General features: G+C 45.0%; 1 protein-coding gene and 1 long non-coding RNA gene across 4 annotated transcripts; one reads left to right on the plus strand and one right to left on the minus strand.

Moving 5' to 3' along the window:
* Positions 1 to 27,311: 27,311 nt before the first annotated feature.
* Positions 27,312 to 43,776, minus strand: LOC128349104 (uncharacterized). Of its 3 annotated transcripts, none has more exons than XM_053305028.1 (3): positions 43,763 to 43,776; positions 38,718 to 38,830; positions 27,312 to 31,537 (listed from the first exon to the last, which is right to left on the minus strand). In XM_053305028.1, the coding sequence occupies exon 3, from the start codon at positions 30,582 to 30,584 to the stop codon at positions 28,827 to 28,829; it is 1,758 nt and encodes a 585-aa protein (XP_053161003.1). In that variant the 5' UTR covers positions 30,585 to 31,537; positions 38,718 to 38,830; positions 43,763 to 43,776; the 3' UTR covers positions 27,312 to 28,826. The 3 variants fall into 3 exon arrangements, with proteins under 3 accessions (XP_053161003.1, XP_053161001.1, XP_053161002.1); XM_053305026.1 differs by lacking the exon at positions 43,763 to 43,776 and adding an exon at positions 42,966 to 43,121; XM_053305027.1 differs by lacking the exons at positions 38,718 to 38,830; positions 43,763 to 43,776 and adding an exon at positions 42,966 to 43,121.
* LOC128349105 (uncharacterized) lies at positions 41,917 to 91,565 on the plus strand. Its single transcript, XR_008318557.1, has 3 exons — positions 41,917 to 41,953; positions 42,160 to 42,262; positions 91,447 to 91,565. It is a non-coding gene; the product is annotated as an uncharacterized LOC128349105 (long non-coding RNA).
* Positions 91,566 to 144,179: the final 52,614 nt, after the last annotated feature.

Raw genomic sequence — 144,179 nt, forward strand, 5'->3', positions numbered from 1 at the left:
CCACTGTGTGAAACAGGATGCTGGACTAGATGGGCCTAGGGCCTGATCCAGCAGGGCTGTTCTTATGTTCTTATACTAGTAAAGCACAAAGTTTGAACAACCTTGCTTCAGATATACCACTGGAATGCCTATCACATATTTCCTCTCTTTCCATTAAAACAAATATGGCGGGAGATGCGGAGGAGTTGAAGTTGTTCAGACTTTAAATGTAGAATGGTTCCCTGGCTATATGCATCAAGTTTCATTGTGATATTTCAGTACTCAAAGGACATATTGCATTGTGCTTTTTCTATCCCCCATTGAACTCCTTAGATAAAAGGTGGGTCAGAATTCCTAAACCATCAGTAATCCCCAAACCATGTGACAAGTTACCCTTGTAAGCCATGAGAGAACCACTGGAGTGCTATCAATAATGAAGTAATTAATGAATGACACCTATAAGCTCCACAGAAGAGGAGCTTCCATGCCTCAGGGAAGAGGATACCACCATGCCTCAAGGAAGCAATGGGAAGACCATTATTTTAAAAAGCCCTCCCTTGATCCCTCCAACCTGGATAACTATAGACCTGTTTCTAACATTCCTTTTTTGAGCAAGGTGACAGTGTGGTCACCAGCTTCAGAGGGTCTTGATCTAGACCCCTTCAATCTGGCTTCTGTGCTGGATATGGTACTGAAACTGCCTTGGTCGCTCTAGTGGATGACCTGCACTGGTTTTGATCTTGAAAGCTCTTAACAGTTTGGGCCTTGGATACCAGAGGTTACCCTGAGCTCCCAAGGGTTTCTGACCTGCTCCCTGGTTTCCAACCCCTGCTCCCAAGGATTTCGGTCCGCTTGACAAGGCCATCGGAGTGGGCTCTGCTCCACGTACTGACAATGAAGGAGGCTCCGCTGTCATGCATGTGGGATAGGGTCTTCCCAGTTATTGCCCCCAGACTTTGGAATGCTTCCCAGTGGACATCTGCTCCTCTGTCTCCATCACAGTTTTTAGAAAGCAAGTAAAATCTTGGCTTTTTACCCAGGCTTTTATATGAGTGTTGTTTCTGTTGCTGCTGCGTTGTATTTTATGGTCCTATTGTGTATGTGTTTTAAACTTTTAATTAGATTTGTATTTTTATAATCCAATTTTATATTTTTATTTGATAACTGTTTCATAGTTTATATTGTTTTAAATGTTTTGTAAACCACCTTGAGATTGTCTTAATGAAAGGTGTTAAATAATTTTTTTAACAATAAATAAATAAATATGTCCTGCTGTATCTCTGTGTGAGTCTCTGGTCCAGTCTGATCTCCATCCAGTCAGGAAGTACTTCTAAAACAGTGGTGCTCACAGAACCATAGGGATGGGCTTTGCTGAGAGTGAGTAATTCATAATTCTAAAAGTAAATATTTGTGAAAATTTACTGTGAAGCATGCATCCAATTTTAATCAGAAGTAGGTACTAAATGTTTGCAAAGGATTGTGTCATATGTGCATGTGTATTGTATATGTGAAACAAATAATTCTGTGTGTCAGAATATATGCAAGGCTCTTTATTGGATCTCTTCATACTGCATAAACTTAATATGCAAGATAGACAGATAGGTAGGTAGGTAGGTAGGTAGGTAGGTAGGTAGGTAGGTAGGTAGGTAGATAGATAGATAGATAGATAGATAGATAGATAGATAGATAGATAGATGTTTGAAAGAAAGGCATGGTTTAATGAAGTCCCTAGACCATAAAGTGTTTGTGCTCCTCTTCTTTTTTCAGTTTTATTATATGTTTTGTAATATCTCCCTCATATTTGAGATATTTGCTAGAGACAAGCTGAACACAAATCAGCCTCAAATCAAGGGCAACCCCACTTACAAACTATGCCACAAAGAGGCACATTACAAAAGCAAATTACAATTATTCTTCATTTTACCAACTAGACGGTTGTACCACTGGAAAACCAAGGCTTTAAAGTGGGATCTAAATTAATCTTTATTAATCCTTGTTATCATGATTGCATAATGTCTAGATTTGGATGTCTGAGGTGCAGCTCTCCACTTTTCTTCTCCTCTGGCAGTCAGAAGTGTGAAAATAAACCTTACACTTAAAAAGAAACACTTGTTTTGGGTGCTTTTTTAAAAGTAGATATAATCATCAGTGCAGATTTGTTATAAAGAAGACTTTTACTTCACACAAGAATAAATATACAACATGTCAGGATTTCAGATGTGCTATTTTATGTTAAAATATGCACTGCTACATGTCAGGGCTGTGAAAATAGGAGGTAAAACAAGAAGGCAGTGGGCCAAATAGGTATAGAGGGACTTTTTCTCTCCCATTAACATCTTTTAAAGAATTCCAGTCCCATTGCTTAATTGCTGCCTTTTTGAAAGCACCACTAAAATGGTCACTGTGCAACCTTCTGAAACCTGAACCCGGCCTAATTAGCATTTGGAATCAGAGTCAGAAGTCAAAAAATGGATTTAAGGTTTAGGTTGTAAGTCACATGCTTTTCCTCACATGCCAAAGACAGATAATTCATTTTCTTCACATCCCCCCCCCCCATGGCAGTCTTTTAACCAGAGTAATAAGGAACCTGGCTGGATCAAGCCAAAAGTCCAACTTCTAGTCCAAAATCCTATTTCTCACAGAGGCCAATCAGATTTTCCTGGGAAGCCAACAACCAGGGCATGGAGTTCAGTCTAATAGCCATTGATAGACATATCCTCCATGAATTTCTCTAGCTAGTAGCTAGTATCACAACACCTAAGGTCATTCACACAACCAAAAATGCTGGTGGGGCAGAGGGCTGGCAGGGAGGCAGCCTGCCTCCCCACACACAACCATTTTCTGTGTACAACCTCTGCTGCTCATGCAGCACACGAGCCATGCAACATCAAGCAGCAGAGCAGAGAGCCAGAGGAGGAAGTCCTTCAACATCCTTCAAGGCACTGCACCAGGAGTGTGGGACATGGAGGGATCTTCCCTCAGCCAATCCTTGCTGCCCGGCTCTGTGTAAGCTCAGACTGTGTACAACCTGAACATACATATGCCCCTGGACCTGGGCTAAAGGGTGCCCTTTAACCCTGGTAAACGCTCAGGCAAAAAGCTCCGGCTACCAGTGGAGGAAGCTCTGGGACAGCCTGATCCTGGCACTGAACACAAGCAGCCCTCCCCAGTTGGGCTGCCCTCACTTGGGTAGGGCTGCCCATGTGCACAGCCTCCTTGTGTGGCAATTTCCATAAAGCAACTATGCGTTGTGTGAAGAAGTATTAACTCCCATCTGTTCTGAATCGATTGTCAATTTCTTCATTGGATGACCCCAATTTCAGCTATTATTATCAGCAGAGGAAAGAACTTCTCTCCGTCCATTTGGTCCACCTCACACATAATATGTGCAAAAATGTAAAAACAAGAGGAGTCTCAGACGAGTACTCAAAAATAACGAACGATAATAAATGTGAACCCCCTGACATGTTGGATAAAAACTATCTTCTTCTTCTAATTTATAAGAGTATATTACAAACAATTCTACTAATACAGATCTGCTTGTTATGAAAAACAGTGATAGTATGACATAAACTGTAATAAGGATACATATACACACATGCTTGTACTTAAACAGTTGCTCTGGCTGCCAATATGTTTCCAGGCAAAATACAAAGTGCTGGTTATTACCTTTAAAGCCCTGAGCAGCTTAGGTCCAGGTTGCCTTAGAAAGCGCCTTCTTCTGTATAATCCCCACAGCACATTAAGGTCATCTGGAGAGGTCCAGTTACCACCAGTATGTCTGGTGGCAACTCGGAACCGGGTTGCCACTCTCTATAGCTGCTCCTGGACCCGGAAATGTATATTTAAATCAAATTAAATTAAATTGTTCTTAAATATTTTAAATTGGGTTTAAGTAGCTCTGAACTGTTTTAAATTTGTTTTTATATTGTTTTAAGCAGATTGTTTTAATTGGTGTTTGTTTTTGTTTTTTACTTGTTGTGCACCTCCCAGAGCCTTTGGATGAGGTAGTATAAGAATGCAATAAACAAACAAACAAACAAACATGCATAAATACCCCCGAGCTGGCTCGTAAGCCAGCTCGACCCAGCTCAATGGCTGGACCAGACCCGGTTTGGTTGAGCCTGAAGCTGAGCCAGCCAAACTGGCTCTCACACCCCTGCCAGGAGGCCACAAAACCAGTGGGGCGGGGGAGAAGTTACACCTGCTGAGCTATTCATAGCTGCCATGTTGCACACCGTCTGGAAATCACATGAGAGACTTGCCACCACTGTGAGAAAGAACGTTCTAAAAACTATCTTGCTGCAAATAATATCCGATTATTCTGTTGCAACAAAGTTCTTTTTATGCGACATGCTCTGCGAGAGTTATGGTTAGTTGAATTTTAGAAACAGAAAATTTAGGTTTCTGATTACCATCCTGGAAATAACATTTAAAAGTGAGGCATTGTGGCTGTTCTCACAAGCAGCAAAGACTGGGCTAAGGCATCTAAGCCCGGGCTTGGCAGCTCGTGGGAACCCCTGGGAGCCACACGGCTTTTGGAGGTGCCTCAGCAGAAAACCTGGCTAAGACGCCGGGTTGTTAAATGAGGTTAAGGGAGCGAGCGTTCCTTTAATCCTGTTTGACTGACCATGTGTCAGCGCCAGCTGTTTTCAGCTGGCATTGAAACACTGACAGGTGGCCACCCATTGCTGGGGAGATCACACAATGCATTTCACACACGCGCAGTGCAGTGCATTATGGGATATCTGATGCATCCCATCCTCCACATCTCCATGCTGCCTGGGGCAGCTGTGGACCATCTGGGTGCACCATTTGTGCCCTGCAACTCCACATGAAACTTATGCCTCCTTCCCCGCCACCCACCCTGAAGCCCTCTCACTCGATCATGAGAAACGGCACATTGTCTACTGGAAAATGGCTCATTGTCTACACCCTCTCTCCACCCTGTAATATTTGCAAATAATTAGTGATATAATTAATCTTTGTATCAAATGTCTTTGAGGAGATTTTTTTTTTTGTTAAAATTGGTGAAAGTAAGAAGAAAAGCAACAAGAATTTCTCCATGCTGTTTTGTCACTAATACTTTTGTTTTATTATGACCCTATGTGTCCTGTGTGGGTTACTGCTAGTGGAGTACAATCAGTGCATGCAGGGGGAGCCCTGCCTTCCACAGGTAGTCTGGGGCTTATGCACAGAGTTTACACAGCTTGTGTGTAGTTTGCCATTCAACGAGCTCAGTTTGCATGGAGGGCCAGTCGGTACAATCCTTCTCCTCCAGGGGCGTAGCTATAATTGAGTGAAAGGGTTCAAAGAACATGCCCCCCCCAGCTCCTGAGGGCCTTCCAGGTCCACCCCTCTTTATTTTCCTCATTATCTCCCACACTCGGGGGGGGCACCAGAGAGAGGGATGAACACAGAACAATGTTCTAGGCCCAACCAAGAAGGGAATGACCTAGAGAAGGGCTGTTCAACTTTGGCCCTCCTGCAGATGTTGCCCTACAACTCCCATAATCCCTGGCTATTGGCCACTGTGGCTGGGAATTATGGGAGCTGTAGTCCAAAAAACTGGGGGGGGGGCTAAGTTGAGCAGGCCTGACCTAGAGCCATGAAACCTACAAGCTATTCCACATATTCACCCCGAAGTTCAACACACTTGGCACATCATTTCTCATGTTTCTTTAACCCTTAAAAAAAAATTCTGATGTCTGTTCACTGAAATACTGCTCTGCTGCTGCTATCACCTCCAAATCATTTGAAAATTTCCTCCCTTTCAAACTCTTTTTAAGGTTTGGAAACAGGAAATAATCAGATGGAGCAAGCTCTGGTGAGTAGGGTGGATGGTCTATGCACTCAAACTCCAAATTCTTCAAAACATCCATCGTCTTGCCAGCCTTGTGAGCAGGTGCATTGTCCTGCAAAAAGAGAACACCTTTCTGCAGCTTCCCTCACTGTTTTTCTTTCAACGCCTCCTTTAATCAGCACAGCAAGTTAGAGTAGTATTCTGCATTAACTGTTTGGCCCTTATGAAGATAGTCAGTCATCAAAATACCTTTCTTGTCCCAAAAAACCATGGCCATGACCTTTCCCGCTGACCTTTGGGTCTTGAATTTCTTAGGCCATGGAGAACCCGAGTGCCGCCACTGCAAAGACTGTCATTTGGTCTCCAGATCATAGTGGTGTAACCATGTTTCATCAACAGTGACGAGCCTTTCCAAAAAAAATATCATTAGATCGCTCCAAATGCTGCAAAATCAACTTGGAGGTGTCCACTCGATGTCATTTCTCGTCGGCATTCAAATATTTTGGCACCCACTTGGCTGACAGCTTCTGCATACCCAACTGCTCATGAATTATAAACCCAGTGCACTCCCTGGATATCTCTAATGTCTCCACAATTGTTTTAGCCAAGATTCGCCGATCTGCCAAAATCAGGCAAAATTATAAAAAGTGATTTCATTGTTTGAGTCATTTTTTGTGAAGTGCTTAGTTATTCCCTCCACATTAGAGAGATTAAGGTGTTCTGTAATGTTTGAAGAGTGAATTCCTGAGGTGGGAAAGTTCACCATCAGTAGTATAATTAGAAAGAAAGCAGAAAGAACCTTAAAGTTGGGGTTTGCAGCCTTGGGTCCCAGATATTGTTGAACTTCAATTCCCATCATTCCATCAAACCAAGGTTAGGAACTTTTAGCTTTAACTACTTTCGTCCTCAATGTACCAATAAAAAAGTCAGCTCAGTCCATTTGCTTTGCTTAAACATTTTTAAAGCTATAATATCACATAGACTCTTTGGAAATTTGACAAATGACATACTGAGAATAAGATTAAAATACATTCATTTCTATTCTTCTCTCGACAATTAATCCTAAATAGCCTCAGGTCTTGGGTATGTAATTTGCTTTATATTGCTCTTTGAACATTGTGATGATTGATGTCTTGCACTGAAATTCTGAACTCTGAATATCATGAGGTCACTGCATTGTTGGACCACAGTGGTGTGTGTGTGTATGAGAGAGAGAGAGAGAGAGAGAGCGAGAGAGAGAGCGCGCTTTATTCTGAAACTCTATGCACAAGGACATTGATCAAAGAGAAAGCAACTTGCATTTTTCATTTCACATATGCTCATAGTTACAAAAATTAAAAGAATGTATAGATTTACCACAATTATCACATGCCAGCACACAGTTAGCCACACTTTAATTCTCACTGAAACACATGTGTTCTTCACATAATTATGGAAAAAATACTACTCTGATCTTATATACTGCTGTGCAATGATAGTAAATAATTGCAGGCAGGCAGCCATGTAGAATAGTACAACTAGAGCAGGCAGCTGGTTTAATTATTTCTTCCCGTTACACCCTCTCTTTCTCCAAGGAGCCCAGGAGTAATCCATCTGCTTCTAGTGTACTTCAGGAGTAATCCACCTGCTCCTCTCAACAACCCTGTGGGATACTGTAGGTTAAGCAAAGCTAAGCAAGAGTGGTTGACCCAAGATCATCCTTGATGGTTTAATGGTGATCTGAACCAAAGCTATCTGAATCAAGAGTGCAGCCATATCTCAGTGTGGAGCACCTGTTCTTCATGCAGAAGACTCTGGGCTCAATTCCTGGCATTTCCAGGTAGGGCTGAGGAAAAGGCCTGATGTCTAAATCCCCGGAGAGCTGTTGACAGTCAGTGTTGATAAAACTGAGCTAGAGGGATCAATGGACCAACAAAAGACAGCATCCCATGTCACACACAGCATCTCCTCAATACGACACACTGCTTGCTATTTTGTATCGGTATAATCTGCCCACATTGTGAATAGAAAGAATGTTTCTACTCCTTGCTTCCTGATTGCATCAGATGCATTGTAACAGTCTGGGGACATGTGATGCAACACCTTGTTGGAGCTAAACTGACTTGGGTGTACAAAATGCTGTTCAAGGATGGGAGATACTGGGATTCCCATGTCTGCTGCCTTGAGTTCCTCCATGGAAGAAAGGCTAAATAAATATCTCATGCTATGTTGCATATTTCAGACGACTGGCCCCTCCTATGGTGTGTGTGTGTGTGTTAGCATGCCATTTCAAATAAATTTTTTGCAAGGCAGCTAACAAATTAAAAGCACAGGTACAATAAAGACATCAAACAGTATAAACATAAAATAAAAATAACAGCAGCAGAACAGGTTTTTTTTTTTAATAAGAGCCAGCACAGAATAAAGAATGCCAACAAATGCTTTACAGAATAAAAATGTTGTCCCTTTAAAAACAGGGCTAGTGGATGGTATGTTCACTGGACCTTGCACATCATGTTGCAAGGAGCAAATGCATTCAGGTCTCCCCCCTCCCGCATCCAGCATATTTGCCGTGTTGCATAATCATTTGGGAGGGATCCATCTCAACAGTCCCTCAACACATAAATAAAATATTTCAGCTGAAGCACCCTCACACATTAGGAATGGATGACAGATGTCTGTACACATGCTTGTCCTTTCTCACATAATGAAGAAGGGCCACCAGATCTAAACTGGCCAACAGGCAAGGAAGGGTGGGTGGATTTTCCCAGGGAAAGAAGGGGAATCGATCTAATTTCCATTGTCCTTACCCCTTGGTAAATGGACCAGTGGTCAGCATCCCGTGTCTCCTCAGTCCAGCATTCTATATACTATGCTTTATCTATATAATATCTTTCAAAATAAGTTTAAAATTCTTAGTTCTAAAGTGTTCTTGCTGTTTTAGGGATCTGGATTGATTCTGGCCTATTTTTTTCCAGCTTTTATACCATCCTGGAAATAGGGATGTGCACGGACTGGTCTGGAGGTCATTATAGAGGCCTCCAAAATGGTTCGAACTTGGGCCAGTCCAGTGGTCCGGTGGCGAGAAGGTGTCTCCCTTTAAGGGCAGAGGGGGTAGCACTTACCTCTCCTGCCTCTTTCCCCCCGCCGGGGCTCTATTTTAGCGAAACGTTTTTGGGATGACAGTGTTCCTCCCTGCCGCCCCTGCCCCCGTTATTGTCTGGAAATACCAGAAGTAACAAGTGCGCGTGCGTGCGCGCGCCACACACGTCACACGCTGTGTGCACATGTCACGCATGCAGTGTGTGATGTGTGTGCTGTGGGAGATCCCCGCTGGTGCCAGACTGCAGCTCCATGGTTCTGTGCACATCCCTACCTGGAAAGGAAACATGTCTCTCCAGGGGCATAGCAAGATTGGAGTGGGCCTTGGCAAGTAATCTTCCAAACAGATAGAAAAATGCGGTGATAAACTCAATAAATATTCATCATATTCGTATTCATACTAGGAAAGGAGGGGAAATTTCCTTCCATTCTGACTCATACTGGCATATATCTTTAATGTCTTGTATAGGGAAAGTTATGCAGAGGATACTTAATGAAAGTGACTTACTTAAAGATTTACTTAAAGAATGATTACTTAAAGACAGGTGATTTGCTTAAAGAAACATACATTGCTAGATGCAGTTCAGAGTTATTTTCAAAACAGAGGAATAAACTTATGCTTATTATGCATTTGGAAACTGATGGGTGAGAAAATCCATAACAGGGAACAATTTGTAGCCACATTCTGCATTTGTATTTGTTGACATTGGAAGGGATATGCTATTTAGATGTTAGTAAGGTAGGATCCACTGGTGTATCTGTGATTTTTCATGGCCGTGATTAAAAAGCCAAATGTGTAGTAATTTGTCCAGTATTCGTGTCTGCTTTTGGGGCGTGGGAGAATTTCAGCTCATATACAGATTATGGGCAATAAAATTGCTATGAGAAGCAGTTACTCATAGGTATCTAGAAATGGATTTGCTTGGGGCCATCAGAAAAAAGGATATTAAAAGCAGGATGAGGAAGGAGTGACAGAAGTGTTGATGAAGTAGGATGATAGAGCTGAGAGTTCATATGTTTAGCCCCAATACTGGAGATTCTGGGTCTTTAGGCGGCTGGTGTATCTAAAGTGGCGTTGTTCAGGGTACTATCAGGCCACTGTGCTCTGCTCCATCATCTGCTTCATTTGAGCTGGACAGGATATCGTCTGTAACCAAAACTGCCAATCATATTTTCAAAAACTATAAATGCTATGTTCATATATGATATGTTATTAATAACTCCACCATTATAAGCCCTGAACATTCTATTGTTTATAACATCAAAACCACGTGTCCAATCTGCCTGGTCATCAACCCACATTCACTAGGTGACAAGAGATACCTGCCCTACAAATTTGGTGAAGATCTGTTGAAAAGTGGCTTCAATAGAGCAGTTTTTCTCTTTTGAACATGGGTTTTAAGGGTAAGCGGCAGTCTTTTGGACACAAGGATCTTGTAGTCCATTGGCATAGTTTCAGCCTGTAGCCTGCATGCCAGAAAAGTATATCCTTTTGTATATCCCTCTGGGACCCAATCGATGGTTATTTCACAATTGATCCTCAAAGTTGTGTTTTAAGAGGATGAAAAATGCACCTTTATTGCTCAAAGGAATCTGTGCAGTAGGACCTTTGAAGCTGCGGTGCCCACAGCGTTGCCCACAAGTAGGGTGGTCAGCTCCTTCCCTGTCTGAGCCTTAGGAGCACAGTTTTCTTCCATGCCCTCTTCTTTCCTCCCCATACTGCAGCTATACCTTTTAATACTGCTCCTTTGCCTTAGAAAAAGTGCTGTTCAACTCCAGTCGTCAGTTACTCCACAACTGTGTTCTGGTAAGAAAGGCAGAAGCGGTGAAGAGAAAGGCAGTGGTGGCAGGGAGTGCTGTCTGATCCTACCTTAACCAACATATATTTCCTGTGAAGGAAAGACCTGTTATATACAACTAGTGGGGTTTGGCCATTCTTCTTTTTTTTGGCATGAACATCTTGCGTGTGGGGCGAAAGGCAGCATTCCCAGGGATAGTGCTGCTTCCTGACAGCCAAGTAGGACTGCATACACCAAGGTAATTTATAAATTATATGAGGCTGTCTAAGCATAGACCATCACTGAGTGATTGATTTTAAAACTTTGCCTTGTTATGTGCATGCATATGTTTCCTTGAATGTTTTGTGCTCATTATTATGTCCCACTTTGGATGATTGCTAGAAGGTTTTGTCTTTTGTGGAGCATTGGATGGTAAAGAAGGTTACACTTTGTACCTTGTTGACTGGAGGAGATGATCCCTTTAATGGAGATGTTGTGTTGCATTCAGGCTTAGCCAATATTATATTATATTATATTATATTATATTATATTATATTATATTATATTATATTATATTATATTATATTATTTACATATAAATAAATAACATAATAAAGTTTAATATTTAAGTAACATAATAACATAAAAATTGTGTTATGGAATAACATAATAAATATTATTTAATATGTAATAAGATAATAAATAAATTACATATACATATTATTTATTACTGCCCCATACAAAAAAGTCCCTGGGCAGTTCACAATATAAAACGATTCAAACATTAACATAATTAAAACAATTTAAAATACAACAAAAACTCTAAAACCGAAGCTTTAAAACTTTCCCATTTTAGCAGAAAGAATGAAGTGGGACCATGGATCCTCTCGGCTGCAGTGCGTGTGGGGTGGGTGGGCGGGTGCAGTGTCCATGTGTGTGTGAATGCCTGCAGTGTTTGTGCGTGTGCATGTGTTAATGGCTGCAGTGTGTGTGTGCATGTGTGTGTATTTGTTGGGGGGTGGCTGAAGTAAGTGTGTGTGTGTGTGTGTGTGTGTGTGTGTGTGTGTGTGTGTGTGTGTTAGAGAAAGAGAGAGAGAGAGAGAGAGAGAGAATGGCACTGCAGAATGGCTATGGTGTCTCTCTGTGTGTGTGTGTGTGTGTGTGTGTGTGTGTGTGTGTGTGTGTGTTCCTGTTCAAGTTATTCATGAAGTCTGATTTTAAACCTGGCAATAACAGGTTTTCTTTGGATCTAAGAGCCTGCCCCAAAATTTATGAGCCAGACCTGGACAGTAGACAAAATTACCAGATTAATTTATGTGCAGTTGTGAGGGAGATGGTGAATGGGCAGCGTGGTGTAGTGGTTAGAGTGCTGGACTAGGACCGGGGAGACCCGAGTTCAAATCCCCATTCAGCCATGAGACTAGCTGGGTGACTCTGGGCCAGTCACTTCTATCTCAGCCTAACCTACTTCACAGGGTTGTTGTGAAAGAGAAGCTCAAGTATGTAGTGCACCACTCTGGGCTCCTTGGAGGAAGAGCGGGGTATAAATGCAAAATAATAATAAAATAATAATAATTCCCTGGTGCCTCAGACTTGTCAAGCCCTGCTCTGTTCAAGTGATCTGGGAAGTCTGCAGTGCATTCCTGACTGGGAAGTTAGTGCCAGTGTTGAGTTTCATTTCTTCTTTTCAAACTACTGGATTCTACTCCCCACACCACAGAACCACCACACCAACAAACTGGAAGAATACAGTCCTTTGAGTTACATAGGTACATTGAACACTTCCTTATGCTGAATTGGTCCATTGGTTTTTCTAGTTCAGTACTGTCTACATTGATTGGTGGTAGCTCTCCAAGGTTTCAGGCAGGAGTCTTTCCCAGGCTTAACTAGAGATGCCAAGGATTGAACCTTGGGCCTTTTGTATAAAGCAAAGCTTGGCTACTGAGTTACAGTTTATCCCCTCAAGATTGAAAACTTTCCCAGACACATTCAGACGTCTTCTGCAGTTAGGTACATAGGAAGCTGCCATAACCAACTCAGACCATTGGTCCATCTAGCTCAGTACTGGTAGCAGCTTCTCCAAGGCTGCAGGCAGAGGTCCCTCTCAGCCCTATCTTGGAGGTGCCAGGAGCTAGAAACTTCATGGGGTGTGTGTATGAAAATTAAGAACCAAGATCCTCACAGCTGCTCTACATATTATGGCAGCAGATCCATATGTGTAAACACTGATCTGCCCTAGTTACACAGACAGAATGGGACATACAGAAATGCACTTTATGTATGCCTTGGTGGCATACATGTTCCCTCTAAGGTGTGCACATGTGCGTGTGCACACAAGTTGTTTTTAATGTCTGCTCATTTAATTTTAGATCCTGCTCAAGTTGCATCAGGAAGGCCCCATTCTGAATGCATGTGCACACACACTGCCTTGAACCAAACTTATTCTGTGTACAAATGAAAAATAAATAAATAGAGGGAACCCTGGTGGCATGCCCTATTGAAACAGCTTTTAAAATGCTAGCTTTATGTCTTGCTTTGGGTGCTATAGACTTTTGTAAACAGTAGCCTCTTTATACCTTATCCTCCTTAGGGCTAATGAAAAGAAATGAAACATAGGAAGCTGCCTTATACCAAATCAGCCCATTGGTCCATTTAGCACAGTGTTGTCTACATTGACTGGCAGTAGTTCTTCCAGGCTACAGACAGCAATGCAATCTCTCTTAGCTCTACCTGAAGAGGTCAGGGAGCAAACCAGGGTCTTTCTGCATGCAAACATGCAGATGCTCTTCCACTGAGCTATGACTCTATCCTCTAAGGGGCATATTATATAGGGCTCAAATGTCATCTCCTATCCAAAGGCAAACCAAGGCAGACCCTGTTTCGCAAATGAGACAATTCATGCTTGCTAACACAAAAAGTCTGTTCTGCTTGTAGGCAGTATGAAAAATTACAGAGAACAATGTGTTATTAAACCAGCCACAACTATTCAGACGTAAAATGAATAAATCTAAAATCAGTGTAAATGGAATCTCTCTCTCTCTCTCTCTCTCTCTCTCTCTCTCTCTCTCTCTCATTCTCTTAAACATACCCATTGCTAATCCCATGTGTGGCAGAGCTTGCGAGAGTTTGCGAGTGAGCTGCTGGGGAAAAGCAAACAGTCAGGCTAATGGATGGCCGGATGGCCCAGAAAAAGCAGTGCTGGAGAAAGCGGGGGGGGGGGGGGGAGGAAAGCAGTGGCCGAAATGGGCTGAGAACGAGAGAATTGCTGAGGAGGAGGAAAGGGGAAAGGAGAGGATGGGGGAGGGCTGAGAACAAAGGAGTGGGGGCTGAGAAGGGGGGGAGTCAAGAGGGAGGGGGAGGGCCGAGAACAAGAGGGAGGGGGCAGAACTAGAGATGCTCTGCTCCCGGGCCAGCTAGTATCTATAATTTTTTCTTAAAAGTTGTTAATACATCTTAATAATACTCAACTACAGTGCAATAGGGAAATCTGCACCTGTTGAATGGATGCACTCCTCCCCAGCCCAATGTCTAGCTGAAGGACCAAGGCAAATCATGGGTGTATGGAGCCTCTTTTCTAAAGCCAGAATGATTTACAAGACTGTATAAATCTTTACAATTTCTACGGCACGGAAGTTAAGATGAGGAGCTTAACTTGCAATTTCAATTCTTTTTAGAGCACAAGTGAAAATGTAAAGCCACCTTAACTCTCATCTTAAATCAGAGGGTTTTTATTGTTGAATTATTTATAAAGCTTTGTGAGTTCAGTTTCACAGATTTTCCCCTAAAGGTTATTTTGTAACATACACAGAGATGGGCCAGGACAGTTGGATTGTTTGTTGTGCTGAAGCTGTCATGAGTTCCTTGTCCAGTAGGTGGCGGCCACAGAGCCTATTAAAGCGTCTGCAACACTATTAAAACCCAGCAGCAGCCGTAGAAGCAGAGGCAGTCACCGCAAAAGATTCATACATATAGTCTTTCAATTAAACTGACCCTAATATTATGCAAAGTAAACAATGTGGTCTTTTCTTATGAAAATGAATTCAACAATGTCTGATTATTATTTTATAAAGGTGTTGACAAATGGTCTGATTGATCATTGTTTCTGAAAGGAGTCAGTTTTACCATTCTGCCGTGTCACAAACATTTTCCCTTCCTATGATGACCTTATTTTTGTGGGCATATCTGTCCTCACAGCAGTAATAATGTTTACAACAATCTCTTCATCCCTCGAAACAGAACACTCACCTGTTTCCATTAAGTCTGGGTTTTGATAGAAACCCGTAGAGCAAAGTGCCATTATGGTGATCTGCACTTTTGGCCTTGTAGTTCTGTTTCAGACAAAGTGAAGACAGTATAACTGCTTGCATAACTGCTTTGCATGTTGAAGGTCCCAGGTTCAATCCCTGGCATCTCCAGGTAGGCTGAGAGGGACTCCCACTGGAAACCTTGGAGAGCCACTGCTAGTGAGCAGGATGGACCAATGGTCTAACCTGGTATAGGAAACATAGGAAGCTGCCATATACTGAGTCAGACCATTAGACTATCTAGCTCAGTATTGTCTTCACAGACTGGCAGTGGCTTCTCCAAGGTGGCAGGCAGGAATCTTTCTCAGCTCTATCTTGGAGAAGCCAGGGAGGGAACTTGCAACCTTCTGCTCTTCCCAGAGCAGCTCCATCCCCTGAGGGGAATATCTTGCAGTGCTCACACATCAAGTCTCCCATTCATATGCAACCAAGGCAGACCCTGCTTAGCTATGGGGACAAGTCATGCTTGCCAACACAAGACCAGCTCTCCTCTCCTATAAGATAGCTACTGACGTTCCTATGTTTCTAGTTACTGACAGATATGAAACTGCCTTTTAGCTCCCAAGCCTATCTGTTTCTTCTTCATTACCATATACATGTATGTATGAAAACTTATTTCAATTATATGTTAAAGTGATTGGGCTGTAATTCTGCTTTAAAATGTCAAAGCTTCCAAATTATAACAATAGTAACAACATAAGATGATCTTCAAATAGGCTGATTGGTGTTATTTTCAATTATCTCGTGCAACCAAAATAACTGTACAGTTGTTTTGAAATAACTGAACAAACATACAAGATAGCAAAGTTAAAATAAAATAAAATAAAATAGAAGTGGGGCTTGTTGCTTTTTCTTATTCTCAAAATTGACATGCTGCCTAACCAAGACCAGGGTAGTGATAACCAAACACAGGCTGAAGCTCATTTTAATAATAATAATAATAATAATAATAATAATAAAAAGCAGCTTTATTGGGAACAGCCTATATTCTGCGACGATATCTATAACAATTGACAATAAAATTCAGCCATCCCAGGTCCTTGGGAAGGACTCGATGTCTGGATAAAACAAACCAGTCAATAACACCTGTCTGACTGTGTAAACAAGAAATAATAATAATAGAATTTTTATACCGCCTAGTATAAAAATATCTAGGCAGTGTACAGAATTAAAAACATAAAACATAACAAATTTACAATTCATAAAAAGATAAAATAATAATAGATATAAACACATTAATAACACTTAAAAAAAAAAAAGTCTCAGTTGAAGGCCTGGGGAAACAGGTACGTCTTCAGGGTCTTCCTAAAAGCAAACAGAGAAAGTGATGCTTTTATTTCAGCAGGGAGCACATTCTGAAGCCCCGGGGCAGCCACAGAAAAGGCCCGGTCCCAAGTTGCCACCAAACGAGTTTGCGGCAACTGTCACCAGATCTCTCCTGATTATCTTAATAGGTGACAGGGTTCATGACAGAGAAGGCGGTCTCTTAAATACCCAGGACCTAAGCCATTAAGGGCTTTATAGGTAATAACTTGCGCTTTGTATTTCATTCGGAAACATATCGGCAGCCAGTGCAGATCTTTGGTGTTATATGGTCCCTTTGGGTAAACCCAAAGACCAGTCTGGCTGCCACATTCTGTACCAATTGTAGTTTCTGAACGACATACAAAGGCAGCCCCATGTAGAGTGCATTACAGTAGTCAAGTCTAGAGGTTACCAGCATATGTACCACCATTTTAAGGTCACTAGTCTCCAAGAATGGACGTATCTGGTATATCAGCCAAAGCTGATAGAAAGCACTCCTGGCCACAGCCTCAACCTGAAAGACCAAGGAGAGTTTGGGATCTAGGAGCACTCCCAGACTACAAACCTGATCTTTTAGGGGGAGTGTAACCCCATCCAGAACAGGCAGATCTAAGCCATCTCTTGGATTCTGATGCCCTACGAACAGTACCTCCATCTTGTTTGGATTCAACTTCAGCCTGTTATCCCTCATCCAGCCCAATATCGCCTCCAGGCAGGCATTTAGGGGGGTCATGCCATTTCCTGATGAAGTTGGTATAGAAAAGAATTTTTTAAAAGAAACTTCTGAAAACTCATCTCTTCAACCAAGCTTTCTCAGCTTTTTAAAACTTGTTTTTTTAATTGTTTTGGCTATTTAATTTGTGTGTTATGATGTTTTAATTGTTAATTATTTTATGCAGTTTTATAATTTCTGTTTTAATTGTTAATTGATTTTAATGGTTTTTTAATGTAAACTGCCCTGAGCCTTTTGGAAGGGTGGTATAAATTTTTAAATAATAAATAAATAAATACATAATAAAACATTATTAATATTATTAATTCAATTTCTATACCGCCCTTCCAAAAATGGCTCAGGGTGGTTTACACAGAGAAATAACAAATAAATAATTGATAGCACTGATAGCATCCCAGACCAAACTTCCTGATGATCTCTCCCAGTGATTTAATGTAGATGTTAAAAAGCACTGGAGATGTATGGAGCCTTGTGGAACCCCACACTTCAGCTCTCGCTTTTCAGAGCAATAGTCTCCAAGTGACACCATCTGGAATTTTCCAGAGAGGTAGGAATGGAACCACTGTAAAACAGTGCCACCCAATCCCACCTCCTTCAGGTGACCCAGCAGGATACTATGGTCAATGGTATCAAAAGCTGCTGAGATCCAAAAGGATCAGCAGATCCAAAAGGATCAGCAGAGTCACACTCCCTCTGTCGATTGCCAGTTGGAGATCATCTATCAGGCCAACCAAAGCAGTCTCAACCCCATAGCCCATCCGAAGGCCAGTCTGGAAAGGATCTAAATAATCTGTGTCATCCAAAACTGCCTGGAACTGAGAAGCAACTACTAAATCACCTTGCGCAACCAAGGAAGATTAGAGACAGGTCTGTAATTAGCTAACTCTGAGGGATCCAAAGCAGGTTGCTTCAAATAAGGTCTAATAATAGCCTCCTTAAGACAAGGAGGCATCCTTCCCTTTTAGAGCTTCCTCAGTGGTGGTGATAGTGGAGAAGAAGGAACATTGTTCCCACCACGATTGTATTTGTTCAATGCTGTTCAGCAGAGCTCTTTTGAATGATGCATAGCTGCCTTTACATAGACTCTCAGGGAGATCTTAAGGAACCACTGGAGGCCTGCTGTGCCTTATTTGCTACATGTTTTCTGAATGCTATTTCTGCCTAGTCTCAGATGCCAGTTTTGGAGCAGTGTGATTGCTAAATGATGCCAAGGAGTCGTCTTCTCACTCTATGGATGAGTTTCGCAGGCTGACACCTGACAAAATGCTCCACAGTTACTGGAGTGGCACAGCCTATCTCTTCTTTACTTGACCCTTCTTGGCTTATATAAATTTGTCAGGGGCAGGGGAGAAGATGACAGGTGGCTTCATGAAGTAGTAGACCCCGCTTGGGGAGAGGGAATTGTCCCAGCCACCTTGAGGGATTTATCTTCAAGAAACCATATTTGGTTTTTGAAGATTGTAACAACTATTGGCTGGCCTCAAAGCACTGATGGATGACCTGCTATGCCAAGAGAAGGATGGAGTCGTGTGATCTTTCTCATTTTCCCATGCCTTTAGGCTTCCAACACCACTGACCATGCAGTCTTTAACCATTTGATTCAGTTAGGGACTGGAAGCACCATACTCAAGTAGCTCCTACATTCCTACATGTCAGAATGGTTACAGAAGGTGATGCTAAGGAAGGTTTGCTCCGTCCCTTTGGAATACCACTTCTACTATTTATTGCTTCATTGCTTCACAATGAAAGTACTCAAAGCAGTTTACATTGAAAAATAAATAAATAATAAATAAGATGGTTCCTTGTCGCAAAAGAGCTCATACTCTAAATGCTAATGTCTACCTTATGTTTTTCTTTAGATTGTATTGGCTGTTGCTGGTCTACCTACCACTAGCTGTTGCTGGTGTCATTTCCTTCCAGTGGTTGTTCCTAATGTCTGCATAAGAACATAAGAACAGCCCTGCTGGATCAGGCCCAAGGCCCATCTAGTCTAGCATCCTGTTTCACACAGTGGCCCACCAGATGCTGCTGGAAGCCAGAGGCAGGAGTTGAGGGCATGCCTTCTCTCCTGCTGTTACTCCCCTGCTGGTTTTGACTTACAAGGCCCTAAACAGTTTGGGATCAGATAATCTGAAGGAGATCTGCTTCCATATGAAATGGCCTATTCCTTGAGAGCATGAAAATGGTCTTTTAAATGCTTTGCTACACCAACAAACCAAACCAAAAACACACCCTACCCTGCTTAAAAAATAACACACAGATGAATAGTTCAAAATATTCAACTGGGGAGGAACAGGTTTGAGGGTTTGACTGTCGCTCCCCCCCACCACCACTTGGACTTTACATCTGGCCCCTCTGGGTTTACTTTCCATCTGTTGCCCAGACAAGGGGCTCCCTGCCAGCCTGCTGGCTTCAGGAAAGCCTTGATACTTAACACCTGTGTCAGCCAGCAGTCCTTTGTGGCAGGAGGGGCTGCTGTGAAGTTAGAGGCTCATAAATTACTGAAGACATGCCTGTGGCCCAGTGTGGGCTCAGCTTCTCCCTCCAGGTTACTCTGTTGTGGAGCAGGTAAGGGGAAGTGGGTGAGGTGTGTGTGGAGTGGCTGTGGTCCATAAAAATACTATCTCCCTTACCAAGGCCCCTGTGAGACAGTTGACTTATATTGAGTGTGTATTTCTGAGGCTGGGAACTAGGGATAGATTGGGGATTCTGTTGGTGTACCATCCACCTCACTGCCCAACTGACTCCCTAACTGAGCTGATGGAGCTGGTCACAAAGTTAGTGTTGGAGTCTCCCAGGCTTTTGGTGCTGGGGGACTTCAATATCCACTCTGGGGCTGGCTTGTCTGGTGTGGCTCAGAAGTTCATAGCAGCCATGACAACTATGGGCCTATCCCAATTAATTTCTGAACCAACTCATGTTGCCGGCCACACATTCAATTTGGTCTTTTGTTCAGATCGGGGGGGAGGTCTGTGGGTGGGGGATCTGCTGGTTGCCCCATTGTCATAGACGGACCACTACCTGGTTAAGGTTGGTGTCACGGTCACAACCCACCTCTGCAGGGGTGATGGACCTATTAGGATGGTCCACCCAGAAAGGCTGCTGGACCCAGTCGGTTTCCAAAAGGCCTTGGAGGATTTTGATGTTAGTGCGGCCAGTGATTCTGTCAATGCCCTGGTGGGAACCTGGAATAGAGAACTCACCAGGGCAGTAGACATGATTGCTCCTAAGCATCCCTCCAGGCCTGCTTCTAAGACAGCCCCCTGGTATACTGAGGAGTTGCAGGGGATGAAGCGGCTGAATAAGTGACTGGAACACAAGTGGAGGAGAACTTGGCTCGAATCTGACAGGATGCAGCATAGAATCCATTTGAAGACTTACACAATGGTGGTGCATGCAGCAAAAACGAGTTTTTTGTCAGCGCGCATTGTGTATGTGGGTTCACATATGGCAGAGATATCCCAGGTTGCAAGGAGTATAATCTCTGCTCCTTCTACCCCAAATCAGCTCCCGGAGATACTCTGCTGTGACGCCTTTAGTGGGTTCTTTGCTGATAAAATCTCCTGTATTTGGGCTGACTTGGACTCCACTATTTCCGCAGGGTCTGTGAGGGGGGTATCCAGTGATCCCTCTTGCAGTGTTAGGTTGGATCAGTTTGAATCTGTGACTCCTGATGACGTGGACAAGCTGCTTGGAGCGATACGGCCTACCACTTGTTCTCTGGATCCTTACCCAACCTGGCTGCTTAGATCTAATGGAGAGATGGTTGGAGATGGCCTAGTTAATATCATAAATGCATCGCTGAGGGAGGGTAGGGTGCCTTCTTGTTTGAAGGAGGCAATAGTTAGATCTCTTCTTAAGAAGCCTTCCCTGGATCCCTCAGCGATGGATAGTTATAGGCCAATCTCCAATCTCCCCTAGTTGAGCAAAGTAATCAAGAGGGTGGTGGCCAACCAGCTTCAGGTGGTTTTGGAGGAAACTGATTATATAGACCCATTTCAAACTGGCCTTAGAACGGGCTATGGGGTTGAGACAGCCTTGGTCGGCCTGATGGATAACCTTTACTGGAGAATCGACAGAGGGAGTGTGACTCTTGGTCCTCTTTGATTTCTCCATGGCGTTCGATACCATCGACTATGATATCCTTCTGGGTCGCCTGGGGAAGCTGGGAATAGGAGGCACTGCTTTGCAGTGGTTCCGTTCCTATCTCTTGGCTAGATCTCAGATGGTGGAGCTTGGTGACAGTCGCTCCTCAAAGCAGGAGCTGTTACTGAGCCCCTGGTGGCGCAGTGGTAAAACTGCCGCCCTGTAACCAGAAGGTTACAAGTTCGATCCTGACCAGGGGCTCAAGGTTGACTCAGCCTTCCATCCTTCCGAGGTTGGTAAAATGAGTACCCAGAATGTTGGGGGCAATATGCTAAAATCATTGTAAACTGCTTAGAGAGCTCCGGCTATAGAGCGGTATATAAATGTAAGTACTATTGCTATTGCTATTGCTATTGTTATATGGAGTCCCTCAGGGCTCCATTCTGTCACCAATGCTTTTCAATATCTACATGAAACCGCTGGGTGAGGTCATCAGGAGATTTGGTGCTGGGAGTTATCAGTATGCTGATGACACCCAAATCTACTTCTCCCTTTCATCTTCAGGAAATGGCACTTGTTCTCTAAATGCCTGCCTACAGGCAGTAGTGGGCTGGATGAGGGATAACAAATTGAAGCTGAATCCAAGCAAGACAGAGGTGCTCATTGTGGGCGCTCAGAAACGGTGAGTTAGATCTTCCTGTGCTGGATGGGGTTACACTCCCCCAGAAGGAGCAGGTGCACAGCTTGGGAGTACTCCTGGACCCAGGCCTCACCCTGGTTTCTCAGGTGGAGGCCATGGCCAGGAGTGCTTTCTGTCAGCTTCTGCTGATTCGACAGCTGCATCCATTCCTTGAAGAGGATGGCCTCAGAACAGTGGTGCACCAGCTGATAAATTTACGGCTTGACTACTGCAATGTGCTCTACGTGGGGCTGCCTTTGTACATAGTTTTGAAACTTCAATTAGTTCAGAATGTGGCAGCCAGATTGGTCTCTGGGGTAATCGGGACAGACCATATTATGCCTGTTTTGAAACAATTGCACTGGCTGCCAATATGTTTCTGGGCAAAATACAAAGTGCTGGTGATTACCTTTAAAGCCCTGAAAGGCTTAGGCCCGAGTTACCTCAGAGAGCATCTCCTTCTGCGTGATCCCCACCGCACATTAAGATCATCTGAGGAGGTTCATCTCCAGTTACCACCAGCTCGTCTGGTGGCAACTCAGAGGCGGTCCTTCTCTATAGCTGCTCCAGGGCTGTGGAATGCGCTCCCTGTGGAAATCTGTAATTTGAATTCTCTATTAGCCTTCAGGAGAGCCCTTAAAACATATCTGTTTGGCCTGGCTTTCCAGGGTTTTAAAATCAGTTTTAATATTTTAACCTGGTTTCAGGGTTTTTAATTACTGCGACTGTTTAATTGTTGTTTTAAAATGTTTTAAATTGTTAATTGTTTTTATATTGTTTTTTAATTTTTGTTTTAGCTATTTACTGTTTTAATGGTTTGTTTTAATTGTAAACCGCTCTGAGCCATTTTGGAAGGGCAGTATAAAAATAAAATAAAATCAATCAAACAAACAAACGAATGAATGAATGAATGAATGAATAAATAAATAAATAAATAAAATGTGCTTATGTATTTCCTGCCACTTCTGAGGCCACAGAAAGAGTAGGGGATCTCCTGCTGATGCTGCGTACTGAGTTTCTGCCTGTGTGTTTCCTGCCCAGAGCAACAGGCTCCTGCCTTTCTTTAGTGCCATAAGGCTGGTCACCTAGCATCTCCCAGTTGTAAAACAGAGACTTCCAGAAGATAACACACAGTGCTCTTCAAGGTCTATTCTGTGAGCCTGGCCAATATTCAGGTACTCCCAGAATCACAAAATAATTGTGGACTAGCCTATCTTGGGTTTTGTATTGGCTCAAAAGACACGGTGAAGCAAAACCAGGGATTGTTTGGGCTGTATTTGTTTAGAAAAGATAATTTGTGCTCCATTGTGCTAGTGGGTCAGCTCAAGGCGGTTCACAAAACAAAGTTTAAAAAAACACACCAAGCAAGCAATAAATACAAAACAGTCAGAGAGGAACAGAGACCAAGGTTTTCTTGGCCACCAAGTTTTTGCTCGGTAAACATAGGAACCTAGGAAGCTGCCATATACTGAGTCAGACCATAGGTCCATCTTGCTCAGTATTGTCTACACAGACTGGCAGCGGCTTCTCCAAGGTTGCAGGCAGGAGTCTCTCTCAGCCTTATCTTGGAGATGCCAGGGAGGGAACTTGCATACAAGCATGCAGATGCTCTTCCCAGAGCGGCCCCATCCTCAAAGGGAAATATCTCACAGTGCTCAGACATGTAGTCTCCCATTAAATTCAAATCAGGGCAGACCCTGCTTGATGAAGAGGAAAATGCTTGCCTGCTACCACAAGACCAGCTCTAACACAGCATGTTCAAGTCCCAGTTTGCTATGAACAACAGCCTCCAGCCTCCATGGCTGACACCCAGACTAACAAAGTGCTGGTATAGCCAGGGCCGGTGCCAGGGGTTCTGGCACCCCCCTGCAACCTATAAATCGGTGCCCCCCACATCAGTATTAATGGCAGATTATACACCCCCATCAGAGCTTTCGCATGTGCACATGCACACCAGTTTTTTGATGTACATGCTAATTTTAGATCCTGTCCAGGTTGAATCAGGAAGGCCCCACTCTGAATGCATACACACTGCCTTGATACTGCCACCCAGAACAAAACTCATCTCTGCATACAGATGAAAAAAACTCGAGGGAATACTGCAGGAGAGAAAGGCAGTTAAAAAAAAAAAAATCCCAATCGACTGATTTGCACAGACTTATTTTGATGCAAGTCTTAATATCCCTCTGCGCCCTTTAAAAAAGATGCATGTGCAAAGCATGCGTGTGTCACCGAGCCCCACCCCCTGCATTTGGTGTAAGATGTAGGGGGCAGGGCCAGTACCAGGGACTTGGACCCCACCAGCCCCTCAGTACTTTCCAGTCTGTGGTTCATGGAATCACTAAGCTAGTGGCCATCTCGACATCTTGCAGCATTGAACTTCAGTCAATGCATGATCAATTATGAAAACTGATTGTGCATTTTCACATCCTTGCAGCCATCCTGTGAGATGTTAGGATGAAGTAAGGTAAAAGGTAAAGTGTGCCGTCTAGTCGATTTTAACTCCTGGAGCCCACAGAGCCCTGTGGTTTTCTTTGGTAGAATAAAGGAGGGGTTTACCATTGCCTCCTCCCATGCAGTATGAGATGATTGCCTTTCAGCATCTTCCTATATCGCTGCTGCCCGATATAGTACCAGTGGGGATTCGAACCGGCAACCTTCTGCTTGTTAGCAATAGCAATAGCACTTACATTTATATACCGCTCTATAGCCGAAGCTCTCTAAGCGGTTTACAATGATTTAGCATATTGCCCCCAACATTCTGGGTACTCATTTTACCGACCTCGGAAGGATGGAAGGCTGAGTCAACCTTGAGCCCCTGGTCAGGATTGAACTTGTAACCTTCTGGTTACAGGGCGGCAGTTTTACCACTGCACCACCAGGGGCTCAAGCATTTCCCTGCTGCACCACTTAAGGTGACTAGGATGAAGTACTGCTATTTAAATTAAAAAAACACAATCAAAAATAAAACTTGCAGCCATGCTATCATGCAACTACTGAGCTGGACTCAGTAGTAACACCAATATCTAATCAAGAAGATAGTGAGTATCCAAGGAAAGTGACTAATACCATATTTACCTGAATACAAGACAACTCTGAATTTAAGACAAGCTCCTTAAAAATAGAGCTTAAAAACAGTTCATACCCTTATTTACCCAGAAGGAAGAGGATTCATAATTTAAGATGATTCTCCTGATTTCTAACATGAAATAACTTGGAGCGGGGGCAGGGAGGGTAGAAACTAGTTTTGCATTTAGGTAAATACAGTAAGTTTTGTCCCTGAGGAGGATTTGAAACTGAGTCTCCAAAGTCCAACACTCCTAAGGCTTCACTGCACTGGCCATAATCATTGCCCTAGCTCAACATGCCAACAATTTTACAAAAAGCAGAACTGCACATAACCATTGACTGATTGTCTAGGGTAAGGAGGGGTTTCCCCAAGGAAAGGAAATTATTAATGTTTCCTCTTAGGCCAAGGCTTCGCAAACTTAACTTGGGTGCTCAGAAAATAAATAAATAATTAAATAAATAAATATATATATATATATATATATATATATATATATATATATATATACACACATATACATATACATATAAATCAATTGCATTGCATGAACGTGTTTGGAAGGTGTTCAAATCTCCCTGCTCCACATTATGTTAAAAAAAACCCCTGACTCATGCCTTCGATTTTGTCTGAGCCTTTGCTCCAAATGATCTGCCTGGTCTCCAGCTTCACTGGTAACATTTCTAGCCAACACCCCACCACCACCACCACCACAGGGGATTTTAAAAAAAAACCTTTGCAAACAAAAGAGAGATAATTGCAGCCTCATTTATGCTAGAGCTGAATGGGGAAGAAAAACTAAGGAGTTTTTTTGGAGGATGATTTCCCTCCTAAAGCCAACAACCTTACACTCCAAAAAAAGCAAGAATCACCTCTCAGCTGCTTGCGAACATGCACCTCCTTCTTTCCCTTCTTCAGCTTCCAAGCTGAGTCTAAAGCGAAACCAACCAGCAAAGAGGAGAAGGAGGGTGGGTAAGAGGAGAATAGAAAGAAAAGAAATATTAATTGCAAAGAAAGAAGATTTTCCCAGCTCCGGCTTGCTGGGTGCTGAAAGGATCATTGAAGTCAATTGGGGCTGGAGAGAAGATCTCCTGCAAGCCTCCTGCAATGTCTCTTTCTCTCCGAGTCAATCTTCTCCTTGCACTGATTACTGCCTGCCACCCCACCCCCTTTCCGCTCACACACTTTCCCACTCGGATCTCTCACAAGAGCTTCGCAAGCTTTGCCCATTACTTAAAACATCTTCCTGATTAAAGTGACCAAGCCAATGTATTACCGTGTTTCCCTGAAAATAAGACGGTGTCTTATATTAATTTTAGCCCCCCCAAATGCACTAGGGCAATTAGCGGTACATCAGAAATTACTGCTAGGTCTTACTTTCGGGGTAGGTCTTACTTTCGGGGAAACAGGGTATTAACTAAGTTGTAAGGAGAGAGCGGCAGGCATGTGCTGTCCTTCCCCAGCCCACCATCTTCCTCCTTGTCAGCATTCATTAACCCTCATCACCCCTGGCCGGTTGCACTGCAGGAGCCCCCCAAACATCGGCGCCCCCCTGCAATGCGGTCCTTGCTTACCATGTTGTGCCGGCCCTGGGTGTAGCAAGGCTCCGTGCACACTATAGGAGAGAGATAATTTCTACCCATTTGCAGCCAACTGTGACCTCCAAATATATGTCTCTGAGGGTCATGCAGCCTTCAGAGACTTATTCTCAGGAGCACAATATCAAGCCGTTCGGTCCACCAAAAAACATGCTTTAGACATAGAACTGCAGGAAGAAACTGCAAAGTTGCCAAGAGGGCTATATATAGGTAGTCAGCACTTAAAAACTAGACCTGCTGGATACTTAAATAATTTATTTATATCCAAATTCAGGAGAGCATTGGCTTTCGCCCGTCTTAATGCACTCCCCACTGCGGTTCTAGAAGGAAAGTATAAAAAGTCACCATATGCAGCTCGCCTCCACCCATGCGGCTTGGGGGACACAGAGTCCACCGCCCACGTGATCCTCTATTGCATGTTTTATAGGGATAGCCGTTCAACGTTTATTTCTCCCTTGCTAAATAATTTTCCTGGTCACACTGATCAATTTTATTTAGATTTTCTGCAATCCAATTTTAAAGAAACAGTTTCTGTCAGTGTGGCCAAGTTCTGTTATATTGTTTGTAAGTCCCATAAAGTTTTTATCATTCAACCTGATGTTATTGTGAACTGCTGATTTTATGCTGGTCTATGACCGAAATAAAGTATGTTCTGTTCTGTTCAGAAGCACAATGGGAAGGGGAGAGAGGGAAGGGGAGAGAGATTTAAATTGCTTCTTCCCTGCAGCGCACTGCATGCTAGCTGCAGGAGCTCTTCCTTCATCCAGTTGTTGGCCATTCTTTTATTTTCTGTGATTTACACTATATTGAGACCCAGCTGTGATTTCTATGATTTCTACTATACTGAGACCCAGCTGTTTAATTGCCCGACACCCAAGAAGACACGAGACACAAAGTATTGGTGCAAAATTGGGCCACAATTTATTTAAAATCAACAGAACTTAAAGAGCAGGGATGGCCTCAACCAGCAGTGCGGTACTATAGGCATGCGCCACCAGGGCATGCCTAACCTATAGCATAGGGCGATACACCTTGTCTCCAGGCAACCCCAAATGCTCTCCATCTAGGGCTGCCTATCCTAGCCGGCCTAATGCCGGGCCCCTGGCTAGCCTCACCCCAAGGTAGCTGTTCAGCGATTCCTTGGGGGTTAGCCTGCCAGAGTAGGTCGACCAAGGGGAGATATCCCTGAGCCGTGCAGTCTCTAGGGAGTTGCCCCTCCCTACCCATAGCCAAACGCTTACCCGAAGGTGTTCACCAGCCTAATAATATTTTTCCAACCGCACTGCACCTGCCGCTGCGTGGGTTAGCCTAGCTTAACCCTCGCCACCCCACCAGGTACGCAGATATAAGGCCAATCCCTGCTCCAAATCCCTCAAAAACAAACTAGTCCCACTAGGTGACAGGTGAACCCCATCCCCTCTAAACAAACTGGGAACCGAAAAGAGAATGTCTGGATGGTCTATGGTTCCCCCCCTCGATGGCAGCCACAAAACGCGCCATCTGGGCATTAGCCTTCCTGCGTGCCCTGTCCACTTTGTAGGGGTCCCTAGCGCCCCTCCATACCCTACGCTGGAGCATCGCAGACCATAAGATGACAATTCCCGGGCACCACTCCAGGGCCTGTAAAATGTCTGCTTGCAAACTATGGATGATGGATAACCCTGACTGAGACGGCAAGTCGTTTTCCCCTAAGTGTAGGACCAAAACGTCAGGCGGTGAATTCGCCGCCAAATATTCTTGCAGCATGGGTAAAAATTGTGCGATGACCATCCCACAATGACCGATCCAGGAGATCGACGCCCACCGCCCGAGCCCTAGCTGCGTTCCAGGCTGCGCCATGCGTGCTGCCCTATGCGCCCAGAAAACTATGGAATGGCCCATGACGAGTACTCGAGCCCTCGCCGCCCGTCGCGCAGGGCCTGTAAAGAGAAAAACAATCAGCGGCCGTCGCCAGGGCACTAGCGCACGTCACCAAATTGCACAACCTTGCAGGCAGGGCTATTCCATCCCCTAGGCAGCAACTCGCCAGCTCGGAAGGCCCCAAAAAACAATACTAGTGTGGCCGCATGGAATAGCGCAGCCTCATAGGGAGAGCGGCAGACCGCTGCAAACTGCTCCACCGCCCCCTGGACAGCAGAGGGCAAAAGGGGCCTCTGGCTGTCTGCCATAGCCGGGCGTTCCCGGGACCAACCCTCAAGCATCCTCCGAACCCTGAAATCCCCTGTGGTGTCAGCCAGGCCCTGGGACTTTGAAGAAAAAGCCAAGGCTGCAAGATAACCTGCTATAGCATTCGGAGACAACCCCTTATCCTTAAGGTGGACCAAGAATTGCATCAGGTCCTCCGCGGGGGGGGGGGGGGCAATCCTGGCCCAAGCCTACCTGAGTCCTAAACTCCTGGAAGACCCTGCACTGCCTAGTGTATGCTGCCCACGTGCTGGGGGCCAAAGAGGCCCAAACGGCCCTCTGCACTTCTATGCGCCAAGGCTCCATAGCCATGAAGGCATCTGGCCTCAGGCTGATGTTCCGCCTCTGGCGCCAGCTGGCGAAAGCGCTGCACCTGGAAACGAGACAGCGCATCCGCCAAGCTATTCTGGACGCCAGGCACATGGCATGCTAGAAACTGTATATTATTGTGCAGGCAAGCCAGCACAAAAGCCCTGACTAGAATCATCACCCTAGGGGACCGGGACGTCTGCCTATCGATCACCTGCACAGTGGCTTGGTTGTCGCACCAGAAGTGCACTGTCTTGTCCCGAAAAAGATCCGCCCAGAGATGAATGGCCACCACAATAGGAAAGAATTCCAAAAAGGTAAGGTCCTTGGTGACCACACTAGCTACCCAGGCCGCGGGCCATCTCTCAGCACACCAGCGGCCACGAAAATAGACACCAAAGCCCAAGCCACCTGCTGCATCTGACTGGACCTGAAGCTCAGCTTCCAAAAGGAGGGTATCCTGCCAGAAGGACGCCCCATTGTAAGACTCCAAGAAGGTGGCCCACAGCTGCATGTCAGCTTGCATAGGAGCCGTGACCCTGACCCTATGGTGGCTACACCTAACGCCCTTAATGGCGTCACAAAGCCATCGTAGAAAAGGACGACCGGGCACCACCACCCTGCATGCGAAATTTAAATGCCCAATAAGCTGTTGGAGTTGCCTAAGGGTAACCTTGCGCGCCTGTATGCAGGACACCAGCAAGGTCCTCAAAATGTCAATTTTCGCCCACGGGAGCCTGGAACAGCCAGCAATGGTGTCCAGTTCAATACCCAAAAAGGTAAGGATGGGTGACGGACCTTCCGTCTTCTCCTGAGCCAGTGGTACGCCCAGGTCAGCACACAGCTTCTGAAAAACAGCCAGAAGATGACTACATTGCTCGGTTCCAGGCCGGCCAACCAGGAGAAAATCATCAAGGGAATGGGCCGTGGACCCGAGGCCAGCCACCCGCCGAAGAGCCCATTCAAGCATGGAGCTGAATGCCTCAAAGGCCGCACAAGAAATCGAGCAGCCCATGGGCAGGGCTCGATCAATGTAAAAGCAACCCTGAAACGCAAACCCTAGGAGGCTGAAATCTGCCGGGTGAACCGGAAGGAGGCGAAATGCAGATTCAATATCGCATTTCGCCAGAAGGGCGCCCTGTCCACAAGATCGAACTACCTTGACCGCTTGATCAAATGAAGTGTACTTCATGGAACAAAGCCCATCCGGGATCCTGTCATTAACAGATGAACCATGGGGGAAGGAGAGGTGGTGAATAAGGCGATATTCGCCCGGTGCCTTTTTGGGCACCACCCCCAAAGGGGAAATGCGCAAATCCGGCAAGGGCAGCTCACGGAACGGGCCGAGAACTCGTCCCAAGGCTATTTCTTTATTAATCTTGCGAAGAACCACCTCCTCCATCCCAACCACGGACCTAAGGTTTGGGGCCATACTGTGTATTCTCGGACCCATGTAAGGAATGCGGAAACCATACTGAAAGCCTTCCCTCAAATAGCGTGCCTGCGCCTTCAGTGGGTATTCCCGCAGAAAATGCTCTAAGACCCTGATCCTAATTGGGCTGGGGCCCTTTTCCAGGAGTGGCACCTTGCATGGGGCCACCACTCTTCCTGCCGCCTGCAGGTGGCTCGCGTGCTCCCCCCCGGGGGCCCCTAACGCACTGGCAGTGAATGCTGGCATGCTTTCCACCACAGAATCCGCACTCGTGCTTGAATCTGCAAGGAGACCTGTTGCAGCTCCTACTGGTATTGAAGGCCCAGCATGGCAGGGGACTTTGAACACCCTGCGCAGCGACAGACCCAGAAGACTGCGCTGTGGGAGTCCTAGAAATTAAGTGGCTGCTGTCTGCGCGTTCACCTTGAATGGGCCTGGAGGGCGTCATAATGAGAAGCCAGAGCTCCTGGTGTTGCCTGTCCCACGGAATAGCCGGGTTCAGGGATGCTCGAAGCCGAAAAGAGCGGTCATAGCACTCCCAAGCGTTGCCCATGAAATCCATGTAACCCCTATGTATTATATCCAGGTACTTCACTAAAGCTGGGCCTTTCGAGGTGTGGACCTGGAGCATAACACCCATGTAGACAGTATAGCCAGACAGCCAATTGGCCCAATTATGTTCTACTGGCTTCCACTTTGATTTCACTTCCTCTCTTTTTTGTTCCCCTTCCTTTAGGACGGGTTCGGGCTCCCTGAAGAGCAATTGAAATATGTCCACAAACTCACCATGCCAGATGCGCTCCTTGACCGTGGGCAACAAATGGTCACCCAGAGGCAGAGAGGTGTCACATGGCAGGTATGGAACCTGTGCTACCGATGCATCACCCATGAGACTAGGAACTGCGGGCGGTGCTGTGGGTGCGGGTGAAGCCACCCCCTGCCAAACCTGAGAACACGCCCCATATGGGGGTGTGGAGCCAAAGGAGGCCGGGTGCCATCCGTATGTGTTAAAAGGCGGAGCCCAGGGGGAGATACCCCAAGGCCAGGTGTTGTGCAGAAACTCACCAGGCCCCTGCTTGTCCCATGAACGTGCGTCACCTCCTGCAGAGTCCTGAACGCTCTGAGAGCCAGCCGCATCCGAAGTCAGGTCCACTGCTGGGGTAGCAGGAGGCGGATCACGTGCTTCCAACGCATCAAGTCTAGACGAGAGTGATTGTATTAGCTTCGCCCGTTTTGCTCCCCTAGTAACCCGTTTGGGACCAGAAGGAATGCCCGATGGCCCACCCTTCTCCGTAGGAAGCACCCCTCCCCGTTTCTCTTTCTCAAGCGCTTCCAGTCGAGCAATGAGCGCCCTCACTGTGCCCAAATCACCATCATCGTCGGAGGAGGAATCAGAGACTGGTGCCGGATGGGGGGGGGACCCGTTTCCCACCAGACTTCGCCTTGGCTTTCTTAGGACCCATGCCCACAACCGTCCAGAGCAGCTAATAAGGCTAGAGGCCTAAAGGAACCGAACAAAGTCACCAAACCCCCCGAAAAAGCAAGCAATCCCCAGTGAGAAGGCTCCCGAAGGAAGAAAGGCCCTTCCGTATGCACCCTGGAGGTAACCGGCCCCAAAACACTAGCCCTGGAATAGGACAAAGCACCACCCAAGGAGGAAAAAAAAAAAAGAGGGGGGGCCGAAAGGCCAAAAGCCCCAATGAATGCTGAAGAGGGCTGACTGAAGGCGGGGGGGGGGGGGAATCCCGCCTCTGCCCACAAACGAGGGGGGGGGCTTCCCAGCAACAGACTGGGGGCACTACTACCCCCCAGGGAAGGCCTTAAAAGGCCGACCCTCCTACCCGCCCGAACCCACGAGTGTCGGCCTTGATAGTCTCGAGCCGGGGCCGTGGGGGGGGGGGAACTGCCGTCCGCCCTATGGGCAGCCGCCGGGCCCAAATACCGGGCGGGAAACGCCGCCCGTAATGGGCTGAGAAGCCCTTCAAACCTTGGGGGGGGCCTTAAAAAGCCACCCCCGAACCGATGCCACCGCTCGTGTGGTTTCCGCTCCCCTAAAATCTCGCGCCAAGCCAAGAAGCAGCAAAAGTGCAGGAGCCTTAAAAGGCGTCCTGCTCCGGTGCCTGCTGAGAGCGAACTGAGCTCTCCCGGGCCCGGAGCAGGACGTGGAGGATAAGCTCCGCCCCCGCAGGGCCCCTGAACCAATCAGGGTCAGAGAAGCCTCGTGCTTCTCTAGGGGCCCCGGCAAGAGCGCTGTGCCGCTAATTAAGCGGCTGGCAGCGTGATAGTCACAGTACCAGTAAATCTGGAGCTCCTCTGATGTCTTGAGCAGAGACTTTGTTACATACATGCTGTAACTTACATAGCATGCTGCCTGTATGATCCACTGGTTAGAATGGCAACTGGGAAATAAGACATTAAAAACCATTGATCGCATTACCATTCAATTGTGTGGGATGGAAACATGGTGGGATAAATTTTCTGATGTGATAAATGGTTCAAGGCAATGATATACTATAGACACGAGAGCCAGCATGATGTAGTGCTTAGAGTGCTGGACTACGCCAGGGAGAGCAGAGTTCAAATCCCCATTGAATGATGAAACTCACTGGGTGACTCTGGGCCAATCATTTATAATCTATGTCTAACCTAGCCTAACCACAATCCTAGTTACAAGGTTGTTGTGAGGATAAACATAATCATGTACACCACCCTGGGTTCCTTGAGGAAGAACATAATCTAAATGCAAAAATAAATCAAAATAAATAATGCTTAAATGTGTGTGTGAGAGAGAGAGAGAGAGCGGGGGGGGGGGGCGGAGGGAGGGAGAGAGATATATATATATATAATACATTCAGTGTGGTCATGAATAAACAAAATACAAAATACAAAAATAACTTTCTTTTACAAGTATGCCAACTGCAGAGCTTCAAAATTAGTTCCTTAAAAATGCAATCAAACAAGTCCATCACATACAAATTGACAAACTTTTTTCTGAAAATATTCAGGCACCCTTGGAGTAAGTTGGATTTCATCCTTAATATTCATTTCCTTCATTCCAGGAAATGCAAATTAAAATGCAAGTTTTAATCACAAAGTCATGCCACTTCAGGTTCTCAGAACACAAGTGGTTGATGATTTTTGTTTTGTTTTGGAGGGCTTTTTTTCTCCCCTTTTGGGTAAGTCAGTCAGCATAATCAAACTACACAGAGAATCACTTAATCTTCATTTCAAATATTTAATCAGAATAACACACATCCTGAGGAAAGCATTTGTACTCCTATCTGTAGAATATGCTTTCAAATCCTTGTGAAAGCAATTAGACTGAAGATGGTATAGAAAGAATACAAAGTAGTGAGCTTTCTTTCTTTTTTAAAAAAAGGTTTATTACCTTTTGATAACTTTATGTTATTAAAAAACCATAGGTCAATAAAATGAAGGACAAAAAATAATGTCCATTAATAAACATTAATAGATAGATAGATAGATAGATAGATAGATAGATAGATAGATAGATAGATAGATAGATATGAACTTTCTTCACAATCCAGCCCTGCGGGGTGGAGGACCTATTAAGATGGTACACCCAAAATGGCTGCTGGATCCAGTAGGATTCCAAAAAGCCTTAGAGGGTTTTGATGTTGTTCCTGCCAGCTATTCTGTTGATGCTCTCTGGTGGGAACCTGGAATAGGGAACTCACCAGGGCAGTAAACATGATCGCTCCTAAGTATTGCTTCTGCAGGCTCATGTTCAGCAGAGCTGTCCTGGGTTGGGAGGAGTTTGATTCAGACTCCTTCCATTTCAAACCAGTCCCTGGAGACTTTGTTCTGCTGTGATGCTTTTAATGGGTTCTTTGTGGATAAAATCTTGTGTATTCAGGCCGACTTGGACTCCACTATTTCTGCAAAGCCTATGGAGGGGGTGTCCAGCAATCCCTCTTGCAGTATTAGATTGGATCCGTTTCAATCTGTGATGCCTGAGGACATGGACAATCTGCTTGGGTCGGTGCAGCCTACCACTTGCTCTCTGGATCCAAGCCTGACTTGGCTGCTTCTATCTAGCAAGGAAATTGTTGGAGATGGCCTAGTTAATATCATTAACATCGCTGAGGGAGGGTAGGGTGCCTCCTTGTTTGAAGGAGGCAATGATTAGACCACTCCTTAAGAATCTTTCCATAGATCCCTCAGTAATGGATAGTTATAGAAGAATAATTGGAGGATAATTCCTCCAATTATCCATGGTTGGGCAAGGTGATTGAGAGAGTGGTGGCTAACCAGCTCCAGGCAGCTCTGGAGGAAACCAGTTATCTAGACCCATTTCAAACTGGCTTTAGAGCGGTATATGGGGTTCAGTCTGCTTTGGTCGGCCTGATGGATTACCTGTACCAGGGGATTGGCCAAGGGAGTGTGACTCTTCTGGTTCTTCTGGATCTCTCAGCAGTGTTCAATACCATCGACCATGGTATCCTTCTGGATCTCCTGGGGTAGTTATGGATAAGATATGCTTTGCAGTGGTTCTGCTCCTGTCTCTCAGGCCGATTCCAGACGGTGGAGCTTGGTGATGGTTGCTCTTTGAAACGGGAGCTATCATATGGAGTCCCTCAGGGCTCCATTCCGTCACCAATGCTTTTTAACATCTACATGAAACTGCTTGGTGAGGTCATCAGGATATTGGGTGCTGGGTTTAACAGTATGCTGATGACACCCAAATCTATTTATCCTTATCATCATCATCATCATCATCATCATCATCATCATCATCATCATCTAAGGGCACTCACTCCCTAAATACCTGCCTATGGGCAATAATGGACTGGATGAGGGATAACAAATTGAAACTGAATCCAAGCAAGTTGGAGGTGCTCATTGTGCTCTTGGGAGTGCTCTTGGATCCAGGCCTCACCCTGGTATCTCAGGTGGAGGCTATGGCCAGGAGCACTTTCTGTCAACTTCAGCTGATTCGACAGCTGCATCCATTCCTTGAAGAGAACAATCTCAAAACGAAATGAGCCCCTGGTGGCGCAGTGGTAAAACTGCCGCCCTGTAACCAGAAGGTTACAAGTTTGATCCTGACCAGGGGCTCAAGGTTGACTCAGCCTTCCATCCTTCCGAGGTCAGTAAAATGAGTACCCTGAATGTTGGGGGCAATATGCTAAATCACTGTAAACCGCTTAGAGAGCTCCGGCTATAGAGCGGTATATAAATGTAAGTGCTATTGCTATTGCTATTGCTAAAACAGTGGTGCATCAGCTGGTAACCTCCAGGCTTGACTATTGCAATGTGCTTTATAGGGGGCTGCCTTTGTACATAGTTTGGAAACTTCAGTTAGTTCTAAATACGGCAGCTAGATTGGTCTTCGGCGCAACCCAGAGAGACAATTTTATGCCTGTTTTAAAACAGTTTGCACTGGCTGCTGATACGTTTCCGGGCAAAATGCAAAGTTGAACGGCTTGGGTCCGGGCTACTTTAGAGAGTGCCTTCTTCTGTAAGATCCCTATTGCACATTGAGGTCATCTAGAGAGGTCAGTCTCCAGTTACCACCAGTACGTCTGGTGGTGGCTCGGAACCAGGCCTTCTCTGTAGCTGCTCCTGGCCTATGGAATTCACTCCGGGCTGATATCCGCAGTCTGGGCTCACTGTTGGCCTTTAAGAGAGTCCTAAAGACTTACTTGTTTGTCCTGGGCTTCCAAGGTTTTTAAATTGTTTTAAAGTATTATAATTGGTTTTAAATTGCATTAAAATTGTTTTTATATTGTTTTAAGTAGTGTGTTTTAAATGATGTTAGTTTTTATGTTTTTTAAACTAGTTGTACATCGCCCAGAGCCTCTAGATGAGGTGGTTTATAAATGTAATATATAAGTAAGAACAGCCCTACTGGATCAGGCCCAAGGCCTATCTAATGCAGCATCCTGTTTCACACAGTGGCCCACCAGATGCCTCTGAGAAGCCTACAGGCAGGGGGTGAGGGCTTGCCTCCTGCTGTTGCTTCCAAGGTATTGCTGCAATTTATTCCAAATGAGTATACTTTTTTCTAAGCTAAATATCCAGTCCTATTTTTCTGTTATTCATTATTCATGTATTTGTGCAGGACTCAAAATCAACTAGAATTTAACAAATCAAATATCTGATTTCTATTGTGCCTTGTCAGTGACAAAACTGTGTGCATATTTACAAGAACCAAACAAAGAAACCAACAAACCCAACTCACTGGCTGGGAAACAGCCCTCTCTCTACTCTCCCCTCATACAACGGCTGACTCCTGAGGGTGGAGAGCATGTGATACTATAATGTTTTGTTTTTTACCATATCCATATAGTTCTTCTGCAGCAAAGACATTGGGGGAGGGAAAAGAAGAAGGCAGGGGACCAGGGGCGGATTAAACTCGTTGCCGCCTATAGGCAAATAGGATTTTGCTGCTGCGGGGAGGGGGAGTACAAGGGGAAATCCCCCCATTTGCCTATAAAAATTTCCATTGTCACTGGAAATCCCCTTATCTATCTATCTATCATCTATCATCTATCTATCTATCTATCTGTCTGTCTATCTATCTATCAAACTTCTATACTGCCCAAACATTCATCTCTGGGCGGTTAACATAAAACACACATAAAAAGTTAAAACAATTAAATAATTTAAAATCAACCATAAAATTAAAACAGACAGTTGTAAAGAGCTGGGAAAGCTTGGGTGAAAAGATGGGTTTTCAGATGTTTTTTAAAAAATTGCTAGTCCCCTCACAACCCTGAACAACTCCGCTGGGCATGAACTTGTAGAGGCAATATGGGCAGAGAAGAATCGCTTCTTTGCCGCGCGTATTGCCTGAACATAGATCTTTAAATGTGTTCTATGTTGTAATATTTCGGATTCGAGTCTAGTCTTTCTCCACTTGTGCTCCAGTTGCCTACCTTGCTGCTTCAGCCCCCATAGATCTTCCGTATACCAAGGGGCCAATTTTGAAGTGGGTCAGAGGGGACGCTTGGGAGCAATCATGTCTACTGCCCTGGTGAGCAAGTTGTTCCATTTCTCAACCAGGGCATCAACAGGATCACCAGCAAAGCCAACACTGAATCCCTCCAAGGTTTCTTGGAATCCTACTGGATCCAATAACCTCTTTGGGCGGACCATTCTAATAGGCCCCTTGCCCCTATGGAGTGGCTGTAAGTCCAACCGTAACCAGATGGTGGTCCTTCCATGACAATGGGGAGATCACAGGAGTCCCCACCCATGGAACACCACCCTGATCAGAGCAAATCAAGCGTGTGACCTGCAATATGCGTCAGTTCAGAGACCACTTGGGATAGGCCCATAGTTCATGACCGCTATGAACTCCTGAGCTACCCTGGACAAATTGGTCCCGAAATGAACATTGAAGTCCCCCAGCACCAAGAGTCTGGGAGACTCCAACACGAGTTCTGTGACCAGGTCCGTGAGCTCAATAAGGGATTCTGCTGGGCAGCGGAGCGATCAGTACACCAACAGAAGTCCTAATCTATCCCTGGTCCCCAAACTCAAGTACACACATTCAATATGGTCTGATATGCAAACAGGGACCCTGGTAAGGGAAATTTCATCCTTATAGACCACAGCCACTCCACCTCCCTGCCCATGTCCCCTCACCTGCTCCTCTACAGAATATCTTGGATGGAGAAGTTGGGACCAGACTGAACCACTAGCCTCCCCCAACCAATTCTCAGTAATACATACCAGGTTGGCCCCTTCATCCATAATCAAATCATGGATGAGTTCAGGCTGACCTGGCATTGCAGAGGAGCAAGGGAAGGCTATGTGGATTGTTGGCAGTGCTCCCCATGGTCAAAGAGCTGGCAGGACAGCTGGAAGGGGAGACAGCTAATAAATTTCTGACAACCCTTCCCCTGGAACGGCCTGCTGACCTACCAACATTTCTTCTTCTATTCCCCACCACCACCGGGATAGCTGCCCCATAGTCAACGAAGTCGCCCCCTGTCTCCCCATCTCCATACAAATCCAAACAGATTGCAGCAACTTCAACCCAATTCCCAAACAGCTAAAAACTGATTAAACAGAAGCCCTCTAGCCCTCGCCTTCGTTCTCCCCTGAAGTGGCTCCCCCAAAGGGGAGTGTGTGTCACCCCTTTGGTGTGTGTGTCACCCCTTTGGTGTTGCCCCTTAGGTGGCGACCCCACTGGTGGCGGACCTGCTGCCACAAGCAGCGTTCCTATAAAGCCCAAGGCTGAGCAGATGACCTGAGGAACAGCTGAGTCACTTAGGGACTGGTCCCAGTCCTGCACACATGCCCCACACACTCCCCACAGATGTTACCTAGAGGCTGCAGCCCCACAGGGGAAGCAGGAGCAGGCAGGCAACAGCAGAAGGAGCCCCCAGGACCCACCTTGTCTCTTACCCCAGGCAGCACTGGGTGGGAAGCAGATGGACTTCCCCCTCTCCTCCGCTGGGCTTCTAGCACCCTGAAGTCACAAACAGCATCCCTATAAAGTCCAAGGCTGAGCAGATGACCTGAGGAACAGATGAGTCACTTAGGGGCCTATAAAAATTGCCACTCTCATGCTGAAGAGCTCATGCGACATGTGATGTGTGCAATGTCACACACAAAGGGGGTGTGGCCTCGAGCTCCACAGAGCCCATGCGAAGTCTCCACCATTTCAGGCAGCCATTTGCTTCCTGAAATGGTGGGGGGAGAGGAGAGCTTGCTCGGTTTCAGAGCTGAGCTGAGCTGTGAGCCGACCTGGGTGCCCCCCTTTGTGAGGGATAAGGGGAGGGGAGCAGAGTGGCTGCCAGGCCATGGCCAGGCCGCAGCCATGCCCTCGCCACAGAGGAGTATTCCATATGGCAGCACAGGCGTAGCAGTTTAAAGGGTAAAGAAAAGGGTGTACTCTTCTCTCCTTGCCCCCTCCACGCTCCCTGCAGCCAGCCCAGCCACCCGGACTGTGCCCCATCCTGCCATGGCAGCAGCAATTTTTATAGGCAAATGGAGGGATTTCCCTTCTCCCCCACTCCCCGCAGCTACCGTCAACCCCCGCAGAGAGGCACGACAAAATTTGACAAATGGGAACTGCCGCTTCTCAAATTTTGCCGCTGTAGGCAGACACCTCCACTGCCTATGCCTTAATCCGCCTGGGCAAGGGGCCCAGGAGCCCATCTCCTCTTCTTATCTTGGACCCATTTCAACTTACACTCCTAAGTTCAATAGTGTTTTACTAAAGTGTGCATTAGATTTCAGCCTTAAGCTCCTCCCTTCCCCCAGCTTCCACTTCCTTGGAGGAAATAGGTCATGCCCTCTTTCCATATCACATAACTGATTCTGCAGGCCCTGTCAGACAGCCTGCCCACCCCTTGAAAGTTTATTACCCTTGGTAAGTACAGCAGGGATACCACAGCCCTGCCTCCCAACAGCTCCTAGAGTGGCTTACTAGAATAAAATACATACAAAATAATAAAACATAATAATAAAGCAGCAGCACAAAGCATAAAAGCAGTTGGCTTCAATACCACACAATTAGGTTATAGGAAAGCTGTCCTTAAAGGAAGGTCCCAATCAGTCCCTTAAATATATAGATAAAGCAAATCTGCTGAGCCTCTCTTAGTAAGGTGGTGTACAGAGTGGGTTGGTGCTACTGCTTAGTATCAGTGCTGGTGAAAAAAAGGAGAGGAGAGCTGGTCTTGTGGTAGCAAGCATGACTTGTCCCCATAGCTAAGCAGGGTCTGCTCTGGTTGCATCTGAATGGGAGACTTGATGTGTGAGCACTGCAAGATATTCCCCACAGGGGATGAAGCTGCTGTGGGAAGAGCAGAAGGTTTCAAGTTCCCTCCCTGGCTTCTCTAAGATAGGGCTGAGACAGACTCCTGTCTGCAACCTTGGAGAAGCCGCTGCCAGTCTGTGAAGACAATACTGAGCTAGATAGACCTATGGTCTGACTCAGTATATGGCAGTTTCCTATGTTCCTATGCCTCAGGTGCAGCTTATTCCCTCTCATCTCTCTCCTTGTGCAGGATAGTTATTTGTCTGGTTCCCCAAACGGGCAAAAAACCAACCCACACTTAGGGTTATTGTGGCACCAGGCAAAATAAGGCAGAGTGAGACAGACAGGTGGGGAGTGGGGAGCAAGAATGAGATGCACTTGCGGCTTGTTTACCACCACCCTCTCCCCACCTCTCGCTCCTGGCCAAAGAGGAGATAAAAATATTGGGTGCAAAATCAATTTAACTGAATGAGAGCAGTCAAGAGCATTACTGTTACTCTTGAGTAACTTCAATAGGTTTTGTACAGGAGAACATCTTGCCGACCTTGCCAATATTTCTCCACTATCCTGGGAAATAGCATAATGAAAAATAATCATTTCTACATCTCTAGCATCTGTATCCCCTTAAGGATTATTAATTAGGTCTGGGTTAGCTGTATATTTCAGTTAAGCAGATAAATAATCTGATGTGAAGAAACACATCTACAGTTTTTGAACAATTAAAAACAAAATTAAATTGTAAATTGCATAGGCTATTTCTTTCCTGCACCTCCGACTGATTTTTCAAAACCTCTCTTTCAAATATATGAAGCCTGAATTTTTAAAAGGTTTCCGTTTTGTGGACTTGGAGAGTTACCAAACACTAAACAAATACAGGAGAAATAAGAAGCTACATTTACAAAATATAAAACTGTTTACCCAGTTGAACTATACCATCTGATTTGTCTTTGCTGAACCATTATTGGTCTGTTGTGTCAATAAAGTCTATCTGTTTATTGACCTGAACAAATCCAGGGGTGTTCCCACTGAGTGGATGAAAATGTGAAAATAGAGAATTGTCTGGGAAGCATTCATAGGTGATTATTTTATAATATTCCATTTAAATGGAATATCATATCTACTCATAGATGTCTGATAGCAATATCCTCTTGAGAACAAGAAGGATTTTATGCTTCTAGCAGATATTTCCGGGAAGACACACAGTATTCTTATAGATAGATACTGTTCTTTTTCAAGAGGCAATTTTTAGACTTTATTTGATTTCCCCCCACGTTCATAAAGGCTGTATTGTAAACACTGCAGATCCCATGCTGCAGTGTGATCTCAAATAAATCCCACCACTATGGGTGCTACCCCAAAGGCCTCCCTTATACCCACTGGCAACACCCCTTCCTTGCCCTAATGGGGCATGCAATATATATTTCCCTCATCTTGCTGTGGTGATCCCAGGGGCATAGCTACAATTGAACAAGGGGGAATAAAAGTCCTTGGTCTTGATGGAGGCCTCATCAGCTGAGCAAAAGCTTGTTTCTTGCTCTCCCCTTCCCAGTTCCTTGACTTTTGGGCAGGCTGTTGGCTCATGATCAGAGGACCATGTCGTGCTAATGGTCAGAGCTAAAGGACCCTTTTGTAAATCCTGCCCTTATTAAAAAGAACAAGGTAAAACCATAATACTCATTTTGTCTGCTCCCCGTAGCATTCTTTAGCAATTGGATTCTGTTTACCCCTAAATCCTGGGCCAAACCAGGGACTCAGTTTCCCATGGAAAACTTTGATTGGGGTGTGTGTGTGTGTGTGTGTGTGTGAGAGAGAGAGAGAGAGAGAGAGAGAGAGAGAGGTGTTGTTAATGCTGAATGAATTTATGAGGTGATTGTAGCAGGTATATATGAGAATATATTTGTAGCAGGTATATAAGAAAACATGTTTCTGAACCAAAGAAATGTGCATGAACAAGTTGTATGTGTGTGTGTGTGTGTGTGAATGTCTGTGTGCATGGGGAATGTGTGGTACTATTTGCCTAGGAGTGAGAGAAAGAGTGTGCCAGGAATGTTTTGTATTTCACCCTGTCCTTACGTTTTTCTGCAGCAAAAACACAGCAGGGAGAAAAGAAGAAAGTGAGGGGAAGTGTTACAAGGCAGGGGTGGAGTGCTACCCCGCCTTTCCTGGACTGGGTGTTATGAAACAGCAGGTTTGTTCCAAGACAAAAGGAGGCCTCAGCAGTCATCCAATCATAAACTTTTGTTAAAAATAACAAGAAGGGGAAAGGTACACAACATGTGAGGTATTCCTGCATGACATGGTACATGTGTGTCAATTTCCATGTTAAAACATTGATTTTCTAGAGATTTGCACTTTTCGCTAACCCCCCCTCCCACCCTATTATGCTATCAAAAAGCTATTGAACTAATATGGTTTCTTCCATAAGAACTATAAGTAGACACTCTGATATTAAGAAACAGTGTTTAGTCCCTCTGATGCTAACTAAAACAGTGTTGAGATTATCTGGTGTTAACTTAAATTGAACCAGACAGGGTGTGGAGGTTTGAGGGTTCGGGCATTTGATCTAGGAAAGGTCAGGGAGAACCTTAAACTCAATGGAAAGGCCTGAGTTTGGCCCTTTAGGAGGAGATATGTAGATGAAAGATTCTGGGTTTGGACCAGTTCAGTGGTTCACTATGACCAAGGATATCCTTAGGCAACCAGACCTGGGCCAAGAAGCTAGGAAAACATACAGCCACAAACCAGCTTGTCTTCTCATGAGAAGGTTAATCCATGGGAGAGGGGGGATCATGAAGTGCTCCCAACACTCCAGTGGACTACAGCTCTTAGAGGGCCTTGCTTGTGTGGGGCTCCCAGCACTAATAGTTAAAAATAGAATACACATCCTGTACCTTCCCTTTTCCACTCAACCCTTCTGTCTTTCAAGGGATCTGGGTTGTTGCATGTATCTGAGTGGCTTTGGGTAAGCAAATCAGGGAAGACTGGGGATGGATTCTACGTTCTCGGGAGGGTTAGGCCTGACTAGGCCCAACGTTGCGGTAGATACAAATTAGCTGCAGTGGGGAATTCTGGGACAGGGTGCCTGAGACTTGAGGCGGTTCCTGGTGGGCCAGTGGACACCACCAGTGGAACGGGTCATGGAACTGTGCAAACAGAGAAAAGAGCTCTTAAAGGGGTGTTTAGATTCTCAGTTCACAGCACCCACCAGGACTGGGATGAATGTTGCTCAGAGTTGAGAAGAAATTCTCAACTGGACTGGGCAGTAAAAAATCCTTTAGCCTGCATGTGTGTCCCTATGGCCAATCACTCTCATGAGAGAGTGGTTCACTTGGAGTGAGGCAATCAGCAATATACTGCACAGTCAGTATGGTATCACATTGTGCAGTCAACCTGGTAGCCATGATTACCTGGCTCATAATCTGGGATAAAACCAAGCATGTTTTCACCTCCAGGGAAGGGGCTGAGACCCCCTTCCCCCCAAAAAACCTGTTAAAGGATAAAATAAAATTTAAAACATCAAACCAAAGAGGCAAATCCTAAGCCATTTCAACCTATTGCTATCAGTCTAATCTTACAGATTCATACACAGTCATTCATACACAGGATAGGAAAGGGGGTCTAGGGGGAGGAAAATAATAAAAATTTCCAGAGACATAGGAAAGATGGGACAATGCATCTCCTGATGTACCTGCTGGATGAATGCGATGGCATGAAGTCAGAAAAATAAGGTCAGTTCCGGAAAGCAAGGTGCTAGTGAAGCTCCCTTATAGAGGGCAAAAACTATGTGTCTGGAAAATTCCAGAGAATTCTTGCCCTCTGGTTGTCAGGACAAAGGAAGAAGGAGTTGGGTAAGGGATATGAAAATGTGCCCACCTTGCCACAGGTAGTCGAGAAGTCTGTGTGAATGAGCCATATGCTCGGATGGGTCTTGGGTGGTTCTCTTTTGTTTAAGCTGGGGACTAGATGATCCTGGAGGATCTAAGCTGAGACTCTTACAGTAATTCCTCTTGAGGAATGCAGGAAGGAATGCAAAGTGTTTCTTAGCAAACAGAGATAGGCTATGGGGATTCTGATTTATAAGAAGGGCTTAGGAGATTTTGATATGGAAAATCAATCTTGGAGTATCGGGGTCATGCAAATAGGGTGCAAGACCTGTGGCCAGGTTCCTTGCACATGTGACTTGTCTGATCTCTCCCTCGCCATCATATACATGCATCTCTCCCAGACTGTAAAATATGGGTCTTCCATGCCAGCAGCACATGAAGGGGTTCAAGGAGGGGTGTCCAGGGGACCCAAAACAGTGACTCTCGATAACACAAGGACCCATCTTCATTTCTTGTCTTAGCACCCGTCCCAATCTTGCTCCACCCTTGGGTAATCCTCTTCTTTCTTCCACTGATGCAAGCTAGGAATGCTGCTGCCACCATTGCCCTGTTTGGTGGCATGGTCTGAGTGCCTGTGTGTGCCTCGGCCAACTCAGCAGAATGCCTGAGAATGCTGAGCATCCATGCAGAGATGGGATGGGTCATATTTTCATTCACCTGAGGCAAAAAATAAATAAATGTCCAGACCTCACATCATTCCTAGTCACAATGGCATCTGGTCATCATGGCTGGGGATGATGAAAGTTGGCAATTGGCAGTTGAGCACCTGGTGATCCAAGGCTGGGGATTCTTGCTTAAACACAATAGCTCAGTGTGTCAGTCACCTTCAACAACCATATGAGGTACCGTGATATAGTTGCTTCTTTTCCATCATGGTTCCAATGATAAAATTGTAATGATAACATTGTGATGATGGCGATCATGTAGATGGCCATTGCTACCCATGCCATTTTCCCTGGCTCCAGAGCAGGCGGGAGACCTGGGCAGCCAGATCGGCTGCCCACACGATTGCCGGCTCTGTGATGGAGCAGGCGGGGGCTGAGGGGGAGCGGGGGCCAATTGGCCCCCGGAAGCTCCAGCATGCCCTGCGCTAGCGTGCAGGGCATGCTGGCGAGACTCCCAGAGCTGGGAGGTGGCTTTTTGCCTCCCCTCCAGGGGTCTCCTCATGAGTAGCCATGCCATGGAGCTACACTGTGGCTACTCATTATTTTTTTTAAAAAAAAACGGGTTTGCAGAGCGCTCACTCCACAAACCCGGTTTTAGGGGAGGGGTACTTAGGTGGGTTAACCGCCGGGAGGCAACCGGGCTTGCCTGCGAGCCCGGTGGCTCCCATGATCAGCCAAAATTGGGCTAGGCTCCCCTAGCTCGATTTTGGCCGATTGTGGGAATAGCTTCATAGTATATCAGTTCATTCATTCATTCGATTTCTATACCGCCCTTCCAAAAATGGCTCAGGGCGATTTACACAGAGAAGTAATAAATAAATAAGATGGATACCTGTCCCCAAAGGGCTCACAATCTAAAAGTTGACACACAAGGTATTCTCATGACCAGATGAAGCAAGGCTAAGGAAGCCCAGCCCAGTTTCAGCAGGTTGTGTGCTGCAACGGGAGCTGTATAGCTCCCGGCAGCCAGCCCTCTTAGATGCCCCCCGTTAAATGAGGTTATCCCCATTTTCCTGGTCATGTGTCACTGTGGCGTGGCTCCATGGCACGGCAACTCATGAGTAGACCCCTGACGGGAAGGCTACAACAAGCCTTCCTGCATCGGGGGGCTCCCCAGAATGCCCTAGGCACTGGGGGATTCTGGTACTTCTGGGATCCAGGAGGCTCCCAATCCCCACTGCCCCAACTGGCTCAGTGACAAAGCCAGTAATCATGTGGGCGGCCGATTTGGCCACCCAGGGCAAGCTGCATGCTCATGTGCAGGGAGAGCAGGTCAAGCCCCGCTCTCCCTGTGAATACCCTTATGGCGCTTCACACTGCTCGTGTGAATTGACTCACAGTATACGTGGACTTCCGAAAAGCTTTTGACAAAGTTCTCCACCAAAGGCTCTTGAGCAAACTTAGCAGTAATGGGATAAGGGGACAGGTTCATGTGTGGACTGATAACTGGTTGAAGGACAGGAAACAGAGGTTAGGAATAAATTGATATTTTTCACAATGGAGGGATGTAAGAAGTGGGATCCCCCAGAGATCTGTACTGGAACCAGTGCTCTTTAACTTGTTCATAAATGATCTAGAAGTTGGGGTAACCAGCAAAATGGGTTATCCTATTTTCAGATGACACTAAATTATTTAGGGTAGTGAAATCCAAAACAAATTGTGAGGTGCTCCAAAAGGATCTCTCCAAACTGGGTGAGTTGGCAACAAAATGGCAAATGCAGTTCAATGTTAGCAAGTGCTGCACATTGGAGCGCAAAAAACACCAACTTCACATATACCCTGATGAGGTCTGAGTTGTCAGTGACTGACCAGGAGAGAGATCTTGGTGGGCAGCTTGTTGAAAGTGCCGACTCTGTGCACGGCAGCTGTGAAAAAGGCAAATTCCATGCTAGGGATCATTAGGAGAAGGATTAAAAATGCTAATATTATAATGCTCTTATATAAATCTATGATACAGCCACATTTGGAGTACAGTGTAAAGTTCTGGTCACTGTATCTTAAGAAGGACATTGTAAAACTGGAAAAGGTTCAGAAGAGGGCAACCAAGATGATCAGGCCTGGAACACCTTCCTTATGCATCTATGGCATCTCTAGTTTGGAAATGTTTGACTTCAGAGAGACATGATAGAGGTGCATAAAATTATACATGGAGGAGAGAGAGTGGACAGAGAGAAATTTTCTCCCTCTCTCACAACACTAGAACCAGGGGTCATCCCATGAAACTGGACGCCAGGAAATGTAGGATCAACCAAAGGAAGTACTTTTGCACATAGCACTTAATTGATCTATGGAATTCTCTGCCACAGGATATGGTGCTGGCCACTAGCTTGGATGACTTTAAAAGTGGCTTATACAAATTCATGGAGGACAGTTCTCTCATGGTGGCTATAGGCCACCTCCAACCTCAGAAGCAAGATGCCTCTCAATACCAGTTGCAGAGGAGCAACAGCAGGAGAGAAGATATGCCCTCACCTCTTGCCTGTGGGCTTCTCAGAGGCCACTGTGTGAAACAAGATGCTGGACTAGATAGGCCTTGGGCTGATCCAGGAGGGCTGTTCTTTTGAATGCACTTTATAACGTACAGTGCAGTAGTCCACCCATGGAGGAGAGATGCACATGACTTCTGCCCTAACAAAGAGCCCTAACTCGCAGCGAGTGGTGGCGGGAGTGTTATCATGGCCATGTGATTGCAGTTGTTCCTAATATCTCTGTTCTGCTTCTGGGGATAATGCACATCCCACTTTCAGGGGTGGCATTCTCTGCTGTATGTTAGCTGATAGTTCCAACTAAAAAACCAATAACATGAAGCCCACTGGTGACAGAGGTTAGCTTTACCCTAGTGATGATGCATTATTGTTTTACTAATCCTTTTCAGTATGAAGGGAACTGCAAGTTCAGACATTTGTTCTGCATGCTTGGCTGTGGAGCTAATGGGAAAAAGCTGTCACCTGCAGGATTGTGACAACACCTCTAAATGAGAACACCACTTAAATGTCATGATAGCACAGCACTGCGGAGCCTCAGTTGGCTAGCCCAGGCCAAGGGCTGTCCATCTTGGAAGTAATGTGAGGCTGGAGGGGGACTACCTGTAGCACTTCACACATTTGTGGGGAACCTGGTGCTAAATCATACATAGACAATCTGATTCTTTATAAATGCAACATTTCAAGATTCTGTTCATATTGTAAATGTAACTGCAGCAGATCCAATAGTCTCTCTCTCTCTCTCTCTCTCTCTCTCTCTCCAGTATCTATACACACATACATATGCACGCACGCACACATGAAGTTGTTGTCATTTTGCACACATATCCTAGGGTGTATGTACAGACCCCCAGGGCTATGAAATGTTTTGACTAGGCTTGCTATTTTGGTAAGAGGTTTGTGAGCTCTCATTAGGTAGAATCTTTCCGTGATGTTGATTCATTCTTCTATTTTTAGACACATATGTAGGAAAACAGTCTGATAGACTGATTAACTAAATTGGCTGAAATGAGCATAAAAACCTAAGATGGTCCCATCAGGCAGCCAAGTGTCCGTGTCTTCACAAATACTGATTTTGGGGTCTCTCTCCTCATAGTCTTTTCTTTCTTCTTTTTCTAGTTGAAAGCCACATGAAACAAAGGGTTTGTAAAATCCATAATACTCTTTATTCCAGATATTTTTTATTAATTGGACTCTGCTGGAGTGAGTAACTTGTATGAACTCCAGCCAAAACATTGAAATATGGCAGCAATATGCGTTGGAAATCCTGTTGAAGTTCTTTTGAGACATCCTACATAATGCAGTAATTTTCAGTACAGCAATCAAGGGGAGCGGTTTGGCAAAATGTGACTTTGGTTCTATCTTTCCTGAGATGCTTCACAAATTTCCAAATGCTGCAGGGATTGGGGCGGGGGGGAGCTCCTGCTTCCCATCTTTCCTGTGTGAGCACATTTCCCATCACAAAATTAACAAGCGATAATAATAGGCATTGTGATGTGAACCAATGACAGATGTTTTGCTCTTCCTAACTCTGTGTAAACTTTGGGACATGGAGCTTCCATTTCTTGACTTAGGGCCTCAGTTCTCAAGCAGAAAGACAAGAAAAAATATTAGATTGTCTATTGAAGATGTTAGAGGATTGATAAAATATTCATTCTTTCTTTCATTCATTCATTTATTCATTCACCGAGTTATCCATTTATCCTTTCATCAAATTTGTTCACTGCCCCAAACTTGCTTCTCTGGGTGGTTTACAACAATATAAAACAAGTTAAAACACAGAAAAACCTTAAAACAATTTAAAACCACAGTCAAATTAAAAACGTTTCGGTGAAGAGATAAGTACTTTAAGTATTTTTTAAGTACTTTTAAAAAATTGTCAGACAGAATTGTCAGACAAATTGTCAGACACATTCTAGAGTCTTGGGGCAGGAACAGAGAAGGCCCATGAGCTGGTGGCAACTGCAGATGAATCTCCTCAGATTATCTCAATGGATGGTGGGACACATGGTGAAGGAGACATTGATGCTATTGCCATGATTGAGGGAAAGCGGAAAGGGAGCTTAGTCTGCTTTCTTTTGATCATGGGAACCACTGGGCTCACAGGCAAGCCCGGTAATCCCAAGGTGGCTAGCCCACCTAGAACACCCTCCCCTTAAATGTGGTTAATGGAGCGAGCGCTCCATTAACCTCATTTCTTTGCATGTGTGGCAATTGTGTGTTGCCACGGCGCATGATGACACACGAGTAGACTCATGACTGGGAGGCTGCAGCCAGTTTCCTGGGCTCAGGGGTCCCTCCAGGATGCCCCCCATGCTCACGTGGGGCAACCTGGAACTTCAGGGGGCCACATGGCTCCCGATCCCTGCAGACCCCACTGGTTTCATGATGGAGCAGCTACGAGCAGCTGCTCGTCTGCAGGGAGAGCCCCGTCAGGCGCTTCACAAGTGTTGTGTGAAGTGCCTCCTTCTCTTAAATGATCTGGGCCTAAGATGCTTAGGGCTTTAGAGGTTATAACCAGCAATCTGTATTTTGTCTGGAAACTTATCAGCAGCCAGTGTAGTATTTTTAGTATAGGAGTAATATGGTCTCTTCAAAATGACCAGGAGATCAATCTGGGTTTGTACCAACTGCAGTCTTCAAACCACGTACAAAGGCAGCCCCACATTGCAGTAGTCAAGTTTGTAGGTACCACTGTTCTGAAGTAATTTATCTCAAGATATGGATGTAGCTGTCATATCAGCCGAAGCGGATAGAAAGCACCTCTGGCCATTGCTTCAACCTGAGATATCAGGGAGAGGTGTGGATCCAGAAGCACTCCCAGACTGCATAGCAGTTCCTTCTGGGGAAGTGTGACCCCATCTAGAACCAGTAGATCAAAATAGTCTCCCAAGTTCTGACCCCACACAATACATACCTCTTATTTGGATTCAGTCTCATTTTATTATCCCTCACCCAGCCCATTACCACTTCCAGTACAGCATTCCTCCAGTGGTTGTTGCTGGTGTCTACATTATGTTTCTTTTTAGATTGTGAGCCCTTTGGGGACAGGGGACCATCTTATTTATGTATTATTTAGTTTTCTATGTAAACTGCTTTGAGAATTTTGTTGAAGAGTGGTATATAAATATTCATAGTAGTAAGGAAACTATGCCTTCTCCTGATGATGTTGACATGGAGAAATAGATTTGGGTGTCATCAACATACTGATAATTCCCTGCCCCAGATCTCCGAATGAGCCCAGCATTTTAATGTAGATGTTTAAAAGCATTAGAAACAGTATGGAGCCCTGTTGGGAAATACAGCAATAGTTTTTATGCTGCCTTTCGAGAATGCAGATAAGCTGTTCACGTGCAGGACAGAGAAATTTTGGATCTTAAGCAAGTCACAAAACATTCCCCCAAACCCAAACAATATTGGGATGATTATACTGGCCTTTCTTACCAGGCTGTTGTTGCAATAATGTATGCAAAGCACTTTAAACACGTTGACATCCCCAATCTATGCACTCCAACCTATCTTCCAACTTTCTTCACTGGCGGGTTTACTCCTTCTACTCCAGCAACACACACACCCCTCCCCCCCACACACACACCTTTCCTCATTGGCAGCTGTTCCTGTTTCCACTCTTCCTCCGAAGCCTAGATAGTGGAAGTAAGGGGAGTTCTAACTCTCTTTGCCCCCTGGCATCATACTACTGCAGACCCCTACAGTAAATGAAAGAGAAATTCTTTTTCAGCTCAGATTAAAATCTGAGCTTCAGAAAAATTCAAGGGGCAAAATACTCACCTTCATATTAAAGGTGTATATTGCTGAGGTTTGCATTCCATACTAAAGAATTGCAAATGGTGGCAACATCTCTAATGCTATAGAAATGTCACTTATTTAAACAATTAAATTGTTGCAGGTAATTTCTTCCTCTGTAAAGATTCACTCAAGATTCCCTTGTGTGCACTCAAGTGCACGCAAACACATACTTTAGACTTAGAGGAATGCTTCGAATCAGACACCTCTCATTTGTGTCAAAAACAGCCACGGTGGGGGGACGGGGGACGACCCCTGTTGGAACTGGGATGTGGCAGGGGGCAGAAGTTCATTCTTTCCTTGCACACTGTTTTCCCATCAAAAATTGTCCCCATAAAGTTGTAATTGCCCTCAAAGTTAAAGATTAATGCTTCACCAGCAACTCACCACTTTAAGGGCATTTTTCAATGGGGAAATGGGATAAGAGTGAACCTCCCGTTTTCCAATTTAAGTTAAAAAAACCCAAACCAGCTGGGTAACAAGTCCTCTCCCACAAACCATCTTTGACTTTTTAAAAAGTGATTCCATCAAGCACACTATAGCATGCATTTACGTACACATCTAGTTTGGCCCCATTTATGATAACCAATATGTTATAAAACAATAGAAGTTATAGAATAATCTTGGTTCTAAGACAGTTAGCAATTGGGCTGAAAGGCAAAAAAAGTGCTTCTGTGGCCATTGATAACAAATAAATGCCCACAAACCAGATACAGCTGCTATTTATTCTCAGTGCTAGATTGTCATTTGAAGAAAATATTTTAAGTATTAAACCACATGGATTTCATTTTCCCATCAAAGTGTAGTAACCCCTATAGATCTTTTTTTTTAAGCCATGAGTTAGTAACATATCCTCTAAATGGTACTAGAATTGCTGACGTGGTGATACTGAAAACAAATTTCGAGAGCTAACCAACAGCTACAGCAATAAACTATCATAAAACAGACAAGCTGCAGAAAGAACATCATGCTGTTATATCAACTTTCAAAAAGACAATTCTCTTCATATATCTGCTGTAATGGTTAGTTTACAGTAAAGGGCTTATATTATATTATATATTAGTCTCCCGGGTAATATCTGGTACAGAAATGTGTTTCTCCTACTATTGTAATAGAAGCATTACAATATCTTCATTTGGCTATAATTATTCTTCAAAATCTCTCCTCTCAATTGTTAGGCATCATCATCTGCTTAGAATGTGGGGCTATTCCGATGATCTGCAAAAATCGGGCTAGGAGAGCTAGCCTGATTTTTGCAGATCGTAAGAACCACCGGGCTCGGCTGCGAGCCTGGTGGTTCTAGAGTGGGTAATCCGCTCAAGAACCCCTGCCCCAAAACCAGGTTTGCGGAGCTAGTGCTCCACAAACCTGGTTTTAAGAATCATGAGTAGCCGCGGCGCGGCTTCGCACTGTGCCTACTCATGAGGAGACCCCTGGAGGGGAGGTGAAAAGCCGCCTCCCGGCTCTGGGGGTCTCACCAGCATGCCCTGCTCACTCGCGCAGGGCATGCTGGAGCTTGCGGGGGCCGGTCGGTCCCCTCTCCCCCCAGCCCCCGCTGGCTCCATCACGGAGCCAGCAATCGTGTGGGCGGCTGATCCAGCCACCCAGGGCTCTCTCCCCGCTCACCCTGCAAAACCAGGTCTCACGGATTGTGAGACCAGGCTCTGTGACTATGGCCACAACACAGAGAAACTCACAACTAGGTCCCCTGGCTGTACCCCATGGGGTTAGGACTACAATTTCCATAGCAGCCTCCATACTGCTCCTACTTTTGACATTTGGGGTAACAACTATTCACAAGGCTATGGAGAGTCACCCAAAGTAGCACTCTGGTTTGTGGCCTTTTCATACATGAACATACAAAGAGGAAACAACATTCATCATCCAGCTAGTGTTGATCTTGGAGATAGCAGCTCCTCTTTCATTGTGAGGAAGCTTCAGCCAGGGCTCTTTGCAATGAGTGCTTCAGGCTTTGTTTGGACTGTTGTGAGAGAGCCATCAAAGTGCTCAAAAGGCACAAACAGCTTTTCATGTGATACATACAATGTAGCTGGGCCCTGAGTCTTCATTAATGCCTGCCCACTGACATGCCTGACATGGATCAACACTAGGCTGGCTTCCTGTACTCATACCGGGGTGTCCTAGTATTCCCAGTTCACTTGTCATGCTCCTGACTGCCATTATGTGCTGAATCAGGTGTCCAGGAAGTCACATCTGTCAACTCATTGATAACTGTAGGTGAAGATAAATGCATGTACAAGCTCAGCAGTACTGTGGACTACAGGGAATTTCAGGGTCCATGAAGTCTGTAATGCAGTCCCTTAATCTGGCAGAAACTTGCTGCTATGTCAACAGGGAGTTAAGAGTGAGACAGGACTTAAACAAGACAAGAGGGAGAAGATGATTGGCAGGTGTTGCTGTAGAAGGAAGAGGGGAAGCCCAACTGCCTAGCCACGCACAGGATGAGGTCCCATACCATGCTGCAAAAAACCTGGGTATAATTGCCACTGAGTATACATATTGCAAGGCAAGCTCTTCTCTCATGTATCATGTATACCTATATGATATTTCCATATTTCCAGATACCCTAGACACGTCATTAATACTTTAGATTTTTAGATGTGCACTTAAAATAGATTAAGAGGAAACCTAAAACATAATACACAAAGAGGCCTACAGCCTCTAGTTAATGTGACAACATACTTTGTGGAGCTATTCACACAACCGTTTGGGAGGGTGGGAGACTGGCTGGGGGGAAAGGCTGTGAAACCTTATTTTCCCCTCCCACGATCCTTAGAACATGGCTGGGAGAGCAGACTGCACTCCGGATGAGCAGTGCTGCACCAGGCAGCCCACAATTCCAGAGGCTAGGACAATATATCCGAGCCTCTGGGTATCCCACAATGCAACATGCATTGAGCGTGAGGTGCATTGGGAGATTCCCCCATCAGATGGGTGCTCTAGGCCCCTGTTTCTGTGTCTCCTTGGGCTGTGTGCAGCCTGAGAAGGCACACAATCCCAGCAGCTGGGTTAAGGGAGTGCTTGCTCCCTCATCCTCGGCTGGGCTGCAGTTTGGCTGGGTGGGAGCACCGGGATCCACACGGATTGGGGCACTCCACATGAGCAGCCTAACTGCTCAGCTGCTCATGAGAACAGCTTCTGTATCTCATCTTAGTTACATATGTGCAAATGATAGGCAACTACACGTTTGCATGAATGAATGAATTACATGCATGAATAAAGTACATGCATGGATGATGTAGAATCCCACCCCTACCCCAGTTTTGACACTTGAATGGCTTGGCTAACAAGCTGTTTTCCTAAATAATTTGGGTATTTCCAAGCCAATTTACAAACTCTTTTTTTGAATCTGCCATGCTCCTGATTGTGTCATTGGGAGCATAATTGGATCCAAATCGCTTTTTCAACTTCTATGAAGCTGATCCCTCCTCTCAAAATCTCCTCACCAGCTGCTGCAGCCAGATAGGAACTTTTAGGGGAAATGGGGGTTTAATGAGTAGATGGGAGATGAGTAAATGTTTTGGGGGTGAGAGAAAGGTTAGAATTATTCTTCATCATGGCCCAGCCAAACCTGACATTGAGGCCCAGCCAAACCTCACTTTGAAGCCTGTCTCTTAGCCGAGGTTAAGGGAGTGAGGGCTCCCTTAACCCAGCTACCAGGATTGTGTGCCTCCTCAGGCTGCACACAGCTCGAGGAGACACAGAGATGGGTGCCGAGAGTGCCTATCTTATGGGGGAATCCCCTACTGTGGGACACCTGGAGTCATAATGCTGGAAAGATTTGAGGTAAACATTATAAGTCACCAAGGTTCATATTTTGAACAAGGGAATTATGAACTTGATTGACATCACTACTGAGAATGTAAAGATTCACAAAGAGGAGACAATGAGCCTGACCCTCTGATGGCCAGCCCCCTTCCAAAAGAATTAGAACATGTTTTCTCAGTTTCCACTCCCATTCAAACAGAGATGAGCCACAGTGTAAGATATCCCAAGCCCAGCATGCTAATAATGTAGCAGTAAGGGTTGACTTCTACTAATGTCATCTCAGCTATTTATGTTGAACACTGCAGGAGAACTTAAAATACAGTTTCCTGTCATCTTTTACTGCTTTGAAAATATTGCTAAGAATAATGCAATGTGGAAACAGAAGGTACGTTAAGCTTCATTCTGATTAGAATATAACAATTACCTAACTGCAAACTATTGACTAAAAGGGGGGAAAATATGGTGACATGCTCAAAGACAGGGAAACAAATAATGGTGTTCCACAAAAATGTGAAATATGAAAAAAGAAATTGCTGTGAATGTCGCCAACAAACATTGAAAGCTACTGGGAAAAGACTTGCCAGATATCAATATATCTGCCCACTTACAGTTGTCGCTTGCTCATAAACTTGCAGACTGAGAAAACAGCACCAACTCAACTTGCCTGTTTTGATGTCTGTCAAGTTTAATTAAGGAGTATAAAGACATTGAAAAGGGAAAACAGTTGTTCTGGTAAGAACTAATCTGCCTACTTTCCTTTCACTATAATCTTAATTGATAATTAACATTCTCACAAGTGAGTTGACTTCAGCCTTAAATGTTCACAAGTCCACCACCTTGAATTGGGGTGGATGACTTCATCACAAACTATGCTGTTTAGCCTTCCCTGTGTGTCCCTACACAAATTGGTTAGGCAGTTCACATGTTAGCCCACTTGTGCCTCAAACATTTACGCGTCCGCCATCTTGAGTTGGGGTGGATGACATCATCACAAACTATGCTGTTTAGCCTTCCCTGTGTGTCCCTACACAAATTGGTTAGGCAGTTCACATGTTAGCCCACTTGTGCCTCAGACATTTACGCGTGCGCCATCTTGAGTTGGGGTGGATGACATCATCACAAACTTTTAATTATAGTACATGAAAAATTTGGACCTATGTTACAGTGGCCGAATTCAGACATAACACAAAACCGGAGTTAAATGGGACAGACGTTTGTGAATTTGTGAAACCATGGTTTCAAGCTGAAAGTGACCTGCAGTTGGTTCACCAAACTCCAGTTTGGACCTTCGGTTTGCACAAAGGTTCACTGCCGAGTCCTCTGGTTTGGCTGCTGAAGCATTATATCTGAGCCTGGATGCCACCATAACTGTGGTTTTGTGCCAATTTTCAAACTGCAATCATAGATGGTGGTGCTGCAGACCCACCCAGGAATGTGGCTGTTCCATGCCTGTGGTGCTTCTCATTGGCTACTTCTCTGAGCACCAGCCCTGCCCATCCTGTCACCTATCCAGCTATGGAGTTGCCCGGCAACAGTTGCCCACCATGTCCCATCCCATGCTTGTTAGACCGTCAAAGGGCAAAGTCACACAGGGGCACCCCCTCTTCCCACTCTATCCCTGACTACCCCCTCCTGGCTAGCAGGAGGGATAGCAGATGGGATGACAGGATGGGCACTAAGTGCTTCACTCCCCAAGAATGAAGTGACAATGATGTATGTTCACTCCAGGTGGCAAAATAAGCAGGGCACACTATCACAGCATTGGGAGAGGGACAAATTGTTGGGGAGGGTACCTGGGGTCGGGTTTAAAAGGCAGCCCCAACCAGGAATTCTCAAGAAGCCAAGTTTTATTTTATTTTTTCATAGAAAGGTTGGGGGAGGTGGACCCAGCCCCTTCACCTTTGGGGATTTGTGGTCCCTAGGCTTACTCATAAGCAGGGCCAGGCAGCAGGATAATTACTGCTCCAGTGAAATGAGAAATTCCTCATATGCTATGAGGATGGATGCTGGCCTCATTCAATGCTGGACTCATTCCCAGGTCATCGGAACACTCACTCACAACTCATGAAGAGAACCGTCAGAGGGGAAGGGAGAGAATTGCTAAGCAAAATCTCTATCTGTGATGACAAAACAACTCCTTCTCCCATGGACAGCCCTTTCATGAGAGTGTCAGGGCTTTGGGGCTCTATTTGAAACCAGGTTACTGTATTGAGGAAAGCCATGGGATGGATTTCCCTGGCAACTGCTCTCACTGTCTTGGTGACTGCCTCTAAATAGCTGTCAAAGCTTGTCACCTGACAGCCCTTCCATCCATGTGGGCATGTGTAACGTTGCTTGTGCCCTGAAATAGTGACCTCACTCTCCTTGGATCCCTGGAACAGGGCTCCCCTCTCCCGCGATTCACCACAGTGGCAGATCTGCATACAGCACAACGCTGGACAGAACCCAGGAATTTTGAATGGGTTTAAAGATCCATCCATGAACCTGGTGTTCTCCCCGTCCATGCATGTGGCCAGGCTCTGACACATGGAGCCTCAAAATCTCCTTTGGGTAAATGTAAGGCTTCACAGGGAAGGGGCTGTTGCAGCGCTTCTGTCTTTTACCAAGGAGAGTGAGGGGCCTCACAAAAGTGGAGTCCCCTTTGTTGGGTTAGCTCAGCTCATGAGGGTGCAGTCCAATGGGAGACCTAGGGGTTACAGCCCCATGGTCTTCCCCAGAAGACTGGCCCTCTCATGAGAAGGATAGACCATTGGAAACAAGCTGCCAGTGGAGAAGGGGTGTGGTGTGATCCACACAAACTGCTTTGACAAAGTGAGCCCTTGCAACAGCATCCTAGGTCATGGTGGGACAGACCCCCCTGGTTCCTTTGCCCTCTCTCATATACATATCCCCTCCTAGGAACTCATCACTTTCCCTTCCCTTTCCTGAGTAACAGGAAAGCTCTGGGGACACATAGGGACACCTCAACAGTGAAAACTGTGACGATGTCATCCACCCCAATTCAAGATGGTGGATATGTAAACCTTTGAGGTGCACGCGCACTAACTTGAGGACTGTCTAACCGATTTGAACCAAATTTTCTGCAGCTTAATGGACACATAGGGACGCCCCAATGGTGTAGTTTGTGATTATGTCATTATTATCATGTTGTGAACAGCCCTGAGCCATATCGGAAGGGTGGTATATAAATCTAATAAATAAATAAATAAATAAATAAATAAATAAATAAATAAATAAACAAACCCAATCTAAGATGGCAGATGCATAAACTGATGAGGCGTAAGTGCACTAACTTGAGGACTGTCTAAAAAATTTGAACCAAATTTGGAACAGCTGTAAGTGACCCACAGGGGCATCTCAGTGGTGTAGTTTATAATGATGACATCCACCCCAATTCAAGATGGTGGATATGTAAACCTTTGAGGTGCACATGCACTAATTTGAGGACTGTCTAACCGATTTGAACCAAATTTTCTGCAGCTTAATGGACACATAGGGATGCCCCAATGGTGTAGTTTGTGATTATGTCATTATTATCATGTTGTGAACCGCCCTGAGCCATATCGGAAGGGTGGTATATAACTCAAATAGATAGATAGATAGATAGATAGATAGATAGATAGATAGATAGATAGATAAATCCAAGATGGCAGATACATAAACTTATGAGGTGCAAGTGCACTAACTTGAGGACTGTCTAACCAATTTGAACCAAATTTGGAACAGCTGTAAGTGACTCACAGGGGCACCTCAGTGGTGTACTTTATAATGATGACATCCACCCTGATCCAAAATGGCGGACAGACACATGAACATTTGAAGTGCAAGAGATCTAACTTGTGGACCTCAATTTGCACCAAATTTAGTCCAGATGTAGAGACAGTGAAAGGAAAGCAGGCTGATTAATTCTTACTAGAACAACTTGTTTCTTTGGTGAGTGTAATGAGGTTGGGGTCTCTGGTACCCCATTGTTGGCTTCTGAGCCATCATGGCACTTACTGCAAGACATGAAATAATCACATTGAGTGTTTCCCATTACTTACCACTGAAGTGAATCTTTGCAGTGAAGTGCACAAGATTTTAAAATAACTCAGTAATATCTGCTGCTATATCTAACAACAGTATCTGTGGTGTTGGTGTTGGTAGTGTTGGTGTTGATGATGTTGGTGCTGCTGCTGTTGTTCTTGCTGTTGTTGCTGTTCTTGCTACTGCTGCTGCTGTTGTTCTTGCTGTTGTTGTTGCTGCTGCTGCTGCTGCTACACATTGTGCTGAGCAGAGGAGAACTCAACACATGGACCCTGTTATCTGCAGCAGCTCCATGGCCTGTTATTGTACATTTCTGCTCTAAAATGTACTTATAACTGCCTTCTGCACTTGGTTAGTAGCTACATGTTTTGTAACATTCTGTTGTGGCTTCAGCACAGAAGGTGTGCTAGGTGCTTTTCATAATACAGAAATAACACCATACCTTCCCAAAGAGCTTACAATATTCTCTTGGTACATTTATGGGAAGTATTTTACACTGAAAGTTGTAACACGTTTGCACCCTTCGTTTTTAGGTATTTATTTACTAAAGGTTTTATGATAGACACTGAAATGAATACAATGAGAATCAGTTCAAGTTGTCCCAAGACTGTACTATTCACTTCTACCAGAACATTTAGCTCATGTTTAGAGTCCTGTTTTGCAGCCATTACCCACATCCAGTAAATGTGTGCTCGTTTTCTTTTCACATACTAAAGACAGTGCCTTGGGCTGGAGAGAGAGTGAACAATAGACAGAATTAAGGAAGTCAGTAACTGCATGGATTACTCTATTTGCATCTTCATAAGGCAACCTGCTCAGGTTTCTGCTCGGGTATGTATAGGATGCAGACAGTATATACATAGATCTCTGTTGCTTAGGGATTATGAGGCAAATTGAAGAAGTAACTTCAGGTGGAGGATTATAAGGAGGACAATGCAGTGACATATGCTGGGCTACAGCATACAGTCATTTGAGTTAGCAGCATGTGATAGTGATCCAATGTGCCCAGCCAGCAGATATGATGAACTTCTCCTCCTTCCACACCATATTTGAAAAGGAGGATAGGGATGGAGTTAAAGAGAAAGTGGAAGAGAAGCGAGTGGAAGTGAAACCATTCTGTTCCACCTCGGCTCATCTCCAGAGAGGAAAGCTGGTCTTGTGGTAGCAAGCATGACTTTTCCCCTTAGCTAAGCAGGGTCTGCCCTGGTTGCATATGAATAAGAGACTAGAAGTGTGAGCACTGTAAGATATTCCCCTCAGGGGATGGAGTCACTCTAGAAAGAGCAGAAGGTTTCAAGTTCCCTCCCTGGCTTCTCCAAGATAGGGCTGAGAGAGATTCCTGCCTGCAACCTTGGAGAAGCTACTGCCAGTCTGTGTAGACAATATTGAGGTAGACTGGCCAGTGGTCTGACTCAGTATATAGCAGCTTCCTATGTTTCTATATTCCACTTTCCCTTCTGCTCCATCCCTCTGCTCCTTTTCAAATCCAGTGCCAAGGGAGAAAAAGGAAGATGTGCTCTTCACCTCTACTGGCTGGGTGCATCAGATCATTGCCATGTGCTGCTAGATAAGGAGGGGGAACATTTGGTGCCTTGCTTTAGGCAACCTATTGCTGCTCACATGCTAGTGATGATAAAACAGTGGTCATACCTTTCTCCCAGCAGTCCATCCTTTATTTTGCTTTTCTTGTAATGTAAAGGCAATGTGAAAACACCATGAAGCATCAAGAGATTTCAAAACATAAAGGATTATAAACCTTTGTTTAAAAAACATAATAGCAAACTGTTGTTCTGAGATATTTATATTTATCTCTCTCCCCCACTATCTTTAAAACTACATTTGCTTAACTGTTTTTTAAAAGTTGATTTCATGCAGGGAGGGTGAGGGAAGGAAACAAAGATGCTGTTATCTGCTGGTGCTTAATGAAGTTATCAGCCCAATAAAACTAAGCTGCTACTGTCACACACACACACACACACACACCCCTTGCTCCTTCACATTTCTCCAAAACATTCTGAAGAAAATCAATAACATATCAAGAACATGGTGACACCTGGCAGTTTAATTTCAGAAGGTCTGCAGATCAATAGGTTTAGAGAGGCTTACAGTTTCTCTACAACTGAAGTGTAACTAATGCTGGAATCTGTGGATAGGGGTGCTGGAAACATGGGTGGAGTGAAAGGGGCACTTGATATTTATAAATGTAAAGTCTAACTGCAGTTGCTTGCTTATTTTCTAAAGAAAATATTTCAAGCATTTCATTGTGGCCTTTGTTCTTGAGATAGTTACACCTGTGCCTGAAATTATACGGTGCTGAGAAAAGAGTTTGTGAACCCAGTAAGTCTGAATGTTAGCACAATTCTTATACAAAACATGATTAGATGCTGAGCTAAACCCTGATAAGAGAGAAAGGCAACACCATTGAAAAAATAACTCAGGCAAGAAGGATATATTTTGAATATTAATTCAGCCAACAGAAGGATTTGAGTACAAACACTTGTGTGACAAACCCTTGTGTGAAAAACTATGTGAATCCCTAGTTTCCTCAGCACAGTTAATGGGATAATCACAATTAGTTGCCTAACTAATTGTGTAACAAGTAAACCACCCTGCAGAGGAAACCTGCATGACAGAGTTTGGGCATTCTGTCCTATATAAAGTTCTTAAAGGTTCTGACTTAGGTCTGCACCATGACAGTCAGTGCAAACTTGCCATGCCACAATCAAAAGAAATTCGAGAGGACCACGAAAAAGTGTAGTGGATGCTCATCTGTCTGGACAAAGTTACAAGGCCATTTCTAAGCATTCTATCCATCCACTGTCAAACAGAAAGTATACAAATGGAAAGTTTAAGACTACAATGACTCTACCCAGGAATGGTTGTCCTGCCAAGATCACCCCAAGAACAGCCCAGAAAATCATCCGGACCCTAGACTGCCGTCTAAAGATCGGCATGCCTCTCTTGCTGCACTTGATGAGGTTTCATGCTTCAATCATCAGCAAAAAACTATGGATGTGAATGAATTGAAAATCTCAGTTCGATTCAAGTTCAAATTCAAGAGGTGTGGAGGCACCTTTGAACTGCTCCTGTGTAACTGTAGAAGTGGGGAGTCAGTGACCAAACCACAATTCCTCTCTGTGGCCCGTTGACCACTCACACAGGGCTATCTCTTTAAATGGCCTCTGCAAACACACAGGGAGACCATTTGAAGGGATAGCCAGGTCTTCTTTTTTGCAAACAACAGGCTAGCCCTTTAAATGGTCTCCCTATGCAACAGGCTAGCCCTTTAAATGGTCTCCCTGTGCATGCTCAGAGGCCATTTAAATGGATAGCTGTGTCAGCAAGCTGCAGGGAGGGATGGCAGGTTGGGTTGCCACCACCCACTGTTGTGTAGGGATGTGCATGGAACTAGCTGGCCTGGTTCAGTTCGAGTCTGGACTGGACTCAAACCTGACTGGGCCAGTTCAGTCCGGCACCCACTTGAACCTCGCCCTCCAGTTCAGTTTAGTCCAGGGGGGTCGTGGACTTTTTTTTTCTTCAACTAAAAAAAATTTAATGTCACTTACGCCCTCTGGGGGAGTTGTCGGAGGTGGTGAGGGAGGGGTCTGTGGAGGTTCCCCCTCTCCCCGCCGGCCTCAATGCAGCCCGAATCAGCCCATTCAGCCAGCTCTTTGGCACGTTCGGGCCTCTCCCCTCGGCGTGGTGGCCATTTTGGAGGCCGCCACACCTGTGTAATTGGTCTCTGTGTTAAGCGGGAAGGCCCAAATAGGCCAAAGAGCCAGCTGAATGGGCTGGTTTGAGCTGCATTGAGGCCGGCGGGGGAAGGGGGAACCTCCGCGGAGCCCTCCCTCCACCCCCCCACACACATCCTGTCTCCAGTAACTCCCCTGGAGGGGATAAGTGACATTTAAAAATATATTTTTTTAAAAAAAAATTCTGTGAACCCCCGAACAGTCGGGAGGGTTCAGTCTGGGGTTGGACCAAACAGGAGGTGGTTCAGTTTGACCCCAGACCATTGAACCGAACCAGCCTGACGTTGAACCTGTTTGATGTCAAGCCGATTTGCACATCCCTACTGATGTGCACTCTGCAGTTACTGCTCCTCGGAGTGGTTCAAAGGTGCCTTCCTGCCCCTTGTTTTTAAAAGCCGCAGCCGGCAGGTCTCAGAGGGATGGCAGGTTGGGTCTCTGCTTCCTCTTCCAGTGTGGACTCTGCACATCAAAGGTAATTTCCCAGTGCCTCAGTGCCTCTTTCTTTAAAAAAAAAAAAAGCCGAAAGCAGGCTCTCCTCCCCCTCCCTCCATATAGGTTGAATAGATTTGGATTGATTTGATTCAAATTGGGCTGATTCAATTTAAATTCAAATTGCTTGAATTGGCCAGAATCGAGTTGAATCAATTCGATTTGAATGAATTCACACATCCCTAGAAAAAACTGAATGGGAATAGGATAAATGGGAGGATAGCTAGGAAGAAACCACTGCCTTCTAAAAAGAACATTGCTGCCTGGCTCTGAAACTGAATGTCATGGTGGGCACAGCTGGCTATGTCTAAAATTTACCTGTACTTCCATTTTGTCCCTGCCCCACCTCTTGCCTCTAGCTTAGCAAACCTTAAAAAATTGGATTTCTATGCATTAATTGCCCTTCTCCTCTGGTACGCTGTCATGTGGCTTCTGTAGCTAAAGTCTCGTTCGGATGCTTATCTGACCTAAGATTCTGTTCCTTTGGTAGAAGAGGGCATATTAACCTCTCCATTACAGTTATATTCTAATGCATGGCTGTAAGAACAGTAGTGGTTGTATTATGCCTCAATCACATGATTCCTCCCCACTAAAAAAGAGGGAAAGATCAGATGATCAGTGAAGTGCCGACATCACATGTTCCATTTTGAGTGTAATGTAAGAAAGCACACATGCTCCTCCATCAGGGGAAGAGAATCTTTGGCCCAGGTAGGTGTTTGGTTGGTGGCAATTTTTTTTTAAATGACTTAAATAGCTGGCCATAGATGTTGACCACTGTGTGGAAGAGAGGGCTCTTAATCAAGATCAGGACCCCAGTGTGGGAGGAAAGGGTTTCATCTTTTGTCTCCATAATGGGCACTTGCCTTCTGGGCAAATAGCAGCTGTGACAGAGACCAAATCTGTCACAGGCCGATAGTGGCCATTATTACGTCTTGTGACAGTGAATTCCATAAAGGAATGATGATGAACTGCGTGAAATAGAATTTCCTTTTGTCTCTACTGAATCTCCTGCCGGTCTGTTTCATTGGATTACTCTGGGTTTTAGGAGAAGAAGAAATCATTCACTCTATCCATTTTCTCCTCACTGTGCATCATTTTCTACTTCCTTTCCATATCTCCCTTAGACACCTTTTTAAAAAAATGAAAAAAAGGCCCAGATATTGTAGCTTTTCTTGTAGGGAAGATGTTCCGGCATGCAGTTCATTTTGGTTTCCCTTCTTTGCACCTTTTCCTGCAAAGTTGTTTGTTTTTTTTAAAAGATAAGCTGATCAGAACTGTACACAATATTCGGAGCACCATAACTTTCCATGGAGTTTTGCCCAGAGTTAGGTAGATGGCTCTCGCCTTCTGTGTAAGAAGAATGCTACACCTTGTTGGTGTAATACTAAAAACTACATCCATATCAAGCCTTTCTGCTCCATTCCAATTCATAGCTCAGCATTTTTGCCCAGAATCAATCCCACCGACGTAGCCACCTGGGAGACAACTGGCGAAACTTCCCAGGGATCTGCCAGGGCCATCCTACCAAGAATTAATCTACATCAAGTACTGAGAGGCAATGACAGTGAGAAAAATAGAAAAGCTTAGAGATGGGATTGTCTTCTCTGAAGGCCTTCAGGAGAGCCTTAAAGATCCGTCTTTTTAGCCTGGGTTTTAATGATGTCTAGTTTTAATTTTAATTTTAACCTGGTTCAAATGTTTTTTAAAAAATATTTTAATTGCTGTATTTTATGTTTTTGATTGTAATGTAAACTGCCCTAAGCCATTTTAGGAAGCATGCAGTGTTCTCTCTAATTTTTTTCATCTGTGTGCGGAATGAGTTTTCTTCTTGGTGGCAGGACCAAGGCAGTGTGGACGCACATTCATTCAGAGTGGGACCTTCCTCATTCAACCTCAGCAGGATCTAGAATTAACTGAGCGGACATCAAAAAATGTGTGAGCACACACGCACGTCTTAGAGGAACACTGGAAGCATGATATATACATTGAATGAATAAATAAATAATGGGGAGAGAATGAGACTGGGCAATTTGTTGCTAGTCATTTGTTGCATAGATCTATCTGTGGCTCTGTCCACATGAACCCGGGGGAACAATTAGGTACTTTCCTAGGGATCATTCAAGAGCTTCTGTCCTATTTCTGTACTGTGGCACACTTATTTTGTTTTCAACATGCATTTTTCACTTTTAGTCCACAAATAAATGTATGAATGTTCTGAAAAATCACGTGAAGGCATGCTGATGTGCTCTGCTTTCTAGAAAGGAACTAGTCTACCACTTCATGGGGAACAGAGGTATGAGGAGAGGAACTGGATCAGACACTTTGCTCTGGTAATGAACTAACAGTCCCTCTTCCTTTTCCTTCACTCCTCTTTCAGTGAAGGAGAAGGGCAGATGAGAAGGCAAAGCACATTAACAGATTCTTAATGGTTTACATGACCATGGCTACTCATACTGTATACTGTCATGTTAACATATTCTAGCAACATACATGCATATTGAAGAATGGACCATTTTCTTACCTTTTATAATTGTGATTGGCTTACTTGAGTCATTGAAGCCATCTGCTGTTCTTCAGAGGTCTGTAAGATATTCTGGAGTCTTTAAGTTTAACTGAAACAAGATTTGTAAAGCAGCTGAGTGCTAAAGGTGGTAAAATTTTAGTGCCCCAGGACATAGTTGAGTACAGTGTTGTTGTTTTTTATTTTTTGCCAGAAATTATTAGACTAATTTTCAAAGATTAAGGTACTTATATCTGATCTTGTTAAACATTTCAGTAGACTGGAACCAATTACCTGGGTAATTCGTAATTCCATCTGATTAACTTCAAATAGTCCATGTTTTCATTGCTGATATGTTGTGAAGAGAGAGTTTTTTAAAAAATAATAATAAATAAAGACTACTCCAGCAATAAAGAATCTGGGACATTTTTGTAATACATCACTGAATGAGTTGTACTAACTAGAGACTATAGCTTTTATTAAGAAAACAATGCTGTTTCAAAGCAATGTATGGAATTAGCTATTCTATTAACTTTCTGATCATGATTCAGTGCCATAATATACTTTGTTATCTGAGCTAAGAGCTACATTTTAAAGCAATGACTCTCTTATTGTTAGCAGGGCAAGAGAAACTATCCCTAACCAACCTGGCACAGCATCCCTCCAGTGGATGTTGTTGATGTGTTTCTAAATAGGGAGTGTTGTTTGGGACAGGGAAACATTTTCTCATTCCTTTTGCTATCAAAACTTCTTTGATAACATCTTTGCTGGAAAAGTGCTGTATACATATTTCATAATCATTAGACATATCTGCATGTGCACACACATGCACCATGCACATATGAACAAGCCAGAATAGGGTTGAATTTTCTCTAAGTAGCTTTGTTCATAACAATAACTGCCCATCAGTGTTCTAACCAGCCATTTATATGCCCATGAAAGGCTGGTATTGTACTGTTTCCACAGTGCTAGAAACCAGCACCAAGCCAAATGTAGAATGTTAAGAGAAGTGTTGCTGAAATTCCAAATTCTTGCTACTCAGATAGACTGCTCTTGCTCACAGAATGCTGTGTAAACTCTTGATCAGGCCTGTTCAACTTCATCCCGCCTGCAGATGTTGGACTACAACTCCCATAATCCCCAGTCACAGTGGCCAATAGCCAGGGATTATTATGGGAGTTGTAGGCCAACATCTGCAGGCGGGATGAAGTTAAACAGGCCTGCTCTAGATACACTGTTGGGCCACTTGCATATGGCAATGAGATGTGGAGATAGTCAAAGCTTTCAGGGAAGTTCTTACTTCCTGCTGCAGGCTTCCATGCTACTTCCTAGCATGATCTTACCGTCTGTACAGACAACAAGCAGGGACTTTGCAAGCTGTTTGCAGCACCACCTGCCTGCCAGATCTTGCATTCCAGAAAGAACCTGCCCTTCCTTCCAGTTGCCACAAAAGTGGTAATGAAAAGGGGCAGATCTTTCTCAGAATGCAAGTGCTGGCCGGCAGGTGGCATTGTGAAAATCACATGAGGTCCCTACTCAGCATATGTACAAAAGGTAAGATCATGTTCAGAAGTAGCACAGAAGCCTTCAGTGCCATGCATACTGATAGTAAAGATCATATTTGGAACTTGTGCAGAAGCTTGGAATATCCCACACTTTATTGCCATATGGAAGTGGCCCTGGACTGGATCTTTCACAATTAAACACTGGCTCTGATTCAGTGCAGAGATAGATCCATGCATGTCCCATTCCAATGATGCATCAGTGCGTGAAACTGCACTAGATTTTGACCACAGTATTTAGTTATGTAGGAAAGAAGTCTTGTGTTAATGTGGGTTGCATAGAAATATGTGGATTGCATTGCAATTGGAGGTGACAATACAAAATTGTGCCCTTAAACATAAGAGACAGAAACCATAAGTCACTTTCTGCAAAGATTGTAGCGGAAATTGCTCTTAATCATCTAACTGTTTTAGAGTCTGCACTTTCTAAGGAGAAAGCCAAAATGAACAAATAATGTGAAATAAAAATGAGCCCTGTAGTTGGATAGGAACAAGAAGCTGTCTGTGTTATAAAAAGATGGATATTGGATCAACAGAGACAGATAATCGGCAAACAGAATGGTAGAGGAAATAGAGCCACAGACTAGAAAACTAGGGGAAAATTTAGAAAAATCCTAGAGCAATTAGACTTTCTCTAAAGCACTGCAAGCAGCATATTTCTTCCTTGGAAAGACCTTTGATAGCTGTTTAGATGAAACGAGAAGTTAAAAAGAGCTTGATTTAAAATGAGAACACTTAAAATAACATTTCCACACATAACACATTAAACATTTCTGCATGTCTTCGTTCCGTGATGTGACTCTGAACCCAAATCTTTGTTGGTTATAATACACAGTCAGTTGAAAAATGTCTTTTGCTCCCACACTGGTAAAGACACAAGGCATGATTCCATGGAGGTTAAAGGTCACAATTTTATTAATATTAATTAATAACTCCAATTAATATTGCAGTGGAAATATTACTCCAATCAATATTGCAGTGGAAGTTCTCCACATTCCCTACAGTGTGGCACTAATTACTTCTGAGACAAAATGCCATCCCTGGGCAATTACAGCCCAGGTTGAAGCAGCTTCATGGCCCTAAGGATGAGCACTGCTCCTCTTAGCTGAACCTTCTGGGGTCATGGTATCAGCAACAAGCATTGCCCCCTTCCCAAAGGTTGATGGTGTTCCATTGACAAGAGAAGCCCCAGGCCAGCTATCTTGAGCCATGAAGCTCTAGGGACTGGCTGAAACTTCCCCACACACAATCTTGGGACTTATAGTGTTCACCAGTAAGTTGTGCCTAACCACCTTCCAAGCTGCACTGTATCTGCTGCTGTGACCAAGGAGCCTAGCTAACTACAGAACAGTATGTGCAGGGGCGTAACTATAATAGGGCAAGGGGAGACAGTTGTCTGGGGGCCACGGCCTTGGGGCCCCCCCCAGAGACAAGTCACATGACTGACTCCCCCAGCTGTTGACCCACTCGGGCTTCCTTCAGTTGTGTTCATCCTCCAAAACGGATATGAGTGTTAAGATGGAGCTACCAGAACAGCATATCTTTCTCTAGTACCATTAAATGACTTGCATCATCCACAGTTTACAAAACCTTTAAAAAAAATAGGATGATTAAGATTTCTTTACTTCATGAGCTGAGCTTCATTGAGGGGGGCATTTTAAAATCTTATCTCAGGGCCCACTCCAACCTTGCTATGCCCCTGAGTATGTGGTAAGCACACACCTCCATCATCATTTGATGAAGAGCCAAAATTGCAATCCAGCCCCCACCAAAGATGATTAGCTGGGACTCAAACTGTTCTCCAGGGAAGGAGGCGGGGTGTAAGGGAATGTTGACTGAGGATTTAGACAGGATAGAGCTCCAATAGCTCTCTCCACCCACACAAACCCTGCACCAGAACTCTGCCACTCTGAACTTTATTAAAGGCTGGGTGGGGCAAAATTGCTATACCCAGAATGCACTGGGTACAGTGCATTGCAAAGGGAGCTGACTCATCTGGAACAAACCAGAGGGTAATGAAAAGTGCGAGTTCAGACATAGCATGCACCTCAGAGTGAGCAGCACTTGGTTTGGCAAGCCTACTTCAAATCTTGATTACACATCTGGGTTTGACACCCTGAGTGAATCCCAGGTTCTTGCCTTGGCGTTGGTTCAACTGGTCATGGACAAGACAGCTTTGCAAATAGATTCCATATACTATGTGACCCTGTCCCATCTCTCTAATCTTTAAAAAGCATATTTACATAGCATATTTAGTACATATTACATATTACATATATTTAGCATATATTTACGGTTTGGCTCTCCCTGTATGTAATATTCCTCATTAGCACAGCACCCTTATGCAAATATTTTGGAAATACTGCTGGTATTGTTACCTTAAAAGTGGAGGCAAAGTAAAGGGCCAGTGAAATATTTGCATAAAGATATGCTGCAGTAATCCCCTTATGGATGTTTTGTAGCCCAGAGGGAGGGAGGCAGCTGGGGGTGTGGTTTGGAGAAGGATAATTTTGAAACAGCAATGGAAAAGGGTCAGGTTCTTTCCCCCCTCACTATATCCTCTACTTGCCACCCCCCAGCTGTTTTTAGAAATAACAGCTGTTGGAAGTTCATTACTTGTAACATGTAACGTGTTCTTAGGCCTTTAGACCCACCTAGGAGAAAACAACAGAAAGAGCAAGTCGACGGGAAATTAAAAAGTGCCTAGTTTTGTTTGAACTAAAGCTATAATTTGTGCTTTACTTTATATTATTTCTCTGTGGGGCCTGCTATTAGCAGTGACCTCTCTCTTCATACTTAATAAAGGGTATAATTAGAACCCTCCTGTGAATTTCTGCTTCAGTGACAATATGATGATTGGAAGGGTTATCATTTCAAATGCCACAATAACGCTTTGTAGGAAGTACAATATTTTAAAAATGCTATGATAAATTACAGAACATACACAAACACTATTTGTAAGAAATTGAAGGTGCATTTGAATACATAGCCAGTCACACATGTTGCCAATAGCAGTATTTTGGGGTCACACAGAACTACACCCCCTCCATCATCTCAAAAAGCACCAAGATACAGGCAAACAGCCTTCAGTAACTTCCAGCTTATGCAGCCCCCAGCCTCTTGGCACAAGAGGGTCATTAGCACAGGCAGCATTTGGGAACACACCTCCAGGTCTCATGCTAATAGGCTGCAAAGGGTGGACAAAAAAAGCTCTTTTCAGAGCACTCTTGCTGATAGACCATAAAAACTATCTCAGGCAGGAATATTCCTGATCAGAACTTTAGTGCTTCAGCAGAAATGAGCAAATACAAAGCATTCCCCCCTCCTCGTTAGAGTAAATGCAAAATGCAACGGCTGGTGGGAGAAGGAGGAGATCTCAATCCTAAACAAAAGATTTGCATTTCACACCCGGTACTCCCCATTTTGATAAAGTAAGCAAACATAGAACCATTTCACCAGGTTACCGCCCATGAATAGCTTGAAGGGGTTATGCAGGGAGAGCTGGCCCATTCTCCCAACACACGAGCAGTCGCTTGTTGCTGAGTGGCCAGCAGTAACCTCATTTAAGGGGAGGGTTTTTTAGGTGGGCTAGCTGCCGTGGAACCACCAAGCTCACCCGCAAGCCCGGTGGTTCTTACGATGGGGGGAAACCGGGCTGGGCTCCCTTAGCCCAGTTTCCCCCCCAACATGAGAATAGCCTCTTTGTCTCTTTTGGCCATTCTTTCTATACAGCCATAGAAGGCACACTTGCACTGATTAGGTTAACCTAGCAATGGACTTTTGTCTTGCTCCAATTTTCCTACCCTCCAGAGAGGGATAGCCTCTTGAATGACTCAAGACTGCCCAAAGGCATGATTTTGGCTATTTCTGCTTTTGGCAGACAACATGGTTCAGAATCTGTTACATGATAGATTCTCACACAGCTAGCTACGGCTGCATCTTTTTGCTTCTTTCCCCCTTCCTCACTTTGCCACACTCTCTACTCCCAAGGAATCACTGAATTGAATTTCATCCACCAAATGCATACTAGGAAGGATAGATAAACTTTCAACTCAGATATATCTCTTTCTCTGGGATCCTCCCCAACTCTTCTCCCCATTCCTTTCAGCTCTCCCAAGCTAGTCACTCTATCAAGATTTCTAACCAAGCTTTCTTTTACCTTCTGTGAAACATCAGACAATTTATTTAAGAAACTTAACCAAGTCCCTCTTATTTTCTGTAACTCCCCAAGTTTGTGTTAATTAAACTTTGATAATCAAGTCTCTCTCCCTCTTTGCATTTTCCAATACACCTTGCTTGTTTAAATTAATGCTGTGTTGGGACTGCACTTCAATTTGAGTTAATTTCCCCCACTTAGCTCAAAACACATTTGTCTGTCTGACCAGATTGTCATAGGCATATCATTTCAGGCTTGATTAGCACTCTGGACCAATTAGAAATATGTCTGCTGGCCCATCCTGGCACAGATGAACATGTCTACCCTCACCAGTGCTGCTTTCTAATCATGCATTGAGAAGTGGTTTGAATGAATTGCTCCTCCTGCACAATTAAACAGTGTCATGAGGGTATACCGCATGGGGGGAAACATTCCTTCCTTGTCCTTCCCTGTACCATTATGATGGGCCAGAAGATGTATTCTGAACTAGTCCGCTGTGTAAAAACCATCCATATGCTTTGTTTACACTGGTGATCATAGCACTAATCACCATAAAGTATGAAGGAAAGGTGTGAAGGAAATACATCTCTGAACACCTGGGGGCATATGGCAGACACCCTTCAGGGAACCATGATTAGTCTGCAGCTCCCTCATGTGTGTCCACCATATGTCCTCAGGGGTTTGAATACATGCATATCCCCTTCACAATGTGCAAAATCCCCACATTGTGTATTGTGCAAATGATTTGTGAGCCAGAACTTGATCATAAAGGGCCCTCTTAGCTCTAAAATATATAAAATATTCAAATATTTCTGAAAAGCTTTTTGTCCTTTTTCATGTGTCTATACAGCCCTGATCCCCATGGAAGCAACTATGCTCACTCAAAACAGTTTGGACTAACTCTCTGCACAGGCTCCAATTTGCCAATGGGAAAGGGAAACTGCAGTGATAGGGAACAGTGCCCACCCATTACTTGTGCTGCCATCCATTAAACATTGGCTGACATGATGCCCTCTTAATTTCAATAAGACAACTTTGAGTAATTTTCCTGTAACCACGGATAAACTTGACAGCGAAATTGAAGAATTTTATAGTCAACTATTGTTTGTTTGTTTGTTTAGCACATTCGTATACCACCCAAAAACACAAGTCTCGGGGAGGTTTGCAACAAAACAATAAAAACAACAAGTAAAATGTCTTTTAAAAACAACATTACAACAATTTAAATTTTTTTAAAAAATGTTAAACTATTAAAAAGCCACCAAACTATGAAAATAGTATCTAATTAAAAGCCTGGGTGAACAAATGTGTCTTGACTGCCTTTTTAAAAGTTGTAACAGATAGGGAGGCTCTTATTTCAGCAGGGAACGCGTTCCAGAGCCTCAAGGCAGCAAAAGAGAAGGCCACTAGACAGCAATGGCAGCAATGGAGTAGCCACCAGACAAGTCAGTGGCAACTGCAGACAAACCTCTCCTGATGATCTCAGTGGGCGGTGTGGTTCATAGCAAAGAAGATGTTATCTAAAATACCCAGGGCCTAAGCTGCTTAGAGACCAATCTGGCTGCTGCATTCTGGACCAACTGTAGTTTCTAGACTATGTACAAAGCCAGCTCCACACAGAGCACATTGCAGTAGTCAAGTCTGGAGGTGACCAGCAGATGTACTACTGTTCTGAGGTCATTTATCTCAAGAAACGGACACAGCTGGCATATCAGCCGAAGCTGACAGAAAGCACTTCTGGCCCCTGTCTCAACCTGGGATACCAGGGAGAGGTTTGTGTCCAGAAGTACCCCCAGACAGTGTACCTGTTCCTTCTGGGGAAGTGTGACCCTATCTAGAACAGGCAGATCAAAATCATCTCCCAAGTTCCGACCCTGCACAATAAGTACTTCCATCTTATCTTGATTCAGTCTCAGTTTGTTATCTCTCTTACAGCCCATCACGGCCTCCAGGCAGGCATTTAGGGAGGTTATGCCTTCTCCTGATGATGTTGACATGGAGAAAAAGATTTGGGTGTCATCAGTATACTGATAACCCCTGTACCAGATCTCCTGATGATCTCTCCCAGTGGTTTCATGTAGACGTTAAACAACATTGGAGACAATACGGAGCCCTGAGGGACACCATTCCAAAATTCAGATTATGAAGAACAACAATCTCTAAGATACACCATCTAGAATCTGCCCAAGAGGTAGGAGTGGAACCACTGAAAAGTAGTGCCTCCCAACCCCAACCCCTTCAGGCTCTCCAGAAGGATACTGTGGTCAATAGTATCAAATGCCACCATGAGGTCCAAAATGACCCACAGAGTCACACTTCCTCTGCCAGTTCCCAATTGCAGAGCCAATACTAAATCTCTCCAAGACTTCTTGGAACCCTACTGGATCCAATTATCCTTCTTGTGCAGACCATCCTAATAGGCCCCTCACCCCTGCAGAGGTGGGGCATGATTGTGAGTCCAACCTTTGCCAAATTGTGGTCCGTCCATGACAATGTAGAAATCACAGGAATCCCCTCCCATGGAACACCATGCTGTTCAGAGTGAAATACTAGATCAAGCGTGTGACCAGCAACGTGTGTTGGTCACGAGACCCCTTGGGATAGGCCCATAGTTGTCATGGCTGCAATGAACTCCTGAACTGCCCCAGACAGATTGATCCCAAAGTGGACATTACTTCACAAGCCTGGAGGATTTCAATGCCAAATCTGATAACAAGTCCGTCAGCTCAGTTAGGGACTCCATTGGATTGGTACATCAACAGAAGTCCCATTCTATTCCTGGTCCCCAAACTTAGGTGCACACGTTAAATATGGTCAGACACTTCCACAGGGTCAGGGAACGCTTGTTCTTATAGACTACAGCCACTCCACCTCCCCGCCCACATCCCCAAACCTGCACTTCAATAGAATACCCTGGAGGGAGAAGCTGGGAGAAGCAGCTTCCAAAGTCAGAATAGCCTTAATGATACCTAACTTCTGGTAGGAGATAGCACCTGAAGAAGGAGGAGGAGGAGGAGGAGGAGGAGGAGGAGGAGGAGGAGGAGGAGGAGGAGGAGGAGGAGGAGGAGGTCAGCTATTAAGTCCAAATTGTCTGTATGAGGAGCCGTATTTTTATCTGGTTTCTGTAATGATGTTTATTGCTAGATTTTTTAATGGATAGAATGGCAGTAAAAAATTACTTAGTAAAATATTGTATTAGGTAAAGATAGAAATAAACTCTGGACCAGACAAAATACAGCATTCCAACTGAGTGCTGATTGGATTGTGAATATGCTCCTATGTCTGTGGTTCCAAGATCCTCTCACAGAAACGTCCCATTGTTCATTAGGTCAGATTTCTATTCTTCTGCTGTGTTCTATAATATTTTCACAGTACAGCTGGCAGGCTGAAGAAAATGTGAAAAAACTTGACAAAGCAAACACATCACATGCTGACAACCAACTGCATTTTATCTTATTTGAGGAAAAAGAAACAAGTGTTCTTGCTCCTTTTTGTTTAATTATTGAAGAGGAAGGATAGCTTTCTTTTCTGTTCCTATTTTAACAAATGTGTGTGGTCAGAAAAAAGAGGACCTATCAGGATGCAACACAGTAATGTACACTTAATATGATTAATATATTTATATACTGCTTTTCAACAAATGTTCCCAAAGTGGTTTACATAGATATAAATAAAGTAGCATTTAGGGGGGAAATTTCAAGTTATCATTGGGTTGGTTCACATGATAGCCTGGCTGCACACACAAACAGGAAGGGGTGTGTGCAAGAGCACATCTGTTGGGAGTCTTCCATAGATGTCCAATAGGTATTGGACATCTATGGAAGACTCCCAACAGATGTGCTCTTGCACACACCAGCATGATCCTTGATTGTGTGTGTGGGCTATTCCTCCAAATGGCCCCTAACATGAGCTCCACAAGTATTTGAAGTGCATGTTTAGTGAACATTTGGATGAACAGCCCCCATACACAATGAAGGGACATGCTGGTTGGGTGTTGGGACATCCATGGAAGACTCCAAATAGGCACCATTCTTGGCATGCCTCTTCCTGTTCACGTATGCCAGGATTAGGGTTGCGAGTTTTGTATTTTTTCTGTTTTGATTTGTACCAAATCCGAATAACCCCATTTTGTATTTTGTCAGAAATTAAGCCTTCCTTATCACCCCAGTTTTGTTTTGTATCCGAATTAATCCGAATCCGAATCTGAATTAATTCAGATTTAAAAATGGGTCACATGGTCAAAAGAGTGGGTGCGGGTTATAGTGCCCAATGAGTGGAAGCTGCTACAAAAAAAATCAAAGGAATTGGGAAAACTGCTGATTTTTGGTGAATTTTTGAGGTTTGCATGTCTTTCAGATTTTTCCCATAGGATATGATGGAGGTTTCAGGAAAAGTATAGCTTCACGCAGGGGGTGGGGAGGTGGCCCAGAGTGTAGTGTGGTTGGTGGTAGTGCCAAGTTGGTACAAGGAAGCTACCACAATTTTTTCAGAGGAATTTGGCAAATGGCTGATTTTTAAAGAATTAATGAAGTTACGGGTCTTTCAGATTTTCCTCGAAGGGTATAATGGAGGTTCCTGCAGTCCCATAACTCCACTTGAGGGGCACTGGGGTGGCCCAGAGCAAGTGGCGGTTTAGTGCAAATAGAGTGCCAACCACCCACATGGGTTGCCAACCCATGAAGTATAGGGTTTTGTTGTTCTAGAGGTGTTCTGAGAGTAGATTCTCTAGTAGCATATGAGAGTGGGTTCATGGTTTATCATTAAAAATCTCATCTGCTACCAGAGAATCTAAACTCAAAGCCTCAGAAACGACAAAGCCCAGAAATGACAAAGTACCCCAATGGGTTAGCAATCCAGGGGCGTGGTTGGCACCCTCTCTGCACTACACCACCACTCACTTTGGGCCATCCCAGTGCCCCTCAGGTGGAGTTATGGGCCTGCTGAAACCTCCATTATTCCCTATGGGGAAAAATCTTGAAGACGCATAAACCTCAAAAATTCCTAAGAAATCAGCCCTTTGCCCTATTTGTAATCTGGGTGCACCACCCTTGGGGCACTGCCATCCAACCCACTGTTTTGCCCTTGAGGCCCCACATAAACAAGTTGAAAGAGTGAAGAGAATGATTAACAACAACGACACTTAATTTTTTGGCACAGTTATTTGAGAATTTTGTAGCAGATGTGAGCCGGTCCCTGTGGCACTAGCACAGCAGTACAACCCAATTGTGGATTCAAGCAATCTTTCAGTAAAAACACTCCCTCCCCATGGAACAGTGACCACAGGCCATTTGAGATAGCAAGATAGACCAATGAACTGCCTTGGTACTATGGAACAGCTTCAAATGTTCGTTTAACTGAAGTGGAGTGAGCCGTAGCCCAAACAAATCAGCCTACTGTTCAGAATTGTTGAGATTTATCATCACTGCATTTAAGAAAGTGCAAAACCATGGATCATGGTTACAAGAAAAAAAGAAGCAACTAAGATTCCTGGGGATGTCAATAGATTGACAGGGGTATTCCCCACCCCCCTCCTTCTGTCTCCTGTAGTCCCATGTGGATGACCTGTCCCCACAATGGCAAAAGTTGTGAACCACTGGCTTAAACATCATGTCCCACCAAATTACATTGTGGCCTAAATTACATTAGACTGCTCAATTTGGGCAACAAAACTTAGACACCACTATAACTCATAAAAATCAGAAGAAAAACAAAATAGCTCTTCAAAAGAGCCCTGAACAAGTCAAGAGATTCTTTCTAAACCTTTGGAAAGAAAAATCTGTGTAATTTCAGAACTTTCCTAACCAGCTTCTCGAAAAGCTTCTCCACACAATTTATACCATGGCTTTTAGCAAGAGCTTTGGAATTGCATTGAGCTCCCAAACATATTTGTTGTATTTCTGTCTCAAAATGCTGTCTTCCAAATCCCTTTGCAAGGTCAGTTTGCATTTCAATCCCCAATACAGTTTTAAATGGGAGTCACTTATAATATGCATAACCACCCTCTGTTATCAAAATGGGAGACTGTAGTAAACAAAAATCCCCTGCCAAGATACCTTAGGACCTCCCATGCCTTTGTGCTGTGAATTTGGCTTGTATCCGACTGTAAACAAATGAATTTTAAAGTGATGGTGCTTGTACGTTGAGCAGCTGCCATCTTGTTTTCAAGATGGTGAATGAAATGGGGGAAATACCCTTTTCAGGATACTCTAAGTCTTTTTCCCATGTGCTGTAAATTTTGTTTGTATCAGGCTATGAAGAACACAGGAATTCTAAATACGTAATGCTAAGTATGTGATGACCACAATTTTGAAAAACAGTAGGGACTGAAATAAACATATTCCCATCAGGGTCCCCTCAGATTCCACCCCATGTTATTTTTAAATCAGACTCTAAACACATTTATAAGACAGACACACAGACACATGGTCATGGAAACACATAAATATACATTCACACACACACATATATATACACACACGGTAATTTCATAGACCTCATTTTCTTAGGAAACTGGGCTAAAAATCACAATGCTCAGTTCTAGAACAAGTGGAGTTAAAATTTCTCTGGACATGTACAAAGTGAATTTCCATCAACACTAAATAACGATATCCTACAATAGGAGGTGGGGCTTTCAGGTCAGACACTGTGGCTTCCAAGCAAAGCTGAACCTTGACACTCTTGAGAGATTATGGGGGCATTCACATGTAATGCAGAACCACAGTTGAATAGGCCTGTGGTTCTGTGGACATTACATCTGAATGCAGGGAAATGCAATCAGGTGTGGTGGTGAAACTGAGGGTTCAGGATTTAGACTTCTGTCTGAAACCTTGGGTTGAATTAAGTTTTGCCACCTCAACCTGATCCAAAATTTGTAACTGCAGGCTGCTGACCTTACATCCAAATTTGTAACTGCAGGCTGCTGACCCTGGAGTCTGGACCCAGAGTTGAGGGAGGAAGCTCCTCCCTTGACTCCAGTCCACCCAATTGGTGGTGCAGGCTGTCCTTCTGCCAAGAAGGAAGCCTGCACAGCCAGCTTCCCCACTTCTCTGCAGTCAGATGCAGCTCTCCTAAAAATCCAGATTGGGATGAGACATTGTGGGAAGGGGACATGTAACCACAGGTCCAATGGACTCAAGGTTCCACATTACATACACATGCAGCTGATGTAACATAACTATTAAGAATTTGATTAGGAAAGTCTCCAGTTCAACTTTTACCTAAATTATGAATTCATTAGGTGGCCTTAGGCAAGCAGGTGTTGCTTGTGCCTTAGCCCTCCATCTGCAGCATGATGATAATACTAATCCACTGTTTAGGGCTGTTATAAGAATTACAGAGCTAATGAATTTGGAGTGTTTGAACACTTGAAATGCATTGCTAAAATGTTTAGTATGATTCTTTTAGAAACTGAATAAAAGATATTAGTGCCACAGTTCTGCCAAGCCACAACCCTCTCCAACTGGAAAAAAGTTTTATTTTTATCTATTATTGCACTTACATTCAGCGCTTCTTCCATCATAGAACTTAAGGTGACAGATAACATGTTCCAAGTAGTCACCCATCCAGGCAGTGACCCAACCTAGATGTGCTTAACTTCAGCAAGTGTGGCTGTATCCCTGACCATGCCATGGAATGAATGGGATTTACCACTGCTTCACTTTCGTTGATTGTAACCAGTACTTCTGCTCTAGTTTCGTATTTAAGGATTAGTGGCTATATCCCTTTGTGAAGTTAAACTGATCTTTATAGAATACGCAATACAGAAAAATGAAGGATATATTTAAAAGTTTGATGGGGTATTTTGCTATGGACTTGGTTTCTTTCCCCCCCCCCTCTTTTTTTTGGGGGGGGGAGGGAGGGTTGTAGTAGAGAGTGTTGCTGCCAGAAATAATATAGGAACATTGGAAGCTGCCGTATACAGAGTCAGACCATTAGTCCATCTAGCTCAGTATTGTCTTCACAGACTGGCCGTGGCTTCTCCAAGGTTGCAGGCAGGAATCTCTCTCAGCCCTATCTTGGAGATGCCAGAGAGGGAACTTGGAACCTTCAGCATGCAAGCAAGCAGATGTTCTTCCCAAAGCAGCCCCATCCCCTAAGGGGAATATCTTACAGTGCTCACATATGGTCTCCCATTGAAATGCAAATCAGAGTGGACCCTGCTTAGCAAAGAGGACAATTCATGCTTGCTACCACAAGGCCAACTCTCCTCATTTGTGATGCTTAGATTTTGAGAATAGCTTTTTAGACATGTACTAGACAATTCCAGATCTATGCTCTATAAAAGGGCACTGCTTCAGCTGTTCTTCCTCTAAATTATCTAAATTGTCATTGTTCTTGGGGGATATCTTAAGGACATGAAATAAATAATATAGCTTGTCATTCTGTGCACTTTGAACAAGAGTAAAGGGACTAACTAGGAATTCGCCAAAAGCCTGACTTTTTCTGGGAATGACTTAGGTGATTTATTCAAGCACTGTCCATTACTGTTAATGTTGAGTTATGCATGTAAATCCCCCTTCACATCAATAAGTGAATAGACCCCTAAGTGTTGGACTTAATTAATCTTTTGCCTTGTCCCTTCACTGTGGAACTCAAAATATAAATAATATATAGAGATGGGGGTGTTAGATATCTGTACATTTACAAAATGATGAATTAGAATGGTTAGAACCTAAACATCAAGTGGAATACTAATCTGATGAAGGAGCTTGGAAAGAGGCCAGTAGAGAGGCCAGGTGTTTTGCAAGCAGATTTTTAACATTAGGAGAGGTGGCAAAAAAAAAAAAAATACTTGTACTTATCTAGCAGGTACAGAAGAGCACTAGCCCAAAGTATAGCTAAGCAGATGGTCAGGATGTCACTGTTGGCAAAAGGACAGCAGGCACCTCCAACTCTATACACACATGGATTCCACCACTACAAAATCAAATAGGAGAAGCTAAAGGATAACCTTTATTTGTAACTTGCAACATGCCCATGAATAGTGGGGTGTTGGTAGTAGGAGAGTTTGTATGTTTCAAGGACTTGAGCTGGAGGTTAGTAGCCCATTGGTGAGCACCAGCTAAAAAAAATGACAGTAATAACAGCAGCTTTTCAATAACATATAAAAGTCTTCAGCTTTACCCAGAAGAGTTACAAGGAAGTGGCTGGCTGAGCATCCCTGGTAAGCAAGTGCCCAAATCTGAATTCCACAAGAGAAGAGACCCCACTGTTCTCAAACAATATCTTTTCTTAATAGCCCACATTGTTTCCCAACCAATGTCATTGAGCAGGAAGGGACAGTGAACAACATCTCTCTTTTTGATCTGAGAAGATGGGGAGGAATGTATGAGAAAATGTGTTCCCTAAAGTACGCTCACTGGTACACTCAAAATCTATTTTGGGCAAGGGTGGATTAGCCTTTTTGTCACCCATAGGCAAAAAGGCTTTTGCTGTACTAAAAATGTATGTGTGAAAGACATAACATGAATTAGAAAGTTATTTATGAAGGTTTTCCGTTAGCAAAGGAACCATATACGAAAGCAACATTGATGCATGTATGTGTTTTTTTCTGTTTGCAAACAATTTCACAAATTACCCAGCAGGCCTGTTCCTTGTAAAAGAAACAAATTCAATTGTTTGTTCTTAAATGCATGTGAGGGCATTATTCCAGGGATTCCCAAATGCTAGATTACAACTCCCTTGACTTTTGGCCATTGTGGGTGGGGGTGATGGACATTGTAGTCCAACAATATCTAGGGACCCACATTTGAGAGTTCCTGCATTATTCTATTGAATTATTTGTTTCAGTATACATACAGTTCCTTTGTTCTTTAATTGTCCAAGCCGTATGCATTTCCTATAACAAATTTATCATCCTCATCTCTATGGTTCTGGTACCCCCACCCTGCTTTTTCCAAATGTCTATGTATTCTGAAGGCTTTGTATTCTTGTCTGTGTATTCTGATGGTGAAACTAAGCACCTCTAATTCTAGCGAATTCAAATGAATTACTTATACACAGACGGTCCATTCACATGATGGAGCTTAGTACAGTAGCGGCTGCTGAGCACCACTCTGGGGAGCGTGAGGGTGGAGGAACACAACTTTAAATGGTGGCAAACATATTCCCCCACTGCTACCCAGTATGATGTATGTGGTGGTGGCAGAGGACCCACCCCCGCTGCTCTGTTGGCCTCCGTGAGGGATTTGCACAGCAGGTTTGTGCCATGCTAACTCCACAAATAGCTTCTGACAATGAGCAGAGGGCAACTGAACAGTGGGGATGAGGCAGCTTTCCCATGGAATGCTTGGTCCCTGGCCCCCACTGTGCAAAACATACTGGGTAGTGGCGGTGGGTAATTTTACCACCATTTAAACGGCATACCCCCCGCCCTCAGCCCATATTGGTGCTTTCCAACTGCTACTGGCTATGTGCCAGTTTACACTAGGATTTCTCCTTTTGTAATACAAGCCTAAAAATGGGCAGAGATGTTCTTGACAGATTCAGATATGAAGCTTCAATCACTTCAATTATTTCAATTCATTCTTTAAAATGTCTGCAGGATTAATGGGGAGTATATGTACCGACACCAAGATTTGCACATGTGATACAAGCATGAGACTTGGTGAAAGTGTCTCTGACAACATTATAAGCAATCTCAAACAATGGAGCCAATGCCAACTGTAAGCAATAATAACTTATATTGTGACAATCTGGTTGTCAGGGGGAAATATGATAGAGAGGTGCACGAATCGTGATTCGTGCACAGCTTTGAAGCTCACCTGGGGCACCTAAGTACCTCGAAGTGCTCTCTAAGTGAAGAAAGCGGGTTGTTATCTGCTACTCCACCACTCACCACAGCTTCTAGCTGCAGTGGTGTCCCCCCCCCACCCCCAGCACCCCTTGCCATGCTGACCATGCAAATGAACGCCACACTTGCGTAGAGGTAATGTGCATTCTGCCGTTGTGCCGGCGCTGCATGAGGGCTGCTGTGGGGTGCACCACCGCAGCCGGAAGCTGTGGCAAGCAGAGGAGGAGCAGGAAACGACCTTCTCTAGTCACTTTTAAAGGTGCTCTGTCTGAACTTCAAATCTGTGCATGAATCATGATTCATGCACATCCCTAAAATGTGATATGTTATCCCATGTAATGGAGATTAACACCATAATTCTCATGAAACTGTATGCATTAGTACTGCCAAGATTACACATGCATACATTAAGAACAATATTGTGTGCAAGGGCATGGCTCATTTGTTATAAAAAGTGTACAACATATGCACAAAGATCACCGCTAGTCCAAATTATGCTTTTCAGCGTCAGACCTTTGACTACAACAGTATGGCAACAAAACAACCACCAAAGGACTGAACTAAACTCTGTATCACAACTTTATACAAGGTCCTGTTGACAACAGCAAAAACAGTAATAATAATGATAAGAGGAGGAGGAGGAGGAGGAGGAGGAGGAGGAGGTGGAGGAGCTGGTACATGGACACACCAAAAGCTGCTATGGATTATGGGCTATTGTGGATCATAAGTCAGGGTCAACCCAGAAGCTATCCAAAGCTCAAAAGTGTCTTGCTTCTGCACTGCAGATATAGCCAGAATTACAACATCACTGTTAACAGAGCGCACTATTCTGTACCCATCCTTTTGTGCAGAAGCACAAAGATTCTGTAATGTTCATATAACAAGAGGATCTACACTTTCCCATATTCTCTGTCCTGTATGAATTGGGCTAGAAGTGCTGGGAGATTTAAAGAGAATTTCCCTTTCCTAGTGAGGGCCAAATGGTACAAGGAAGCAGTGTGGAAAGAGTATGAGTAATAATTCCACTCTCCTTTATGTTTTTGTAATTTAGCTGAGCTCCCTCTGAAAGTACTCAACAATGAGCTAATCAAGAACATACCTGAAGCATTAGAGTTTAAATGAGTGCAGGGTCAGAATCTATTCAGAGGAAAAGAGCTGAGGGCTAAGGAAATGTGGACTATTTAAACATTAGGTTGAGGGACACTTATAGAAAGTCTCATCTTAAAACACAGAGCTCTTCTTGAAAGATTCAAAATTGTTCTGGGCTATACTTAGGGTTCTGTACCTTAACCTGGTGGGGTCCTATCATGAGTTAAAAGTGAAAAGTTATTATTTAGACATTCTTAACAAAGAAGAGAACGTTTCTCCCACACTTTCTCTGAAGCTACTTGCTTTGTTATATTTTCACCATGTGTGTAACAAATTTGGGTTTTGCCCTGCTGAAAAATAAAAAAGTTGGAATTCTGCTAATTCTGTTTTAAATGCTTTTAACAATTTCAAAATACTGTTTGCTTACTGTGGGAATGCTGCTTTGTCAGCAGGGGCCATCCATTAGGCAAGGGGAGACAGTTGTCTACTGGCCTGCTGCCTCAAAAGGCCCCCAAGAGGCCAGTCACACACACCTGTCCCCCATGGCTGTGGTGGCTGCCCGATTGCAGCTAGTCACCTGGGCAGGCCACGCAATGGCTGGCAGCCTCAGTGCAGTGAGGGCAGTGATTGGTGGGGCTTTCTCTTGCCTTCAAGGCAAGACCTGAGCAGCTGTGTCTGTGTGCCCTCTCTCTTCCAGTCTAAGCGGGTGTGGGTCAGCAGTCGCCTGCCTGCCTTGTCTGACACTGGGACCATTTCCAGAGTGCCCCAGCCTGTTGCGCCCCTGCCCACTACCACCTCTTTCTCCCCTCTCCTCCCCACCCCTCCTTCCCTCCAGCTGGACCTCCTCCTCCTCGCCAGCTCTGGCCATAAACCTCATCCGAAATCTCACGGGAGAGTTTGAATTCTGTATCTGCTGGTGGGGGGGGGGGGAGGCAGTGCAGCCATCACAGGAGCAAAAGCCACCATTGAGGAGAGTTGCAGCCAGGACTGTAGGCAGCAGATCTCACAGCAGAGAGTGCCACTGGGATGAGAGAGTGCAGTACTGTAGCCCTAACTCATTTTTCTCAGTTTTCACAAGACCTCTTTCATATAAGTTCTTTGTGATGCATCTGAAGTATTATTAATCACAATTCTAAAATTGTTGCATGGATAGACATATTAACTTTAGTCAGTGGTAGATAACACCACTTTATGAATAAGTGTGCAACCAGATTTATCTCCCAGATGTCCTATATAGCCAGCATCTGTGCCCCCTCCCCCAGTGAGAAGCAGTCCCTTTCCATGGCACCAGGTAGAGGGGAGGGGCTGAGTGAAGTGCTGTTTCTCAGAGGCTGGTACTGCTTATGCATTCTCCATTAACTTTGCTCTCATTAACTATCCACAGTAGTGTAGAAATGTAATAAATAAATGCCATTATCCAGCAAAACCTTTCCAAAGATACATGCAGGAAGTTGGGAGGCACACAATATGTGTGTCTGTGTCTGTGCCTGTGCCTGTGCATACTCTTCTCATTTAGCTGGCACTTTCCCATCCCTCTAAGTGCTGTTTAAGCTCACTAACGTCCAGAGAGTTGGACTCAGACTTGGGAAATGTGTGTGCTCAACTACCATTCACTGAGGGCAAGTCACAAATCTGTCAAACCTAGTTCCTCATCTGCATAAATGTGGCCCAACCTAGCCTTGCTAGACCATTGGAAGTATTTGTCCATGGTTCATCTTCAAATGCTGGAAGCATGGACAGCAAGCAGGTGGTGCTTCTGCGTGCATCAGCATGGGGACTAATCCCCAAGGTGTGCTCTCAGGACACTGTGCATGAGTACAGTGTCCCTACTTTATTTATTTTTAAAGCATCTGTAAGTATTGTATAAGTGTTGTATAAATTAGTGATAGTCAGCTTCTTTGCCCATGAGGGTTGGACAATCCAGGGAGAGGAGTTGGATTACATGTCCCCATTCTCCATGCATGCATTTGAGTGTCTCTAAAAGAGTCCTTGTGTGCACATGCATTGGGCTCTCTCCATATGATTGGGAATGCTGCTTTCTCAGGTTTCCTGATTGCTCAAGGAGAGCCCGCTGTGTATACAGTTATGCATGCAGTTCTATGCAGTGGCCCACTCACTGTTATGCACATGGTCACTTGAAGTTCTGGTCATTATGTGTTGACTGCATTTGTGAAGCAGGCTGATAATGCTTCTTGGGTGATGAGCGGGAAACAGCACAAAGAGCCTTGCAAGATAGGCCCCATCACACACATTTGGTGGATGCAGAGCTAAGGCCAGATCAGCATTCTCTCTATTTTTTTCATCAGTGTTCAATATGATTTTTGTTCTAGGCAGCGGTGTGATAATACTATTTCCACTATACTAATTTGAATATTGAAGTATTATCACTTTAAGTAACAGTTTGATGAAATATTGCCTTATTTTTATTATACTTTGTAATAAAATAGAGTAGAATTGTAAAATGCACTTTTTCCTTCCATATTTATGGTGCATATTTATGGTGCTTAGTCATTAATAACTAGTTTCAGTGTTGATTAATAAGCTGCAGAAGAAGAGAGGTAGGGGCCTGAGATGGGGGGAGTTGTTTTTTTTTTAAAAATAAATATAGGGCGGGGGAGGCAGCCACTTTTTTCTTTGTCCCCGTGGCCCCCCCCGTGTACTGAGATCTGTTCTGCACCTAGTAGAAGGTGAAGGAGAGGAAGACGGAGAGGGGCCCATTTTAAAATCTTGTCTCCCGGCCCACTGCAACCTTGGTACGCGCATCAGTATGTCTAAAAAACAAACAAACCCAGCCTTAAATTAGCTTTAAAAGATATCTAACAGAACAGTGAAAAGACAGGCACACATTAAGTTCCTTGTACCATGATCCCCACAACATTGTTAGCAATCAAAAAGCTCAAAAAACACTCTTTTAAAAATTCTGTTTTCTGACTACTTCTTCCGGGCAACACCTATTTCTAGGTCATATTCATTCATTCATTCAGTTTCTATACTGCCCCTCCAAAATGGCTTAGGGAGGTTTACATTAAAACAAAACAATTAAAATCAATAAGCAGTTAAATACAGAGGTTGTAAAACACCATAAAACAATAACACTTAAAACATTCAAACCAGTTTAAAAACCCTGAAAAACCAGGTTACAACATTAAAAGCATTTACAACAATTTAAAAACCCTGGAAGGCCAGGCCAAACAGGTGGGTTTTACGGGCTCTCCTGAAAGCCAATAAAGAATTCAGATTACAGATTTCTGCAGGGAGTGCATTCCACAGCCCAGGAATAGCTACAGAGAAGGCCTGCCTCTGAGTCACCACCAGACGCCCCGGTGGCAGTCAGAGACAGACAACCGTAATGTGTAGTGAGGATCATGCAGAAGAAGGCACTGTCTTGGGTAACCTGGACCTAAGCCATTCAGGGCTTTAAAGGCAATAACTAGCACTTTTGCATTTTGCCCAGAAATATATCGGCAGCCAGTACAACTGTTTCAAAATAGGCATAATATGGTCTCTCCAGGTTGCCCTAGAGACCAATCTGGTGGCCATGTTTTGAACTAACTGAAGCTTCTGAACTACATACAAAGGCAGCTCCACATTGAGCACATTGCAATAGTCAAGTCTGGAGATTACCAGGTGGTGCACCACTGTTTTGAGATAGTCCTCTTCAAGGAATGGACACAGCTGGTGAATCAGCCAAAGCTGATAAGTTTCCTCAGTTTCCTCCAAAACCTCATGGAGCTGGTGGGTCACCACCTTCTCAATCACCTTGCCCAACCAAGGGAGATTGGAGATTGGCCTATAACTATCCATCGCTAAGGGATCCAGGGAAGGCTTCTTAAGATGAGGTCTAACCATTGCCTCTGTTGTAAATCTGTCAGGCTAGCCAAAGGAAGCATAACAGAGGCAAAAGCAGAACAGCAAAGTCTAACAGGAATAAATGCTCCAAACCAGGTCCAGTCTAAGTCAATCCAATAAATGCAACAGAGTCCAAAGCAAAATCCACAGGCAAGGTCAACACAGTCCAGGGTCCAAACACGGTCAAGGTAATACACAAACACAGCCAATTAGGTCACAGGAAATTGATGTTGCTATCAGCAGGGTAGCTATGTTACAGGCGTCTTAAATAGGCTGACCCCCGGTGCTGTTAAACAAGAGTTGCTGAGTCAGAAGCTTTGCCTGTTGTTCTACGCTCCTTAACTCTTGCTGTCTCTTGGACCGGCACCTCCTCTACAAGAGCTGCCTTACCCGGCTCTAACTCATCTTTGACTCCTTGTGACTCTCCTTTGCAACTTCTGGTCTTTGCCCACATGCCTCTGCTGTCAGCTCTGTCTCCGTCTCCAACTCCTCCTCGGAGTCTTCCAGCATGCCCATGACAGCCTCCTTCAAACATGGAGGCACCCTACCCTCCCTCAGCAATTCATTTATGATATTAACTATGCCACCTCCAATGATCTCCCTGCTAGATAGAAGCAGCCAAGTTGGGCAAAGATCCACAGAACAAGGGGTAGGCCGCACCGCCCCAAGCAGCTTGTCCACATCCTCAGGAGTCACAGATTGAAACTGATCCAACCTAATACTGCAAGAGGCATTCCTGGACACCCCCTTCGTTGACCCTGCAGAAATAGTGGAGTCCACGACAGCCTGAATACAGGAGATTTTGTCCACAAAGAACCCATTAGAAGTGTCAAAGCCGAATGTTTCTGGGGCCTGATTTAAAGTAGAAGGAGCAGAAATTAAACTACTCACAACCTGGGATAGAAATACTGAACGCAAACCCACAGATGCAATGCGCACAGACCAAAATCCCATTTTTGCTGCATGCACCACTACTGCATAAGCCTTCAAATGGGTCCTATGCTGTATCCTGTCAAATTTGAGCCAAGTTCTCCTCCACTTGTGTTCCAGTCGCCTACCCAGCCGCTTCAGCTCTCACAGCTCTTCGGTATACCAAGGGGCCATTCTTGAAGCAGATTGGGAGGGACAGGAACAATCATGTCTACTGCCCTGGTAAGTTCCCTATTCCAGGTTCCCACCAGGGCATCAACAGAATCTCTGGCCACACCAATTTCAAAACCCTCCAAGGCCTTTTGGAAACCTGCTGGATCCAGCAGCCTTTTTGGGTGGACCATCCTAATAGGTCCATCACCCCTGCAGAGTTGGATTGTGGCTGTGAAACCAACCTTAACCAGGTAGTGGTCCATCCATGTTGATGGGGAAGCTACCGGATCCCCCACCCATGGAACACACCCCCCCCCCTCCGATCTGAACAAAAGACCAAATCGAGTGTGTGGCTGGCAACATTAGTTGGTTCAGAAACTAATCAGGATAGGCCCATAGTTGTCATGGCCACTATGAACTCCTGAGCTGCATCAGACAAGAAGGCCCCAAACTGGATCTTGAAGTCCCCCAGCACCAGAAGCCTGGGAGACTCCATCACCAACACAGCAACTAGCTCCATCAGCTCAGTTAGGGAATCAGTTGAGCAGCGGGGTGAACGGTACACCAACAGAATCCCCAATCTATCCCTAGTTCCAAAATTCAAAAATATGCACTTAGTATAAGTCAACTGTTTCACAGGGGTGCTGGTAAGGGAGATGGTATTCTTATAGACTAAAGCCACTCCACCCTCCCCACCGCCCATTTCCCCAAGCCTGCTCCACAACAGAGTAACCTGGAGGGAGAAGCTGAGCCCACATTAGACCAATGTGGTGCAACCTGAAGCATGCTTATTTAAAAGTAGTCTCATTGATTACAAGTGTACATAGGACAGCAAACAAAGGCACATGTTACACTAGTAAGAACCCAGTTGAAATATGTACTGAGTAGAAATGGTAGTGCATGCACTTCTGGATGCTTCTGGAGGATGCTTCGGGAAGAGCATTTGACAGTGGAAAAGCAGTGGAGTGAAATGGCATTTCACCTTTTCCCTGCCAAAATCCTCACGGCATTAGCTTTTCCCTTACTGGGATTTTAAATGTGTAAAATACACTTAAAATGACACACAGGGAAGGTGGTAGTGGGGCAATTTGGAACAGGAAAGCAGCCAGAGCAGAAAAGATTAATGACCCCAACCCTCACTGTGTTGTGGTTTCTTAGTGCCCCCACCAGAACTGGCTTCTCCTAACTCATATTAAAGGGGAAGAAACCATGTGAAAGGCAGTAGATCTGTTCACAAAAGCATTTGAGGGTGGGCTGGAGGGTTAGAGAGCTCCTATGTACAAGCAGCATACAAGGAGAACCTCATTTTCTGCCAGCAGACTTAGAAAACACATGATTAAGCCAGACCCTGAGCCCATTGTTGAAATCAGGTAGTCCCCCGAGCCTTCCCAACATGTTTTGTACTTCCAGTAGACATGGGGTGTGCATGGACCATGGTCTGAGCTGTGGTCCAAATTTGGACCAAACCGCAGTCTGGTGAACAGATTCAGCTGAACCATGGACCACTCCAACAGTCTGAGACAGTGCCGGAGGTGGTGGTGGTGAACAGCACCTTTAAAAGTACAGATGCAAGTCCTTACCTGCATGACCATTGCTCTAGGCAGCTTCCTGATGCTGCATTGCTTACCCACATGCAGCTCTAGAGAGCAGGTGGGGTGTGGGGGGCAGGTGAGTGACAGATCTGTGCTGCCGCCATGTGCTGGCTGCTGGGGAGAGTGCTGCAGCAGCAGGAAGCTGCCCGGAGTGGCGATCATGTGGGTAAGAACCTGCATCTGTACCTTTAAATATGCCGCTAGTCATCTCCAGAGCACCGTCTTGAACCACCAGACTGGTCCATGGTTTGGCCAACCACAAACTGATCCAAATTCAAACCACAGCTCAGGCCATGGCTTTTGCACAGCCCTATAGTAACTGGAAAGACTCATTACACCAACAGCTGCCCTCTCATTGATCAAAAAGGAGCAGGAAGTGGTCCCAGTCCAGATGAAGCTGCTCCAGCTACAGTATAATAGAATATATTTGCAGGGTGACACATCCATGAATGGCAGCCTCTGTAGCCACAGCTTTCTATTGTTTAGCTGGTCTTGTGGTAGCAAGCATGACTTGTCCCCTTAGTTAAGCAGGGTCCACCCTGGTTGCATATGAATGGGAGACTTGATCTGTGAGCACTGGAAGAAATTTCCCTGAGGGGATGGGGCCTGTCTGGGAAGAACAATTTGGTTCCAAGTTCCCTCCCTGGCATCTCCAAGTTAGGGCTGAGAGAGATTCCAGGCTGCAACCTTGGAGAAGCCATTGCCAGTCTGTGTAGACAATACTGAGCTCGATGGACCTATGGCCTGACTCACTATATGGCAGCTTCCTATGTTCCTATGAGTCCCAGTGTCTAGACAGAAGAGGTAAGTGAATCCCCCACAACCAGAAAAGCACAGCAAGAGAGCTCTAAGAGCAGAGGAGCAAAAGAGGAGAGCTCGAGGAGTAGGTTAAGAGCAGCAGGGCTACTATGCTTTGAGTAACCTGGGTTAGAAGAATTATTGTGAGTTCACACAAGCATGCAAACCAGGGTAGAATGCTCTAGCTTTTAGCCCCTACAATCTGAATCAGGAAAGCAATTCCATAATAGTTAAACCCTCAGAGAGTGTTTGTCACATATTTATGTAAATTGCTTTTGGTGACTTTCTATCCCCCCCCCCAATAAAATTCAGTAAGGAATTTTCTCATTTAAATAGGACTTACAGTATAAACATCATACATTATACATGTTTATGTTAAACTGTAAAGATCACTATCGCTGATTATTAGTCCACCTATCCAGAACTATTTCAGTACCTATAAAAAACAATTAAAGACAGACTTGCACAACCTGAGAACCACGAAGCTGAGTGCCATCCATCACCCATACCTTGTGGCAAATGCTTAATGAGGAAACCTCCCAGGAGCTTTATTAAGGCCCCCAATAGTCTATCAGACATGGCTGTTGGGCTGCTCTTGTCTTGTTGTGTCAGAAATTGTGATGAGTCACAAACTGTGCAAACCTCTTTCAGGAGAAGTTCTGATGGAGTGACCAAGTCAGCTTCTTTTATGTGCATCGTTCAACTTCCTTTGCTATAACAATTTTTAATTGGTCTTTTTAATTAAAAAATAACTCCAGACTTATGGGCAAGTCTGGACTTGATCAAATGGGATTAGGAAATGTCTTCCCCACCCAACCACCATGACCTCAAGAAACAATATAAACCCCCCAAACACAAGCAGTTTACATAGTGAAATTGTTTAGACTACATATAATTGTGGTATAATTACAAACTTTGGGAAGTTAATGAGGTAGAGATTCATTTTATATGCCAAGGCAGAAGAAACATGAACTAAAATATTGGCTGCTCTTAATGATATTTAATTTGAAAACATTTTGTAGCCATTCATTCTGCTTATGGTACTTCTTATTTTTTTAGAACCTAGAATCATTAAAAGGATGGAAGTTCTAAATAAAGCAATAAAGTGGAAAGAACAAAATTAAGAAAATAACAGCTGGGAAACAGAAGAGGTCTTTTGTCTGTGCTTGATTGTAAACTGATGATGGTGTGTACGCTGAAATGTTTTTAATTGATTTGTACCAACTTTTATAAAACATTTGTCCAATAAAGGGACTTTGTGAAGAGAACTGAAGTGTTAATATGCGTATTGCATCACCGACAACTTATTAAGAAAACAAGTTTTACTTTTTTAAAAACTGCCCACACAGACAAGCAGCAAAACCACTGTTCCTAAATCAGGTTCCTTGAAAAGAACAGAATAGACCCTTATAGTTCCCCAGCAGCTTCCAGTCACAGACAGGCCAGTTTTTCTATTTATGTTCTATCTTAATTTTGCCCATTTCCCTTTTATTTGTATTCCACCATCTTCCACTAAAAATGCATGGATTGTTTCACACACACATACACACCATTTGTATACTTATTTAAATACACTTTTAAAAGTATTTCCATTTGTTTCTTACCGAAACAGTTGTGTGGAATGCACAGAATCCATAGAAATCATCATATGGTAAATCAGAGGATTCTGGAACTATGTGTTCTATCACAAATGTCAGAAAAACAGGCATTTGGTACATTCCCTACATCAACTCCTGCTAACTTTCAGCACTGTGCCTCTGTTGTGGCCCTTATACCCATAATGCTGTTTTCCATGTGTTTCTTGGGGCTGGGGGGACAATGCAATATCTCCCTGCAGGTGCATATTTCATGCAAAAGTCTGGAGCCAAACTAGCAACAATAACAAGGAGGGGGGGGGACTATCTAATCAGAATGAGATTATACTCCTGAGCATCAAAAGTTTGTACAGTATAGAAGTTAAATAAATAAATAAATAAATAAATAAATAAATAAATAAATAGGAAACAGACTCTACCAACAATATATGAGTATCCTTCTGTCTAAAGTTTACCATAGAAAAGAAGCTAATTGCATGGCTCAAGATCTAATACATTTAATATACAGTAAGACAATTAAGAAAAAACTGGCAGACCCGGTGCACAGCATCTGCGTCGCTTCCCGCCCACTTCTGCCCCAGTCTGTTCCCCATTCCCTCCTTGGCCGTTCTCCCCACTTCCAGCCCCCATGCCCGCCACAACAGCCCCATTTGCTCCACCAGCCTCCATCTGGCCATTTTCAGGAGCCTGCCCCCGCCACTGCCCGCCCAGCCGGGATCCTATTGGTGGCGCGGCTCAGCCGCCCACCGCCTCCTCTACGCCCCTTTTTGTCTCGCTGCCCGCACTTTTTTTGTCTCACCGCCCATTCCCCTCCTGACCCGGCTTCCAACGAGTGCCTTGCCGCCCATTACCCTCCCGCCCCAAGCAATGTTCCTGCTCCTGCCCGTTCCTTCCCAAGGCACTGTTTGGAACTCTTGCAGGACCTCGCGAGAGTTCCAGCAGGCATCCAGAAGCATCTCGACATCCTCACGGAGTTATCTACTGGGTCGGCCGTAAGAGAATTAAATATATAGATTCTCCATAAAGAGATAAAGAAGGTCATCAATGACATGGGTTCCTAAAGAATTATTTGGTCTTTTTAACGAAGAAGCAACCTGAAGCAACCTGTTGCTTCTTTGTTAATACATCTCCAATATGTCCCCAGAATTATATTGGGATATAAAGCTGACAAAAGAAGGTTTCTATGGCAGCCATGTGTTCTTCAGTAATAGAAGGTGTGGTACCCAATTTGCCCAAGGCTTCTAGGATGTCATTGTTACTCGAACTAAACCCCTTTCACCAGTTCAGTTTTCCTTTGTTGATGAAGGAACCTGTAACATCCAACCCAGATAATGTGTGCAGCCTTGGCAGTGCAGAGGCATAGAGTACCTTCTAAGGGGCAAAACCATAGCTTCAGTGTCAGGGGAGTATAAGTGGCCCATTGTGATTCTGTGACATTCTAGGTACACCAACTTCCTCTTGGGTAATAGAAAGGGATTAAATATCGACATCATGGGCCACAGCTGCTGTATCTCTCCAAATGACAACAAAACACTTTTTATTAGTCTTTCCATAGTCCATGAAATTATGTTCAAGGAAAGTGGTCAGGTTGTCTTTGTGCCAACAGTTTAACCATTGAAGCATTTAGTATATTTGTTTTGGGTAATATTTTGTATTCAATAAGATTTTATTCTTGTTGATTCTTGTTGTTGAATCACCCTTGTAGCAGATGTCAAAGAACCAGATTTATACAAATAGAAAACCAAATTCTATTCATAATTCATAATTCCAGATTTTTTTGTCTATCCATTTACAAAAAAGTAGGGGTGTGCAGAATGTTCTGAGCTCAGAACAGTATGCCTCAAAATGGGCTGTTGCGAGTGTTCCAACCTGAAACAGAATGCCCTTCAAATCAAGGGCCATTCCAACAGAACAACCAGCTTGACTGGTTGTTTTGATGGAATGTTCTGGGCATTTGTTTTCTGTTCCAAATGGCCAGAATGTTCCGTTGAAACAACCGGTTGAGAGGGTTGTTCTGACAGAATAGCCTCTCATTTGAAGGGCATTCTGTTTCAGGTCGGAACACTTGCAACGACCCATTTCAAGGCAAAACATTCTGAGCTCGGAACGTTCTGCACATTCCTAAAAAAAGGATTCCAAACTCTTGAAATGTTCTCATGGAAGTAGCTTTATTGAAAATGTGCAGCATAGCCATACCATCTGTTATTGCTATTTGGTCATGGTGTGTGATTTTCCAACATTTTCTGAAGCTATGGTCAAGTGGATATACTTGTCTCAATCTCTGTCTTACGAATGCTTTTAGGTAAAGCTTCCAAAACTTCCATAAGCTTATACTGAGCCAAGCAGTAATGCATCTTTCCATCAATAGCAAACAGAGACTTAGGAATCACTGAAAATTCATACAGGCTTAAGTTTGATTTAATATCTATGTCGGATCTAGATCTGGAGGCTATAAGTAAACTTGATAATAGTGACATATTCAATTTCATGGCAAAGGTCTCTCCTTTCAAAGCAATTTTTATTTTTATTTTATTTTGTCATTGATTTCCATGTTTTAAGTTTAGGTTTCTTCATTGGAGCCCAGATTTTTTTGTTGGTGGTCTGAACAACATACTCTTGAATAAAGGCATGCAATAAGTTTTTTTCATCGTCTTTCACTCTACCCTCATCTATTTGAACATCCTTTTGACAATTATGTTAAGTGAGAATGTGGACTAGCTCAGTGTGTTTACATTGAAACAGACCTCAAGAGGGGGCTGTGTTTAGGGGGATCATGCTACCATGTCATTGAAGAAGATGCAAAGACCCTTAAAGAGGTGGGATGGAGCATTGTGTGGGGGAGAGTGCCTACCGTGAACACTCCCCCATGTGAAAGCTCTTTGCAAGCAAAGATGGCACCTCAGGGGGACAGGCTTCGGGCCAGCTCATTCCCTGCAGTGCTAGCTTTCTACTTGTGGATTTTTTATTTCCCCCCATTAAGAACTCCCAGTACTTCATTTTGGCATTAAAAGGGGATTAGACATCTCTTCCTCCCTGCCTTTGTCTGTCACTGACAGTAGCCGCTTGTTCTAATGAGCCAGGGGTGTGCCAAAGAAGGTGCAGCTGTCTCAGCAGCTCAGATGGCTCTTCTCTCCCCTGCCCCACCTGAGAGCTGTGTTGGCTGCAAGCTGGCCATTCATTAGGCCATGCCAGGGGTGTAGCTACCATTAGGCAAGGGGAGGCAGTTGTCTTGGGGCCCCACTGCTTCGAGAGGCCCCCCCAGAGGCACATCACATGACTCCCCACCCACCCGTGTTGTACCCCCTATGAATTATGTTGCGTCTCTTGGAGATCGGCAGGAGCAGAGAGTAAAAGAAACTCAATTCAATGTGAACTAAGTATTCACCGTATTCATAATGGGGATATGAGTGTGAGTGCACTATATATTGTGAAGTGTGTTTGTGTGTGTATATCAGCGGGGGGCCCATTTTAAAATCTTGTCTCTGGGCCCACTCCAACCTTGCTACGCCCCTGGGCCATGCAGCTGATGAATGGCAGAAACCATGCAACGCCTCCTGACAAATGGCCAGCCCACAGGCAGTGTGGCTCTTGGACAGGGCAGGAGAGAGAGGAGCCACCTGAGCTGCTGAGGCAGCTGCACATCCTTTGGCACCTCCACCAGCTCATTAGGATAAGCTGCTCCTGGTTACTGGCTGTTGAAGATGATGGCTTGTGGAACCTTCATTTCAGGGCTTTAGAATGCTAGTTGTTGGCGAGCAACAGCACTGGAGGACTGTCCCCTTCCTGCCCTGCTAGTAGGCTTCCCAAAAAAATCCGCTTGGCCACTGTGCGAAGCAGAATTATTATTATTATTATTATTATTATTATTATTATATTTATATTTATATCCCGCTCTTCCTCCAAGGAGCCCAGAGCAGTGTACTACATACTTGAGTTTCTCTTTCACAACAACCCTGTGAAGTAGGTTAGGCTGAGAGAGAAGTGACTGGCCCAGAGTCACCCAGCTAGTTTCATGGCTGAATGGGGATTTCCAGCTAGGCTGATCCAGCTAGGCTCTTCAGAGGTCCACCCCACCCCATTACTAGGGATGTGCATGGAACCGGTTCGGCGGTGCTTTATGGGCCTCCAAACTGGTTCGAACATTGGGTAGTTCTGCTAGTTCAAAGCCAGGGGTGCTGCTTTAAGGGCGAGGAAGGGTGCACTTTCCCCTTCCGCCACTCTTCCCCTGTCGGTGCTCCATTTTTAGAAAGTCCATCAGGGCGGCAGCATACCTCCCTGCTGCCCCATTTGCCCCTTTTACCGCAACTAACTGGAAGTATCTGACACACCTGTGCACACCAGGTGCACACATGCATACATGCCAGGCATGTGCGTGCAGTGTGTGTGACGTAAGCATACTCACCCAGGTGCGAACAGGCGCATCAGATACTTCCAGTTAGTTCTAGTAAAGGGGGCAAATGGGGCAGCAGTGGGGGTATGCTGCTGCCCTGATGGACTTTCTAAAAACAGAGCACCGGCAGGGAAGAGAGGTGGGAGGCACCTTTTAAACATGGTGATTCTCTTTATTGAATAGGGGGAGAGCAACTGGCCCTATCTACCAGTACCTCCAGTGACTGTTGTTGGTGTCTATCTTATGTTTCTTTTTAGATTGTGAGCCCTTTGGGGACAGGGAGCCATCTTATTTATTTATTATTTCTTTCTGTAAACAGCTTTTGAACTTTTTGTTGAAAAGTGGTATGTAAATAATTGTTGTTGTTGTAGTAAGTCCACCCTGCCTGCCCTTAAAGCAGCACCCCCCCACTGCCTTCAAGCCTCCCCTGCCCGGTTCCGTGCACATCCCTACCCATTACCTGAAGCAGTACTATCAATGTGTCACCTCACTCCCATCTCATTCTATTGCATGCACAGACTGGGCCCAGGTCACTGTTGGCTGAGGAGAAGACAACTGGGGCTCTGGTTAAGGTGTCTCTCCCTTCTGTGGGAGTGTCTTGGATCCTATATGGACTTGCCTGCAACTGCCATTTTCCATGGGAAATTTTCCCATTTTCCATGGGACAATTTCCATTTCTAAAATGTCTACTTGGCTACTTGAAAAACAGTGAGGATACAGTGAGAAGATACAGTGAGGAAAAATTTATACCGTGGTGGTGTTTTCTTTACTATATAAATAGGATGAATAACATGCCAACTCAGATTTCAATCTATTTGGAGCACCAGGAAAATGTGTATAGTAACTTTTTAAAGGAAAACATTATTTCTATTTTTTTTTTTGTAAATGAAGAGGAAATTTTACAATTCAAAAATTTTCCAGAAAACCCACATTCTGGTGATGGTGAAGAAGTATGTTCAAAGGACAAGACAGTAGGGATATAAGGAACTGCATCAAGTAGGTGGGATGTTGGGTGAATGAAGACATATGCCAATGAAATATAATTTAGGGGCAACTCAGTGGATGGATTTTGCTTCATGCTTAGGCCTAAATCAAGCCCCTACAATTTTGATTCTCTATTTGTTTGTTCATTGCTAAAGTCATATAGCACCTTTTAATGAAAACCCAAGGTACAACATAAATATTTATTTATTGTTCAATTTCTATACCACTTTTCATTAAAATAATCTCAAGGGGTTTACAATATAATTAAAACAATGTATAATTAAAATACAAAAGTACGGATAATGTGAATATAAAAATAATATATCTATTTTTTTTAAAAAAGAATAACCCATTAAAAACAATAATGCATAAAATCCTTGGGAGCAGGCAGTTCTTCAGATATCCAAAAATATTTTGAAATATTGAGAACAATAATAAAATCTACAAAAATTAAACAACGTACAGATCACAAAAGCAGCACCAATGGCAGAAACAGCTCTCCTTAAAGGAGAAAGGGATCAGGACCCACTGCTGACCCCTGTGCCCATAGCCTTTATGTGGTGATGGTTCTCACCACATAAATGCATAGGCAATTCTGTTGTAGCCTACACAAGTAAGGAGAGGGCTCATGAGCGACCCTCTGAAACCTACAGATGACCCTGGAGGGGTTGAATAGACACACTTTTGGACTATTGGACTTTATGTCCTTTAGCTAAAGCAGAAGGAATATGCTGAATCCCCCTGACAAACCCCAGTTGAAAATTCTTATTGAAACTCTATTTGCATCCTTGAAATTCCTTGGACCTTTTACCTGTGCAAGAACCTTAAAATTTCACCTTGTACAATACTTGGTGGCAATATAGGGATGTGAAAGGATATCCCCATGAACAGTTCACTAGTCTTATATAAATGTTCACACTCCTCTGATCATTCCACTGATGTTTCTCCTGAAGAGGAATTTCCAGATCTCACTTTGAATAAACTTCAGTAGCAAGTGTACAGCATATTGTTTTAGAATTGAACAGAATGGAGAAAATATAAATGCAGAGCAAGAGCTATTCCCTTTTAAAGCATTAAAATGGTGTGTATGTTTACTTGTGTGTGCTTCAACCACAACATAATCATGTAGTTATTAAAGGTACAGTGTGTGATAGCAAAGAAAAGGATAAAAGGAACCAAGACAACACGGCTGATTGTGATTTCACATCCATGAGCGGTACCAATCAATGAAACTTCACTGCAGTGTAAAATAAGAGCAGCAAGACTAGTGGAGAATCAAGGCCAATTTGATTACAGTGTGGTTGACTACCCCAGTGGAAACATATTGGTGAGTAAATATTTGACAGAAACGTCTATTCAATAACCACAAGTCGAAAAGCATGTGCACAGATCTATAAAGTAGGTCAGACAATAGGTTTTTAAAAAATCTGTTCAGCTTCCTCAGGTGATTGTCTAAACCCTCCCAGGCTCAGAAAACTCTTCTTTAGTGAAGACTTAACCTGGTGATTTTAGCCCTTTTTAAATGTTCAAATTAAATTGGACTTTTGGTTTATTTGCATTTAAATCCATGCCATGCACATCTATGATGTCCACCAGATCCGCTGTCCTGGGGATATTCAACTTAGTTCTGTTTTTTATTCTGTTTTCTCTTGAGTGTGTGTTTGTGTGGAGGGTTGCATGCAGAGTGTGTTCCTTAGATTTGCTTGCTGGTTTTCATATGTTTTTCAAGTGTTCTTCAGAGACCTCATTACATTGATTTATCTGCGGAGGAACATCTGTAGGTTACTTGTAGAATCCCTGTGTGTCGTAAAAGATTCCTCTGTTCATGTGGCATATTGGCTAGGCCTGGACCTCACTATTACCCCATGTAAATGGAGAGAGTTCCCTAAAACACACCCAGTGCTCCCCTGCAGTTGTGAAATGCTGGGGACGATTGGTAGGTGTGGCAAGCTTTCACTAAGGGAAGACTATCCACCACAGTTATACCTAAAGCTTCCAAAGAACTCCAGGCTTCTCCGAGACACTCTTTGAAAATCACTCACTTCATTTTTAGTCTGTGGATTTCAGTGAGTGCCAGTGCACAAGAATTCATATTGATTCTTTGCTGCCATTGCTCATTGCTGTCCCTGAAGCAAGAAGCAAGATTCAGTTCAGTTTATTGCGATCTTTGATCAAATGCAAGAAGCAAGATTTAAGCATGCAGAATTCAATCAACAACACTGGAAGGGCAGATGGAGATACAACTGGGAAGGGTCTGCAGGCATGGAGGAAGAAAGTTCTCTTAATATTATTATACAGATTATTTTGCTTCTTAAGCACTATTCACACATTATGTTCAACACTCATATGAGTGTACATTGTACACAGGTACAGATCTGTACACAGGTAAAGTGATTCACATGTTATGTTTAACACAGGTACAGCAGTATACTCCCTATCTGTACCATGCATTTGAGGACCTGTACATAGGTTCACTTTGAAAATGAATACAGGTACATTCATGCACACAAACATGTGCGAGTGTACAGACATCTATATATTCATACAACATAATAGGAGTATTCTCACAATCGGGGAAAATCAGGCTAGGAAAGCCTAGCCCGATTTTTCCTGATTGTGAGAACCACCGGGCTCGGCTGCAAGCCCGGTGGTTCTTGAGCGGGTAACCCGCTCAAGTACCCCTCCTTTTAGCCTGGGTTTGTGGAGCAAGCACTCCACAAACCCAGGCTATCTGGTCATGAGTAGCCGCAGCGCAGCTCCGTGCCGCAGCTACTTGTGAGTAGACCCCCGGAGGGAGACAAAAAGCCGCCTCCTGGCTCTGGGGGTCTCCCCAGTCTGTCCTGCATGCGCACGCAGGGCATACTGGGGCTTCCAGGGGCCGTGTGGTCCCCAAGCTACCCAGCACCAGCCGGCTCCATCATGGAGCTGGCAATCGTGTGGGCGGCCAATCCGGCCACCCAGGGCTCTGTCCAAATCATGAGTGGGGAGAGCGGGCTTAGCCCACTCTCCCTACTCAGCTCACTAAACCGGGTCTCACAGATCATGAGACCCGGCTCAATGTCTGAATAGGGCTTATTTGTACAGCATACTAGGCCTGGGCAGTTGGATAGTCCCGACAGGTATTTTGGATCTGATAGTCCCTGTATCGGGACTATTGGAATTAATTCAGCAAATGACATGAGGAAGATCTAATAGTTAGAATAACTGTAAAATCCCAACAGAATGTCAGAAATAAACAGATTTCCAATTCGATCCAACTGACCCAACAGGTTTGATGTCATGTTGGTTTTCTTGACCATTTTCCTGTTCAATTGGATCAGATTATACCATTTTCAACATGCCCAGGCCTACAGCATATGCAGGTACAGATCTGTATAAGTGTATACATGTTATGTTGAACACAGATACAACAATACATCTCCTATCTTTATCTCTTATCTTTATCATGCATTCAAGGAATTGCATCTAGGTTCACTTTTAAAATGAAAGCAAGTACAGTCATTCACACAATGACATTTATGGGAATACAGACATCTGAATGATCGCTCTCGCTCTCTCGCTCTCTCTAAATAAGAAAGGGAGTGTTTTTGCTTTTTCTTTCTCCTGCCTGCTTTGTTTTTATATTTATGCTATGTTAGACTAGATCTCATATTGAAAATGTTTATATGTTGCTACCGAGATGCCGTTTGAAATATTTCTATGGAGAACACAGGACTGAGTGGCCATCCACTCCGAAAGACTGTCTTCCTGGTCCTGAAGGCAGGGAACATCTTCACACTAGATGATGTTCTTCATTTTAGGAGAACAGGAATTCAGTGTAAGTCCAGAATTTAACTCCTTTTTCTGCAATTTCTGGTGTAGGTGCAGTGTTGATACGAGAGACAGAGAGAGAAAGAGAGAGAAAGAGGACAAACTGATATGATTAACTGGAAAATGAAATATGAAGAAGTGTTCTGTGATGCTTGGAAGTTTTTTAATACACTCACTGACAGATATGGGTATAATGAAACGTATCACCTTACCTACTTGATATTTTTCATTGTCAGGAACCAGCTCTGCAATAACACACTCCAAATATCATGGTGAGATCCAGGACATTGTAAGTATAAGTGTTTGAGGAAGACGATACCCTCACTTTTGGCAGCATAATATGATCAGCCACTGTTCTAATGAGAAAATAATTAACTGTATAAAAATCTATGTGGATTTTGTAAGAGACACTGTTCTAAAACTACTGGAAAATCCAAAAGAAATACTTATAAAAATGCTGGTTTGCAAATGTATTTTCAGGGCCCTACTAACCCAGTGCACTTGTCAAAATAGGCACTGCCTTCCAGACCTCCCACTGAGATATAATTAATTTGAGTGAGTTCCACTCGATCACAAAAGACAAAGGTGGGAGAAGTGATGTAACTGCTATCTGTCTTATGCTGGATTTGCACAACTCCTTCCTTATGACTGGCTTCGCACACTGATTAATAGTCTCTTTCCACTTCAGACTTTAATTAAAAGCTATAAAAGCAGTCAGCTGTAAGCCATGAATGTGTTGGCGACAAAAAAAGTGCCATTATATAGTGGTAAGATCAAGCACTGTACAAATTTAGTGTGAAACCATGTTAAGTAGATCCATATGCCTTCATTTAATGTAATATTCAGAGGGCTACTTGGTAGCACTGGGAGAAGCACGAGACAGTCAAGTATCAATTAAATGCGGAGCACATCGTTTTATGCATAATGATTTTTACTCATATGGCGATAACTGCAAAAGCAAGCAGAGTCCTAAGAAGAACTCTGTAAAACAGATCTGTGCAGTTCACGTAGAAACCATTCCAGTCCTTTTGACATTCAATCCAGAGAGCATATGAATCCAAAAGGGTTGTATTTTTGATTTGTTCAACATTTTTCATGATCAATGTTTTGGAAATTCAACCCAAATTTATATATGAATATGAATATGATGAATATTTATATACTATTTTTCAACAAAAGTTCCCAAAGTGGTTTACATATATATAATAATTAATTCTCTTAGCCAGCCAGTGTGGGTATGTGGCAAGGCTATGTGTGCCAGAGAAGGCGGCGCCTGATTGGTTGGGCTCCGGTTGGCCGGCAGAGGGGCCTGATCAGCTGGGCGCTGATTGGCCTGGCCGCTGTGAGGAGGTGGCGGCGGCAGCATCAGGCGGGAGGCAGCGGGATGGACTGGTCTGGGTGGTGCCATCGGGGTGAGTGGGGAATGGGCGGTGGGGGCAAAGCCCCCACACCTGTTGGAGCCTGGGGCGGGAGAGAAATGGGGAGGCCAGGGTGGGAGGGAAATTGGAGGCCAGGGCGGAATTGGAGGCCGGGGCTCATTGGAGGCCGAGGCGGAAGGGAAATGGGCGGCACTCATTGGAGGCCAGGGCAGAAGGGAAACAGATGGTGGGGCTTCCCTGTTTGCCACCTGGGAGGAGCAACACACCTCCCTTGCCAGCCCCCTCCCTGAGTTCTCCTGAACAGATCATCTAGTCTTCCTTGCTCACATCTAGCTTTCTTTATCTCTTGTACTGCAGTGATTACCACTAGAGGGCGCCTCCCCTGGCTCCTTGTCTCTTAAAATACATTTCCTCCCTCTCAGGGTGTTCAGTGGGTTCCACCGCGCCCAAAAGGGAATAATTATTGTCCTTAGCCACTCCCAAACTGCAGTTTAGTTCCCCAGCACCAATCCAGATCTACTTTTTCCTTTTCTTCCCCGCCCCCCACTTTTTGGCATTAGCTTAGAAAGAACTCTACCAATGAGAAGTCAGAATAGCTGACAGAGAGGTATTCTGACCAATCACCAGCAAGCTAGCTGGGAGCTGTGGGAGCCTCATGGTGTACTTAATCCTTAGAGAGAGCATAGGTTGAAGAATTGATCTCCTTTCTTGCTGAAATGGGGTGAGTGGCGAGGCTTAATTGGAGAAAGGGAGGAACAAGCCTAGGCTTCTGAGTTAGGCTGATTGGTGGGAAGAGGTCAAGGAGGGAGCCTAGAGTCCCCCAGGTTTTGCAGTCCCAGTCTCTTTCCCTGGAAAAAAATTCTAGAAGCAGCTCCTGCTGCTGAAGTGAACTGGCTTGTATAACATGTAGTGGATGAGTCCCTCCCGGGACCCAGAAGGAATCATTTTACATTGTCCCTTGTCCCTGCTATGCTCCTCTGTGACACACACAGGGACCCTGTATAGTTAGTTTTTCAACATTATCACCTTCAGAATAAGAGGATCAGATAAGCCCTGTGTTGTGTTTGTGTTGTGTGTGTGTTTGTTTTTTCAAGCTGCTGCTTAGGACTTTGAGTGCAAATGCATCCACTTTCAGTTAACCCTTGTGTGTGGTGTTCTTAATTGCTGCTGTGTGGAGTAGTTGTCACCTCAGGGAGAGGAGCAGCTAATCCTTCAGACCTGGACACATAGACTCTCTTTCCCCCTCCATCATTTGTGGGCAATGGTGTACACAGAAGCTAAAGATTTCAAACAATGATTTCTATTGTATCGCTCTAAAAATTGCATTGGGACTCCATTGGAAAAGTCATGACTCCCCTGTCCAAGTCTTAACACCGCTGTCCAGTGTTAACACATGCCTCAGTCCAGGTCTGCATGCCTCATGCCCCAGTGTAGCTATTTTATTTTATTTTCTAAAAAATTCAGAGACAATTCTAGTTTATTTTCTGTGTTTAGCCTCTTGCTAAGTGGTGGGCTCTGTCTAATCATTAAACATATGCTCTTACCCTATGCATACTTTCCTAGGAGAAGCATTCACTGAATATAATGGAACTTACTTCTGAGTAAACATGCATAGGCTTCAGCTTCATGTCTGTTCTCTCATGCATCTTATTGCATTGGTTTCTGCTCATATGGGAGTATGCAGTCTTTGGAGTTACACTAAATGTTTCATTCTGATGAAGGGTTACAATGTGTGTAACTCATAATTGTCTGTTTGATCCCAGACCCTGTTTTTAAAGCCAGGGCTCTATCTTGGCAACAAGGAAAGCCTCCCCGCCCCCCCCCCCACACACACATATAGAGTACCCAGAATGTTGGGGGGCAATATGCTAAATCATTGTAAACCGCTTAGAGAGCTTCCAGCTATAGAGCGGTATATAAATGTAAGTGTTATTGCTATTGCTAGAGAGAGTTCATTTCTCCCCCCCCCCCCACCCGCCATGCCATTGGTCACCTCTGCAAGCACCACTTGATTGCTCAGCACTTGATGACTCTCAGCTGCATGCTGGGAATGCTTCACTTTGTTTGTTTGTTTGTTTATTACATTTTATGCCACCTGAAACAACCAGTCTTTAGGCAGTGAACAAAAATATTAACAAACAGCAATTAAAATTAAACAACAGTGAAAACTTCATTTGAGCAGTAGAAGCACAGATTAATAGGGATGTGTACGAATGGCTCAGGCAGCCACTGGCAGGGTGGGAAGCAGTTCCCTTAAGAAGCAGCTCCTTCTTTTCAGCAGCTGGGCAGCGGGCAAGTAGGTCAGGAGCTGCTTACCTGCTTCTTAAGAGGACTGCTCCCCACCCCACCGAACCAGTTTGAACACCAGTACCCGAGCTGGTTTGGCACTTCCCAGAGGAGAAGCTGAACCGGCCCATGCAGATCCGTACAGATTAAAATGATACACCCCTCCATATGCCTTGGTAAAAAGAGGAGTTTATTTTATTTTATTTTGATTGATTGATTGATTGATTGAAATTTTATACTGCCCTTCTAAAAGGCTCAGGGCGGTTTACATTAAAACACCATTAAAATCAATTAACAATTAAAACAGAATTTATAAAACTGCATAAAATAATAAGTAACAATTAAAACATCATAAAACACCAATTAAATAGCCAAAACAATTTAAAAACAAGTTTTTAAAAGCTGAGAAAGCTTGGTTGAAGAGATGTGTTTTCAGAGGTTTCTTAAAAATTGCCAGAGATGGGGAGGCTTGTATCTTAGTAAGGAGCGCATTCCACAATCTTGCTGCAGCAGCTGAGAAGGCCCGTCTCTGTATAGCCACCAAATGAGTTGGCGGCAACTGGAGACGGACCTCCTCAAGTGACCTCAATGGGCGGTGGGGCACATAGCGAAGACGTTCTCTTAGATACCCAGGGCCTAAGCCTTTTAGGGCTTTGTGAGTTACAAATAGCACTTTGTATTTTGCCCGGAAACCTATGGTAGCTCCATCAACAGAGGAGTAACGTGGTCTCTCTTGGAGATGAGATGACCCAGAGACCAACCTGGCTGCCGCATTCTGAACCAACTGAAGTTTCCGGACTACGTACAAAGGAAGCCCCACGTAGAGTGCATTACAGAAGTCCAATCGAGAAACGGGCGCAGCTGGCGTATCAGCCAAAGCTGATAGAAAGCACCCCTGGCCACCACTTCAACCTGATAAACCAGGGAGAGGTGTGAATTCAGAAGTACTCCCAGACTGCGAACCTGTTTCTTTTGGGGAAGTGTGACCCCATCTAGAACAGGGAGATCAAAATTGTCTCTAGAATTCTGACCCCACACAATAAGTACCTCCATCTTAAGTTTAAGACTCTCTTGAAGGCTGGCAAAGGAGCTAGAGCCCACATCTCAGCGGGGAGAGCATTCCAGGTCTCAGGAATAGTAACTGAGAAGGTCTGATTCTAGGTAGCCACCAACCAAACCAGTGGCAGCTGTAAATGGACCTCTCCACATGATCTTAATAATCAGTGGGTGCTCTCTTAAAAACCCTGGGCCCAAGCCATTTGGGGCTTTAGAGCTAATTACCAGCACTTTGTATTTCATCTAGAAACCTATCAGCAGCCAGTGTAATGTTTTCAAACTGGTCATATTGTTGGGAATTCTCTCTGGTAAGAGAATCCCTTTTTCATTATAGCAGAATGCACAGAGGCACAACACAGCGGATTTAGTTAGGCATGCGTGTATGCTGAGAGTAAAGTAACTTGGAGCCAGTTCATAGTTTCAAATCAATATATATGGCATTTATTAGAGAACTCCATTCTAGATAGGAAAGTGAGGAATTAGGATCTCTAAACTAGCTAGATAGCTGGATGCAGGAAGAGCAGCTTGCATGTTGCAAGGTAAAAGGAACAGGGAGAGAAGGGAGAGAGGGAGGAAGTAAGTTAGTCCCTAAGAGTAGCAATCTACATTCCAAAGGGATAGTGTCAGAGCAGTAGAGAAGGGATGACCAATGTCTTGACCCTCTAGCCCTCTGACTCACTAGTCTGTCCTCCTATGTCACTGAGACAAGAGACAGCGCAAAGTCCTTCACTTCCAACACATATTACATGAAAATTATTGTTTTGTGGTGACATGGAAGTGCTATCTTAGTTGTTTGATCGGTGATGGTTCAGTTGCAAATGCAAGTCACTCCTTCATGGTTCACTCAGTGTGATAGTAGCAATTTCTGTGATTGTGGTCGGTTTCCCCCAGCATCTCTACTGTCATTAGAGCCAGCATGGTATAGTGGTTAGAGTGCTGGACTAGGACTGGGGAGACCCGAGTTCAAATCCCCATTCAGCCATGAGACTAGCTGGGTGACTTTGGGCCAGTCACTTCTCTCTCAGCCTAGCCTACTTCACAGGGTGTTTGTGAAAGAGAAACTTAAGTATGTAGTACACCGATCTGGGCTCCTTGGAGGAAGAGCGGGATATTAAAAAAAAATAGAGATGACTGATGACTATCTATATGTACAGTACTCTAAGGGTGAGTTCAGCCATCACAAATCTGGTTCCACCAATTGCTAGTTCTCAGTAAGCACACACTCCGAGTTCTTCCCTTTCCATGTTGTCTGAACCCTCCAATATCAGTTTGTCAAGCAGCACTTCCTTCCACCACCTGGCATTCACCACCCAATTTCACATCTTGGTTACAGATGTCAGGTGGCAGAGGGAAGTGTTGCTCGGCAACCCAACTTTAATGGGTTTGAATGACATGGAAGGTGGAAAACTAGCAGCTCATGCCAGGTCCCTCATGTCACTCGCCAGTTGGAGGAACTGGATTTGCTGCTGTGACGTCTAGATCCTCTGCATTTGCCATGCAGTCTTAGGAACATAGGAAGCTGCCCTATACTAAGTCAGAACATTGGTCTATTTAGCTCAGTATTGTCTTCACAGACTGGCAGTATCTTCTCCAAGGTTTCTTGTACGTGCTTCAAGTCTTGTACATACTTCAAGTCTTGTACATGCGCACACAATTGCATACAGGAATTTGATCATGTATATCATTTGCAAACAGTTAGTAAATAACTGCAGAAGTAAAAGTTGTTTCTGTTTCAAATCCTCATTGGGCCCAATTCCCATTTCCTCTAATTGCAAGTACAGTATGTTAGAGTGTACAAATATTTCTTTTTGCCAATAATGGGAAGTGACCCCAAGATTAAGTATATGTGTGAAAATAAAGGGACACCCAAGTAGATATATTCAGAAACCACTTAACACTAGTATTGTCCCATTTAAGTCAATGGTACACTAGCCTCATAGATTTCCTTACATTTTCCCTTTTAATTTTTAGTGAAATCAGTCATTCAAAGAGCATCTGAGATGATTTAGCTTATAAATCATTCACAGCAAGCAACAACTTCAAAGTAGGAATTAAGCTTAAGAGGAAATGGTATAATATATAACTTTATTTGCATGGTTGGGTGTTTGAGAATAATGTCTTGCAAATGCTAATTTCTCAACTGGAATTAGTTGAGTAATTATAGTGGAAGACTAGAATCTGAATAACGGAAGAAGGATTTAAAAAATCCTGTCTCTCCATTTTAAAGAACCCTGTAAGAAAATAATATCAAATTTATGGCAAGCTGATTACTCAAGCTTTTCTGCATATTCACTGAACTGTATGCAAACTATAGCATATGTTAATGATGTTATATCACAAGAAAATTAGTTCAAGATGGTTATAGCTTGGCAGTTTTTAAATTATTTGCTTTTGTAAGTGGTGTAAAAGAAGAGTGACCATTTTAAAAGTAAAACAAGGATCCCCGCCCCCCTCAAAGCCACACGCAAAGAAGAAATTCAGTGTTTCAGTTTCATTTATGTATTTATAGATGTATGCCTCGTTTCAACTGAGCTGAGACAGCTTACAAACTCTGGCAAGTTCAAACGCTATCTCAGCTAGTGATGTGCGGTTCGGTCCGGATCCGGATCGGTTCGTCCCGAACCGGTCCGGATCCGGCGGTTCGATCCCGGACCGAATCGGGCCCTTCTGGGACCGATCCGGACCGAATCCGAGTCGGTTCGGCTCCGAACCGGCTCGGGTTTCCCGAACCGGTTCGGGAGTTCAATTGAGTCTCTGGAGTGTCCCTTTAAAGTTTGAAGTGTGTCCTCCATTTTGTGGCTCATTCCTGAAACTTTTGCTCCTAGCATCCATTTTGTGATGCTATTTTCAGGCATTGTATTGGCTGCGCTATTGATCCTTTGATTGGCCAGAATGAGTCCTTTGGTCTGGTAGGCTGCTTGGCTGTTGCACTGTTGAGAGCTGGCACCCTGTTGGCCGTGGGGGAGTGCAAAGGTGGGGGCTCCCAAAGGAGGGAATTTCAAACCTATATAAACCCAAGCCTCTTCTCTGGAAACTTCTCTTGGCTGCAGTTGTGGGATCATCTCTGAGACCTTGCTTGCTCTTTTGCTGCTGGTGTCTGCTGTGAGTCCCTGCTGACTGTGTGTCACATTAGTGTGTGTCTGTCTCTCTGCTCTCTGTGTGTGTTGTTGTGTGCCACCTTGTCCATCTGCCCTCTGTCTGTCTCTGTCCAAACCTCTTTAATACTTTCCCCTCAACTTTTTCCAACTTTTCCTGTTGTGTGTTTTCTGTTCTCTTCACCCTTTCTCTCTCAACCCTTCTTCCAAAGTTTTGGCTTTCCCTCCTTCCCCCCCACCCCCACCCCCCTCTTCTGCATTGCTTTCCTGTTTTTGTGCCTTGCCTGACTTTTGTTCCACTTTTTGAGTTGCATTCAATTATTGCTTCTGTGTAAATTTATATATTTGCTGATTTTGGTTTTTAATTAATAGCTATTGTTATTGCTGGCTGCCTGTCTGAGTTGTGTTTCTGAGGATTTAGTTTATATTATTGCTGCAATTTGATTCCTTGTGTTCTGATTTTGATTGTTAATTTGTTCCCCTCTGGCCCTGCTCCTAGCTTCCCCCCTCCCTCCCTCCCTCCCACCCAGATAAGATTGTTTCCCTCCTGTGCTGCTGCCTGTTGAGCCTTGCATTCTTTGGATTTCTTTGTGGAATTAGGTTCTGGTTTTGGTTTTGCTCCCTGTGTGTGTCACCCACTCCCCCAGTCCCTCCCCCTGGTAGTTGTAAACCCCCCCCCCCCGCCCTGAGACTTTCTGGCTGCCCTTTGGTTTCCTTTTTTTTACTTTGTGTATAGATTGTTTGGATTCAAATTTGATTGTTCCCCTGTGGTCCTGCTCCTAGCTTCCCCCCTCCCTCCCCTCCAGAAACCCACTCCCCCCACTGCCACCTCCTCCTCCACTCCTGCCCTGCCTGCCCCCTCCCACCCAGACTGAGTGTTGTTCCCCATCCTCCCTGGTGCTGCTGCTGCTGCCTGTTGAGTCCTGTCTTAGTTACTTTGGTTTTTTGTGTGAAATCAATTAGCTTCTTTTGGTTCTGGTTTTGCTGTGTGTGTGTCCCATTCCTCCCTGCTGGTTGTTGTTGGTTCCTCTCCCCCCCCCCCAGACTTTCTGCCCATTGTTCCCAGGTGTTGTTTTTTTTTTTTACCCCAGGCCCCCTGCCACAGACTAGCCCCCAACCACACACACCCTCTCTGCTCCCCCCACCCCACCTCTTTTCCTCCTTGCCCCCGACTCTCTCCACTCACCCCAGGCCCCCTGCCACACACTAGCCCCAACCACACACACCCTCTCTGCTCCCCCACCCCACCTCTTTTCCTCCTTGCCCCCGACTCTCTCCACTTACCCCAGGCCCCCTGCCACACACTAGCCCCCAACCACACACACCCTCTCTGCTCCCCCCACCCCACCTCTTTTCCTCCTTGCCCCCGACTCTCTCCACTCACCCCAGGCCCCCCTGCCACACACTAGCCCCAACTACACACACCCTCTCTGCTCCCCCACCCCACCTCTTTTCCTCCTTGCCCCCGACTCTCTCCACTTACCCCAGGCCCCCTGCCACACACTAGCCCCCAACCACACACACCCTCTCTGCTCCCCCCACCCCACCTCTTTTCCTCCTTGCCCCCGACTCTCTCCACTTACCCCAGGCCCCCTGCCACACACTAGCCCCAACCACACACACCCTCTCTGCTCCCCCCACCCCACCTCTTTTCCTCCTTGCCCCCGACTCTCTCCACTTACCCCAGGCCCCCTGCCACACACTAGCCCCAACCACACACACCCTCTCTGCTCCCCCCACCCCACCTCTTTTCCTCCTTGCCCCCGACTCTCTCCACTTACCCCAGGCCCCCTGCCACACACTAGCCCCAACCACACACACCCTCTCTGCTCCCCCCACCTCTTTGGACCGCTGCTACTGCTGTGTCCTCCCCCCACACCTGAATCCCCCCTCCCTGCTGCGCTGCGCTTCTCCTCTCTCCTCTTTCTCTCTATCATCTCTCTTTCTCCTCTCTCTCTCTTTCTTTTCTCTCTCTCTCCTCTCTTTCTCTTTGTCCCTGCCCCCCCTCTCTTTTCTCTCTCTCTTAGTCTTTTCTCTCTCTGCTCCCCTTCACTTTCCACCTCCTCTCCCACAGCTGCAGCCACACACAGTAGCCTACCCACCTGGCGGCTGCCATCGGTTTTTTTTTCTTTTTATAGTTTTTGGTTGATTTTGTCTCTGCTTGGGGGTGAGTTGAGCGACACAAACAGTGTTGTCTCCTCACTTCTGCCCCTCCATCGTTGTTGAACTACCCCGGTTGCCTGTGTGCCTCGTGCGGCCGCCCTGCTGTGTCTCAGCCCAGGGTGGCTGGCTGGCGGCGGCGAATCCGTGACCAGCAGTGAGCGGCAGGAGAAGGACCGGAAGAAGAGGGGTTAGTGCGTGTGCGATTGTGCACCTTTTGTTGCCCCTTTCTCTCCCTAGCTGGCGGTTTTAAATAGGGACACCCCTATTCTGAAATGCATTTGGGTGTGGGGAGGAGGGAGGGAACCTTGGAGAGGAGATGTACTGTTGTAAAACTTGTGTCTTCATGCCCATGCCCAGTAAAGAAATTGCTGCTGTGTGTTGCGTTGCATTGCATGCGTCTTGCAGGTGGTTTTTGAACAGGTGCCTTCCAGAGTGCTTCCTTGCCTCTGGGGCAGTCTGAGTGGGGTCCAGGGTTCTGATGCGATGCTGCCACTGCTGGGCCCATGCCATGCCAGAGTGCTTCCTTGCCTCTGGGGCAGTCTGAGTGGGGTCCAGGGTTCTGATGCGATGCTGCCACTGCTGGGCCCATGCCATGCCAGAGTGCTTCCTTGCCTCTGGGGCAGTCTGAGTGGGGTCCTGGCTGGTCTCTGATGCTGCCACTACATGCTGGGCCCATGCCATGCCAGAGTGCTTCCTTGCCTCTGGGGCAGTCTGAGTGGGGTCCTGGCTGGGCTCTGATGCTGCCACTACATGCTGGGCCCATGCCATGCCAGAGTGCTTCCTTGCCTCTGGGGCAGTCTGAGTGGGGTCCTGGCTGGGCTCTGATGCTGCCACTACATGCTGGGCCAATACACACGCATGATGATGATCATGATGTTCAATCCATGAGGCTGCCATCAAGTGTTTGCTGCTGCTTGCTTGCCATGGCATTGGGCAGGCAGAGTCACAGAGTGGGTGGGTTCAACCTCTGTGTTGGTGTGACTGGGTTCTGGTTTTGGTTGTGTGCAATTTAGAGTCACTAAATAGGCTGCATTGAGTTTGAACCACCCCCCAGAACCCACACTTTGTGTTCCAGTTCACTAAATAAGGGTTTCCTCCTTTGATCTGCAGGTTCCCAAGCGTTGACTGCATCCCTCCCCCACCCCCGGTAGGTGCTGTGCCCTCCCCCCATCCACTCCCCCCCCCAAAAAAGCGAAAAACTTGCCACCCACACCACAACTACTCCACCCAACTGCCCGTGCCACCCTCCCACACCGGGGTTCCACCCTTTAACCCCCTATTTTTCTAAAAAAAAACCCTCCCAGACCCATCTCCCCAATTGGCTAGGGGGTTGACTCCCAAATTCAAAAAGGACACCCTCCCCCTCACTTCGATTGGCTTCCCCCCCCATATCAAAAAGTCTTCCTTTCCCCCCCATTGGCTTCCTTTTTTCAAAACAAACTTCCCCCCCGCCGCCTCCAAATCAGCTGCCTTTTTTTTGGCCCCTAAGCCCCTCCAAATTATTTTTTTGACCCTGTCTGGCCTTCCTCCTAAAGTCTCCCTCCTTCTGACCTAGCAGCATGTCTGAGCGCCGTGTGGCGGGCAGGGCTCGCTCAAGGCTGGCAGGCAGAGGTGGGAGAGGCCAGGTGCGGGGTGCGCCTGCGGCACGGGGAGGGAGAGGACGCGGGGAGCCTGAGGACACCCCAGTTCTCCCCATTGGAGAATTCTTTGCTCCGCCCCCATCTTTGGTGCGCAGGATTCAGTTCCCCACGCCTGCTGCCGCCAATCGCGGCAGAGGCAGAGGCACTGTTAGGGCTGTGGCGGGTCCCTCCTCGCCGGCGGCACCAGGTGCTGCTGAGCTACCGCCAGTTGTTGAGGTGGAGGAGACTGTGGAGTTGGAAGAGCAGGTAGAGGGCGGTGAGGACCGTGCGGCTGGCAGCGATGCAGCCAGGTTCTCCCTCCCTCTGGGGCCCCTTCCCCCTATCCTTTCGCCGCTCAGTGGGGCCCCCCCTCGTGAAGCCCGACACTCTGGTGGGGAGCGGTCTGGCGAGGTGGTGGAGGAGAGGCCTGCCTCTCCGATGCCAGTTCAGCCGGGCCCTTCCTCCGCTGTGGAGGGCGGAAGGGGCGGGTTGGGTGGCAGCAGTGGGCAGGCAGCGGCGGCCGCCCCCCCCCCTAGGACTGCAGCCACCCTGCGAGAAACGGCCTAGGACGGCGCCCAGGGCGCAGGAGGCCAAGGGCAGTGGTGCATGGGTGCATTTTGAGGTTCCTCAAGATGACCCATTCCACGCCCGCTGTGTCCACTGCAGGATGCTTGTCAGCCGTGGAAGGGACCCTGCGCACCTGGGTACGACGCCTATGTGGAGACACCTAGAGCGTCACCACCCAGGTCTCAGGGGACAGGCTGGCAGCGCTAGTGCGCCTTGTGCATCTGCCACTAGGGCGGGCAGCGGCAGTGTGCCAGCCAGCAGGCAGGCTACACTGCCCGTCCAGCGGTGGACGCAGTCCTCGGGCAGCCAGCGTATTGTTCGCGTGGACCATCATCACCTCACCCGCCTCATAGGGGAGATGATTTCCACCGATGACCAGCCGTTTCAGGTGGTCGAGAACAACGGCTTCCGCCGTATTCTCCAATACCTGGCTCCCGAATACGTCATCCCCTCAAGGACGACGTTCAGCCGGAACGTGGTCCCCTCCCTGTACCGCCGGTGCAGGGAGCTCGTGTCGGTCGAGCGGCGTGCAGCTCCGGCCGGGACAAGCGTGCATTTCACGACTGACCTCTGGACCAGTGTCAGTGGGATGCACGCTTCTTTCCTGGCCCTCACTGCCCACTGGTGGGGACCGGAGAGTGAGGGGACCTCCGCGGGCGATGCTTCCGGGTCCGGCGCGGCTCCCGATGCACTACGGCACAGGTGGGCCGTCCTGCACGTGGAGACGATGGACACGAGGCACACCGCGGAGGAGGTGGCGGCCGTACTCGACCGCCAGATAGAGGAGTGGATTGGCGGGTGTCCACACCTCTCCCGCGGCTTCATTGTCACCGACAATGGAGCCAACGTTACCGCCGCTGTCGAGACAGTCATGGACTGTGTGAACATACGGTGTATGGCACACACGCTCCATCTGACCGTCAGGGACGCCCTTGGCCTTAAGGAGCTGAGGGCGTCCCAGGAGAAGGGGGCCCGCCCCATCGCAGGTGCTGTTGCTGCCACGGCCACGCTTGTGGATAAGTCCCGCAAGCTGGCCGCCCACTTCCACCGCAGCGAGAAGTCCAGGAGACTGCTTCGCCAGAAGCAGGATGACCTTGGCCTTCCTCGCCATCTCATCCCTACGGATGTGGAGACGCGGTGGAACTCCACCTTCCTCCTGTTCCAGCGCCTGTTGGAGCAGGAGAGAGCCCTTGTCGCCCTGGCGAGGGACGAGTCCTTGGATGTCTGCGACTTCTCGAACGCAGAGTGGAAGCAGATGTCCGAGGCGGTGTCGGCACTCGAGCCCTTCCAGCTTGCCACGAAGGGCTTGTGTGGCGACACCACTCCCTTGAGCCAGGCGCTGCCCACAGCTGTTGGTCTCGAGAAGCTGATGGGTGGACTCCATATCTCTCTGACCACGCCAGAGGGTCGTGCTCTGGCTGGGAGGCTGAGGTCTGGGGTTGACAAGCGGCTCGTTGATGTGCTGGGAGACAGGGAGGAGTATGTCCTCGCTTGTCTCTGTCACCCAGCCCTCAAGGGCAATGCCGTGAGTGCCGACGACTTGCCCAGGTGGAAGGGCATCCTGCTCGAGAAGGTTAGGGAGGAGGAGGCCGCTAGGGCCCGCAGAGACCAGGGTGTTGGTAGTGGTGCGGGGGCAGCCCTCGCGGCCCAACCCGCACCCAGCAGCAGCATGGGCGGCCAGCCGGCGTCAGCTTCCCCTTCCCCTCCCTCTTCCCAGTCCAGCAGCGCGGCATCCCAGGCGGCGCCATCGCAGCAGCCATTTGCTACCGACTCGAGATCCGCCCAGTGGTTTCAGCGGTTCTGCTATGGCGCCATGCCTGGTATGCGGGAGGCTCGACCTGCCAGGCCCCCCTCCAGTGCTGAGCAATGCGTTGCGCAGTACTTGGAGGAGCCTGTGGAGGGAGACGGCGTGGACTGCGCACAGTTCTGGGCGAGCCGCCGCCAAGTCTGGCCGGACCTGGCGGTGGTGGCTGTGCGCCTCCTCTCCTGCCCCCCAACCAGTGTCCAGAGCGAGCGGGTGTTTTCACGTGCCGGGGACGTGGTGACACCCTCTCGCTCCCGCTTGGACCCTGGTCTGGTGGAGCAGCTGGTCTTCCTTAAGGTGAACCTCCCCTTGTTGGGCTACCCCAAGCTTGAGTTTGAGACGGGCGAGTGATTACCGTGGGTTGCCCCATGGTTGGTCACCTGCCTGGCTCGACCTCTGCTTATCCCTACCCTCCCCCCTTCCACCTCTAGCTGAGCTGACGTGACAGATGCTGAGCCGTGCCAGCCAGTCGCAGCGTGTAGTGTGCCCACACAGAGATGCAGTTGTAGTAGTAGTTGTAGTGCTGCGACTGGCCAGATGTTTACAATGCCCACGCCCACCTAAAAAGAAACCCAATGCTGACCAGCACAGGCCCTTTATCTATCCACCTGTCAGCATTTGGGGACCTGGCGTGGGCACGGCACACCCCCCCAAAGTAGCACAGCCCACGGAGTACTAGACTTAGCGGCAGCGGCGGGTATACGTTCAAAAATGCAGTGTAGATATGTAAATACTGTATGTAAATAAACATGTAAATAATTTTTTCTTTAAAAACCCCATGTCAAAATCAAGCCTCAAAATTATGCAAAAGAAAGAAAAAAAGGTGACAAAGGGAGAACAAAATGATGAATGCCAAATGAATTGATTTTATTGAAAATGTCACCAGAAATCATGTGTGGGGGGCTTGGTTTACATGGAGAAAATGATTGGGTGATTTTTTGAAATGAAACGAATGAATTATTATCATCTTATGTTCATCTTGATTGTGGTCACTGTTGATGTTGGCTGATGGCAAAAAACCCAAAACCATCAGAATAGCAATGAACTGGCTGCCAACACAACATATTGATTGATAACTGTGCAGGGGGGGAATTGGGTCTGTGTGTGTGTGTGTGTGTGGTGCAGGCTCAGTCTGTCTCTTCCTGTTGTGTGTCTGTCTGTCTGTCTGTCTGTGTGAATGGATGCCTAGCACTGTCTCTGTGTGTGGATGCTTTCTGTGTGTAGTGTGGTGTGTGTCTGTCTACATGTTTTTTTCCTCCCCCCTCCAACTCCCTCCATCCTTCCCCTCTCATCCTCTCCCCTTCCTCTTCACCACCTTCCATCCTCCCTCCCTTCCAGCCCACCACCGCCTCAACTGCCCCCAACCCCGGTCTGGCAGATGATGAGAGTCTGGTCTCTCCCACCGAAGCACACACGTGAGCACGTGTGTGCACAAATATGTGGCTGACCAACTCTGAGCCGGACCCTCCCCCCTTCAATCCCCTCTACATCCCTCTCCCCCTCCCCTTTCCTCCCCCCTGCCTCCCAGCCTCCCTCCCTGCCTCCCTCCCCCCTCCTAGCTAGCAGCGCACACATACACACACAAAACACCTGTGGTGGCAAACACCACCAGCACACATGCACTCACACTGGTGCCACCACCTCTGCCTTGGGCCTCTGTGTCCTTGAGCAGATATGTGGTGGTGGACCAGAGAAGCATTTCTTTCCAGCAAGGCAAAAGGCATGCACTCACTGCACACACACACACACACACACACACGAAGAGGTGAAGACGAGAAGAGGCAACTTCTAGAACCAGCAGCAGCAGGTGAGTGTCGTGTAATTGTGTTGCTTCCCAAGGCCACTGCCCATGCTCAATGCTCAGTCTGCTGAAACTAAAGAACTAGCTACAGTCACCCTTCCTCACATGCAGCTCAGCTCAGCTCAGCTCAGCTGCACAGCACACTGACTAACTAGACACTACAGCTGGTGGTAGAAAAAACAGAAGTCTAGATTCTAGAAGATGTCCTGGTGGATTTTAAACTTTCAAATCTGTGCTAGGATTGCCTCGCCCGCCTCCTCCTCCTCCTCCTCCTCCTCCTGCCTGTAATTGTGCCCTCTCCCCTTGCAGTTGCGCCGTCGTGATGGGTTGGTGATGTGCGTGCGCCGTCTACTTGTTAGCTCTCTCCTCCTCATGTTGGCTGGGCTTGCCAGGCACTGGCTGGCAGCAGCTGTTGGCTGTGTGCTAGGCTCAGGCTGTGGCGCGCGTGACTGGACTGGGAATGTTATTGTAGCGGCAACACTGGCTGTGGTGGTAGCAGTAGTAGCTGTTGTTGTTGCTGGGCTGGTGGCTGCTGGCCTGTGCTGACTCTGCGCACTTGGTCTGGTCTGGTCTGGTCATTGGGATGCAGATGTAGGGTGTGTGTGCATCATCCATGGGGAGCATCAGAGCAGAGCAGAGCAGGTTGGCTGGCTTCTGTCTGTCGGGCCTAGTCAGTGGCAGGCACTGAGTGAGGCGGTGGTTTCTTTGGGCATCACGTCACCCATCATGCGGAGCAGCAGGTCTGCTGCTCTGCTGCTCCGCCTCCTGCTTCTTCTCTGTGTGTGCTGCTCTTGTGCTTAGTGTGCTGCTCCGCTGCTGCTGCTGTGCTGGCAGGCAGCACAGCTGTGGCCTTTTTGTTAGATCAGAGAGTGGGTGTTGTCTCTCTGAGTGTCCTCCTCTTACTTGCTTGGATAGGAGTGGTGGTAGTAGGTAGGCATTAAGATGGACTGACTAGGTGTTACGTGTTAGGGCGCCCAGAGAGAGGCGCCAAAAAGATGGGGTGGCAATTGTTGGGTTGCTCCTAGTATTATTGGTGAATTTCTGAAGAAAAATTTTTTTTCCATTGGCTAGAATGGGGGTTCGGGGCTGCCCCAGACCCGCCTCTGTGGGGTGGCAGCACCCCCAAAGTGGGTCCGGGGCCATGGCAAAAATGCCCTCAGTCCCTCCCAGCAATCCCCGTAGAGATAGGAGTGATGGTTCTGTTGTTTTTCTGAGGTGTTCTGAGTGAGTGTGGATTCTGTGATAGCAAATGAGAGTGGATTCATGGTGTCTCATTGGAAATCTCATAAGCTATCATAGAATCTACACTCAGAATACCTCAGAAAAACAACAGAACCATCACTCCTATCTCTACGGGGATTGCTGGGAGGGACTGAGGGCATTTTTGCCATGGCCCCGGACCCACTTTGGGGGTGCTGCCACCCCACAGAGGTGGGTCTGGGGCAGACCCGAACCCCCATTCTAGCCAATGGAAAAAAAATTTTTCTTCAGAAATTCACCAATAATACTAGGAGCCACCAATTGCCTTGGGATTTTTGGGGTGGAGGACACCCATGGGTGGCTACCACCCACCCCAGCTTTTTTGCCCCTAAGGGCTCCACATTGTGAGTTATGGGCAAAAATTTATTTTTTGAAAAAAAATTGTAAAAAATCAGAGGAAGGTCCAATCGACTTGAAATTTGGGTGGCAGGTAGAACACAATGTCCCCTTCAAAACCAGCCACTTTTTGTGATCCGAACCGGTTCAGTTCGGATCCGAACCGGTTCGAAACCGAACCGGACCGGGGGGGTGGTCTGGCAAAACCAAAACCGAACCACCCCGGTCCGGTCCGGACCCGGTTCGGACCCGAACCGAACCGGGAGAACCGGTTTTATGCACATCCCTAATCTCAGCCCAGCCGGCCTTCTCAAATGTGGTGGTGGGCAGGAATAATGAAGACATGCAGGTTTCCACATCTACATCCCATGCCCTGTCCTCTTGCTCTCTAATTGCACAAGTGAGTTTCTGTGTAAATGGGAAAACCATGTAGTGTGTGTGCATATGCCACTCTAGCAGGCAGGCACACTATGAGTCTGGAGTGCCTATCTGGAACACTACACATCTCTCCAGCCCAGGCATAGAGAAATAAAATAGCTAGCTTTCCTAAAGCCCTTCTTGACAGCATCTCATTGCCATATCTTCTCCACAATGGGGAAAAGAAAACAATGGCAGACATCCTAACACAGCTCTTGCAGACATCCCAACAAAGCTCTTGTCACACTAGCTCAAAGCTGTTGCACTAGCTAATTGCCCTAAGTCCAGACCAGTTTTGCATTATTGCAAACACGCATGTGCTTGTGCAGGAGTGTGCACCTGCAACACTTCTTAATTATTTTAAATGGAGCCTTTGCACATCTGCACAAATCCCTGGATTTTTAGCCTGCCTACCTGATCTTCTTGCACAAATGCAACTTTATTATACAAGTGCTTTATTAATCAGGACTCCAGCTAATGCCACTTGTGCTATTCTAATGGGTGACTAGAAAATGCCATGTTGAGATTATGTGTCTGGACCACTACTCAGCTTTCTAGGTAGGAAAATAGGATAGCTGGATTTTTGAAACCTGACAGTAGTATCCCTTCCACCCCCTGCCCATATATAACCTCATTTGTCTGCATTGGGGATTTGGGGAACTTTCCTTTGGATTTTCACTACTGTTTCAGTTTCTGGTTAGGCAGCATATCTATTAATAGTGCAGAATTGAAAACAATAATATCTTCCAATAACTGAGTAATGGAGAGGAACAAATATGGCAAATGATCTTCATTTATACAGTGGCATATTATTAAAAAATCTGGGATAGAAACAAACAACTAGAACATGACACCTTTTTATTCAGCATATGGAATAGACTAAATCACCATGAAAATCAAAGGACATGAAATGTTTAATGTTAATAAGAGGTAATTATATAGATATATAACAAATCCAGAATTTTCACTCGAGGCACAAATGACCAGGCTCAAACTATCATACTTTGGACACATTATGTGGAGACCCAGCTCCCTTAAAAAGTCCATAATGCTGGGAAAAGTTGAAGGAAAGAGAAGAAGAGGATGGCCAGCAGCAAGGTGGATGGAATCAATTACAACAGCAATGAATGCACCACTGAGAGACCTTAAAGGCCAAGTTGAAGACAGATCATCCTGAAGAGAATCTATGTGGTCACTACGAGTCAAACACCGACTTGGCAGCATTTAATCAATCAACCAGTCAATCAATCTAGACATATAGTCATACGAATGTGATATATGATGATCTCTAGATGTTATATGCTACAATATATGCATTGTTGTAGATACCTTCTTATTATATTGCTATAATTAGATTTCAGTTAAATATAATTCTATATACTAAAAATAAATAGATACTGGTTTTACCTTCCCTTAAAATTCATTGTGGTGGGGGAGTGCCTGAGAAAGAACCTTGTATTCCCCTTTGAATTTCATTTTAGATGAACTGCCATGACAACTCTAGTAACATCAAAAAGAGGAGCTTGCATCTCCTCTTGAGTTTGGTCTTTGCTGCTTGAGAATTGCCCAAATAATTTTTGAAATGCACATTAAGTTATTTACAAGAATGGATACACAAGGAGAATACAAAAACTCTTCCACAAGGAGAATACAGAAACACATCTCAGGATGAAAAACATAGGGTTGTTTTAATCTACTTTTAATTGGTTCTCTCAGGAGAACCACAATAAATATGTAAATTACACAGATATTGTAGTGTCTATAATGGTCACGGTGAGAGGGGAAAACAGCATTCCACCATATTCTATTGCTCATAAAATATAGTATTATTAAAATATAGTCTTTACAAAGACTTTACAGTCTTTATAGATTTATAAATATAGATTTAGATTTATAAATTTATAGATTTATAAATATAGACTTTACAAAATCCTTACAGCTTACAAGACATAGACGTTAAGGTGGACTCCTTAACTTGCCATTTATACGCTTATTAGTGCATGAGTGAATACTGAAAGCACCTAAACTCTCATCTTAAACAACACACACTGTTCATCTCTGTATTCATTTTGCCTAAAAGGGAATATGCAAATATTTGTTAGGTCTATCAGCATCCTGATTTTGCATACATTTCCTTCCATACCAGTAATGTAGCAAGGAGGATCACAGGATAAACATCTTTCAAAATTAAAATTGCCATGGTAACTTCTTGCTGATATTGTACCAGTTTCCATCAGGAACACAGACTCAAGGCAAACATCGCTAGGTTGGCAGAGCAAAAGAAAATACATCTTGACAAAAGAAGTCCAATTTTCTTTTATTTCACTATATGCTTAGTGTTTTAATTCATGTGCCGGTAGCTGCTCTGTGAAATGTCCTCAGTGGACTCTGAATTAAAATACATTTACATATGTATCCCATTTCATAATAGCACGCTTGCACTGAAACATATTAGATTGAGGCATCCATTTTAATGAAGGCTTTTAATAGTCTCAGTATGGCAATAGTCTACAATCTGGTGGATAAATATGCCACAAATGACAAATTAATATGTGCTGGCCCTCATCAGCAATGGAGACAAATGTTATTCTAATATTTTGGACTCTACTCAGTTTTGTCTGTCTAGGGAAAGGCTGATGCAAGTGGCCTGTGAATCGGCAATAAAGAGGGATAAAGTGCCCTCTGTTTGAGAAAAGGGTGAGCTACATCTTGAATTGCAAAAAGACTGAAGGGTTAGGCAATTCAGAGAGAAATGGATTTTATTAAGCTGCCAAAGCCATTAAACTGCTTACATATAAAAAGGAGTGTGATATTGAAAACCCAGTGGGACTCCTGTTTAGATGGATGAGGGACTGCTATTTTTTGCCAAAGGATAATATGCTTTCAACATACTAAGTCTTCTTTGTGATCTCACTTTTCTTTGTACCCCCCACCCCAACCCCGTATGAAATTTTAGAATTCTGAAGGACACTCAGTATGAACTCTAGGATGCTTTGCATTTGATAGGAGGAAGTCAGTCAGTGCTGAATACTTAATAGCAATTATGCAGAAAATTTATATTTTACAGTTGAATTTTTTTCTTCTTGGAGATAATTCAGATGATGGAAGTATTTCAATGATTTCCTATAGCTATGGGAAAGTTCCTGGGCCTGTTCAATGTAATTTAATTTTTAAAAAACCCACCCTCCAACCTGGCAGGGAATAGTTTATCTTAAAGGTAAAGTGTGCCATCACGTCAATTTTGACTCCTGGCACCCCAGAGTCCTGTGGTTTTTCTTGGTAGAATACAGGAGGGGTTTACCATTGCCTCCTCCTGGACAGTATGAGATTATGCCTTTCAGCATCTTCCCATATTGCTGCTGCCCGATATAAGTACCAGTGGGGATTCGAACCAGCAACCTTCTGCTTGTTAGTCAAGCATTTCCCTGCTTATCTTAGGTGCTACTTAAAGCAACCTCCTTGTAAAGCTAAATCAAGACAAGTTAGGGAAAATTTAGCACCTCTCCAGACTCCAAAATATGAAGAAAAAATAGTTTTAAATCCAGATGAGATGTCTATGAAGGAGTACTTTCACAAGCTACAAAGTGGGCACCAGATCAGCCCAATACAGAGAATTCAAAAGCAAACTTAGCCCAGAAAAAACTCCACCAACAAGTTGGAATTTGTCTCCAACTTCCACTTCATTTACCTCATGTTCTGGCATGAAACAAACCCAAACCGTCTGAAAGGTACAGTAGGTTACTACTCACTGGCTAAAGCTTTTCAGAAAGCTAGGATGACCAAGACTTCCAAATGGTCAAAATCATGTTATGTTTAGCATCAGAAGGTGAGCTTAGAGACTGTGGGAACAAACATATTCTGCTTACTGGGAACAAAGAGACACTTTTAAAAGCTATATGGGAGGCAGGGGCATTTGTCCCTGTTCAGCCCAGCCGATGCTGTCCTTGAGGGACAGGTAGCAGTGGTGTGCAGAGGTCTCAGCTACGACCCCACTTGGAGAAGTCAGACCTGACCTCAATCACTCATGCTTTGGTGACATCCAGATTGGACTATTGCAATGCACTCTATGTGGGGTTGCCGTTGAAGAAGGCACAGAAGCTGCAGCTGGTCTAGAATGCTGCTACTAGAATGCTTGTAGGCACACAAGTCACTTTCTGACTTCATGGTTGTTACACCCATCCTGCAGCAGCTTTACTGGTAACTAGTCTGCTTCTGGGCTAGAGTCAAGGTGCTGGTCTTAAGCTTTATTTTATTTTATTTATTAAAACATTTTTATACTGCCCAAAACTTGGGTCTCTGGGTGGTTTACAACAGAATAAAAACAAAGTAAAACATTCATTAAGACAAAAATGGGGGGAAAACACACATTACAACAATTTAAAATGTTTAAGATAATATTTTTAAAAAGCATTAAAAGCATTAAAACAACATTAATTAAAAGCCTGGGTAAAGAGATGTGTTTTCAAAGACTTTTTAAAAGCTGTCAGAGAGGCTTTAAAGCCCTGCATGGTGTTAAAGCCCTACATGGCTTGGGACCAGGGTACCTGTTGGATTGCATTCACCCATTTTCCGTTTAATAACTGACAGGGCCCTCCACTCACAACTCAGGCCCTGCTCATGGCCCTGCCACTAACGGAGATCTGGTCGGTGGGGACTAGAGGCAGGGCCTTTTCGGTTGTGGCCCCTCAACTTTGGAATGCCTTCCCAGAAGAGCTTCGCCACGCTCCCTCTCTGCGTTTTAAAGAAACAACTGAAGAAATATCTTTTTAGAGACACTTTTTAATACCTTATCTTCTGCTTTTATCTGGTAGGTTTCTTCGTGTTTAGCTTGTTACTGATAACTTTTATTTTCAGTTTTAAAATTTGTTATTTTAATTGTGGTTTTAGCCTGATTTTTTTTAACTTTTTAAATTTTTTATCCTATATTGTATCTATTTTATTAATGTTGTAAGCCTCCCCAAGCAATAGTGCACTGAATGGGTGGGGTATACATATTTTTTAATGAGGAGGAGGAGGAGGAGGAGGAGGATAGCATCCACCCCACTGTGGCTGTTCGTAAGTTCCTTTGTGTATTCTGTTTAGATTGTTCCTATCCCAAAAAGGCTCACAATTTTCTCATTCTTTTTTCTATATAAAAAGCTTTCAGAACTTTTGAAAATATGTTATAGAAATAATAATTTAAAAAACAACTATCATCATCATCATCATCATGATGGTTCAGCCTTCTTTTAAGTTATCATCAAGCTTTTTAAAATGACACATTTTCTGCTGTCATTTTTTTCAGATTCCTTGGGTCATATGAGCCTCAAAAGGCTTTCAAGTTTTCATAATATGCAATATGTTTGAGTATATTTAAATTGAACTGATTAATTGATGAAATCATGCAATTCATTTACTAAGTTGACAATAGAAACCATTTAATGACTTCAAAATTTAGAAGAGCATTGACCCTTGCTCACTTTAATGCACTCCCTACCGCAGTAAAGGTAAAGCGAATAAAGGGTAAAGTGTGCCGTTGAGTCAGTGTCAACTCCTGGCGACCACAGAGCCCTGTGGTTGTCTTCGGTAGAATACAGGAGGTGTTTACCATTGCCTCCTCCTGCACAGTATGAGATGATGCCTTTCAGCATCTTCCTATATCGCTGCTGCCTGATAGAGGTGTTTCTCATAGTCTGGGAAACATACCTGCAGGGATTTGAACTGGCTCGCTAGTCAAGTCACTAGATGGGAAATTTAAGAAAATACTACATACAGCTCGGCTATGCCTCTGTGGTATAGGTGCCATTGAAACAACTGTGCATGTTCTGCTCTATTGCTTATTTTATAAGCTTATCTGAAACAGTTTTACTTATCATTTTTTAGTAAATACTCCTCTCCTCCTCCTCCTCCTCCTCCTCCTCCTCCTACTAATAATTATTATTATTCCAAAAATGGCTCAGGGTGGTTTACACAGAGAAATAATAAATAAATAAGATGGATCCCTGTCCCCAAAGGGTTCACAATCTTAAAGAAACATAAGATAGACACCAGCAACAGTCACTGGAGGAACTGTGCTGCGGGTGGATAGGGCCATACTGATAGGTTTAATCTGCAACATCTACTGTCTGATCACAATGATACCATTTCCTTAAATGTGGCTAAATTTTGTTTTATAGCTTGTAAAAATACATCAAAAAATTCTTACCTTGATGTAGTTTCTTTTTGTCTGCTCTAAGCTGTATGATTTCAAATATGAATATGACAAATATTTATATACCGCTTTTCAACCAAAGTTCCCAAAATGGTTTAAATACAGAAATCAATCAATTGATTGATTAATTAAGCGGCTACCTGTCCCCAAAGTGCTCAAAGTCTAAAAAATGACCACTATAAAGGACTCTGAATCAGAAAACGGCAGTGAGACTGTTACAAGCAAAGCTTTTCTGTTTGCTCCCAGGAGCCCCCTCATTCATGTTTGAGTCTCCAGGCTTGGAGATCTCACTCTTTATATGCTCAGAAGTCTCACAACATTGTGAGCTCTCCGTTTATACACATGGGAACAGGACACTTAGTGATAGTGCCCCAGTCTCCACTAGATTCGGCTCCTAACAAGCAAATTGTAAAGGGGAGCAGATGCACACCCTCCCTAACCCTGAGTAGACCCCAAAAGTTAACTAAAAGCCGGTTAATTCTCTGTCAAGGCCACTCTGCACTCAGAGTTAACCACCTTGTCTTTCCCCTCCTTCCACAAAAAGGATAGCAGTCAGCTAATGTGTCAATTAGCTCAACAGGAAAACCTGGCAAAGGTAAATTTCACCCCCTTCACAAAGGAGGCTGAGCAAGCTATACGAACCTAAGAGATGCACTCATCAAAAACCCTCATTAGATTACTGGACTTTTCATTCATGCAGATCCCCCTTTTGCACTCTGTTTTTTCAACAAAAGCCTTGGCATGCCTCGGCAATTCCCATGTTGTTACACACAGGAAGAATGAGCAGCAACACTGGGATCCCTGCTGGTCCCTCCCATCACACTTGTTATTCAACTGGAATTTGCCCCCAGGATATGTTTTTGGGTATAAGTATGCCCAATTACATGATCCAGTGTGCTCCCTCATGCCTTTCACTGGGACTCCAACCAGCGCTCCCTTTTATGTTCCACTTGGGTCTCCATCGCTTACTCCAACAGCTTTTTGGGTGATTTATTGTCTACCGGCCACAGCACAAGGCAGTGTTCAGTATTTCGTTCCATTTTTCAGATCAGCTTTCTTGCCTAGCCTGATCTGCCCAGTCCTCCTTGCTAGCCTGGGAAGCTGGGTTCAGCGAGGAAGCACCCTCCTGGAATCAACTCCAACAACTAACCCCTGCAACCTCCTTGCACCTGCTTTGGCCCAACCTGTTCCTGAGGAATGAAATTCATGAGTGGTTCCCAGAGCCCTCCATCCAGATTAGGTGATATGGGTCGTCGCCCCTCCTTCGGCCCAAAATCTATCTCTGTTCCCCTTTTGTAGATCCAACTCCCCCCGCCCTTCTCTAAAAGCCTCTTTCTCTTGCCTGCCTGGTAACTTACACAATTCAGACTCTAAGCTAAAATGCCTCATTGTGGTTAAATTTAGTTTTGATAGTAATAGTGCCTTAACCACATATTTCTCTCTTTTTGTACCCCTTCCTACAATACATATCTTCTTTTTAATCTGAAACTTAAACCTTGTCTCAGTCCAGTCATTTTTTGAGTCCAAACATTTGCACAAATTAAAACTGGTGTGGGGCTGCCCCTTTAAGAGCTAATTGCCCCACAAAGCCCAAACATTGGGGTGCAGACCAATCTCCCCGGAGCAGTTCCACTCATAAGGAGTGGAAGGCAGTACTCCTTCACAACTGCTGAAGAGTGACAGAAGGAGATGTGGCTGTTATGTCTTTACCAGTGGGTATTGCCAGGGGGCGACAAATCCAGGACTTTGAAGATGTGCAGCTGCTGTCTGGCCAGCATCATCCAGTGAGGGCATCAGCCTATCCTTGGATGCACAGTGTTGAGTCTGCTGCCCATCTCCACCACCTCATAATGCCTGCTGGCATAGGCAAGGTATCTATATCTCTCTCATTTGTCTGTCATTCAGCGTTGGTGACTTCCTACTACCTTCTGCCCACTTCACTGGCTTCATCTGGTCAGGAGCTCTCATTAAAACCAAAGCCACAAATCAAATTTTAGCACTTTTAAATCCCTTTCACAGCTTAAATCTTACCATATTCAAACCTAAGGGACCTACTGCTATGGTCCATATCAGCACTCACCCAAGATGGTGATATAATTGTTATCAGGCAGACAGTCCACAGTCAAGTCAATGACCACTGGTTCAGAAGGCTAGACAGAGCAGAGTCAGGCAGACCACAGTCTAAACTAGTAACAAATGCAGAGAGGATTAGGAAGGGCAGAGACAGTGGGCTAATGTCAAACCAATAAGCAGCATGTACAAAGGGCTAGGCGGAGAAAAGTCAGGCAGGCAGAGGTCAAACCAATAAGTAGCATGTACAAATGCTTGGAGAGTTAAAGGGGCCTCACCTCCTATCTTGGTTTCTGGTGAAACTATGATACCTCAGATTCACTTGTGGACCACTATGATTCCAAGTTGGAGGCAATGCAATGTCTTCTGGCCTTGTTAAAGAGGGCTGTATGAACTCTTGGGGTTTGGGATCACTGGGGGTGTCAGTCATGCAAATATGGCTGTGCTGTGGGGTCCTGCACTCCGTCTTCCTCCTCATCAGAGTTTTCAACCAGGGTGGATGGCAGATCATGACTACAGGTAGGTCGTGGCTACAGGTAGGGATGTGCGGACCGGTCCGGCGGTCCGGCGGTCTGGTCTGGGGTTCAGGGGTTCAGAGTCGAACCGAAACACCCTCCCGGTTCCATCGGACCGGAACCGGACCGCCAGCTCCGGTCCGGCCAGTCTGCGAATTTTCTTTTTTTTTTTTTTTTTAAAAAATTAAAGTATATTTGAAATACCTTTAACCCTTTGAGGGGCTTGCTGAGGCTGTGGGGGGGGGGTCCGCGCAGGTTCCCTCTCCCCCCGCCGTCCGTCCTCATCATCACCATGGCCCACCACGGCCAGGTAATTGACCGTTTTTGGCCCTTTGGGGCCTCGGCATGAGTGCACGGTCGCCATTTTGGTGGCCGCCATGCTCATACGGAGGCCCAAAAGGTCTGAAAGTGGTCAATTACCTGGCCATGGCGGGCCACGGCGGTGATAAGGACAGCCGGCGGGGGGAGAGGGAACTCGCGTGGACCCTCCCCGCAGCCTCAGCAAGCCCCCTGAAAGGGCTAAAGGTATTTTAAACATACTTTAATTTAAAATAAATAAATAAATAAAATTCACGGACTGGTCCAGGACATGACACAGGAGAATACTTATCTTTTGGTTGGATCATGCTGCAAATAATTAGTGGCTGACATGATGTGTAATGTTATGGAGCCATAATGCTGTGTCTTAGGGCTCCTACAGACTTCTAAGCAAGCTCCGGCTCTGTTCAAGAGCGACAGATGTGGAAGCAGTGTTTCTGCAGGTTTCCCCATACACAACAATGGGAAAACCTGTGGATATGCTGGTTCTGCACCCATTGCTTCTGAACAGCATCAAGACTTGCTTAGAAGTCGGCAGCAGCCCCATGGCTCAACATTACAGCTCCATAACGTTGTGCTTTATGTCAGCCATGATTTTTTTTCTTTCCAGGATTAACTGGTTCCTCTACATTAAGACTAGTTTATAGTCTAGAATAACTGCAACTCCCAGCAACATCATTTGCCTAGGTAGATAGTTGGGTAGCTAATGGGGAACCTAGTTCACTCTAGGGATTTGCTGAATCGTGATTTGGCTGCTGAATTGCAGGGCACATCCCTTTAAGAGCCCCTGGTGGTGCAGTGGTAAAACTGCCGCCCTGTAACCAGAAGGTTACAAGTTCAATCCTGACCAGGGGCTCAAGGTTGACTCAGCCTTCCATCCTTCCGAGGTCGGTAAAATGAGTACCCAGAAATGTTGGGGGCAATATGCTAAATCATTGTAAACCGCTTAGAGAGCTTCCAGCTATAGAGCGGTATATAAATGTAAGTGCTATTGCTAAAATGAGGGCTTACACAGCCCCTTTAAAGTGAAGGAGAGAAGATCTATACTTGCTCCTCCTCCACTCACCACCATTGCACTGTAGTTCTTGGGTGCAAGTTAACAGGAACTACCCCAGTCCTTGTGGAACAAATATCACAAAGTACTTGGCAGATGGTGCCCAACATATTCCATTGAGATAGCCCTGAGAATCAAAATGTTTACAAAGATCAATCTGTTTTTAGTGGTTTTTAAGGCTGAATATGATGTGAGTTTAAGACTCTTGGGTACCATCTGCTGCTAATCTTCACACAAAAATATGTTGTCAATATGAAGTCATTTCTTCTCTTTTTTAAATAAATAAAATATTTAAGGGCAAAAGATGAATACAATGAAGATATGAAAATATGTTTTAATTTCATGTTATGTGGAGAGTTCTTGAGCAAACACATGAGCAAATACAAAAACATGAAAGGTGTGTGAACTCCAGGCTAAAGTTAGAAAAATTCTAAGAAAACATGTTTGTCAGAATTGCCATCTGCTCAGATGAAACTCATAGAAAGGTAATAAATTGCAAATCATCCCAGAAATTAATTACAAATGAATCATTCGACCAGCACTGTTTAAATATATAATAAACTAGTTTAAACTAAAAGAGCTAATGTACCTCTCTTGGAAGCACAGAACAACAGAAAATGAGGGTCATTAATTGCCCAAGTGAGCAAAACTCTGTGGCTAGGTGCTCAATCAGAAAGGAAGGCACACAAACTCTTGATTCATTAATCTATGGATTTAAGTGAAACAAATGGATAACAATTTAGTGAACACTAGGCACAATTCACAAGTGATAGGAAAGAAATGCAAATATGTACTTACCAATGAATCTGGAATAAATGGTTAAATATTTCTACAAACTGCTTCTATGCGTTCTGTTCCTCACAGTTACTCCTTTGTTCCTTCAGTCCTGACCTAGAAAGTTCTATGAGTTATTCAAGCCTAGAAAAAGAAAACATACTGATAAAGAAAGAGGAAAGGTAACTGGACAAAAGGCAAAAATATGGACAAAAAACTGGACAAAAGCCCCCCCCCCCCAAAAAAAGGCAAAAGAAGAAGAAGAAAAAGAAGTTAGGTACAAAATAGATGACTGAAAGAGAAAAGGAATTAGGAAGATTACAGGAAAAGAGAGAGATGTCCCATCATGGTTATGTTTTCAGGAATCTGCTTCAACTTCCTCAATTTTTATGTTTTTTCCTGATTGAAAATGCATAAAAAGCAGGGGCAGAGCCACCATTGTGTGAATGGGTTCAAAGAACCGGGGGTTCAGGGACCGTGGCTCACACCGCAATCATGTCCCCTTCATCTGACGTCAGATGCGGGGGGCGTGGTGCACTCGCAAATGGAGCTGCACACCCCATTTTCAAGCATATTCCAGCCAGCGTTTGCAGTGAGCCCGGGAGCAGCTCTTCCTGCATTAAAAGGCCGGGAGCAGCATTCCTGGCCAGGCTGGGAAGCCGGTGCTGGCTAAGCTTCTCAAAAACGGAGTTGCATCAGATGCAGGGGGGCATGACTGGAGGCCCAGCAGTGAACAGAACTAGGGCTGCCACTGGCATCTCTTCGCTTCTGATATAAAGCAATGGGGGAAACTCCATTTTTTCCACTGTCCTGCTTCAGGGAGTTACATCAAGATAAGTTACCTGAGGACTCTTCTTCCAGTAGAAAAATGCAATTCCGCAGAAATTTCAGAGAAGCAGCAGCTCTATCTCAGTTATTTATTTATTTATTAAATTTATACCCCACCCAAACTTACGTCTCATGGCCGTGACATTCTTCAGGGACAGGTATCCTCATACCTGGTTGCCTAGTGTATAAGCAGTAGGGGATGTGCCCAAATGGGCTCAGTCAGCTGTCGGTAGGAAGAGGAGCGGTCCCCTTAAGAAGCAGGTAACCAGGCCCTTACGTGCTCTGCTGCCTCCTCGCCACTTTTCCAGTGCTTGCTTTGCGAAATGTCATGCACAGCTGTGGCACTGTTCCCTGCAGCCTGTGCATGGCATCAGCATGCCCATGGCTGCTGTGCATACACAGTAGCCATTTGTGTGGTCGGTAATGGTGCTGGTGACCGTGCATATGGCCACTACGCATGCATGGCAGCCATGCGCGTGCCAATGCTGCATGCAACCTTTGGTAGACCAAGCCCCACATGCGGAAAAGTGGTGGGGTAGCAGCAGAGCAGGTAAGGACCTGCTTACCTGCTTCTTAAGGGAACCATTCCCCACCGAACTGGTTTGGCTGCGGGCACCCTAGCCAGTTTGATGCTCCCCTAACCGTTTTATGCACATCCCTAATACGCAGCATTTTTTGCTGTGCCCAAGGCAAAAGTCACTTGTAAGTGAATTAAACCAGCCTTGTATTTTAATTTTTATAGCAGTAACAGTCACACAGACCCCAAAACTTGATGCTACTTTGGGCATAGTTCCAGATGCCAGGTTCTCTCAGGCACACTACTACATGTAACAAAAGATGAACAACGGTCAGATAGGGATTCTTGGCCCAGATTTACAACATATTCCCAGTTTCCTGAGACTTCTTCATTGCTATCATGCTAAACTCCATGCCCAGTCAAAAATTCATGGAAACAGCCAGGCCACAGTTCAGATGTGCAAGTTCCACAGAACTGCAGTCTATTAACTGAAGTAAGAAAACACTCCAGATTCCACTGCCTCATCCGTTGAATGCAGCTGCATGCAATAATTCAATTCCACCTTGGTAGAATAAGGCTTGTTTACATTTGCTGTAGAACAAGGTGGTACAATGTGTCACTTCAGACTGAAAGGTGGGAGTGCCATTTTTAAAATATTCCCATGCATAAAACAACTTTTCCCAGGTTTTAATAGACTTACACACCAGGAAGCAAATATTTAGTCCAGTTCCTGCAGTGGGAGTTTTCCTTCTTCTTTTTATAAAGGAAACCATTAAACATGTGATATCCACCATGCATCTTGAAGAATCCAGAGGAAAGAGTTGTGGAATGCAAAAACGAGACAGTGAAATTGAATCGGGTGGAAGACACCCAAGACATTCCAAGACAGTGGAATTGAATTAATGGTTTATTGAGACTGATATTATTTACAGAGGCAAGTGCAATCTGCCTTTAGTGGTCTTCTGGCGGCTGTTTGTTAGCCCCGCATCTACTCCAGGACTGGAATAAAAGTAACTAAAGCACCATTCAAAAGCTGGCCTGGATCAAGGAATGGATTAACCAAAAGCGCCGCATCTGTGGTCTGAAGTGGTCAATTCAACTCAGAACTCCACCACCTCATTCGCTATGTGTTGGAGCAATCCAGAAGAACTGTGCTTTGGGGACATGCTGTAAGTTTAGATTATCAGAGTGATATTGGGATAAAATGTTTTTGTTAATTGCCTTTTTCAGTGTACTGACAATTCATTTCTCTTTTGATTAATAAATCAGAAGGAAAGAAAGACTGCTCCAAAACTATTTTAATGGCTTCTAGTTTCTTGGGATGATCATGCTGTGTGATTGAAATAAGCAGCACTGAAATAACCTATCGAAATTGCTGTGACTGCAGTTAAATGTCAGAGAAACAAAGAAGGAATGCTTAAACAAGCACTGTATCTTAAGTAAAGAATGGAAGTGTGTGAGGGGCGGGGAGGGGTGGAGTGAGTACCACTGGCAATAGTTCTCCGGAGTGATGGACAAATTCTACTTCACTTTCCTAGAAAATCCTCAGAAAAACCCCTGAGCTCCCCCTACTTCCCAAAAGTGTTGTTGTTTTTTAGACCCTCTAACCTCAAAAGGTGAAGCTGCACTCCTGCCAGGCCCTCTTTCTTTTCAGACAAAAATCTTACCTTTGAGAAGGGCAAAGGGTAACTAGTGATAGTGCTGAGTTGCTACAAACAATACAGGCCTCTCCTTAATGGAATGATGGTCAGGAGCATGCCCGGAAGCTTCATTTCTAGCTAAGAAGAGGACAACACTTTATCACTGGATGTTAGCCAGTGTTCACTTTATCACTGAATGTTAGCCCCTTCTATCATTGTGCTACCACAAAACACAAGTCCACTCCTCCCTGCCATCAGTTTTCTGCTTTGTTTCCTCAAAGGCGAAGGTCCTTTGTCTGGTATTTTTTGAAGGAGAAAACTGGCAGAGAGGGTGTGCACACCACTTCTATCATTGTGCTACCCAACACACAGGTCCGAATGTTAGCCCCTTCTCTCATTGTGCTACCACAACACACGGCCACTCCGAATGTTAGCCCCTATTTCACACTATGATTGTGCAAGTGCAATGAGAGTACATGAGACTGCACAACTTGAACATCCATGCCCTTCTTGTGGGCATGCAACATTTTCCATGCACTCGCACAGCTTTATTTTATTTATTTATTGTATTTATTTAACATATTTCTATACCGCCCCAAACTTACATCTCTGGGTGGTTTACAACAAAGCAAAATAAATGACAACAGAAAAGTTAAAACATTAGTTAAAACAAAATAAATAACAGAAAAGGTTAGAACATTACAACACTTTAAAAATTTTAAACAACATAACTATTAAAACAATATTTAATTAAAAGCCTAGGTGAACAGATGTGTCTTTAAAGACTTTTAAACATTTGTCAGAGATGGGGAGGCTCTTAATTCAGCTCTATTTCTATTTCTTTGAAAGCATGTTCCAAAGCTTTGGGGCAGCAGCAAAGAAGGCCCATCCCTGAGAAGGCCCGGATGTCAGTGAACAAGAAGTTCTTGCCAGGAAACCATCCTCATTTACGGTATGTTTTGGAATGCAGACTTATGTACCTGAGGCCAATGGTTTCTAGAGATGTGCAAAACATTTCGGGCACAGAATGATCTGTGCCCCAAATGACCAATTTTGGGTGATTCGGAGCCGAACCGAATCACCCATGATGAGACCCGATAATTTTTGACCCGAAACGAATCACCCCTGTTTCGGGTCCGAATTTTTTGGGTGTTTCGTTTCTCCTTTTTGTGCCCTATAAAAGTGCCAGCCTTGTCTTCTTTCCCCCCCTCCATTTTCAGTTTGACGTCTCTTTGAATTGCCCGCCTTTTTGCCTCCATTGATTTCAATGCAGAAATTGCTTTCCTTTTACTTTAATTGAAAAGGTCCTGGGGCCAAAAGGGTGGGGTGGGGTGGTAGTGCCTAATGGGTGGAGGTTATAACCCCAATTGCAGAGGGATTGGGCCAAGGGCTGATTTTTGATGAATTTCTGAAGTTTTAGTGTCTTTGGGGCAGATAGGGGGCATAACGTGGGATCTGGGCCAAAAGAGTGGGGTGGGGTTGTAGTGCCTAATTGGTGGAGGCTACCACCCCAATTGCAGAGTGATTGGGCAGAGGGCTGATTTTTGGTGAATTTCTGAAGTTTACGCGTCTTTAAGGTTTCCCCCCATTAAGTATGATGGAGGGTGTATCGCTTCACATCGGGGGGAAAGGGGTGGCCTAGAGCAGTGTGGGGTTGGTGGTAGTGTCGGGTAGGGGCAAGGAAGCTACCTGAATTTTTTCAAAGGATTTGGGCAGAGGGCTGATTTTTGGTTAATTGTTGAAGTTTACGCATCTTTAAGGTTTTTCCTCGTAAGTTATAATAGAACTAGTAACTTTAAGCCTGTTAAATTAACGGGCGCTAGTAGACCGCTATTGCATTCTCCGGCCCTCCTCTGGGCGAGGCCGCGGCTTCGCCACCCGCTTCACCCACACCGCATCCTCTGGCCCTCCTCTGGGCGAGGCTGCGGCTCCACCGCTGCCTCGCTCGCACCGCGTCCTCTGGCCCTTCTCTGGGCGAGGCGGCGGCTTCCCCTCCCTCCCACCCCACTCTCTTGCCCTCCCTCCCCCTTTTTACCCCTCTCTCTCACCCTCCCCTCCCTCTCAGCCTCCTGCCCCAGTCCATCCTGCCCTCCCCCGCCCTACTCCCTCTGCCCCACTCCCTCTGGCCTTTCCCCCTCCCCCTGCCCCACTCCCTCTGGCCTTCCCCCTCCCCCTGCCCCACTCCCTCTGGCCCTTCTCCCTCCCCCTGCCCCACTCCCTCTGGCCCTTCCCCCTCCCTCTGGCCCACTCCCTCTTGCCCTCCCCCTCCCCCCTCTGGCTTCCCCTCCCTCCCACTCTCTTGCCCTCCTTCCCCTTTCTAACCCTCTCTCTCACCCTCCCCTCCCTCTCAGCCTCCTGCCCCAATCCATCCTGCCCTCCCCCCACCCCACTCCCTCTTGCCCTTCCCTTCCTCCCCCACTCCCTCTGGCCCTTTCCCCTCCTCCTGCCGCACTCCCTCTGGCCATTCCCCCTCCCCCTGCCCCACTCCCTTTTGCCCTCCCCCCTGCCCCACTCCCTCTTGCCCACTCCCTCTTGCTCCATGTTCTCTGGCCCTCCTCTGGGTGAGGCAGCGGCTTCCCCTCCTTCCCATCCCACTCTCTTGCCCTCCCTTCCCCTTTCTACCCCTCTCTCTCAGCCTCCCTCCCTCTCAGCCTCCTGCCCCACTCCCTCTTGCCCTTCCCTTCCCCCTCCCCTCCCCCACTCACTTTTGCCCTTCCCCCTCCCCCTCCATTTTGAAAGTTCTACTTATCAGGCCTGCTGCTTCCTTCACACGTTCCACATCCCGTCGGTTCCCAAGGCGCTTCTTTCCTCCCAACATTGCGGCGGCAGCAGGCTGTTGGCTTGGATGAGTCCAAGTGGCGCCCAGTCCTCGGCTTCACCGCAAATCACAGTAGCTGGTGGCCCATGTTCTGGGGGAGGGATAGCTCTTCCCTCCTCCTTCTCTGGAGCGAGGTGTATAGCACCTTCCCGGCCACCACTGCTCTGCAGCCTCCTCATTGCACAGCACAGGGGACGGTGGCTCTTCACACGCACCACGTCCTCTGGCTTCCCCATGCCGCCTCTCCCCTCCCCGCAGCCGGGCCGGACCCGCCGCTGTCGCCGCTCCCCTTCCCATGGCCGGGCCGGACCCGCCGCCGCTGCCTCGGCTTTGCCCGTGGCAGGGCCGGTCCCGCCGCCACCGCCTCTGCCATCCCCACGGCCCGGCTGGTCCCGCGGCTGCCACCTCTGGCCTCCCCACGGCCGGGCTGATCAACCGGCCAACATGGTGGCCAGCGCAGGCGTCCGTGTCTCCCTCGGCTCTTCTGTGCACGCGCACCATGCATGCCCAGAACGGCCGAGGGAGACACGGACGCAGACACCAGAGACACGGGCGCACACGCTAGGGCTTTATTATATAGGATGGAGCTTTCAGCAGCCCCATAAGTGCACTTGGGGGGTGCTGGGGTGGCCCAGAGCGAGTGGTGGTGTAGTGCACATAGGGTGCCAACCACCCCCATGGGTTTCTAACCCATGGGGTACAGGGTTCTGTTGTTTCTGAGGTATTCTGAGTGTGGATTCTATGATAGCAAGTGAGATTTTCCAATGACACACCATGAATCCACTCTAATTTGCTATCATAGAATCTAAACCTTAAAGACATGAACTTCAACAATTAACCAAAAATCAGCCCTCTGCCCAAATCCTTTGAAAAAATTGAGGTAGCTTCCTTGTCCCTACCCGGCACTACCACCAACCCCACACCCCTCTAGGCCACCCCTTTCCCCCCGACGTGAAGCGATACACCCCCCATTCTACCTAATGGGGGGAAACCTTAAAAACACTTAAACTTCAGAAATTCACCAAAAATCAGCCCTCTGCCCAATCACTCTGCAATTGGGGTGGTAGCCTCCACCCATTAGGCACTACCACCCCACCCCACTCTTTTGGCCCAGATCCCATTTTCTGCCCCCGATCTGCCCTAAAGACACTAAAACTTCAAAAAAATCACAAAAAATCAGCCCTTTGCCCAATCCCCCTGAAATTTGGGTGGTAGCCTCCACCCATTGGGCACTACTACCCCACCCCACTCTTTTGGCCCCAGGACCCATTTTTCTTACCCGAATCAATTCAGATTTGGATTTGTGTAAATCTGAATCCGAACCGAATCGGGGGTGATTCGGTTGAGCAAAATTCGGGCACAGAACAGAACAGGGGTGTTTCAGTTCGGGTCCGAACCAAAACACCAAAAATACCGAATTGCTTTCTTTTTTCTTCTTCATCTGCCTTGAAACCCTATGCATGGAAACAAGAAGACCACAAAAGAAAAATAGGACCACACATGTACTAAAGACAAAAAACAACAGACCGTGTGAGCACAGAAAAATATCCAATTATGAATACAAAACTTCCAAAATTAATAACTATGTTTATAAATAATCATGAAATTAGTAATGATAACATCTAAATCCAAGGATTGTGCCATACACCACCCAAAAGCTCTTGTATGGGTATGAGAATAGGTACTACACAAAAAAGATAACCTCATACATGCTGAGCATGTTGCAAGGGGAACCCATACAATAAACTATATCCACTAAATGGATCAAATAGCAAATATTCACCAAAAGGAATCTACAATGATAATATGATAATAATGTCCATCCTTTTACATACACAAGGTATTTCCAATATTTTAAATACATATAAATCTCACAAAGATGATTCCAGGATACAAGTGATGAAGTAAATCCTTATTAGTGAATCCTTGTGAGTCATAGTCCCTGTTGGTGAATCCTTATACGTCCTTAAAAAAACTGTCCAGTGATTTTCGCTGAAGCTTCTTCAAGAAGGACTTATATACTCATAGATCATTCTACATAGTAACTTTCTTTATGGTAATGCTTTAGCTAGCTCCTAGGTAAAGCATTAGATCTTGGATATATGTATCATTACTAATTTCATGATTATTTATAAACATAGTTATTAATTTTGGAAGTTCTGTATGCACGATTGGAAACAAGAAGAGGCTGCTAGCAGGCTGGTCAACAGCATTTGCTAGAGGTCCCTTCCTCTGCTGCAAAAACCTACTGAAATTTCTGCTTTTCCTCCTTGCCTTGCCCTGTTTTGATCCTTCCTGAACTCATACATCTTCTGTGTCTAATCTAGTCTCTCCATTGTTTCCTCATTTGACTCTGTTTCCCCCTCAACTACTTACACCACCTAAGTCTTGGTTTGCTTCTGGCAATTGTCTACTTGGATTTGAACATTGGCTTAACTCTCCCATTCAAATTAATGGGGCTTAATAAAAGTGGAAGATTTGTGCCTGAAATTATTGTTTTGGGTAAGGTCACCTGCACCGCAGAAATCTAAGGCACATCAGCCTTAGAGACATTATTTTTATAACAAATGATATTCGTTTTTTCAAAAGAAAAGAAAAGAAAACTTGATGTTTATTTACCATAATGGCAAATCCACTGGATGGATTCTTTAAATTACATCTGACATTTCGCACATTGTTTTCATGTAAAAACAGAGGACATAAAAAAAAAAATAAAGAGGTTAGACATAAGAATAAGAATAAACAGTCAGCATTTGAGCAGTAGAAAACATATTCGTAAAAATAGCAGAATGGACAAATGATTTGATTTGTCATGTGGATCTTTTTGCTTCTTTTCCAATCCCAATAAATTTGATATTAGTGCAGGAAGGTTGCACATATTCTCTCTTCCCCAGCCCCACACAAATAATGCTTTTTATTATTTTGTTTGTTTATGTATGTATTTATTTTTCAAATTTGTATGCCTTCTGTCTCGGGGCAGTTTCTATTAGCCTGAGCCACCACATAGGTAAATCTAATTAAGGTCCTATGTGGAAAAAACATCTGAGGAAATTCTTTGACATTTCTCCTTGGAAATAAGACTGAAATTCCAGGCAGAGTATTAGTTTCTCCTTGGGAGGCTGGAGTGTAGCTACAATTGAATGGGGAACAAATGTCCCTGGGCCTCTAAGGAGTGAGGGGGTGAGGTCTGCTGGCTGGGTGGCAGCTTGTTTTTTGCTGTCCTTCTCACACCTGAAGATGAAGGGGGAAGGGGAGGAGATCATCTTCAGTCTTTGTCCAGGGGCCCACTACAGCCCTGCTAAGCTGCTATTGGGAGAAATCCTGAACTCCCTGAGGTTTGGAGAGAGATCTTCACATTCTTGGGTGCCATGGCAATTCATGCATCTCTGTAACATCTACTTACCAGAAACAAACAGCATGGCATCATTGGGATATCATACAGTTATTTTATTAGACACTACCAGGGACAGGGAAATGCATGAAAGAGTCAGATCAACAGCTGCCACTCATCCCTCATAATTTCTAGTTAGGACCTAATTCCAATTGGAATCATGCATAATGGTGTTCCCTGATTCATTAAAGTCAGAAACATTGGTGAAATAGTCCCTGTGACTCCACAAAATTAAAAGATCTCTATAGTGGCTGACATTCCCCACAGTGCTAGGACAAAGGAACCCCTGTGAGGATGTAAAGAGATTGGGAACTGTGCTTCTTCCTTCTTCTGCAGCCTAGCAACTGTGGAGGGAAGGGGGACTGATTTTTGCTGGTCTCTCTTCCCTCCTAAAGGAGGAGTCACTTGCAAGAACATGTCCCTGAGGGCTGTGTGACCTTCATGTCTGGATTCCTGCAAGTGAATAGTCCTAACTTTCCCCTCAGCTGCTGGACTGCAGACAAAGAAAGAAGTACAACTAGTTTCCAACCTCTGTGTGTCCCCGCAGGGCTTCTTCTAGTGTCCTAGCACTTCAGGGATTGTCAGCCTATATTTCTAATTAAGATTGCATAACCGCCACATACCAGATTTGGGGTTAGTATCCACCTACCAGATCATGAAAGCCAACCTTAGCCAAATAACCATTTGGGTACTATTACCCAATGGTGAGGGAAGAAGGTGATCAGTGACTTGTGTATTTTAAAGGTAGGTGAAAATATGTGATGCCTTAGAATAAAAGTTTGGGGCGAGATTTCTACGTGTTCTGAAATTTTACTATTCTCTACCATGTGCTTTAACTCAACTTCGCAGAAAGTATTAAGTAGACTTGGTTTTATTGTGTCTTCATGGCAAACATATGCATTGATTGTAGGATGAGTAACACGTTCCACTAGCTATTAAAACCTCCATTTTAAAATCTTATGCCATACTTCCAGGATCTCCATCTTGAAAGGGTATGAACATATGGAATGCTGCTCTGCTTAGAAGAAAACAGAAAGGGCAAAGACAAATGGTGAGAGAAAACTATTTATTGAAAAACTGGTTTTAAGATTCCCAATCTTAAACATGACATTCCTTGACAAGTTCTGAATATCTGTGTTTATTCCAGAGGAAATAAAACAATAATTCACAAGTGATACACTCAATCCATTCACCAAAAAATATTAAAATATAAAACATGCCCCTTTTCATTTATTGGCATTTTTTTGAAGGCACTCCTGTAAACATTCCTGCCGCTCCCCATACCGATCTCTTTAGCAAAAAGGTAGTGACGGGGGGGGGGGGATAAGAATATGTTGTAAGGCTGACAGACATGCAAAATATTTGCAATAGACTAAATAGCAGTTAAACACTTGAAAGCAGATTGGAATTAGGAATCTAATAACCATTTTCTTGAAAAATCTTAGGCTTGAAAAATTGGCATTTTGTTCAGTGTATATCTCAAACCTAATGTGAGCATTTAACAACTGATAAATGCTGTTTACTTATCTTTGAAAATGGGACTCTGCTCACTATCGGAGCTGACAGAATTGGGAAGATAAACCATGTACCACTGATACACCAGACAGAAAATGAACTGCAGACATGGTTTCATCCTCTAACTTCAGCTATTTAAAAATTGCTCATTCTTTTATCTTGTAGTTGCTTCTCATGATAAATTTTTTCCTGAGGTACACAGATACCCAAGTATTAATACTACTACTAATATTTTTTTATTATTTATATCATGTAGTTTGAGTATTGAAAGCTCTTCAAAGCAATAAGTATGGCAGCCTTGAAGAGTAATTCATGTTTTTGGCCTGTTATGGGCCAGTCTGTGACAGCGGTGGCCATTTTGGAGGCTGCTGCACATGCTCAATGACCCAGCCATACAGATGGCCATTGGGCATGCGCGGCGGCCTCTAATGTGGCTGGTGCTTCCACAGAGAGGCCTGTAGTGGGCCAAAAATGACTGCGGGGCTGGTAGGGGAGCGGGCACATTAGGAGACCCTCCCCCCCTGCTGTGATGGCACCCCCCGCAGAGCCCAGAAATTGCAGTAAGCCTGCCATTGTTCTTTTTTTAAAAACGAACTGGCCCCAAACCGGACTGGTGGTTTCGGCTCGAGGTCAAGTCAGTTTGCATATCCCTAGCATCATGCAAACTCCCTGCATCCTTCATTTACAAATGCTGGAGGCCTCCAACCCCAACCTCATTGTGAGTCCCCCTTTTAGGAGTGTGTATGGTCCATTGTCCACAGTTTGGTCCAAAATCATGGGTCCTTGAACTGATTCATTTGAACCTACCAGCTGGGTTGGTTGGGTTGATGAACGGAAGCAAACAGGTTTGAAATGGTTCATGGTCAAACTTCTCAAACCGGCCCAGTTCATGGTGGATCGGTTTGAGGTCAGACCAGTCTGTGCACATCCCTTCCTCCTTCCACAAAATCCTTGTTTTGATCTTGGAATGAGAATGATTCTACACCTTAGGGAACGGGACATGGAGCTTGCAAGATAATAGAGTTGGGTAGAGTTTGGAAGGTGTCAGGGTTTCATCATGTTCTCAGTAACATCATCACATGTACTTCAAGGCTTGAGTTTGGAATAAAGCAAACTTTTAAATGAACTCTTTTAGGCCTCATGGTACCTGAGCTCAGATAGAGCATATTTCAAATTGAGACTGGAAAATCTAACCCATCACAAGCTGAGACTGAAAGACAGTGACTTTCATACACAAAATGATAGTGGTTTGTGCACAACATAGACATACATGGTATTGGATGAAGTGTGTGTGTATATAAATGGCCGCTTTCCCCTTAGATGCATGAAAGCAATGGTTCATTCCTTTCCTGCTCATTGCTGCTACATATTTTAAAGAAGAAAGCAGTCTTACTTACAAATATGCATTCACAATCGACACGGGCACACATTCTGTGCAGTGAAACATGGACTGTTCAGCACCATCCACACTGCTGCATGTGACTCGAACACTGCCTGTGCTGTTCCAGAACATGACTGTTTGGCTGCAGCTTAGAATTTCACAATGGCAGTTGCACTGCCCTACTTCCATTGGAAATAATTGATGTAGCATGACCCAATTGTGATTATGCAATGTTAAGTCACAGCAGAACAGCCATGTTCCACAACAGAATGGGCAGTGTTTGAGATGCATGCAGCAGTACAGGTAATGCTGAACCTAGTGTGTTTCGCTGCACCAGAATGTGGGCCACTATATCTGTGCATTTCTGTCTGTGCCAGAGTACCAAATGCAGTAAAAGTAAACGTCTGGGCATGAATGACACTGAATTTTTAAGACTCATGACTTTGTCCCATATGGTAGTTTACAACCCAGATTTTGCTTTATTTTAGAATATCTATCCTTTCTATAGAATGTTTTTTAGAATATTTAGAGGTATTTTTAGAATACCTCTCCTTATCATGAGGCTATTCACATAACCGAAATCTCCCCAAGTTTGGGAGCCATATGCACTGCCAATTTTTGGTTGTGTGGAAGCAAACATCTAGGAAGGAGGAGGGAGAAGTTATTGTGTGAGAGAGAGGAACTGGTAGGACAGCACCATCCTACCCAGCTTTCATACCCAGCATTTGACCAAGGTAAGAGGAAAATCTGTCCTACACAGTTTCTCTCTCATACACAATCACTTCTCCCTCCTCCTACCTAGATGTTTGCTTCCACACAACGGAAACTTGGGACCACGGACAGTTCCCAAACCTGAATAGGACACTTGTCCTACCTAGTTTTCCATTATGTGAATAGCCTCCATGTCTCCTCTATACGACCATTCAGAAATAGGGATCAGAACGATACACAGAATTCTAAACATGGTCATACTATGAATTTACAGGTGAAACTTTGAAAATTAGAATATCGTGCAAAAGTCCATTAATTTCAGTAATGCAGATTAAAAGGTGAAACTGATATATGAGACAGACGCATTACATGCAAAGCGAGATAAGTCAAGCCTTAATTTGTTATCATTGTGATGATCATGGCGTACAGCTCATGAAAACCCCAAATCCACAATCTCAGAAAATTAGAATATTACATGGAACCAAGAAGACAAGGATTGAAGAATAGAACAATATCGGACCTCTGAAAAGTATACAGTGTACTGTGCTTGATTGGCCAGCAAACTCGCCTGACCTGACCCCATAGAGAATCTATGGGGCATTGCCAAGAGAAGGATGAGAGACATGAGACCAAACAATGCAGAATTGCTGAAGGCCGCTAATGAAGCATCCTGGTCTTCCATAACACCTCATCAGTGCCACAGGCTGATAGCATCCATGCCACGCTGCATTGAGGCAGTAATTGCTGCAAAAGGGGCCCAAACCAAGTACTGAATACATATGCATGCTTATACTTTTCAGAGGTCCGATATTGTTCTATTCTACAATCCTTGTCTTCTTGGTTCCATGTAATATTCTAATTTTCTGAGATTGTGGATTTGGGGTTTTCATGAGCTGTACGCCATGATCATCACAATGATAACAAATTAAGGCTTGACTTATCTCGCTTTGCATGTAATGCGTCTGTCTCATATATCAGTTTCACCTTTTAATTTGCATTACTGAAATTAATGGACTTTTGCACGATATTCTAATTTTCCGAGTTTCACCTGTACATCTCAGTTTTAATTCAACAGTATTTTCAATTATATCTGTCATACATTGCCCTACTCCGAGGCCAAGATCCCAAGAACTGCACAACTAGTTCTGTGTATTGAAGGAAGCTTTAGACCTGCTTTCCTTAAATATCAGTCTCACTTCTCCTTCCCACTCCTGCACAACAAACTTCTGTTGAAACCAATAGTATATAATAAAGCATCAGCCAGTCAATAATTTAAAAAAAAAAGTCTAACATGAGCAAGTGAAACTAAAGTAACACTCTGGCTCCTGGCCTAATCCAGTTGCATATTCAAAGATGATTTTCTTATTGTGGGAGCTGGAAGATAGATCTCTTTTGACAGGCAGACAGAACAGTCATTCATTGAAGAAGAAGAAAAATCATTTCTACCAGAAAAAATGCTGCAGCAGATTCAGCTCCTTGTTTTTATTCCTAAGTATCCTGTTTGTCTC

Source organism: Hemicordylus capensis, chromosome 3 (assembly GCF_027244095.1).
Source record: "Hemicordylus capensis ecotype Gifberg chromosome 3, rHemCap1.1.pri, whole genome shotgun sequence".
NCBI classification, from domain to species: domain Eukaryota; kingdom Metazoa; phylum Chordata; class Lepidosauria; order Squamata; family Cordylidae; genus Hemicordylus; species Hemicordylus capensis.

What these genes read in the sequence shown, in the direction of transcription:
- LOC128349104 (XM_053305028.1), bottom strand. Translation starts at nt 30,584, where the DNA reads ATGCCAGCATTCACTGCCAGTGCGTTAGGGGCCCCCGGGGGGGAGCAC.